We start from the raw sequence: 117,977 nt of genomic DNA, 5'->3' as shown, positions 1-117,977 counted from the left end.
GAGGCAGGACCCTCTCCTGTCCGGGGGACTGGGGGTGGGGTTGGGGGGCGGCACTGAGCCCTCACCCTCACCTCCTCACATGTCTGGGGTCCTGTCCCATCCCCCACCCATGACCCTGACTGGCTGGGGGTCAGAGGTCGGCTTCTGACCCTTTCTGTGCCCACAGACCTTCTCTCCACCTCTTCCTCTGCAGGACCCTGTCCTGGGTCCTTTAGGAAGATCCAGGGTCAGGCCTGGGCCTCAGTTTCCCTGTCTGCCTAGTGAGCTAGACAACGAGAGGAAGGGGCCCAGGCCCACGTCCCAAGGTGGGGGATGGTCTGGTGTGAAGGGACTGTGCCCTGCCCCTCCCCCACCCCAGGCACTGGCTCACTGGCTGGGGGCCCCCAGGGACAGTAAAGCTGTTGGCTTCCTGCCTGGCCCCAAACCTGAGAGCAGATGTCCCAGGGAGGGGACAGTCAGTGGTGAGGCCCCCGGAGCTGCTCAGAGAACCAGAAGCCAGCCCTGTGGGGAGAATCAGGGGGTCCCAGGGAAGGAGGGCCAAGCTTCCCAGATACAGGGCTGGCTTTCCCCAACCCAGAATGTTCTTCCCGCCTTATCCCGGCTTCTTTCACTCTCACGGCAGGTTCACAGTTTTGGCTATACCCAGGATCTGCCATGATGATTGTTTCTTAACGATTTTTTTTCTCTAAGTCAACCAGAAAAGATTGCATTAGAATAATTTTAGACACAGAGAAAAATACAGAATGACATTATGAACTACATACCCAATACCCAGATGAAACACAGGCATTTTCCATATTAGCTTCGCCTATTTCTTCCTGAAATATCAATGTGAATTGTAGATATCCTCAATTTTTGTCCCCAAATACTTCAGTTTGCATCTCCAAAAAGTAAGGCCATTTCCAGGATCACTGTTGCACTTCATAATATTCATAGTTCTCTGATATCTAATATTTAGTCCACAACTGATTTCCCTGGTTATCCCGAGAATGTGTGTTACAGTTGACCATGGACTTCTTATAAGAGGAAACTTCTTGATACATGAAATGAAAAGCAAGCATATTCTGTCATAAATGGAATGTGCCTCCAGAAATGGGGACAATACTTCTGGAAATGGGGACAGTGTTCCAGGCCGGTGCGATGGCCAGGCTGCACGTGAGGCCCGCGGTCTGCTTGTTGCGCTGGAGCTTAGTGGGCACTGGTGTTGAACACAGAGCAGCAGAGAGGACTGACTCGCTCATGCAAGGAAACCTGGAAAGGACTCAGAAAGCAATGAGCCTTTCCAGGTCGGGATCAGAGTTACTGAATGTGGGACGGGCCTGAGGAGCTCAAGCTGAAAGCGGAAAAGTCCTGCGCCAGGCCCTTGGGTGGAGGGTCTTGGGTGTTAAGTTTCCACAAAGATTCTGTCTCTGGGGCCACGACCTTCCAGTTCCAGAGGGAGCCTCACGCCACCGCGCCCCCCCACCCGCCTCCCCACAGCACTCTGGCCCGGCTTTGCCATCTGGGGTTGGGACGCTAAGAGGACAAAGGCCCCTCACTCTCAGAACACTATTCCGCTGAAAAATCCCATCTGTCAGGCCCTGACCCTCCAGGTTCACAGGCAGCAGGGTGGGGGAGGGGAGAGGCCCCAGCCCCGAGGAGACCCAAGGCACCCCTCTCAGCCTCCACCCTCTGTCCTGGTCAGCATGGGGGTCCTCACGCTTCAGCTGCCTGCTCACTGGGACCCAGGCCAGTCACCTCCCCTTTCTAGGCCTTGGTTTCCCCATGTGTCACGTGCACAGGTGGGATGGGGTGGAGTATCATTTGCCACAGTCAGAAAAATATTGGGGAAAAAAATCATGGATAGAAACAAGTGCTGTGTGCTAAGTTGCTTCAGTCGTGTCCAGCTGTTTGCAACCCCACGGACTGTAGCCCACCAGGCTCCTCTGTCCATGGAGCTCTCCAGGCAAGGATGCTGGAGTGGGTTGCCATGCCCTCCTCTAGGGGATCTTCCCAACCCAGGGATCGAACCCGCGTCTCTGGTGTCTCCTGTGGCGGCAGGCGGATTCTTATCCACCGTGCCACTAGGGAAGTCCACATCTAGGACTCCAGACTGAGGAGACTCTAAGGATTTGACCTCAGGATTTTAAAATTCTGGGATTTTCAGGTTTAAAACGTGTCCCACCTCCTGAAACCTGAAGGATTTGGGAGTGCCGAGCTGATGGGGCTCAGCCTTGGCCAAATCCAGCCTGACCCTCAGGCTTGTCTGTTCCCTACCCTCAGATGCTGGCCTCTCCCTAACCTCCGAAGACTGTTGGATGCCCTCATTGTTCATGCTGGCAGCTGGCACAGCTGGCTTCCTGGCTCCAGAGCCCAAGTGCGTGTGCTCTCTGCCAGGATTTGTGAAGATCTATCAGGAGCTTCTGTGGTTGTGCTGTATAATCTCTATATATCATCATTAGCACGTGCTAAGTCACCTCAGTCGTGTCTGACTCTGCGACCCCATGGACTGTAGCCCTCCAGGCTCCTCTGACCATGGAGATTCTCCAGGCAAGAATACTGGAATGCCTTGCCATGCCCTCCTCCAGGGGAATCTTCCCAACCCAGGGATCAAACCCAGGTCTCCTGCATTGCAGGCGGATTCTTTACTGCCTGAACTCCCATTAGAATAGCACAGTTTTATTGAGCCTGGCTCTGGCCAGGGTTTTGCTGGCATTATCTTGGGTACTTAGGGTAACACCTTACAATGTAGGTGAAATTATTCTTCTGATTATAGATGAGGAAACTGAAAATTCAGACTTTAAGGAACTTCCCCAATCCAGGTGGTAGAGCTGGATTTGAAACCTTGACTGGTTGATCCCTGAGTTCCCAATCTTGACGTTAAACTGCTACGTTTTAAACTTTAAAACCAGAACTCCTCTCTGTGGCCTACAGACTCTCAACCATTTAATGTCAGGCTCTTCCTCTGCCTCCAGTCCAGCCACTGGCTTTGGACTCAAATGGAGTCACCTCATTCTTGCCCCAGGACCTTTGCACAGGCTGCTTCTGCTCTTCCTTCCTCTAGGTTACTGTGTGACTGCCTCTTTCTTACCCTTCCTGTCTCACCTCAGGGGAGAGGGCTTGGCTCACTGACCATGCTGAGTGAGCATGGCCCCCTTTCTTTTCACACCTGCTTTTTCATTCTGCTTCATTTCTATTTATACCATTTCTCATTTCTTGGTTCAGTTATTCATTGCTGTGTCTCACCCTGCTGCTGCTGCTAAGTCACTCAGTCGTGTCCGACTCTGTGCGACCCCAGAGATGGCAGCCCACCAGGCTCCCCTATCCCTGGGATTCTCCAGGCAAAACCACTGGAGTGGGTTGCCATTTCCTTCTCCAATGCATGAAAGTGAAAAGTTAAAGTGAAGTCGCTCAGTCGTGTCCAACTCCTAGCGACCCCATGGACTGCAGCCTACCAGGTTCCTCTGTCCATGTGATTTTCCAGGCAAGAGTACTGGAGTGAGTGTGTCTCACCCACTAGAACACAGTTCCTTGTGTTTTCATCTCTCTTCCTAGAAACTGGCATGGACCAGAGGTTCAGATAGTATTTGTTGAATGTGTGACTACATCTTGAAACAAGACAAGGGGAAGTCAAGGAGGAAGGTCTACCGGTCAGGCTTGTGCCCAAATCCTCTCTCCAAACCGGTAGCTGCCATCTTCTAATGGTCCAGACAGAAAGCTGAGGCCCAGAAAGATGGAGAGGCAGAGGTATGCTCAACCCCAGCTGCAGCTTAGTGATAGCAGACCAACCTGGACAGCTCTGTTTCTATACTTGCCAAGTTCTTTCTCAGAAACTATGTCCTGGGAGCTATCATACCTCCATTTTCCTGATAAAAGCCTGCAGCCTGAAAGGTCAGGAGACTGTCCCGGGGGGAGGGTCACCTTAGTGTCAGAGCAGGGGGTCCTGGGTTTCCTGTCTCTGTGCAGGTGTTGGCTTTACTCTTAGCCCTTGCTGGGGCAAGAGGTTGAAAACAAGACTCTGCGCCCACCCCTCACTCCTGGACACAACAGAAAGGAACCAGAGACCTGGCTGAGCCAGCGGGGTGTGTCTTGGAATATGCCCATCAGAAGCTGAACCTGAGGTTTTGGCAGGTGGAACCTGGCCCCTAGAGGCATGGAGGGGGTGTGAGAGGCAGATGCTGACGGGACTGGAGATCTGGGACAGTTCCTGGGTCTGCGAAGTCTGGTGCTGGGGGAGAAAGTCTGTAATTTAGGAGGGGCACTGGCAGAGGAGGAAAGGCTCCTGGTCACATCCTGGAGACTCACCCTCTGTAGATGGTGTTTTCACTGTTCCTACAGGCTGTTTAGGAAGTGTTTTGAGGACACAGGGCTCCAGGGTTGAGAATGTTTGGGAAACAGTGGAGTAAGCAAAGAGAAAGAGGAGTTTCTGTTCCAGGCCTTCTCAAAGCCTTTCTCATAGCTCAGTGCATTGCCAACCTCTAATTGCAGGAAAAGTGGGCAAAGAAGTGTGGACCCTGCCTTCTGGGAGCTCACCGTCGGTGGAGGAGACCCAGACACAGGAACAAACTGAATATCAGGAGGTTGGAGAATTATGAAGAGAAATGCAAATAATGGGCGGGGGAGGGGGGCGTTTCCCTGGGAGGATGACATTTGGGCAGAGCCTGGAAGGAAGTGAGGGAGGGGGTGAGGGGGCAGCTGTGTCTGGGGGAAGAGAGGCCCAGGCAGTGGGAACAGCATGTGCAAAGGCCCTGAGGCAGGAAGGGTACTTAGTGTATTTGAGAAGCAACAGGAGCCGGTGGCTGGAGCAAGGTGGGCTGAGGGGGAAGGTGGTAGGAGATGGGGTTGACAGGGATCAGCCTCCAAAGGCCACCAGAGGCCAACAAGGCCATTCAGAGCTTGTTGGGGAGCCCTTGGAGGGTTTGGGCAGGGAGTGATGCCTGGGACATGCTGCCTCATGAGCTTGTACTATCAAACAACCTTTTAAGAGCAATAGCAGGAACAGTAGCCATAGCGTGTGGAGGGTAGTCAGGGTACTGCACCTCTTGAAAGCCTGGGAGGTAGGCATGGTTAACACCTATCTTACAGGTGAGGAAACTGAGATTTAGAAAAAGGTGCTCAAAGACATTTCTGGAACAAATAAGTGAATTGAGAGACAGTATTTTTTTAAAAAAATCTTTCCATAGATATTTTTTCTGTCTTTCCTATCGCTTATTCTTCAAAAGCACCATTTTTAATGGCTGTGTGGTATTTGTTCCAGTCCCATTCACCATGCATTGTCCTGTGGCCAGGAAATTAGGTTATGTTTTGGGTTTTTTTTTTTTTTTTTTTTTTTTGTTTTTTGGTGGTGGAGGGCATTAATAGCAATGCTATAGTAAATATTCCTGTTGTCAAATCTTTCTGAATCCCTTTGGTTAGAGTCAGTTGCCTTTTAGAAGCAGTTTAGAAACAGAGTATAGAACTATTGACACAGCTCAGAATTTCTCAAAAATTTTTGAGAAAAATGACTCTGTTGCCCTCCAGAAAGAATATCTCAGCCATCTCAGTTGACCATCTCAGCCATCATGTTTGGAAGGACATATCTGGGTTGAGTTTTCAGTTACTGCCTTATTTTGTTCTCTCATAGAATATCCTTAGAAGTGTATTTACTTTTTAGTAGGTAATGCATTTATAAAGTGGGTTTCCCAGGTAGTGTTAGTGGTAAAGAACACACCTGCCAATGCAGGAGATGTGGGTTCTATTCCTGGGTTGGGAAGATCCCCTGGAGGAGGGCATGGCCACCCACTCCAATATTCTTGCCTGGAGAATCCCATGGACAGAGGAGTCTGATGGACTACAGGCCATAGGGTTGCAAAGAGTCAAACATGACTGAAGCCACTTAGCACACACGAACGTTTATAAGGTTTAAAAAATATTTTCTGAAAAGCTTTTCTCTTTCCCCTGTTCCTTAGTCAGCCCAGTAGCCACCACTGGGACCAGTTTCTGGTGAGTCCTTCCGGAGAAGTTCAGAGACAAGCAAATGTGTACAGTGAGAACACCCTTTGAATGGAATGAAACAGAACAAAATAAGCCCTAGGGTGCCCAGGAGATTGGGAACTGCCATCTGAGGCTGATTTCATCTTGGTTTTGAGCTGAGTAAAGAAAACGCTGCCAAGGTCAGACTGCTGGAGGAGGCACAGCCACAGGCCTGGGTACAGGATGAGATGTTATTCTTGCACACGTGCTGGGTCAAGATAAGCACACGAGGGACACAAGGATCCTCCAGCTCCCTCTGATCTGGGCACACTAAGGACAGCTTGGCCATCTTCTTATTCTTACAGGTTCTCCTTCCCTACGCTACACAGTGGGGAAGAGGGAGAGCTAGGATGCTTTCAATCACTCTGAACTGGTGTCAGGTGCTTAAACCCTGGAAAATAGAGGTCATCCTCAGTATGCTGTTGACACATGAAGATGCTCTGAGTCCTGGAATCTGAGCATGTCCAAATAATCTCTCTTTGTGTGGCCTGACTTGGAATCCCAGGGAAGTGCCTTCTGCCTCAGTTTACCTCACTTTCTTAATTTGGGAATGAGCCTCAGGGTTTTTGTGCTGCTTGTTTGAAGCTCCAGGGCATGCAGTCAGAGGCAGCTTTGAAGATGCAAGAGTCAGCAGGGCCTTTATGCAGGCATCTCAAATATCCCCCAACACGTGATTGAAACTACACATTTCAGAGAAGAATTCAACCACGGCACCATTGTTGTCATTCCCATTTTAATGACAGGGAAGGTGAGGTCTGGGAGGCACTCTAGCAACATGTTCCCATGGTAAGTGAGGTAATTTAACCTCATTCTGTTAAAACCACCATCTCCTTCTATTCCAGCTTCCCTTTGTGTCAGATGAAGTTGGAGTGTGAGCATTTTGGGGATCTGGCTAAGAGGACTTTGACATTTAGTTCGGGTTTAGTGGTTTTATTTATGTTGTTTCCAGTTACTTTTTTTCTCTTGCTCACCTGGGACTCAGCTGATTCCTAGTCCTGACTTCAGCTGACTTCAGGGATTTCCAGCTACAGGAAAATCTTCCAGGAATTACCCTTACCTGGCACATTGAGGTGACTCACCTGGTACTGTGACATGAAAGTGAAGGGTCAGAGGTCATACCTCCATAGGCATGGAGGGTCCTACAGTGTGAATGCCACCAGTATGAGGTAGTACAGGAGAGGTTTGAAATGTGTGTATACATGGAAATGTAGTATACAGAAGCCTGTTTGTGGAAAGTATGGAAATATGTCAAACAGGTAATTCACAAAAAGAATGTTATTTTTCTGAACTTTGTAATCTCTGTAGAAATTGAAATTTGCTAAGATTTCTTTTATCTAACTAAATCATCTCTGTATTACTTACTTCGTAATTTTGTAGTCCTTTTCTTAAACAACACTCCCTAACACTCCTTAAATTGTTTAAGCCTCAGGAAGTACAAAATCGGACCTGCTCCTACTGTGTCTTTCAGGATCAGAGTCCCTCCTTGGCTCTCCTCACTGCCACTGTCAAAGTGCAGTTACATGGGAATGTAACAGAATGGTTCGGAGGACTTCTGCTGGACCCAAACAAACCTTAGTTTTCTAATCTATAAAATAGGAATATTAGTAGAATCTCCTCAGACAGTAATGAAGTCAAATGAGAAAATGTGTGTATGTTTGAACACAATCTAGCAGAGGGCAGTTAGTGCCAGGTCTGTTATCTAGCTGATCCTCATAGACTCCCTGTTTATGATAGTATCTTTTCTGTTATGGTTGGTTGGTGCCTATGCCAGAATGTACAATCATTGGTAGCTATTGGTATACTATTAGTTCTCCCCAACCTCTCCAAGGTATGTACACAGTCAGTGCTTGATCACTGATAATCCAATCAAAGAATGAAAAACACCATCTGGGATAGAAGGAGGCTGACTCCAAAGTGAGCAATGTCCTAGACCCAAACAGTGGCTCACCCTCTCATCTGGAAGGGCTGTTAGAGGTGATTTTTCTAATTCTCTGTTTAAAAATGTGTCTTTGTTTTCCCCCCTGCCTGGTTTAACTATTGGCAATTTGGTAATTTATTTTACATTTCCAAATTTCCAACAGTTAAACCAGTCAAGGGGAAAAAGAAAGAAGAAAGAAGCAGAAAGAAGAAATTAACTTCTGTTATTATAAATGTTTATACAGAAATATGTACATCTAGTCAAGGCTATGGTTCTTCCAGTAGTCATGTATGGATGTGAGAGTTGGACTATAAAGAAAGCTGGGCATAGAAGAATTGATGCTTTTGAATTGTGGTGTTGGAGAAGACTCTTGAGAGTCCCTTGGAGACTGCAAGGAGATCCAACCAGTTCATCCTAGGGGAAATTAGTCCTGGGTGTTCATTGGAAGGACTAAAACTAATGTTGAAGCTGAAACTCCAATATTTTGGCCACCTGATGTGAAGAGCTGACTCATTTGAAAAGACCCTGATGTTGGGAAAGATTGAGGGCAGGAGGAGAACAGGACGACAGAGGATGAGATGGTTGGATGGCATCACTGACTCAATGGACACAGGTTTGGGTGGACTCCGGGAGTTGGTGATGGACAGGGACGCCTGGTGTGCTGCAGTTCATGGGGTCGCAAAGAGTCAGGCACAACTGAGCAACTGAACTGAACTGAACTGAAATATGTGCATTGTGCTCAGTCCTGTCTGACTCTTTGCAGTACCATGAACTATAGCCCTCCAGGCTCCTCTGCCCATGGAATTTTCCAGGCAAGAATACTAGAGTATTCTTTCTCCTTCTCCAGGAGATCTTCCTGACCCAGGGATCAAACCTGTGTCTCCTGCATTGGCAGGCAGATTTTTTTACCACTAGGGCCACCTGGGAAGTCCATTACGTAAATATAGTACATGTGATATTACCATTATGTATTTAAGGCATATTTATGTTGTACATAGTGCTTTGAAACATACTTTTGAAAAATTCAATCTTAGTGCTAAATATATTTTAATCATATCATTTTTAATGAGTGTATAATATTCCTCATCAAAAAGTGAGGATATTTAAAGGTACTTAGCAGAGGGTTATGCCATGAGCAATGACGAGAGTTTTGCCATGCAAAGCTTCTGGTATATATAAAAACCTCCATAAATTCAGTTCTTCCGCAGGATGGATTTATATAACCAATTTCCTTTCACTGAGCACTTAAGTTATTTTCATTATTTTGCCATGATAAAGAACGCAGGGCATATTAATCTTCGCTCACATCCTTAGTAAATTTCGGGACTGCTGGGCATGCCCATCTTCACACTAACTTGCTCAGCATTAAGCAGTTAGGGGAACAGACAGGGAAACTGGCTTGCACTGGTTCACATAGCCTGTCAGCTGAAGTCAGGACTGCTGCTGCTGCTGCTGCTGCTAAGTCGCTTCAGTCATGTCCGACTCTGTGCGACCCCAGAGACGGCGGCCCATCAGGCTCCCCCGTCCCTGGGATTCTCCAGGCAAGAACACTGGAGTGGGTTGCCATTTCCTTCTCCAGTGCATGAAAGTGAAAAGTGAAAGTGAAGTCGCTCAGTCGTGTCCGACTCTTAGCGACCCCTTGGACCCACCAGGGTCCTCCGTCCATCAGCTAAGTCCCGGGTGAACAAGAGAAAGAATTAGCCGCTTGAGCTAAAGGGGCTGCTCAAAGAACCTGAGACCACCGGGAAGGTGAGGGGCGGGGAGGGACTGCGAAGACCTGGCGCCCCCACGCCAGGCCGAAGCTAAGCCGTTGCCTGGCAATGCGGGCGGCGCGGAGTTCGAACGGAAGCGAGAAACCAATCAGGATGTCCGGGGCAAACCATTCTGGTGTCGGGGAGGGGGGTGAAGCGACGCGCTCATTTCCCCTTCCCCCGGCGCCCCGGGATTTTCACTTCCCCTCTGTGCCCCCAGACCTTCGCTCTGTCTGGGACCTGGGGACAGTCAGGTTTTCCGGCTTATCTCGGGTGCGGAGCACAGCTCCGAAGAGCCCCCCGCGGGTCCTCACGTGGGGCTTGGGCCTCCCGAGCCGTGTTGGGTGCGGCCATTCCCCGCCTGACTGGGTCCGAGCTGTCAGCCTCCTCAAGACCCACACTGGAGGAGTGGGACTCGCCTAGGTGAGGCTCCTTGTGAGGGCACGGGTGGTCCGGGGCGCGAACCCGGGTGTAAGGGGGCGCTGTATTCACCCCTGCGGTGCGTGTTCTCTCCGAGTCCTACGAGGATACCCCATTTCACAGATGAGAATGCTGAGGCTCAGAAAGACGAAGTCTGGCAGAGAATCTGATTCAGATCTTTCTGCTCCATCTCGCAGTCTCTAGCGTAATAGTTCTAGATTTGCCTTGAGAGACCCTGACAGGTAACTGGTGGTCGCTTTCTTAGCCTCTGATCAACAGGAGCATGAGAGCCCTGGCTGCATCCGCTCCAGGCTGCCTCTCCCCAGCATCGGCCTGGGGTCTTCTCCCCACCATCTGTCTTCATTTCTCCAGGAAGCCAGGGGTGGACTTAGGGCTCACTTGAGATCCTTCAGCTTGCAGGGCTCTGAATTACAGAGCTCTCCCTCTCAGAGAGAAGATACTGGTGGCTCAGGCAGGACTTACATTTCTGAGCTAGGTGCCAGGTGGGCAGCAGATGCTTTGGCCCTGAAATTGCTGTAGGATTCTTGGGAATCTACTGCGGGTTTGGCAAAAGGGTAGGCACAGCCCTCAGCCAAAGACGCTAGTCACCAGAGACACTGGACTTGGTCCTGGGCCCAGGACCGCTCCTGGTAGAGCATCTGACCTACACCAGGCCTTACCTCCTAGGGAACCCCCTCCCCACCTGCTGGTTGCTATTGGTTTCCTTTTGTAGGTGGGCAAACTGAGGTTCTAAAAAGTTAAGCCCCTTTGCCCAAAACCACATGGTCAGACTTGGCAACTCTGGGGCTGGTTCCCAATCTGTCTGGCTTCCATCTTAGAATCCTAGACACTCAGAATTGTAGCATCTGGGAGTCTAGAATCTCTTCAAGGGGAATTATTTATCCTCTCTCCTCCAAACCAGTCTCCTGGCTTTAAAGGGAGCAGAGCTCTGGAAATTCAGAAAGAAAACAAGTCTTCGTTCTTTCAACAAATATTTACTCACTTCATATGCTCTGCCTTGTCTATTTTGTTTTTCTCAGTAGCATTTACCCCATCCAGTGTCCTATAATTTCACTTATTAGCGAGTTTATTATCTTCCCGGACTGGAATGTGATGCAGGGAGGGGCTAGGGTGAGGTAAATGAGGTAATCGCCTCCAGTGTGAAACTGAGGGGTGCCCAAAGCCCTAGGAATCAAAATGACTAATGCTAACATTTATTGATCATTTGTTGTGTGTTCTGCTGGTGGGAGATCAACTCCCTGGATCACAGTCCCTCATCTCTGTCACAATTACACATGCATCCCCCTGACCTAGCTGTCCCACTTCTGGGCAGAATGATATAGGTGCAGTGAGCCCATAGTGTGGGGTTTTTGGGTTTTTTAAGGCTCTGCCTGAGAACTCTTATTTATTTGTTTATTTTTGGCTGGGCTGGGTCTTCGTTGCTGCCTGGGCTTTCTCTAGTTGCAGGCTTATCATTGTGGTGGCTTTTCTTGCTGTGGATCATGGGCTCTAGAACTTGGAGGCTTCGTTTGTTGTGGCCTAGTTGCTCCATGGCACGTGGGATCTTCTACCAGGGGTAGAAACCATGTCCCCTATATTGGCAGGCAGATTCTTAACCACTGGCCCACCAGGGAAGTCCCACAGTGTGGTTTTTATAGAGACTAGACACACGCTCAGTGGCCATCGGTAGGGACTAATGGGCTCTTTATGTAGTACCACATATATTATTAAGTTTATTAATTATATTATAATTAATAACATGCTAATAACACATATTAAGAACATATATTATTCAATGAAAGAGTAAGATGAAAACAATGCACAGAACATGTTGCTATGTGTAAAAAAAAATAGAAAGAATATATGTCCATTGTTGCTTGTATGTGCCTGAAATCTCCCTGGAAGGACATATAACCATCTGATCATAATGATTCTTGCAGGGAGGGGAACTGGGTGGCTGGGGATAGGAGTGGAGGGAGGTGTTTTTCTTTTTTTAATTTCCTTTATAGCTTATGAATCTTAAGCCATGCACATGTATCACCTGGTTGAAAAAAATATATGTGTATTATAGATTATTTATCTAATCATGAGACCACTGCCCTGTCTATGATCTGTCATTAACTTTCTTGTGACTTTGGACAAGGTTCTTGACATCTCTGCGCCGAGAAAAGAAGCCATGATGGTGAGCTTCGGCCCAGGCAGAGGGCAGTCCGGGACAGGAAGTGGGCTTGGTTGTGGGTCTGTCCCAACTCCACCTTCCGCATCCTGTGTGCCAGGCCCTTCCCTAAGGCTTTGCGCGCAGTATCTCTCTTAGTCTGCACTGCGAGTCCCTTTGTCCTCATTTGGCAAGCTCAGGTGCAGACCTGAGGCCCAGAGGACTGAGTTGGTGGAGGTGTGCAGTTGGTGGGCCAAACGGGAGATTGCTGCCTTAGGCAACTGCACCCACACCGCTTCTGTGGCCTGTTTACCTTTCCCTTCCTGAGGTTTGTGCAAGGTTGCCCTGGGCAAGGCTGACTGCAGGCAGGCCAGGGCACGAACGTCTGGGAAAACTCCAGAAATAGTGTGGGGCCTGGCATGGGCCTGGAGGATGCCCAGCTGGGTGTCTCTGGCCCTGGCAGCTGTCCTGGAGTCTTCTGCTGCCTGGAGCCTTCCTGGCTCCCTCTGGGGCAGGAGAGGGCCTCTCTGTCTCCACCCAAGTCTGGGTTGGACTTCTGCTAAAGAAAAGGAGAAGCAGGTGGAAGGGAGGGGTGAGGTGGAAGTGCACAATGTCATAAAAATGATAAACATCAGAAACCACACCTGCCCCCTCAGCAAAGAATAGAAATCACTGACACCTCTTGATCCCTTACTGTGTGCTAAGTAATTTACAAGTGTGAATTCCTTCAATTCTGTCAATTCTATGACGTAAGGTAGTTACTGCTGTTATTTCCTCCTTATGAAGGGAAACTGAGCACAAGAGATGTTTATTATCTTGCACCTAGAGCTGGAATTGGAATCCCAGGAGTCTGGCTTCAGACTCTAAACCTTCTGATTCTTTTTTTTTAAATGTATGTATTAATAAAATGCAGTTTACCATTTTAATCATTTTTAAGTGTACAGTCTAGTCGCATTACGTTCATTACAGTGTTGTGCAACCATTGCTAATGGAAACTCCATACCCAGTGAATAGTAACTCCTTGCTCTCTTCACTCTCCCACCCCGGCAGTAACCATTCTTCTTTCTGCCTCTATGAATCCAACTACTTGAGGAACCTCATATAAGTGGAATCAGGCAATATCTGTTCTTTCGTGACTGGCTTATTTCACTTAGTATGATGACTTCAAGATTCATCCGTGTTGTATAGCATGTGTCAGAATTTCCTTCCTTTTTAAGGCTAAGTGACATTCCACTATGTGTATATACCGTACCCCACATTTTGAGTATTTATCTGTCAGGGGACACTTGGGTAGTTTCCACCTTTTGGCTATTGTGAATAATGCTGCTATAAACACTGATGTACAAGTATCTGTTCAAGTCCCTGCCTTTAGTTCTTTTGGTCATATACCTGAAGTAGGTTTGCTGGATGCCATAGTAAGTCTGTTAAAAATTTTTGCTTAACTGCCATACTCTTTCCATAGTGGCTGTACCATTTTATATCCCAACAGTGACCATTTTATATCCCAACAGTGCACCAAGTTTCTAATTTTGGCTCATTCTCCATCCACATTTATTATTTTCTGTTATTGTTTGACTGATAATGGCTATCTTGTGGGTGTGGTATGGTATCTCATCCTGGTTTTGGTTTGCATTTCCCTAATCATAAGCGATGCTGAGCATCTTTCCTTGTGCTTACTGGCCACTTGTGTACCTTCTTTGGATAAATATCTATTCAAGTGACCGCATTCTTAGATTTGTAACCTCTGAGAGAAGTGGTCAACATTCTGTCTGGGCTGACGAAGGCCTCACAGAGGAGCTGGGCACTGGAGCATCTGTTTGGTTGAAGAGTTATCATAGCTCACATTTTGGTGGCATTTGTCAAGCACGGGCCTCATGCTGGGAGGGAGGCACTATTAGGGATCCTGCTTTACAGTTGGGGAAACCAAGGCATGGAGAAGTATATTACCCAAGTTTTATAGCTGATCGCTGGTGGAGTTGAGATTTGAACTCAGTCAGGCTAGTCCTAGAATTAAGGCTACAGGGGTGGCCAGGGAGAGGGCGTGGAAAAGGGCACTGCCAGCAAAGGATGCAGTGTGTGCAGAGACTTGGATGTAGCATCTTAGGAGACAAAATAGGATTCAGTTGGAAATGTCTGGAGCCCAGCTTGAGTAGGGGCTCCTGGAGGCTGGAGCCGGAGTGGGACTGGTGGAGGAAGGCCTGGGCAGAGTAGAGGAGTGGGAGGAGGCTTGGTGCTGAGGGGCCTTGGTCTTTCAGGTGGCCTGGCCACTTGGTCTGTGTTGTCCCCTTTTATGCTTTGTCCCTGGAGGATGGAGTTCTTAGCCCATGGGAGAGATAGGAAACAGGTGATGGTTGTTGATGTTCAGTCGCCCAGTCGTGTCCAATTCTTTGTGACCCCATGGACTGCAGCATGCCAGGCCTCTCTGTCCCTCATCATCTCCCAAAGTTTGCCCAAGTTCATGTCCATTGCATTGATGATGCCATCCAGCCATCTCATCCTCTGACACCTTCTTCTTCTTCTGCCTTCAGTCTTTCCCAGCACCAGGGACTTTTCCAGTGAGTTGGCTGTTTGCATCAGATGACCAAAATACTGGAGCTTCAACTTCAGCATCAGTCCCTCCAATGAGTATTCAGGGTTGATTTCCCTTAAGATTGATTGGTTTTATCTCCATGCTGTTCAAGGGACTTTCAGGTGGTAGTATCATCTAAAATGACAGGGTGCGATGAATGCTTGGAAGGGAACTAACTGGGTAAGAGAGTTGGCAGGAGCCCCAGGGTGGTCAGGGAAACCTCTCTGAGGAAGTGAAAATGGAAGGTTCCAGGCAGAGAAAAGATGGTGGAAAGGCCCTGAGGCAGGAGAAACCTTGGTGTGCTCAGGAACAGCAGGGAGGACTCAGAGGCTGGAGCAGGGGAGGCTGGAGAGGAGGTGGCAGAGGAGGAGGACTGAGAGGAGGGCCAAGTGGAGAGTTTGGATTTTGTTCTCAGGTGATAGGGAGTCTCAGGGGCTGGGGCTGGGGTGACTTAAGCAGAGCTGTGATGACATCTGATTTCTGTTGGGAAAACATTGCCATTTCTGCCCTCATAGCTGAGGAAACAGGTCCAGAACCATAGCCAAGTTGACTTCTCTCTCTGGGGCCCAGAGAGGGAGGCTAGAGATTCCCTAGGAGTCCCCTGGTGAGTGGCCAAAGACTAGCAGGAGACTGGGGACTGTCTCCTCCACACCCCTGCTCCCCAGACCCAGGCCTTGGTTCAGGTTCTGGCTTTGCCATTTTTTAGCCATGTGACCTCAGACATGTGGCTTCACTCTCCATGCCTTGGTTTTCTCAAATGTAAAATAGTCATAATAGTAGTATCTACCTTACAGTGTACGTGTGAGGATTAATAAATGAGTTAATTCCTAGAAAGAGCTTAGAACAAATGCCAGGTACAAAGCAAGCACTTGGAGAAGTTCTACCTGTTTTATAAAACTTGTCATCATTGCCTTGCTTTTACTACTGTTAGAGCCTAACTGAGCACAGCTTCCTTCCCCACTGTTGCCTTAGTAGAGGGTTAGGAAGGGACCCAGCAGTCTGCTGTGGACAATGATGGTCTTGTCACCTCCCTTATCCTCCTAAAATCAGGACCCAGGGACTGGAAGAGGTCTCAGAGCTGATTCACTCCCAGGTGGAAGAGAGTTGTTCCTTGAATCAGTTCCTGTCCCCTTGTGCCCTCCACCTCAATGCTGGTACAGCCCCCACCAGGCACAGACATGGAAGTGGGTCCTTTCACTTCCATGGGGCTCATGTCTGAGGCCAGTGCTCACTTCCTTCTTTGGACTGCAGGATCCCAGTGAAAACTGGCTTCATTGAATGTGCCACCCGAAGTGATGTAATAGAGCTTGGTGGCAGAAGAGATGGTCACCTCCCTCCCAGGGGTTCCTTCTGGCAGGACTACTATTGACTCTTCATCTGTAAAATGGGGATCAAATAGCTTCTCCCTCTCAGGGTAGTATAGAGATTTAAACAAGGACTGTGTCTGGCAATCTGAAATTCTAGTTATTATTATTGCTGTCAATTACTAATGTTTATAGCTTGCTCAAAGCTTCAGTAGGCACTCTCAAGCTCTAAGAACTCACACTGACCTGGCCTGGAAGCTGGGACTCACCTTTAGACAGAATGGAAGACCAGAGAGGTTCAGCAACCTATTCAGGGACACACAGCCAGAAAGGGGGGTGGTGTTAATTAAGGTTTGGTCTGAGGAGAAAGAGCCCAATTTGGACTCTGCAGGGTGACTTTGGCAACTGACTCAGCCTGTCCCAGCCTCAGTTGTCCATTAGTCAAATGGGGATAATAATAGAGCTCCCTTCATAGGGATTGTTGGGAAGATTAAAATGGGTTAATTAACACCAGGAAAAGTTAATATGTTAACTGGCGGTCATTGTGGCAGTGACAAGGGGGACTCAGTTTTTCCATCCGCAAGATGGGTGCCCTTGCCCTACTGGGCTCCACGTGTGGGCCAGGGCAGCTGGGGATGGGCGGGCCCCGCTCTTCGGAAGGGCTTCCTGGGGTAGGCAGGGCGCCTGAGACCAGATCCCGGCGCCGAGCTGACGGACAGCAAGCCTGGGCTCAGTTCCGGCCCGCTGCCTGGTTTTCCTTCTCCCTTTTCGAGTAATTCCTGGGCCGGCGGGTTCACTTGCCGGGGGCCGGCCGCCGGAAGTTGCGCAAACGTTGTGTTACCTGAGCCCAGGTGGGCCGGGCTGGAGAGCGCAGAGCGGCGGCCGGGACGCAGCCAGGTATGTGCGGACCGGGGCCTGGGCGCCCGGGTCGGGGCTGCCCGGGCACCTCTCCCTCCTCCTCGGGTAGGCGGGGACCGGGCCGAAACTCACCTTCAGGCCTGGACGAGGCTGTAGGAATCGTGCCGTCTGCTCTCTCATTCAAGAGCCGGGACTACCTGAGCTCGGAGAGGGGCGGCTAGCAGACTAGGGTCACACAGCGTGCTGCTGGGCTCTGGGCCTCCACCGCCGCTAGGAGTCCCCAAGATTGCTCTCGGCTAGGAAGGGCAAGGGCAGAAGCTAGCCCGGGGATCCGGGCTCCTCTACGACCCTCTCCCCTTCGCCCGCCCGCCGCGGCCCCACACCGCGGCCTCCTGAGGCTAATGCCCGGGAAGCCTCTGGGGAGGGAGCGTGGTGAGGCTACATGCCCGAGGATGACAAGGAGAAGGGCCTGGGGCCGGCGTATTTGGGGTCGTTTGTGGGTGTTTGAAATCCGTGGGTGGGGCGTTGGGTGATGAGAGGAGGCCTCAGAGAAGGCACGAGCCCCACCTGGGGACCGGGATCCTGGCTTCAACTGGAGGAGCCACAGCACTTTGGGCTTCACCCGCCTGTGGAATGAGTCTTGTTCACGGATTAAGCTCCTTTGTCCGCGGCTTAGGCTCAGACAGACCCTTCTGGAGAAGACTTAGAGACCCCTGCGAGAGGAACGGTCTCAGGAGTGGGTCCAATTCGTAATAGAAACAGGGAGCCCAGGTCATGCAGTGAATGAAAGTGCTCGACTGGTTTTTTGTCTCTCCATCCTCACGGTGACCTGGAGGATGAGGAAGATCTATTTTTAACAGCATTTCACAGATAAGGAAACCCCAAGTCTGGAAGAGGTGCAGCTGTTTGCGAAAGGCGCACAGTGGTGGAGTGGGCGAGTTCTGGGCGAGCTGGCCAGCGGCCCCATAGCCAAGCTTGGCTCCTAGAATCTGCCCTGGTCTGGCCAGAAGAGCCCCTGGGGCGCCTGGTCCGCTGGAGGCGTTGGAAGCCCCAGCCGGGTGGGGGTGGGGGTCGCAGAACTTATGCCCTAGCCCTGCCCATCTGACCTCCTTCCTCCCTCTGTTTCCCGATGATGCCCGGGAGGGAACTCATGCCACCAACGGGTTGGACTGGTTTGGGAAGTGGCGGCCAGGGGGTGGGGCAGAGCCTACCTACCTTGACAGGGCTTGGCATGGCTACCTTTCTTGTGACCCTTCCCTCCTGAGGTCTCCTTGGGGGTTGGTCCTGAGTGGGGCAGCCTTCTTCTTCCACCTACTTCATCCCTTCTACCTCTGGAGCAGCTCTGGCTCTGGGCCAAAAGCCCCCAAGATTCTGTTGTCAACTTGCCTTGGTTGCAGAGGCCTCAAACTGGGGTGGGAGGGGAGGGGCTCAGATATGTTTGCAGGCATTTTGTTTGCCCTGTCCGTGCAGTTTTTTAATATTATTATTATTAAATAGACTAACAATCTAGAGTTTCCATGCACTCTGGATTCCCAGCTTCCTAGAACATTCTATATCTACCATTTTGGACCATATGCCTACAGTAGGGTGGGTGTGCCCCCTCTCTAGTTTGTCCCTGGTCTCCCTACTTATATTTGGCCCTCACAGGTATTTTATCTTAGTAAAAATCCATTGACTATTAGTTATACTTAAAGAGCAATATCTTGAAACTGAAATAGGGGAACAAAACAGACCCTCCCTTGCTGCCCTCCCCTCCCCCCCCCCCCCCCCCCCGCAGCTGTACGAGTGAATTAGGCTTCATATGACTTTGTGTCTTATTTACTGGCTCTGGAACCTAGGTTGGCAACTTCTTTGAGTCTCAGTTTCTCCGTCTGTGAAAATGGGATGACAGAGACCTGTATCACAGACTTGTTTCGAGATTACAGGAGAGGATGATGTCAGATGTCTAGAAGACAGATTCCTCTCTCCCCTCCCCAGTCCAGACTCTTCCCTCATGGCATTCTGGATGTCGAGGTGGGGCTGTCCAGTATAGCTTTTTGCTGTAGATGGAAATGCTCCAATCTGTGCTGTCTAGTAGAGTGACCACTGGCCACATATGACTATCGAGCACTTAAAATGTGGCCAGTGTGATTCAGGAACTGAATTATATTTACTATAAATTTAAAGTTAAGGCTGAGTAGCCATATGTGGCTAGTGGCTATTGAATTAGACAATACTGGTTTAGATGGCCTGAAGGTCCTCTTGAAGATCATCTTGATGGAGTCCCTTTCCCCCATATTATACTTGAAAAGGTTCAGGACTTGGTCTATGGATTTTCTTCCAGCCCATCTCCAGGGGACTTTGGGGAGCACTTTGGGACTCTAGCCCTTCTTCCTTGGAAAAAGGGACAGGGGTGGCCTGACGGCCAGGGCACTGGCCCTGATGCTTAGGTGATCATGTGGAGACCAGTGCCTCCAGAGGTAGGCCCTCCTGCCTATGGGTGTCCATACTACTGCTGTTGGGCAGATGCAGAGTTGGCTGGATACTCCTGAGCAGGGCTGTGATCTTGGGCATTTCCAGCTTCTCCTGGGGCCGCATAGCTCAAGGCTGATGTTTCCACCTGACAGGCATCCATGGATCACCGTGGGCCTGGCATTGGAATTTCATACTGGAAGCTAATGGGTGTCTGGACTCCAGTGGGGCAGGGGTGGGGTAGGGACTTTCTGCGCTCCTCCTCCACAAGCTCTGCTGCCGTGCCTGAGGCCTGGCGTGTCCAGGCGGGTGGATGGCACAGGGCAGCTTCCTGCCTAGGTGAGTGTTGGGTGGAGGTGGTTCCAGGCTTCCTGTGGGCATTCCAGGTGGGGTGTGGGGTTGGAGCCCTTTCTCTTGGCCACTCAACCCCAAGACCCCTGCGCGGCAGGGGGACAAGGGAGGCAAGGGACAGCCACCAACTTGTTGAATTAGCTTCCTCAAGCTTGCCTCCCTGGGCTTCAGTTTCCCCAAGTGCAAAATGGAGTTGAGAAGAGGACCCACTGAGGTTGAGCTGGCTGATGTCCAGCACTCAGCCTGGAGCCTACTTTGCTTCCTTTAAAATATACCATCCCCATCCTTTATGCCCAGGCAGCCGGTGTCTGTCTTTGGTACCTTTTTTCTTTCTGCTTCAGCTGGGCTGGGCCCTCCTCGAAGGCGGGGGAGTGGGTGGGGCCACAGGCCCAGCTTTCTGCCTGCTGATTGGCTCCCTGTGAATCAGAGGCGTGGCTTTTACCTTTTAATAGGGAAGGCGTCTTCGGTCTCTTGGTCTTCGCTGAGCCTTTGTCTGAGTGGGCTCTGTCGCTTTTTTCCACCCCTGCAGCCGTTGTGGAGTCCAGCTGCTAGCTTTCTGCTTGGATCTCTGTCTTCTCATTTCTCCAGTCTCCTCAGACAGAAGCCCTCGGGGAATGTAACAGCCATGCCTGTGGACACGCTGACTCCGGGAGCCCGGGACACCCCTGCCCTACCTATCCGCCTACGGACCAAGGTTCCTGGCTACCTGCTCCGGCGGCCAGCGGACGGTGGAGCCCGGAAACCTAGTGCTGTCGAGCGCCTGGAGGCCGACAAGGCCAAGTACGTCAAGAGCCTGCATGTGGCCAACACTCGTCAGGAGCCTGTGCAGCCCCTGCTGTGCAAACAGCCCCTCTTCAGCCCTGGAACTCGCCGCACCGTGCTCACACCTAGCCGCCGAGCCCTGCCTGGTCCCGGCCGCCGGCCCCAGCTGGACTTGGACATCCTTAGCAGCCTCATCAACTTGTGTGATAGTCCTGTGTCCCCTGCAGAGGCCAGCCGTACCCCTGGATGGGCTGAGGGGGCCAGGCAGCCTCCCCCGGCCACGCCTCCACGCCCACCACCGAGTATTGCTGCAGTCCGGCGAGTGGATGTCCTGCCCCTGCCGGCGTCACCTGTCCAGCCCTGCCCATCGCCAGGCCCTGCCGCTGCCTCTAGCCCAGTCAGGCCCCCAGGTTTGCAACGCTCCAAGTCGGACCTGAGTGAGCGCTTCTCACGGGCAGCAGCTGACCTGGAGCGATTCTTTAACTTCTGTGGCCTGGACCCGGAGGAGGCACAGGGATTGGGTGTGGCCCACCTAGCGCGGGCCAGCTCAGACATCGTGTCGCTGGCGGGGCCCAGTGCTGGGCCAGCCAGCTCCGAGGGGGACTGCTCCCGCCGCAGCTCTGTCACCATCGAGGATCGGGCTCGGGAGCGTGTCCCCTATGGCGTGTCAGTGATAGAGCGCAACGCCCGCGTAATCAAATGGCTGTATGGGTTGAGGCAGGCGCGGGAGTCTCCAGCAGCTGAAGGCTAGGTATCCACTGGAGTCGGGATCTTAGGCTGTTGGCCTCTTGACCTCTCCTGCATCCATTCCCTGGCTTGGAGCAGACCCAAGGCTGCTGCCTTGTGTGAACTTGCTGTGGAGGCAAAGGCTCAGAGCACCCATCTGGCAAGGACTGACCTGGAGAGAGTTGGCTCTTAACCTTGGACCACTGCCTGGCCCTCACATGTAGGGTTTTGACATGAATGTCCCCTGCTTGTGGGTTTGGATTTGGGGCACTTAAGCCTCCCCACTGAGAGTGGAGGGCCAAGGGATCTCACCAGAACTGTCTACCCAGAAGCTCTGTTTCTTTCTTCCTTCCTTGGCCTCTGGCCTTTGCTGACTTCCTCTTCTTTAGCCCGTGGGCCTTGGTTACCTGGGAACTCACTCTGGGGTGGGGCAGGGAAGAGTGGCCTTGGCAGCCTGGGCCTAGGTGGGTAGACTACAGAAGGGACTTGTAGGAGTCTGCACTGCTCTGACTTCCCTCCTTTTGGTTAATAAACACAAATGCTTGTTTTTCAAAGGCTGGGTCATCAGATTCTTCTGTGTTTACAAGGGGAAAGGGTGGGAAGTCTTGGGATGGGGCCTTCAAAAGTCAGTGATTGTCCACCCTAGGATCTGGGGGAACATGAGTTCAGTGGCTGGCCTGGCCTGAGACTTGCCTCACAGGGCATCCTCAAAACCCCTCTGGGAGGCTCGCTGATGGGCCTTCTTCACAGAATTTGGGATAGAACTGGGAAGAGCACTGGGAAGGGGACCTGCAGGGAAAGGCTGACAGGTGTATGGACCTTCCCCAACCATAAGTTATGTGCTCTTTTCCATCCCAGCCCAGTTCCCAAGGGGGCAGGAAGCTCAGAGAGGGCAAGCCCTGAACTTGAGGTCACACAGTCCATAGATTGGAAGTGGAATTCTTAGAGGAAGCAGGACTTGAGATAGATAGAAAAAAATGAATGGCCTTGCCCCTAACTCTGAGTGACCCTGGTCAGGCCAGTCTCCCTCTTTGGGCCTTGGTGGATGAATTGGCAGCATGGTCTTATCTGGGCTTGGGGAAAGGGAAGGAGGTGGCTGGCACTGGGCTTTGAGATCTCGGCTCCTTCCTGTCTCCCTCCAGGTTAGTTACCTGCTAGGAGACCCCACCCTTGGCTGATGAAGCATCTAGGGCCAGGCTCATAAAGGATGAGAACCTGGATGGGCTCTGCATCCCTGCTTTCCCGAGGGAGGGGGGCAGGGCTGGGAGGCGCTTCCTCTCCTGCAGGCTGCCTGGGCTGCAGCACTCAGAAACAGGAAGCTCTAATGGGGGCCCTTGGTGACAGGTTTGATGTAGGTTTTATTTTAAGCATAAAGAGGAGATTTCCGCTGGGCTGTTGACAAACATCCAGGTCAGCCCAGCTGTCTGACAGTCCACCACCAGTCCCCAGGGGACTTGACTGGGCTGGAGCCATTTGGGGAAATAGGGGAAATCAGGTTGTAGAAGAGGATGGTATTCAAATTCATGAGGATGGAGTTCACCCCTCATGATACAGATCGGGAGACTGAGGCACAGGCCGGGTATGACCTGCTGTAGGCTCCCAGCAGGTTTGGCAATGCAGGAGCTGGCCCCCCCACCCCATCCCCGAGTTAAAGGAGTGATGGGGTTGGGCTGATAATTTGTGTCAGCTCTGCAGAGGTGGTGTCTTTTGAGGTGTCAAAACCTTTACCTCCAAGGCAACTCACCTGAATTCCGTGCTAAGGGTTGCCCCTTGCCATGAGCTGTCAGTTCTCTAGAAACACAAGGAGGGAGCGTTGGTTGCATTTTACGTGTGAAGAAATCAAGATTTGGGTCACAGGACTGCTGGTGATGATCTGGGAGAGCCCTTGTTCCTGGAGGAAGTTTAAGAGCTGGACTCAGACCATTCATACTAAACCTGTCACTGAATCCTCAAGGTGACTTTTTGACGGTCACCTGAGAAGATCACCTCTTGTCTTAGAGCAGGGAGGGGTAGTGGCTTTTGGGCTGTCACAGAGTGGGTCTGCACTCCAGCCTGGGGTCACACCCTAGCCTCCTAGGCATCCCAGTAACCGGCTCTCTGGGTCCTTGATTCTCCTGACACATGCCTCACCTCTTCCAAATCCTGGCAGCCTTTCCTCCTCGTCACTATGGAACACCTACTGGATGCCCAGCAGTTGGCAAGACAGCCATGGGCCCCGCCAGGTCTCAGGGGAGGGAAGGAGCCGCTAAGTAGAAACTAGTCATATAATTTGGAACAGATGCACTCAGGGATGTCCGCCCTAAGACCAGAGCTGTTCCTAGAAGCTGTGATGGGGGGAGCCAAGAAGGGCATTGGGAAGGTCTGATGCAAGAGAGCAGGGAGGGATTCTTGGAAATGAGGAAGGTGAGACAGTTTGAGCCTTGACTTCTCTGACAGGGGTTCCCCTTGGCCAGGATTCTGTGGAGGGAGAGGCTAGCGGCTTCTGCCATTCCCCTTACCCCCGGCCTACCAAGCCTTGGGGATCCACAGAAACAGGCCCTCTATTGTTTCGCCTCCAGTTGGAGTGTGAGGGGCAGTGATTGGCAGCCGCTGTGTTTCAGCCCCTGTGAGGGCCTGCAGCTGCTGCCTTGTCCCCTGGGGCTGCTGGGCCTCCATAGCAGCTTCCCCAGGCCAGACTGGCCCCAGCTGCCTAGCCCCTAATTAGGCAAAGATGAGATTTGCTCCCTGATCTGTTTCTCACCAGCTAATTATACACACTTGGGCTTGGGAGACTGGCAACCTGGCTGCTCACTTCTGTCATGAAGGTGTGATGGGCCCCCTGGGAAAGTGCCCATCCCCACCTGCAGGACCTCAGTTTATCTTGACAGAGGAAGGGATATAGTGAGAGGGTATTGTCCCTGCCCTGATGAAATGGTTCTGCCTTTGCTAATGAGTTGCTGAAGGGGGCCAGGGGGAGGAGACCCCCCATCTTGTCTGACATCCAGTGTCCAGGGAAGTCTGCAGATCCATCCTGGCCCAAGACAGAAGCCCCATCCAGGTTTTTAAAAAATTTAATATTATTTTTCAGATGATGCATTTATATATTTCCCCCCAAATTTTATTAAAATGTTCAAACATAAAAGTTGATAGAATTATTCAGTGAATATATATATCACCTACTAGATGGACGGTTGTTAATATTTTGCTATATTTGCTCTATCAGGCATCTCTCCATTCCTCTGTCCATCCAGTAAGACAATTGGATTTTTTGGAAACTTTTCCAAGTAAACTGCAAGCATCAATACCCTTCCCCTCAAAGACACTTCAGCATGTATATCATCAACAGAGTTTCAGATTAAATATTTATTTATGGTTATTCTTGAGGGTGGGGGGTAAAATTTATATACAGTGAAATGCATAGATCTTAAAGGTACCATTTGCCAAATTTAGACAAGTACATACTGTACCCCAAACCCCAATCAGAACACAGAACCATGAACAATTCCCTCACATTCCTTCCCAGTCAGTTCTTGTTCCCCGCTCATGGAGGTATATGATTCTATATAAATTAAATATTACTAAAAACAACATTCCCTTGCCCTTCCCTTCCCACTCCTAACCCTGCTCTCCAAAGTAAACACATTCAACTTTTTAAACTATTTCTTCTGACATTTTCCTCCATATTTCTAAATAACATTCTTTTCCTGCCATTTTCTTGATTAATTTTAGGCAAATGTTGACTTTCAGGTCTGATGTCCCCAGAGTGTGGCTTCTGCAGCCTGACTGTCTTGTGTTTGAATTCTAGCCCTTTCCTTTACTGGCCAGATGACCTGGCAAGTCCTCTTAACTTAGACTTAACCACCTTAAGACTTAACTACCTTTTGCCTTAGTTTCCTCATTTGTAAAATGAATAATAAGAATATTGAAGATATTAGACTCTTATGAGGATTCAGCATGTAAAGTGCCTAGAATAAGGCACATCACCCAGTAAGTGGTCAAAACTGTTTCTTTTTGTAGTTATTATTATCAAGGAAGACAACTTTTCTTACCCACTTCTCTTTCAAAATCAACATTTATCACAATTTTTCATTAAATGATTAATTAGTATTGTTTATATTGTGACCATATAAATATTTTCTTGCCAAGTTGCATATTACAGTTAGATTTCCTTTTTCTGTGCAACTCTATTCTTCCTGGAGTTATTACCTGCTTTGTTTTCCATTTGCTTAGTTTCCTCTTTACTCATATTTGATTCTCGGACATCTTCAATTTCCCCATAGTTACACATAGAGGATAATTTATTGGTTCTAATTTTCTTCCTGAAACCCTTCAAGGGCTTTATAACAATCCTTACAGAACTTTAAAAACAATAATGGAACCAATTTTTTTTTAAAGGCAATTTTAAGCACAAATACAATTTGTAAGATAAGCACTTGTAAGCATCTACTCTCTGTCTTTGCTCACATGTGTCTCTAAGAGGAATAAAAGGCCTCTCCATTTATCCACTGAGCATGTCTGATCACTGCTGCCAACCTCTGGTTTGTCCTGTGCCCTTGGCTTTATTCATCTAACCAAAGTCTACTTCTATTCACCTTGGAACTGTACTTGGCAGTGCCAGCAACATAGAGCTTGGGCAGTGTCGACCCATCTGTTCCCAGACTGGCATTTACACTGCGCATTACATTACATTGGCAGCCAGGAGAGTGTGTGTGGGGTTAGATGATGGGTGTATGTGTGTTGTGTGTGTGTGTGTGAGACCTGTAGGGGCATGTGAGCGTTTATATAGGTGCCAACAGACTTGCTATGAAAGCTCATCTGTGTGCATTTATGTGCATGTACTTGTGTGTATAGACATTGACAGTGTGTTCACTAGGTGTATGTATCAAGAAGCCCTTGCTGTGTAACAGACCACCCTAGACCCTAAACAACAAATTATTAGTTCATGATTCTGTGAACTGGAAATCTGGTTTGGGCTCAGCTGGGCAGTTCTGATCTTACTTAGGCTCACTCACATAGCTGCAGTCAGCTGGGGCTGGGTGGTCTTGGAGGGCCTTGCTCACATCTCTGGCAGTTGGCAAGCTGTTTACTAGGGTGCTTCGGTTCACCTCCATGAGGCTAGTGTGGGCTCATTCACATGGTGATCTTAAGGTTTTGTGTTCAGCTCCATTGCACAAGTGTTCTTTAAAGCCTCTTATTGGGTCATGATTACTAAAGTTCCATTGGCCAATTTGACGTGGTCAAGTCAGATTTAAGTGGTAGAGAAATAGACTCCATCTCTTAGTCATATTGCAAAGGGTATGAGTACAGGCATGGAGGAATTTTTGCAGTCAGTTTTCAGTTTATCACAGCCTGTGTGTGCTGGATGGGCTTCCCTGGCGGCTCAGACAGTAAAGAACCTGCCTGTGATGCAGGAGACCTGGGTTCAATCATTGGGTTGGGAAGACCCCCTGGAGAAAGGAAGGGCAACCCACTCCAGTATGCTTTCCTGGAGAATTCTACGGACATAGGAGCCCAGGAGGCCACAGTCCATGGGGTCGCAAAGAGTCGGATATGACTGAGTGACTAATACACACACATGTGTGTATGGTAGGTTAAGTTTTGGGGAAACTTCCCAGCTTTGAAATCAGAAAAACTTGGACTTTTTGGTGCTACCACCTGTTGTCTGATCTTAGTCAAGTTGCCTCACCTCTCTGAGCTCTGTAAACTGGATAAAACTGAATAACATGCTATGGTCTTTGTAAGGGCTTGTTCCATTCATGTGTTCATACAATATATATTTATTTGGATCTACTGCATACCAGGTCCTAGGCACACCCTGGAGAGATTGTAGCAAACAAAATGAACCAAACACCTCCCTTGGGAGACTTAGTCTAGATACTATTTTATCATCTCAATAATTTTATGATCACTAAGATTACATCCTAAAGGAAGGAGAGGTTCTTAACCTGAGCAAGGAGGTCTGGGAAACCTGAGATATTTGAGCTGAGATGTGAAGGATAAATAGAAGTTAACCAGGAGAGGTGGGCCTAGGAGTGCAAAAGGATTCCAGAATGAAGGACCAGCCTGTGCAAAAGTCCTGTGGTGGGAGGAGTAGATTATTGGAACAAAGAGGGTAGGTGAGGCTGAACCTGAAACATAAGGGCCTGACTGTGTGAGGGTATCAGGGCCTTTGAACAATGTGAGGGTCTATCTTGCCAGGCATCCTGAAAAAGAAAAACAACAATAACAACAAAACCACCGAAGTTCTAACAGTATTCTACAAGCCCTCATGACCAGGATCCCTGTTCCTCCTCCTCCTCCCCTTTACCTCCCCTGACACAGCCTGCTGCTTCCTTGATATTCCAGAAACACACTAGACACATTTCTACCTCAGGGCCTTTGTGCTTGCTATTTCCACTGCCAGTATCTATCCTACCCCAGATATTCACATGACTCACTCCCTCTCTTCATTCAGGTCTGTGCCCACATGTCACCTTCTCAGAGAGGCCTTCTCTGACCCACCCACTCACTGCCCTTTCCCTGCTAAACCATCAGCTTCCAATAACCATTAGTTCTCTACCCTGGTTTATTTTTCTTACTAGAAAAATACTCCTACCCTCCACCTCCTATCACTACTTACAGTTAACAAAGGCCACATGATGCTTCTTGTGTGTGTCTCTCACTAGAATGCAGTTCCATGAGGCAGGTGGGTTTGCTTTGTCTAGGCTCAGTCCCCATCCCCTGGGGAACAGGCAATATCTCATAGCCATTTGTTGGATGAAGGAATGAGTGAAAACAAGTGAGTGAATGGCATGCTAGAAAGAACTGACTCCTGAATATTAGGAGGTCTGGCTTTAAGCCCCCAGCTGGGTGAGCTAGATAAATCATTCACCTTTTGGTTCCTGGTTTCCCTCGCTGTGCTGTGAGGTATTTGTGGCCTCTAGGTTGGCTCTGGGTTTGGAAAGGAAGACTCCAGGCTATGGAGGGTTAGGGCTTGTCAGGGAGAAAGGGAGCTGGGGCCCTCTCCCTGGCCTTTCTAGGGATGAAAATAGCCTAGCCCAGCCCCCAGGGTTGGCCCCCTACGCTCACTATGGCATTCAGCTGGAGCCAGGGGGCTCTGTCTGGAGCCTGCCAGCCTGGCGTTGGGCTGGAATAGGCCTCCTGACAGCTGGGCCAGGCAGCCCTGGGAGATTCTTAAAGGCAAACTGGGCTGGTTGGATGCCCCCCACTTCCCTCCCTACTCCCCTCTCCTTTATCAGTGTCCATTGGCAAGGTAAATCCCTTAATCCCCTACATGCCTGCAGCCTTTGCAGCTTGCAAAACTCTTCCTTGGTCTGTGTCTAGTTTCACTCTGCAGGGTAGCTGCATTACCAGGGGGAACATAAAGCTTCAAAGAGGACAGCTGTCTCATTGGAGGTTACATAGCCAGGACCTAGTGCAGTTACTGGTGAGACACAGGTCTGGCCCAGCCTTGCCCCCTCCCTGAGAACGGGAGTTCGGCGGGCCCAAAGCTTCTAGGTTCTCATGAAAAATGAGACCTCAAAAATGTTTAGTATGTTATTCTCTTGCGATTTAAATGTGAGCTTAATGTTGTTGTTGTTCAGTTGCTTAGTAGTGTCTGCCTCCTTAGGACCCCATGGACTGCAGCACCCCATGCTTTCCTGTCCTTTGCCATCTTGCTCAATTCATGTCCATTGAGTTGCTGATGGATCCAACTATTTCATCCTTTTCTGTCCCTTTCTCCTCCTGCCTTCAGTCCTTCTCAGTGTCAGGGTGTTTTTCAATGAGTTGCATCAGATGGGCTTACTGTAAAAATACCTTAAACGTAAAAGTATTACTTAAATGTAAAAATACCCCATACAAAAGCTATAGGTATTTATCACGCCATAGTTTGTAATAGCAAACAGTTGAAAATGTCCATTAATGAGAAGTGGTTAAATCAGCTCAGTCTAGCCTTGCACCAGCAGCACACACGGCACTGGGAACATGGCCTGCATGCACTGGTGTGGACTGGCAGGGCACCTGGTTCTGTGAGCAGAGCAAGGTGTGAGGCCATGCACCCTGTGCCCAAACCCTCTTGGACCGACCTTCAGTCTCCCTGGAGAGCTACGTGGGGAACCTGACACACTGGTGGCCTGTGGATACTGGCTGGCTGGAGCCAGCGGTGAGGGGGGAACTCACTTCCTCTGCTTTGTACCGTTTGAATGTTGAACCTTGTGAATGTATTATCTATGCAGAAAAAAATAAAAATAAATTCAAAATAAAGTAACACATAGTAGATGGCAAGAAACCTGAAAGAGAGACATCAGGTTTGCAGGCCCAGTCGGCTCCCAACCTCCCCTGGGGCAGGCAACCAGGGGCCAAATTCTGGTTCTGCCCAGCTTGGTTTTGTGGTTCCACCCTCTACAGTAATATTTTGGTTTCCACAGACACAGCACCTACAGGAAACCCCAGCCAATGGGCATCAGGTGCTGGGCTGGACCGCCTGGTGGTGGGCATGACACATCCTTGTTAATGGCATCATCCAAGTGCCTGAGTGATGATGCAGCCCCCAGTGGAATGGTAACACTTCCCATAGTTCCACAGGCCGGGCTGGTCTAGGGTTTGTCTTGTAATGTCTAGGTGGGTGTGTTGACACCAAAACAACCATCTCCATTAACCAGCTCTGAGCCTTTAGGGACTGAATTCATCCATCCATCCAATATTCATTAAGCACTTACTATGGGGTAAGTTGGAGAAAGAAATGGCAACCCACTCCAGTATTCTTGCACAGAGAATCCCATGGACAGAGGAGCCTGGTGGGTTTGGGGTTGGCCAAGAGTTGGGCACGACTTAGTGGCTAAACAACAACAACAACGTGTGCCAAATCCTCTCCTGGGCGCTAAAGAAACAGCAGCATGATGTGTGCTCAGCCACATCCAGTTCTTATGCGACACTATGGACTGCGGCCCGCCAAGCTTCTCTGTCCATGGGATTTTCCAGGCAAGAATACTGGAGTGGGTTGCTGTCTCCTCCACCAGGGGATCTTCCCTATCCAGGGATCACACGTGCAGCTCCTGCACTGGCAGGTGGGTTCCTTACCACTGAGCTACCAGGGAACAAACCAAATAAAAACCTCATGCCCTCTGGTATGGGGACAGGTAATACCTACCAGGGAGTGAAAGTTCTGTGGAGGAAGAAGAAGCAGGGGAAGGGAGTGGGGCTCTCGGGTTTTTCCATTTTTACTGATGTAGAATTGTATTAGTTGCTCAGTCGTGTCTGACTCTTTGAAACCCCATGGACTATAGCCCACCAGGCTCCTCTGTCCATGGAATTCTCAGGTGAGAATACTGGAGTGCATTGCCGTTTCCTTCTTTAGGGATGTAGAATTGATATACAATAAAATCAACCCATTTCAGGTGTATGGTTCAGTGAGTTGAAGTCATATACATCTGCGTACCCACCACTCCAGACAAGGTATGGACATTTCCATGCATCCTGTAAAGTTCCCACATGCACCTTTTGTAGTCAATTTCTTGCTCCCACCCCACTACCCATCTAGAGAGCTGCTGATCAGTCTCCTTCCACTGTGGACTGAATTTGTCTTTTCTGGAGTTCCTACAAGTGAAATCTGGCTTCTTTCACTTGGCATAATACATTCGTGATTCATGCATGCTGTTTCGTGTTGGTTCCTTTCAATTGCATCCCATGGTATGGCTCTCCGTATTGTTTGTTTATCCAACCTGTTGATGGTCATCTGGGTGGTGGTTTCCACTTTTTGGCTTATACAGATAAACCTGCTATGGACATTCATGTACACCTCTGTGTACATATATATTTTCATTTCTCTTGGGTAAATACCTGGGAGTGGAGTTGCTGGGCCTAGTAGGAAGTATGTGTGTAATTTTATTAGAAGGGAGGACTGTGCTCCTAAATAGGGTGGTGAGAGCAGGCTTCACCTACCAGGTGATGTTTCAGCAGAGGCCAGACAGAGGCAAGGGGACTGTCTGTGGGGAAGAGAGTTCTAGGCAGAGGGAGCTGGGGGATCCGGTGTCAGCAGAACAGCACGGAGGCCAATGTGGCAAGATTAGAGTGAGTGAGCAGGAACGGCCTGCCTGGGAGGTGAGGTCAGTGTGTGACAGGGCTGGGTGCTGTCCGGCCCTGAGGTCAGGGTGAAGGCATTGGCTTTTACTCTGAGAAGCCGCAGGAGGGTTCTGAACAAGAGTTGGGACAGGATTGAGCTTGTATTTTAACAGCCGCCTCCTGGATTGCTAAATGGAGAATGGACTGTTGGGCAGGGAGCAGGGAGGCCAGCTCGGCGGCTGCTACAATGGTCCTGGTGGGAGATGCAGGAGCTGGCTGACTGGCGTTGAGGTGGTGGAGAGTGAGGAGTGTCAGATTCTGGGTCTACTCTGAAGGTGGAGCCAGAGGGGAAGCACTGGGCATGGGAGGCGAGGGAAAGAGATATGAAGGGTGGCCGGGACCTGAGGTGGCCTCTAGGAGCTGAGAGTGACTCCTAGCAACAGCTAGCAAGGTAACATGTACCTCAGGCCAGCAACCCCAAAGAACTGGATTCTGCGAATCACCTGAGCGAACTTGGAAGAAGACCCTGAACCTCCGCAAAGGAACACAGCCCAGCTAAGAGCTTAATTCAGCCTGGTGAGACCCTGAACAGGCAACCCAGCTGTGCCACACCCACCCCCTGATCCATAGTAACTGTCAGATGGTGGTTTTCAGTCACTAAGTTTGTGATGTTTTACTCAGCAATAGGTGACTAATACAGACATCCTGGAATCCTACAGCATCAGAACTAAAGAGTTCCTTGGCAACTATTGACTCCAACCTCCTCGTCTACAGCTGGAGAGACTAAGGGTCCAGAGAGAAGACAGGCCTCGAACCCTAGTCCCAACAGGTAGGCAGCATCAGGCAGAAGCTGGACGCCCTGCCAGGCCCAGCCCCTCCTCTCCTAGGAAGTACCAGCTCCTCTGCCAACCCCTCCTTCATCTGGACACTGGTCCCCTAGATAGCCAGCTTCTGGGTATCCACTGAATACCCTCAGTTCCCGGGCCAGCAAGCTTGGGCAGTTTCCCCACTAGGCCAGGCCCAGTGACCAGGAGGGAGGTAGCGTCCTCGTCCCCACAACAGAGCAGGGCCCACGGGCAGAGCCACACCTGAATCTGAGAGCCCAGCGGGGAGGGACTGTGCCTAGAATCCCAGCTCTATTGCTCACTGGCTGTAGGACTCTGGCCAAGGGACACCCCTTTGCTGAGCTGCAGGGTCCAGTCTGTGAAATGGGAGCAGGATTGCTGTTCTCCAGGTAGCCAGTGAGCTCAGGTACATGAAACTGTTGGTGGGAGTTCTGTAAATGCACGAATGCACATCCCCAACCTTTTCCTTCATGTGGGCCTCAGTTTCCCCATCTGCTAATTGATCTCATGCTTTAGATATGCTTTGGGGGTCCTTTTAGCTCTAACAGTTGACCCATTTTAGGGTTCAGATTATGGCTCTGCTTGTTATCAGCTGTGCGACCTTGGATAAGTAATTTAGTCTCTCTGAGCCTACATTTCTTAACTTGCAAAATGGGCTATTAATAATGCCTATCATATAGGCAAAACTTTCTCTGACATTAGATCCTACCAATGTTTTCTTAGGTCAGTCTCCCAAGGCAATAAACAAGTAGGACCTAATCAAACTTACAAACATTTACACAGCAAAAGAAGCTATTAAGAAATATGAAAAGGCCACCTGCAGAATGGGAGAAAATATTTGCAAATGATACATCAGACAAGGGCTTAATTTCTAAAATATACAAACAGCTCATATAATTCAACAACAAAAAAACAAACAACCCAAGAAAAATGAGCAGAAGACCTTAATAAACATTTCTTCAAAGAAATCATACAGGTGGCAAGTAGGCACATGAAAAGATATTCAACATCACTAGTTATTACAGAAATACAAATCCAAACGACAGTGAGGTACCACATCACACCATTTAGAATGGCCATCATTACAAAGTCTACAAATAACAAACGCTGGAGAAGGTGTGGAGAAAAGTGAGCCCTCCTACACTGTTGGTAGGAATTTAAGTTGGTACAGCCACTATGGAAAAGAGGGTGGAGATTCCTTAACAAAACTAAAAATAGAAATGTCATATGATCCAAGAATACACCTGGAAGAAAACTATAATTTGAAAAGATATGTGCACCCCCTATGTTCCTAGCAGCACTGTTCACAATAGCCAGGACATGGAAACATACATCAACATATGAATGGATAAAGAAGATGTAGTACATATTTACAATGGAATACTACTCAGTCATAAACAGAACGAAATAATGGCATTTGCAGCAACATGTAACTTTCAGATCATCATACTAAGTGAAGTAAGTCAGAAAAAGAAAGAACAAATATCCTATGATATCACTTATATGTGAAGTCTAAAAGACGACACAAATGAACTTATTTACAAAACAGAATCAGACTCACGGACATAGAGAACAGGCTTATGGTTGCCAAGGGGGAGGCAGGTAGGGAGAGGGGTAGCCTGGGAGTTTGGGGTTGGTAGATGCAAACGATTACATTTAGACAGGATAAGCAACTAGGTCCTACTGTATAGCACAGGGGACTATATTCAATATCCTGTGGTAAACCATAATGGGAAAGAGTATAAAAAAGAATGGATGTATGTGTATAACTGGGTCACTTTGCTGTACAGCATTGATACAACATTGCAAATCAACTATACGCCAATTAAAAAAAAAAAGCAGTACCTGTCATTATATGAGAAATGCAGGTCAGATACCTAGTCTAATGTCTCAATAAATGCCAGCTGGTTTTATTACTGTCATCATTATCATAGTTCCGAACATATGAATTAGGTAGTGCCAGCAGACGAGGGCAATAGGGCAGAGCCTCCCAGGGTGGGTAAGGTCGGTTTCCTTGGAGATAATGTTTGTGCGTTGGGCCTACAAGCATTTCTGGGAAATCCAAACTTTCCCCCAGTCATTAGGTCCTGCACGCATTTAGAGCCAGGATCACAGTGCTTATAAACGATAACCCTATAGGCAGGCTTTGGGAAACAAAAATATGCATTTATTTCTGTTCCCAGTTCTGAGAACCACCTCCTGCTTTTCTCTAGAGGGATGCCAGTCGCTTGTGCCAACACCTGGAGGTGGGGATGTGTATCATAGACACAAACATGGGTGAGCATCTCTATGGTGTCCATCCTCTGACCACAGCTAACCCGCAGGTGTTTCCAGATACCTGACTGCAGGCTGGCCAGGCCAGAGTCTCTCCCGGGAATTTGAAACTTGAATGGAGGGGCCCTCCCATAAATCCACTGCCAGACTCTTGCTTAGTCACTTTCTGGTGTTTGTCACCCGCTTCACCTTGGCTGACATGGTGACTGGGGGGACAGAACATTGTGAGGAACTAAGGACCAACTGTGGGATGGAGCAGTGACCCTCCCGTCACGCAGGCAGCTGGGGGATGCTTCTGGGCAGAAAGAGCACTGGACTCAAATTCTGGTTCTCTACAAACTTACTGGCTGTGTGACCTTAGGCAAATCACTCAGTCTTTCTGTGTGGTCCAGTGGGATGGGACAAGTGGGGACCTCAGTGAGCTGATGGGGAAAATGAAACCCAGAAAGAGGAGGGCTTTACTTAAAGCCATACAGCAAATTTAGGACAGACCCTGGAGAGCTCTCGTGTCTGCTAAAAATCCCAGCTCTGGAGATGAGACAGTCCCTGGAGCAGGGAGTGTGTCTCTAATTAGTGGTGGGACCGGTTTTCCCTAGATGACCCTCAGGCCCCAAGCACTTCGAAGATCGCAAATTCCTTTCCCAACCAGTTGTCACATTTGTCCTGGCAATATTATCAACATTGCCTCAAAGATTGAGCAAATGAACCCCAGAAAGCCCCAAGCTGGTCACACCCCAAGTTTACTGCAGTTTGAGCCAGATCTGAAAAGTCTGGGCTTTTTGTTCTAAGTGAATGTTTCCCAGGCTGGTATTTGAGAATGCATTGAGGGTAGTGGTTAATGAGCTCCCCATAAGACTTGTTAAGTTGCTTGCTTTTATTCTGATGGTAATCTTTAAAAAGTAACTCGAATATATTCTGAACCATCTGCATGACCACAGATAAGGCCTACTTGGGATTGTATTTGGATCTGGGGTCACACTGGCATCAAAGAATAACATTTGGGACTTCCCTGATAGTCCACTGGGAAGGGAGTGCTGGCTCAATCCCAGGTCACGCAGCTAAGATCCCACACGCCTCCTGGCCAAAAAATAAGAACATAAACAACAGAAGCAATACTGTAACAAATTCAATAAAGGCTTTAAAAATGGTCCTCATGAAAAATATCTTTAAAGAAAGAATAACATTTATTGAGAACTAACCATGGGCCAGGCACTGTGCTTTGTATTTTTCACATAGTATGCATTTAACCCTCACGATAGGTACTACCATTTCACAGAGGATGTTGAGGCAAAGAGAGGTTAAGTAAATCGCAACACAATCAACAGCGAGTGATGGGTTGCAGCCAAGATTTGAACCCAGGCTGACTTCAGAGTCTGTGATCTTGATCACAACACTTTACCACCGTCACCTGCTTGAAGGGGTGAGAAAAGGGCAGATGTAGCCTTGATATGTATAATGAATTCCTGCTAAGCGAAAGGCCACGTGATGCAAAGGTAGAGACTGGGAAGGAGGCTTCGCCATGGGAAAAATAGAGCCAAGTGGTGGGAGAAGAGTCAGCAGCACACAGGGGTGGGTGGAAGTGTGTGATGCACCCAAAAGAAATGGCAGCATGGCGAGTGTCCCACACACACACTGCTAGTGATAATTCAGGTTTAGCAAAGCACCATCGTCTATATCACTGAAATTAATGTTGTTACATTGATGCTGTGGCAGCATAACTTAGTGGTTAGGGCTAAAGAGACATGATTTCTGAGTTCAATCCATCTTCCTCCTTGTCTTATCCTCAGACTATGAGCAAGTCACTCAACCTCTCTGAGCCTCCGTGTTCTCATCTCTAAAATGGAGCTATAATAGTGCCTGATAGACTGCTGGTTTCCTATGCCATTCTCTTCTCTTCTTTTTCTTTGTTGGCCAAACCCTGATTTTATTTCTGGTGCCAATGTACCCAGCCAAAATGCTACCTAGCCTCTCTTACAGCTACCTGTAGCCAATGAGTGGAAGTTATTAGGTGAGGTTTATGCGAAATATCCTTAGAAGACTCGGATGCAGCTGAGAAGGAAACCAATGTGTCCTTTTTCATCTTCCTACATGGAAATCAGGCATTAAGGCAGGAGCCTCAGCAGCCATCTTGGGTCAGAAAGGACCTGGAGGATGAAACCATACGTGGTAAGGATGAACACGAACAATATGAGCAGCATGAAGCTGGAAGGAACCTGAGACATTGATGAACACTGTGGAGGCTGCACCGGCTCCGGCTCAGGTTGATCTTCTCAGACTTCTTTTTAAAAATAATTCTTTTAGATTTACAGGCCTATTACAAAGATAATACAGAGAGCTCCTATATACTCCACACCCTCCCTTATTGTTAACATCTTATATTAGTATGGTACATTTGTCACCATTAATGAACCAATATTGTTACCTTATTATTAACTAAAAAGTTCACTCCATTCAGATTTCCTCAGTTTTCCCCAAATGTCCCTTTTATATGCCAGGTTCCCACCCAGGACACCAAGATTATGTTTATCATCATGTCTCCTGAGGCTTCCTCTTGGCTGTGACAGTTTCTCAGACTTTTATTTTTCTTTTTATGACCTTGACAATTTTGAAGAGTTCTGGTCAGGCATTTTGTAAAATGTCCCTCAATTGGGATTTGTCTAATGATTTTCTTATAGTTGGACCAGGTGATGTGTTTGGGGAAGGAGGTTGCAGAGGTGAAGTGGCAGCCTCTTCACTTCTGTCAAGGGTAGACACTGTCAATATTACTTATTGGTGTGGGGGTGAACTTAGATCACTGTCAGGCTCTCTCTGCAAAGTTACCCTTTTCCCTCTCTTTCCATGCTCTGTTCTTTGGATTAATGTCACTATGAACAACCCACACTCTAGAAGTGGGAGTTACTTTCCCTCCTTAAGGGTGGAGTATCTACATAAATATTTGGAATTCTTAGCAGCGTTATCTCTTCTATTTATTTATTTATATCTGTATGGGCTCATGGATATTTATTTTATTCTTTGGGGTATAATCCAGTACAATTTTATTTAATTTTTTTTTTTTGCTTAAATTGTTCCATCTTTGGTCTTTGGGATCCTGCTTTGCTGGCTCCCCACACTTCTTCACCTGAGTAAAACAATCTGAGATAGATTTTTCACAACAATGGTTTCAAATTCCTCCCATTCCTCCATTCTCATGCCTTCACAATGTGACTTTATTATAGCTTCTGGCATCGAGAAAGACCTGGCCCTCTCTCTGGATCCCTGGAATCTGGGCTGGGCTGTGTGACTTGCTTTGGCCAATGGGAAGAGACCAAGGCATGAAAGGGGCTTGTGCATTGGGGCTGTTGTACTCAGGACCCTAAGACCACCAAGCGAGAAAGTGGCGCTAGCCTGCAGAGGAGAAGCGGTGTGGCCCAGTCACCTGCCCACCCTTGCCAACAGCCAGGTAACAGCCACATGCTGGAAGCCTTCATCCACAGCTGACTGCAGATGAATGACGGACCCAGAGGCGAGCTGTTCCCCCTGAGCCTGGGCCACACTGCCCACCCACTGGGTCATGAGCACAGCAGCGGTCAGTTTAAGCCACTAGCTTGTGGGGTAGTTTATTATGCAGCAAAGGCTAACTGCTATGCAAGCTACTTTCTTTTAAAAATCTGTTGAGTTTTCTGTTAATTGAAAAGTGAAAGTGAGCTGCACAGCTGTGTACGATTTTTTATGACCCCATGGACTGTAGCCCACCCGGCTCTTCTGTCCGTGGGATTCTCCAGGCAAAAACACTGGAGTGGGTGGCCATTCCCTTCTCCAGGGGATCTTCCTGACCCAGGGATTGAACCTGGGTCTCCTGTATTGCTGGCAGATTCTTCACTGTCACTGCACAATGTAAAGATGAATGGTAAAATTTATGCTAATAATATAAAATTTTAATTTTCCTTTACTTGGAACAACATTTAGTAGCAAATAAAAAACATTGTGACAAGTTGAGAGCGACTAGAAAAAAAAGTTTTATATTTTGGTACCCCTACTGGCATGTTTTTCCTAGTTTTTGAAACCATGTTTTTCCACATTTTCACTTTGCATTGAGCCCGGCAAGTCATCTGGAGGGGGGCATGGTAATCCACTCCAGTATTCTTGCCTGGAGAATCCCATGGACAGATGATCCTGGTGGGCTGCCGTCCATGGGGTTGCAAAAAGTCAAACACGACTGAAGTGACTTAGCACACTGCAAATCACGTTGTTGGCCCTGTTTGGAATGCTTGCTGTCAGGACTCTTCCTCTCAGAACCCAGTTGCCATGTTGGGAGGAACCCCAAGCAGTATGGAAAGAGCATGTGTAGGTTCTCCAGTCAGCAGTCCTGCCCAAGCCTAGCCTTTGGGGTGTCTCAGCCCAGGTGACAGAAATAAAGCCTCCAGATGATTGCATTCCCACCTCTCCTAACCTTCCCCCGGCCCCAGCTTAACTTCCAGACACCTCCGTGCATCTGGGCCTTCCAGCAGACACCCACCCTTCGTGGAACAGAGACAAGTCATTCCTGCAATACCCTGCCTGAGTTCCTGCCCTACAGAATCCCTGAGCAAAATAAAACCCATGGTGGTTGTGTTTCACCAGATTGGGGTCATTTGATATGCAGAAGGAAATGTATCCTTGTTTATTCATTCGAGTTGATTCCAATCTTTTGTTAATACAAATGAAGCTGCAATGAATAACTTTGTGCATAGTTTGTGTATATTTAGATTCCTAGAAATGAGGATTACTGTGTCAAAGGGTAAAATGCATACACAATTTTGTTAGCTGTTGCCAAATTCCTCTCTAAACAACTTTCTTTGTGCTTACAATATATTTGTACATGTATAATTTCCCTCTCCAACATAACTACAGAGAAACATACATAGAGAAAACAGAGGTACAGCTTGACAAATTCTCGGGGAAACTAAACATATGCGTGTAATCCTCACTCAGGTCAAGAAACAAACATTCCTGGCCCCCTAAAAGCTGCCCTAGTCCCCCTTCCCAGCTCCCTTCCATGGTATCCGATTTCCTTTTCGTGTTTCCAGTTAGGGTCTAATACATTTTATGCTCTTTGGCTCTCATTATAGTCATCAAAACTTGTTACACCAATGTCAGCTTTGTTAGACCCTCCTCTATGGTTCTGCCAGTCTGTTGGGTTATTGTTTTCAAACTGGGTTCCTGTGGAACCCTGGGGTCCTTTCTCAAATGACAGGAAAAAGGAACAAATGCACGGATTGGCTCTTCTACATGCAAACATTTCCCTAAAACATTTGGGGTTCATTCCCACTTGTCTGCTACCAAGTGTTAACAATGACAGATGTTCAAGAAACGGGGGAAACCCAGAAATGCCATGAGCTGCATTGAGAATAAAAGTGGTCCTCCTCTGTGGAGAAGTCATTTGCACCGGGACAGGACTTTTATGTATGTGTGTGCTAAGTCTTGTCCAACTCTTTGCCACCCCATGGACTGTAGCCCTCCAGGCTCCTCTGTCCATGGGATTCTCCAGGCAAGAATACTGGAGTGGGTTGCCATGCCCACCTCCAGGGGATCTTCCCGACCCAGGGATTGAACCCATGTCTCTTATGTCTCCTGCATTGGCATGCAAGTTCTTTACCAGTAGCGCCACCTGGGAAGCCCTTCTATGTATAGTAGATATATTTTTTCTCATTTTCAAAAGTCTTGGTGAAATAGGTACTGTGATCCCTCTCTCACGGGGCGTGAAAACCCAAGCTCTGAGTGGGGAAGTAACTTGGTCAAGGTTCCTTGCTCACACTGAAGGATGGGAGAGGCTGGAGGCTCTGGGCTCCCTGACAGCCCTGGCTTCCTTTGATTTAGACCGCATCTTCCTGCCTTCTCTGTCTGGCACCCACGGCTGTACCTACCTCTGCCGCTGTCAGAGTTCCGGCCTCTTCCTTCCCTTCCTGAATATTCTGAAGCTCTCCCCTGAACCAGCCCCTGGGCCTTTGCACGTGCTGCTCCCTCTGCCTGGAACCCTCTTTCTCCTCTTTCACCTAACTTCTCCTTGTCCTCAAGGATGCCTCCCCTAAGTTGCCACGCTTGCCCCGTGAGCACCGTGCAGCTCACCTGTCACGGTCACTGTGATGCTTTTGCTGTTTGGCTATTGTGTTTCTGTCTCCTCCCGCCCACCCTAGACTGCAGGCACTTTAGAGCAGGTGTGTCTGTCTTGTTCATGGCTGTGTCGACATTGCCTAGTTGTTGGCACACAGCTGGTATTCCAGTAACCATTTGTTGAGGGAAGGAACCATCTTACTTGAGTCTCACAACAACTCCGTGAATCTAGCAGGGCTGGGCTGTTCACTCTCATTCTATGGATGAGGAGAGTGAAGCCCAGCGAGGGAAAGGGTCCAGACCTGTGACCAGCCAGGCCTGGGTGACCGTGGTCCTGACACCTCTCCCAGAAAGAGAGGAAGGCTTCAGCTAGCCAGGGGGCTTCCCAGCCTCTCATGGCCCTCCCCTGCTCTCCAGATTAGAACTGGCTAGTGTGACCTGTCTCTGCCTCCCCCCTGCCCAGGACGTGGTGGGCAGGGGGAAGTCGGGGAGGGGGCGAGGGGATGGGGAGAAGGCCAAGGAAATTGACAAGGAAAAAAGCTAAGTCCTACTCGCAGAAGAGCTGGGGGTGGCAGGGCTGTGGTCGTGTGTTCTGAAGCCAGGGCAGGGGAGTCAGGAAGTCAGAAGCAGGAAGGAAGCTCACATCCCTGCCCCAGGGGGATCCAGCGGAGACAGTGGGCCTTTGTCTTCCTGTGTGTTTCAAGCACTGGCCAGCTTGAACTCAGCAATTGCTTATGTATATATTTATTTTCCTTTAACCTTGGTCATAGGGTGAACACGCTCTGGAGCAGGTCATCTGGGTCCAAAACTGTCTCCTCACTGTGTGACTTTGGCCAAATGTCTTGGCTTCTCTGGGCCTCAGTTCCCCCATCTGTAAAAGGGGAAGATGATAATAGTACCTATCTTCCATGGTCATTACAGGGCTTCCCCAGATATTCTAAGGAAAATTCTCCATGGTGTGCCTGGCATAGAGAAATAATTGGAGACAGCATCACAGAGCGCTTACTATGTACAGGCCCAGTTATAGGGGTCCGCAATTTACTAAGACTTAATGGGGATTTCGGAGGCTCCAGCATGATAACTTGAAAGCGGCAGAAGTGGGATGGAGACCCAGCTCTCTGCAGATATCAGAGGGTTGAACCAATGCACCGTGTTACTTAGAGAGAGCAGCCGCTACATGTTGGGCCCTGCCTTCCATGCAATAGGGACATAAAGATCAAGTGGAAATGGACAATTTTTCCAGGATACCTGGTGGCCATCTGGGACCCTTTCTTCAGCAGGAATGCTTCCTCCCAGAAGCCTCTAAACTCCAGTGTTAAGAACCCCTGGAGCAGGGGTGGAGCTGGGGAAGGGTTGAGCTGAGTGATGAAGTCCTTATAGGCTGAGCTCAGGGTACTTGGGAGCCACTGAAGGTTCTAGACAGGGGAAGTGACATGACTGTAGGCCAGGATGGAGCACCCCTGGAGATGGGGCCCTATGAGGAGGCTGCTGGGATCTTCCAGGCAAAACATGAGGCTGGGGTGAGAGGGCAGGTGCCGGAGGGGAAGTGGTGCCGGATGTCCTGCCTCCCTTCCTGCCAGCTGAGAAGTGTCACCTTTGAGTACAGCTGCCCTGGTCCCAGAGAAGGCAGCTGTGGTCGAGGATGGCAGAGCCACCCGCTAGACACAGACTACTCAACTCCAGACTCACACAAAAGAGAAATATTTAACTCACTGAGTTTTAGAGTCTTTCTGCTACAGCCACTTAGCCCGAGCCAGAACTCACTGTGTGACCTCGGGCAAGGAACTTTACTCCTCTGAGCCTCAATTTCCACATTTGTAAATTGGGGGCACCAAGAGAACCTGCTAAGATTCAGAAATGACATGTGTAGAGCTAACAAGGAAGAGACACGTGGTTAAAGTCCCTCCTTCCCACACAAGCCCCCCTGGCTGACCCCCTAACTCCCATTTAGCCCAAGGGCAAGCCTTTTATTTTCTCTGCCTCCTTCTGATTCCCTTGGTGGCTCAGGGCAGTGGACACCGGGCCCTCCAGGGCCCTTGACCCAGGATCTGAAAGACTTTGAGATAGAGGTGATCCCTCTCCTGCATTTTACAGATCGGGAAACTGAGGTCCAGAGAGGGGCAGGGATTTGCCTCAGCTCCACAGGTCCATTCAGAGTGATGCTGAATCCAGTTTTTGGTGGCACTGGGCAAGGAGTCGATCTCTGATAAAGGTGCTGGGGGAACCTTCTCGACCCTCTCCCCAGCTCACTGGGGAGTGGCAGCACTGGCTCAGTGGCATCACTCCTCTGCACTAACTTCTTTACAGTTCCTCATGACCACCCCAGGGCCTTGGCACGTGCTGTTCCCTCTAGTGGGAGAGCCCACAGCTCCTCACCTGGCAGCCTGTTTCTCATGTTTCGTCCTTAAGTGACTTTCTTCAGAGTCTTTCCCTGATCATCCTGCCCAGTTGGACCATCTGAAATCTTTTACCTGTAACTCCTATTTATTTTCTTCACTTATAATATATTAACTATTATCAGTTAACTTAAAAGAATTTTGATTTTGGTGAGTCTTTCCCTTTAGTCTCTTAAGCACCATGATGTCTGAACTGTGGCTGTCTGTCTGTCTGTCTGTCTTGTTTGCTGCTCTCTCTCCCTCACTGAGGCAGGCTCTGGCCCAGACAGGTCCTCAGTACATCCTTGCTATATGAATGAATGGATACGTGCATGAATGAATAAATACTCAAGTGAACGTGCCAAGCCTGGACATTCACCACTGCCCTGAACCTGCACGACTTCCCTGTGACTAGATCGCAGTCTCCCCATTGTACAGATGAAGAAAGTGAGGCTCAGAGAGGTCTTACAGGGGAGGGTAGGAAAGTGTGGGATGCTAAAGGCCATTGGACTTCCCTGCCCTCTGGACACATCCAACGGCAGCTCATAGGATACGTTACACATTAATCTAACACGAGAAGTAACACATTTATGCTGGTTTTGGCCTGAATCAGACTCCATTCTCGGAAGGGGCTGCTCCATCAAAAGATGCTGATGCTGCTTTTGCCAAGGCAACACTGTTAGCTTTCCAAAGCATCTTTCATGAGAGAGGTGAAGGCCCACATGGACACTGTGGAGGTGGGACAGTCCAGAAAAAGGGGACAAATACCCTTTTCTACCGAGACAAACCATCCTGATGCTGGCTACTCCCCTGCCCCCTGCAAAGGGCCACCTTGTACCCCACCCATGGTTGCTGTCTCTGGGCTGTGCACAGTGAACTCTCTTCCCCAGTGTGGAAACTGCCTTTGCTGGAAACATGCAGAGATCTCAGGAACAATGTATTCTCCCTGCCTGGCTCCACCAGGATTTACCAGATGCCAGTGGGAAAGACAGAATAGTCTTGGAAAACTTTCCAGAAGGTTCGTTCAGCCCTTGATATAGGTGGAGAGGACACTACTCCAGCCTTTTTGTGGTTGATGCCAAGATGCCTCCGGAGAGCTCTGGACCAGGGAGGCAACTGAAAGATGCAAGTGCGCTGGAGGTGGTGTTGGCTGAGCTACTTGGATGAAACTCTTTCCCCTCTCTGAGCTCTAATTTCTTCATTGCTAAGATGGGGAGAATGCTGGTCTGATGCAGAGAGAGGTGACAAGGCTTCTATGTAGGCACCTGCAGATGTAGGTATCCTTGCAGTTTCTGCAAGCAGTGGCTTCAGGAGACCCAGCCAAGGCCAAGGCCTTGCCAGCTAGGCCCCAGGACCCTGTGCACCCAGAGTCCTTTAGCTGTTCATGTCTGCAGCCGTGGTGAGTCAGTGTTGCTGTCTTTTAGGCATCCGCAGGTGCTCGGTCCTTATAGCACAGATGGGAACTATAAAGGCTCAGAGAGGGCCAGCAGTGCTGCTCCAGGGGCAGAGCCGGGACTGTGAACTAGGGTCTGACACCTCTGGGCAGGACACAGCAGTGTCCTTGATAGTCTGGGGCAAACCGGGGATTAGCTGGAGCCCAAGGGACAGGCCTTGGGGGCACAGAGGCTAGGAGAAGGGGCAGGGATAGAGATGAGAGCCGGGAATCTGCAAGAGGGAAGGAGAAAAAGTGAACCCCTGTTCTCGACTGCCCAGCATCCCTGCTTCCTGAAGCAGCTCCTCATTTTCTCCAAGGCCAATCCAACGCCTTGGAGGGGACTGACCTCAGTCCCTGGTTCCAGGCATGATCGTGTGACCCAGGTCCGGTTAACCAGAATCACAGTGGTAATTGCAAGGATGGACACAGGACGAGTCCTGGCTGGAAAGAATCCTGCTCTTGTTGGAATCACTGGGACAGGGGAGCTTTCTGGCTGGGGGATGTTAAGCAGGCAGAACACGAGCCTGAGGTTGCTGGAGCCACTGTCAGGAGAGAACCTGATGGAGAATGAGGTCAGCGTGATGGATGGCAGGCCTGAGAGGTGAGGAGCGACATCGTTTGAGCACCCAGATCTAACCACACCCGACTCTATCTCTAGACACCCTGTATGTGAGTCAATCCACTCCTCAGGGTAAGTTTTCTGTCCCTTGCACTTGAGAGTCCTGGCACAGAGAAAGAAGGAAAGTTAAAAAGGAAGGATGAACATTTAAAAAAAACAGATATGTGAGGGTTACCCCAATTGGGTTCTTGGTGTTTTTAGACAACTGGGATGCAGGTAGGGATTGGAGCCTTCACCCCACCCAGAGGAGCTCTGTTCCTGGGGCTCCCAGCAGTGCCTATACACTTGCAGTGAAAAAAAAAGAAAATGCTGTAGCTACAAAAATAAAGCACTTACCTTCCCTAGGTCCAGGAGAAGGGGTGGCATGTACTACTAGGGCTGATTTCTCCACCCCATTCACTTCTTTGGGAACTAACATTATTAGGCACCTGCTTCCTGCTGGGCTCTGCTGAGAGGCTGAAAGACATGGTCTCATTTCCTTCTGCCCCGGTACAGACCATCTCCATCTCACAGACCAGACGATCGAGACCTTGAGAGGCCGGACCACTGGTTTCAAGTTCAGAGCCGCAGGTCTGTCTGACTCCAAAGTCCTGCCCCACAGCACCACGCTGCATACAGTAGATGCTAAATAAAGGCTCGCCTAGCAAATGCTGGATAAGGTGGTGTCAGCCTTCTGGGCAGCAACCTGCCCCTAGGTACTTTTCCCTCCTGCCTGAACTGTCACCATTAGCAACCACAGCCTTTGGTTTCCCAGAAGGAGATGAGCACTAATCTGTGCTGGACTGACTCGGGGGATTGGCACAGGTGGGACTCAGGAGGTGGGGCAGTGCCAGGCGGGACGAAGGTGCCCTGTTTCCATTGCACAGCCTCATGAAGGAGAAAACCTTCTGAAGATAGAGGGGTGTCCGGGTGGGCGGCAGGTCTGTCCTGAATGGGCCCAGGTGTCGGCTGAGGACAACAGGGCTTCAGTGGCCTCATCAGGATTGACGCCGGTGGCACAGTAATGGGAGTGGGTGGCAGAGTGGCCGTGGCCCCTCTCTGCTCCTGTCCCCTGAAAGAAGCTCATGAGGAGCCCCTGGTTGCCTAGACTCAGCAAAGCCGTCTCCATGGATAACTGCAGCATCGCTCTTGGATGAGAGAGGGGGAGACTAGGAGTTCTGGTTTGGAGGCAGGAAGGATCTGGACCCAGCAATTGGTGTCCTGCTCAAGACAGAGTGGGCAGTCCCCAAGAGTCCCTAAACTTGAGAGCTGGCGTGAGTTGGGGACACAAGAAGGGTGGAGGGCAGCCCCAGCCAGAACTGGCTTCCTAGGGTCGGAGAAGTGTTGGAGTGCTTAGTTCTAAGACCAAAGACTTAGTTCTAGACAGTTCTTCAGTGACAGCATGTCTGTTTCAACCCAAAGCCTCCTTCCAGTTGTTTTTAGAAGCTGTCTGAAAATGTCATGGTGGCCCTCATTGCTGAAAAAGGTGAAAACAGCTGGGGGTGGGGATGGGGCCTGGGGTTTAAATCATGACTCAGGAGAACCAATTTTCTCCAAGAGCATCCACAGCCCCAGGAGATGCTCTGAGATAATCAGGCCCCATTTTCAAATAAGTGAATTTGGGGAAAGTGGCCCACTCTAGCCCTTTCATGGGCAGTCACAAAGCACATGACCACACTGATGGCTCTGACAAGGCCTGCAGCTAAAATGCCTGTCTACATTGATTTAACCTGGTGTTTCCCTCCCTCATTAGACCACAGGTACCTTTATTCTCCCTGGAACATATTCTAGAACATTCTAGGGGTAAAGGAGTACCTCTTAGATCTCCTGGAGCCCCTGAGAAACCATGTCTGAGCTTTAGATGCTGGGGCATAGAAGTGATGGACAGTGTGGGTGCAAATGGCGATTCCCATTATAGGGGACACAGTTCCTTCAGTCTTGAACAGGAAGTTCAAGGATGTTCAAGGACGTGAGAAAGCTTGGAACAAGAGATGGCCTTTCCAACAACCTGGGGACAGCGTCTGGGCCTCCACCGGGGCAGTTTCCTCCTGTAAATACCTTCCCACTTGCCTGAAATTCCACCACTAGCTGCATATTCCTTTGCAGAGCCCAGTTAAATCTGCTCTCCACTCATTCAGGATACTGCAACCCTCAGGTGGGCAGGAGGGCCCTGCAGGAGGCAGGAGGGGAGAGGGAAAAGGGACACTGAAGAGGCAGGAACCCCCAAACGTCCACCATTTCACAACTTGAGGGGAAAAGGGCCAGAGGCGACTCTTCTGGACTCCTGGGGCAAGGAGGGCTGGCTCAGGGGACCCCCAGGCTGTCCGGGACAAGGTCCTGGCATTGTGTCCTGTGTTCGAGTCCAGCTTGTCCAGGGGATACCACGGCCAAGTCCTCCCGTGGGACCAGCCTCCAGGCATGCTGTCCCTTAGATGCCCGAGGGGCGCATCATCATGCGAGTGGCGCGCAGCGAGTAGCTGGGGCCTTGGAAGTAGTGCCAGCGGATGCCGTTGAGCTTGCGCACGTGGTGACGGGCTGGGTAGTAGATGCCGTTGAGGTTTGAGAGGCCACAGGCATCAAACCACCACCCTGGTGGAGGCGAGAGGAAGAGGCTTTAGGGAGGTGGGGATGTAGTCAACAGGGTGAGGGCAGCCCTCTACCCCAAAGGTGAATCAGGGCTGTTGGCCCCTGAGACAAGCCAGCCTGCTGAGGATGGGGTTGGGTAGGAATGGGCGGGAGATACCCAGACCCTCTCCTCAGCCTGGGGCCTCCAGAGGCTGGGAGCTTGGGTGTGTCCCTCTGATGTCTCTGTCTCTCTTTGCTCCCTGTGACCCTGCCTTTCCAGGTCTCTCTGCCTCTCACCCAGTTTCCATCCGTCTTTCGTGGATGAAACGTGATCTGTGTTTCTCTCTCCACGTTTCCCTCTGTACCTGCCCCTGTCCCCATGCAGCTCTGTGTCCACCTCTCTGTTCATCCTGGTGTCTCTCTCATTTCCATCTGTCCCTGTCTCTGTGTCTCCGGAGGTCCCCTCCAATCTCTGTCCCTCTCATTCCATCTCTCACACACCATCTCCCACTCTCTGACGTCGCCCTCTGCAGAAAACACTGCCTGAGTCAGAGCCGGTGGGCAGCTGCCCCTCTGCCCCCGACCCAGGTCTCCCTCCTCCTGATCCTGCTTGGCCTGGAGGAGGGGTGGGGGCGAGTCTCAGATCTGGTGTTGGAGCAGATTAGGCATTTTACCCGCCTAGGGTGCACCCTGGTCCCTACCATCAGTGCTGCTCTGAGGTCTTAGGGGGCAGTGAGACCCTGGAAGGGGCCTTAAGGACTCAGTGGAAACAGGGGAGTTTGGATGAGGTACAGCCAGGCCAGCTCGCAAGTGAGTGAGACCCTGACCTGTACCCACTTCTTGATGGCACCTGGCTGCACAAAGACCCAAGTGGGGAGGCAATGAGGGTGTTCAGCCAGGTGAGCCTGTGCAGAGGCATGGGTTCACCCCATCTTGCACCCACCTCCGGACAGCATCTGGGCGCACTTGCAGAGGCAGTTGTCATTGTCTGCGTCACGTGTGCTGAAGTTGGTGCCCTGGAGGACCAGGCTGCTCTGGCGCCCTGCTGAGCCACTGTACCCACTCAGAGAAAGCCTGGAGGCCACCAGGAGGTGGTGATGGGAGAGAGGCACAGAGTCAGGATGGGGCTGGTTGAGGAAGGGGCTCCCCTCTGGTTGTCCTGGGAAGGGAGCCCCATCCTGGGATGCTGGGCCATGTTCCCTCCTGGGCTGCCCTCCCTGCCTGCTGCCTCCAGGGACAGAGTCCCCACGTGTGCCAGGCCCCTCTCAGCTGGACCTGAGTCTTGGACAGTTGTGAGAGTGATCATGATAATAATAATAATATTAATGAGGACCATGACTAGCACTTTTTGAACATGGACTATGTGCCAGGCATTGTTTAAAGCACTTTACATAAGTTGACTCATTCTTCTTTAATCCTCACCATACCCTAAAACTCCTGTTTTACAGAAGAGGAAACAGAGCTCCTTAGAGCCAAAGAAGCCTGCCCCAAGTGGCCTGACTTGAGAGCTGTGTGCCTTCCCTCGCCAGCTGACCATCCTGCAACCCCAGCCCTGTCACACCTCCTCACACTCATCTCCCCGCCCCCACTTCCAGGAAGACTTCCTTGACCACACCAGCCCACGTGGCACCCCAACACCTGTGACTTCTACCCTTGCAGCCAGCTGGGGAGGGTTTCTATTTATCAGGCTACAAGACCCTGGCAGACACCCTGAGGCCTGTGTGGTGATTACAACCACGATCTTTGGGGACAAAATGCCTGTATTCAAATCCCAGCTCTGCTGCTCGCCAGCTGCGTGCCCTTGGGCAGACTGCTTCATCTCTCAGCTTCACTTTTTTCATTTTTTTAAAACGGTAATGATAGCATATTAACCGTCATTGTGAGGGGGTGACCTCAGCATGTGACGAGTGTGGAGCAGTGCTGGCACGCGCTAAGTGCCCAGCACGTTCAGGGCTTGTTGTTATCCGTCCTGTCCTGTCCATGTGTTCCCAGCCCAGGGTGCGCGGCTGGCACAGGCTTCCACTGAGCCTGGCTGAAGACAGTGCTGGGGGCTCGTAGCGGGGGAGGGGCTCCACTGACAGCTGCGGCCGGAGCCACTTTGGGAGCAATCAAGGTCTTCCAGGTGGGGGCAAGTGGACACCAGGTGCAGCCAGGGTGGTTCTGGTTCCCCAGGGCAGGGCCTGTGAGATGCCCCCAGAGGGATCCAGAGGGAAGGTGGTGCCTGGGCATGTGGCCTAGCTCAGTCCCGGTACCTCCCATCCATGGACTCTGCCTGCAGAGAGGGCAGGGCCAGCTCAGGGCAGACAGCCATGAAGCCTCAACTATGCCCTTAAATATATCACCCTGGGCTCGCATGACTGGTGTTGCAAACCCCCTTCCAAGAGGCCCACCTAGCCAGGGCCTCCCTGGGGTGGGAATAGGCTGGCCGGCCCACTTGCTCATATGGTCCCAGCTTCTTGTGGCTGTTGACGGCTCCCCTTAAGGGCTCAGACATGTCACTTCAAGGCCAGGCTTGGGGCTCAGGCTGAGGTTGGGGGTCATGTTTAGTCTGGGGCCGCATGAAGTCAGCGTCGGACAAAGCCAAATGATCTCATGAGGTCATTCAGCAGCATCAGCCCCTTATTGGGCCCAAGTCCTCAGCCTCCCTTCCCTGCTCCTCTGGGAGCCAGAAGGGGGATCTGCGATCTCTAGGGGACCCTCAAGTCATGGGCCAGGAAACCCCACTTGACCCATTTTTCAGATACGCTTTGAACATATTCATGGCCGAGGCCTGGGGAACCCAAACAAACACATGAGTCCTTGCACGCCCCCAAGTGAGATACAGAAAGGGAGTGAGTCTTTGTGTCTGAGGTCGTGAGCATTTGGATACACGTCTTTGTGCCTGCGTGTGTGTGTGCGCGTGTGTTTTGAGCTTGTGCAGCATTATCTATGGTGGGTCTGGTGTGCGCTCTGCAGTCTGTCTTTGTGGCTGGGATTGTGCACGTGTTTATCTGCAAGGGCTTCTCTGAGGCATGTTTGCACACGTGGCTGGTTGTGTGCCTGTGCTTGTTTGGGTAGCTATGGCACTTGTATGAGTCTCTGTGCTCTGAAGGTCCACGTATGTCCCCCAGGGGTGTGGTGAGCCCCTCCATACGAACATGTGTGTCTGTGCGTGTCCCCATGTGCCTCTGCGTGTGTCTTGCGCTTGTGCTGTCTGGGAGGGTGGGCACCTCGGGGAGGCCTGTGCCTGCTGCCAGTGACTGCTGTGCCTTGTCTGTGCCTCCCTCGCCCGGCTCCATGGCTACTTGTCTGCAGGCTTCTGCATGCACCCCAGCTGGGCCCGGAGGGTCCCCATCATTTTATCTGACATATAAGGGTGCCCCTCCTGCCCATGCCCCAGCTGCTGACTGCCAGGCTTCCCCGCCTCTGGGCTTCCCTGAGAGGATCCTCCTCATCTTATCAGGCAGCTGACTCTGGACAGTGGGGGCCCAGGGACCAGTGTCTGTTTCTGCCACTTTCCCCTAGCCCTTCTCTGGCTGTTTCCAAGCCCCTCTGTGTTTTCCAGGATCTTCCAAGCTGTTCCTGAATGAGCAGGGCCTAATCTATAGGATCCCAGCAGCCTTTGAAAGAGCGTTGGTTAAGTTTAGGGTTTCTGTGGCCAGCTAGATGGCAACTCTTCTGTCTGCCCCCTGCCGCCGCCCCTCCCACCCACCCACCCCCTGCCCCGCCCTGCAGAATATCCCTGCTCCCTGGGGTGTCCTCTCTATCCTCTCTTTGTCTGGAGAATGCCTACTCTTCATAGGCACCACCTCCTCCAGGGAGCCCTCCTTGATAGCACAAGTGTCTCTGTGCTCCCCTTAGGCAACTCCGGTACTCCTGGGGGTGTGGGATGACACACTGGACTGTGAACAACTTTGAGGGGTAGAGCGCAGGTCTGATTCTTCTCCAAATGACCAAGGCCAGCTCACACTTAGCACAGGGCAAATATTCAATATATTGTTATTATTATTTTGGGGTCGCTAAGGGTCAAATAGCTGTGGGCCCTTTGAGACCTGAGAGTAATGGGCAGGGAGCTTCTCTAGGTTTCAGATAAAAAGCCAGAGGCAGCAAATCAAATTCACATAGGAGAGCACAGCAAGTGGTTCCAAATTTAACAAATGCATATGTTTGTATAAATGGACATAAATAACTGAGATATACATAGATGTAGAGATATTGAATTCCTTTCTTTGGATATATTGTTTATATATCCCTAACATTTACTTAACACTTACCATATGCTAGGCATTTTCCCACAGGTTGTCTCAATTATGACATAGATAGTGTGTTTTACTGAGGCACAGAGAGGTAAGTAACTTGTTTAAGGTCATGAATCCAACAAGTGAAAGAGTCAGGCTTCATACCCTGGGCAATCTGCCTCTAGGGCCATGTTCTTTAGCACAATGAGATATAATACTTTCCTGATATTTCTTCCCTAAGAAAAATGGCAGATCATGGACTTGGGGCCACAGAAGCTGCTGCCCCAGGACTGGGTCATGGAGATGAAATGAAGTTTAACTGTTACATGTGTAGGAAAGGGAGGCACCCCCCGCTTCCTGTTATGCACTGCTATGTCCCAGGCACTGGGGATGGGGACAGCAGTGAACTCGCACAGAGCAGGCCAGCCAAGTGTGTGAAGGGATGGCTTGGGAACAGGAATTGCAATATAATAGTATAATATTATTTGTTGGAAATTTACTAAGTGCCAGTATTAATGTTCTATGTATAGTATCTCATTCAAGCTTCACAGCACTTTGAGGTGGGTACACTTTGGGCACCCATTTCACAGATAAGACAGTGGAGGGAGCGACTTGCTCAGGGTCCCTCAGGGAGGATAAAGCCAGGATTTAAGCCTTGGCTTTGGTGGTCAGTGGCTTAAAGAGAGGTCAGCCAGGTGTTGTGGCTACTCACTGGTCAGCTCAAGGAGTCAGGGGGCATTCAGCTCAGCCAGCCTAGCCCAGACCTGGGGATGTTTCATGTAGCTCTAGACCTTACACTTTACGAAAGAGGATTATCAGATTGGGTTGAGTCCCATAAAGAGGGATGTCAGAAGCAGCCAACTGGAGGAACCAGGAATATTCCACCGAGAGAGGGGTTGGGGGCACATCACCGAGAGGCCGTCAGAGGGGGAACTAGGCATACAGTGCAAGGAGTCGGAGAGTCACCAGCGAGTCTTTGGAAGGAAGTGGCTTCCCATTAATGGAAGCATTCCAGCATGGTTGGATGATGGCTATGGCTGTGGAGGAGGTTCTAGCATCATGTGAAAAACCAGATGACATGTGAGGTCCCTTGTGACTCTTTAGCATGAATCTATGAATTCAATTCTGTCCTGGTTCCAAGACAGCTTATCCTCATATCCTCGAGTTTCTCAGAGACATAACATGATGGAGGAGAAACAACGAGTTTTGGGAGCAAAAGAGTTCAAAACCATGCCTCCCCTACCTTGTAACTCTGGGCAGTTCCTACATCACTAAAGCAGGTATAGCAACACTTACCTCAGAAGGTTATGTGTGTGTGTGTGTGCTTAGTCACTCAGTCGTGTCCGGCTCTTTGTGACCCCATGGACTGTAGCCTGCCAGGCTCCTCTGCCCACTGGGAGTCTCTAGGCAAGAATACTAGAGTGGGTTGCCATGCCCTCCTCCAGGGACCTTCCTGACCCCAGGGATTGAACTCAGGTCTCCTGTATTACAGGCAGATTCTTTACCGTGTGAGCCACGAGGGAAGCCCTCAAAACATTATGGGGAGGATTAAATGGAGCTATGCGCCTGGAACATAGTAGGTGCTCAAGAAATGCTCATTTCTTTTTCTGAATGGGACCAACAACCCATACTGAGGGGGATGGTGGGAGACTTCGATGATTTTATAAGTTGCTCATATTTAAGCCCATCCTGTGGTACAGAGGTACGGAGAAGCTGACTTGACTCGCCTGAGTTCACACAGCAAGCTGGAGAGAGCGAGAATGAGCCTAGATCTCTCACTTCCCAGCCTGGAGAACTTTCCATTTCCCCTCATAGCATAGGACAGGCTGGGAACATCACCTCCCCGATTCCAGGCCTCTGCAAAATGATCGACTCAGGGTGACTGACCTTGGAAGGCCCCTTCCCGCTCCCAGCACGGCAGCGTCAGTGGCATTCTTTCCACCCCACCCAGTGGCCAGGCTGTGCTGAGTGCTAACCAGCCGCCTCCAGAGTCTATGACGTGCGCCCAGATGGGGGACAGATGGCAGCAACAGGAGACGCCCAGGGACTGACCCCTGGTGCAGACTCTGTAGCCACTAGCCCAGGGTCCCCCGCCCACCCACCAGCCTGGGCCCCAAGCCCACCTGTACAGCTGCCCCTCGCTGCCCAGCTGGAAGTGCTCATACTGGGCGTAGGCCTCGTTGCCTTCCCAATCTTGCAGCTCCACTCGCAGAGAGTAGGTTGCCCTGCTGGTGAGCTGGTGCACCACTTCATTGCCTAACCAGTGCTCTCCGGCTGGGTTGCCAAAGCCCTGGGAAGGGGAGAATGGGGGTGGGTTGCATGTGGAGGACAGAGGCTATGCCTCTGGTTAAGGATCTGGGCTGGGCTGGGCTCTGGGGACATTCACCCAAAGCCACTTTGCTAAATGACCAAGTTCATAAAGAATAGTGTGGGCAGGCCTAAGGGTGGAGCCCCCCAACTTCGAGAGTAAAATGACTAAGACTTTTGTAAATGTAAAAACCTGTTAAAAGCAATTGAAATCACATTTCTATGAAGTTCAAGAACAGGTCAAAAAAAGTCTGTGGTGGTAGAAGTCAGAATAACCACTACTTTGGGGGTGTCTTGACTTGGAGGAGACACAAGGAGGTTTTCTGGGGTGCTTGGAATGTTGCATATCTATCTTTGAATGGTGGTCACATGGATGAATACATATTCACTGAAAAGTCACTGAATCTTACACTTAGGATTTGTGCACAGAAATAAATGCCTGTATATTAAATCTCAATTGAAAACTAACTAAAAACTTAAATCAGCTTCATACATGGTAGAGCAAACTTTGTTCAGTGACATGGCAGCCACTGCAAAATTTCAGTAACAGAAATGTAAATGAAGAGCATTGAGGTGGAAAGTGTCCCAGGGTGACAAGTAGCCAACACCCTTAGCCAGGACAGTGATTCAGCACTAAGGACAGGGCACACCTAAGCCCCACTCACCATTTTAGCACCACTGATCAGCCTAATGGTTTATAGCCAGCACTCTTTTGTGTATTTCTGCTTTTGAGCACCCTCTTTCTTTTTGCCATTTGAATGATTCTTTAAAACCCAATTGGTTTAAGAACAGTCATAGCTTAATTTGGTATTTATTTTCAAATATTTATCAAATGGACAGCAAGCAGCCACACAAAAAATAGTGTTGTTATATTTCCGTTTGAGTATCTTTTCTATTTCTTTTGCTCTTAAAAAATTTAAGAGCTTTTAAGTCAGCTTGCCAAAAATCCTTTACTCAAAATTTAATTAAAAAACTGGAAGACAATCAGGCATTATCCCTCATCTTGTAAAATGCATGGGGTCTTTGAGCCAGCAATTCTGCATTAAAAAATCTCTCCTTCAGATGTAGTCATGTATGTGTGTTAAGACAAAGACATTCATTTAAATAGTGCATCCAGGGGTGGGCAGCAGAGGTTACTTTTTTCTGTTCCATTTTTTGGTATTTAAATTTTTCCAGCAATGTGTATCTTTTCCAAAAAATAAAATAAAATGAAAGCTAAACTTTCGTTTTAAGGATATACGTCAGGACTTGCAAAAAGAAGGTTCAATTTTGGGTGTTGGAGTCCTTGACAGTGAATGTGTGCTGGCCAAACCTGTTTGAAGGGAGTTGGTTTAGGCAGGCTGATTTTTTTTTTTTCTGAGAAGGGTTGAGGGCAAACCAGATGCCTGCCCACACCCCACATCCTGCCCCAGGTTTCAGGACTGACAAGATCCTCCCCAGGGCAGCAATGTTACCTGTTTGTAATCCTTCCAGTTCCGTTGGAAATTCACACTGCCATTCTCACGGCGCTGAATGAGGGTCCACCCACCTCCGCTGACCTCCATGTCACAGAACACCTGGAGAGAATTGAGAAGGTGGGGAGTTGGAAGCCCCTGGAGGCAGCCAGAAGCCAGGTCTAGGCCAGTCTGAGGGTCATCTGACTGACAGAACAGCACAAAACAACCAGGGAGCTTGGTGGTCAAGGGCATCACACAGATCCAGGCCCAAAGCCTTTCTTTCTTCATTTGTCAAACGAGGATGCTGATACCTTCATCTTTTTGTGCCTTAGGTTCTCATCTGCACACTGGAATTGTCGTGAGAATTAGATGAGTCATCCATCTAAAGAACAGAACTCAGTAAACGGAGGCTTTTCATTCACTGTTATTGCAGGGTTCCTTTAAGAATGAAATGCCAAGAGGTGTAAAGTGCTTGATATATGGCATAGACTCAGAAAATGTTATTACAGGGGCTCCCTGGTGGCCTAGCGGTTAGGTTTCAGTGCTTTTATTATGGAGGCCCGGGTTAAATCCCTGGTTGGGGAACCATTCTGCATGCCACACGGTTGGGACAAGATACCAAAAAAAAAAAAGTTATTACACTTGGTGAACAAATGTTTTCTGAGCACTTAGTAGGTAGCAGCCTCCATTCAAGGCATGGAGAATGCCGATATGGATGAGACAAAGAGTTCATTCTTTTGAAGAGCTTACCATCCATTGCAATCACATCTTTCAGTTTAACTTTCGTTTACATATTAATTTTTCAGCCAGTTCAGAAGATTTCAATGTTTGATGAGGAAATACTTGGTGTCTAGTCCCATACTATTAATAGACAAATCAGAGACAAATGAGAGATAAATCAACCCCCAGGGCTGGTTTGATCTAGGAAGCTAGCAGATTGATACGGCTAGCAGGTCTGATACAGCTGGAAGACTACTGAATATGAACATCTGGGCAGCTGCAAGATGAGTTTCCAAGAAAGAGTCAGGGGCAGCCCTGGAAGGCTTCCCAGGGTATGTGTTGTGAGGGTAGCAGAGGTTGCAGGAAGGGAAACCGAGGTTCAGAAAGGGGAAAGTACTTGCTCAAGGTGAATGAGTCAAAATAAAGCTGAATTTTAGCCCAGATCTCTTACCTCCCAGGCCAGCTCTTCCCTCTCTATCAGTGTTCCCAAATTTTAGCTATTCACACTTCCCAAATCCCACCATAGCTGAATTTACTTAATTTCGTATAAAATATTTACTTTAAAAGTGGTGTCTTTTTTCACTTAATACTCAGACTGAATGCATCTTAAAAAGGATATCTCAAACTCTTCCACTTTTGGGTCTGGCCCCCAAACCCTCTCTCCTGACATCCACATTTTGCCTCGACTGCCCTCCCTTCACACATTTGATAACTGGTCCTCAAAGTTCAGGGTCTCCATCAGCCCCAGTCCTTAATATCCCACATGGAACAAGCTAGAAAATATCTGCTTTAACCACATGATCTGACCCCTAATTGGGTGACCCCTACCTTCTCTGGATCTCAGATGTTGGACAAGGCCTGAAGTGAATGTGGGGAGCAGGTCGGGGTGAGCAGGGGTCCTTCGGCTCAGCACCCTCTGATAGCCTCAGTCCCCAAGGAGCCCCCTAACCTTTCTGGGCTCCGTCACATTGGCCACATGGATGGTGTAGATGCCACTGGCATTGGCCCCAAAGCGCTGGATCTCTGCACAGTCCTGGAACACCTGTTCAGCTGCCCTCATGGAGGCTGCAATGGGACAAGGTGAAAACAATTAGCAAAGAGCAAAACGCTTCCCAGGTGGCTCAGTAGTAAAGAATCTACCTGCCAATGCAGAGACACAGGAGATTCAGTTTCGACCCCTGGGTTGGGAAGATTCCCTGGAGGATGGCAACCCGCTCCAGTATTCTTGCCTGGAAAACCCCATGGGCAGAGGAGCCTACAGACTAGTCCATGATGTCACGAAGAGTCAGACACGACTGAGCATGAATGTACATTGATGAAGGTGGGTGTGCCTTAGTGATAAATAATTCACTTGCCAATGCAGGAGATGCGGGTTCGATCCTTGGGTCAGGAAGATCCCTTTAGAAAACTTATGAAATTTTGCCTAGCTAAAAATTTATGACAAATTTTGATTCTACTTGACTTGGTATGAATAGAACAGCATATTTCTAATTTAAAAGAAAATAGACAAACAACAAGCAACAAAGGTTTACTGTATAGCACAGGGAACTATAAATAATATCTTAATAATCTATAATGGAAAATAATCTGAAAAATTATATATGTGTATATGTATAACTGAATCATCTTGCTGTATACCTAAAACACTGTGAGTCAACTATACGTCAATAAAATCTATATGTTAAAATTAAAAAAAAAAATATAGTAACCCACTCCAGTATTCTTGCCTGGAAAATCCCATACAGAAGAGCCTGGCGGGCTACAGTCCATGGGGTTGCAAAGAGTCAGACGTGACTGATCAACTAAATAACAAGGTGAGAGGGAAAGGGCCAGGTGGGCACTCCTGCCTGCTCTGTGCCAGGTTCTGGGCTGGCAGATGTTGGGGACACAGAGTGTATCGGGCCCGGGAAGGTTTCCTAGAGGAGCTGACAGTTAGTTGGGACCTGGACGAGGAGCAGGGATGGCCCAGGTGTAGAAGAGAGGATTGCCTCAGGCTGAGGGAGCAGCACAGACACAGGCTCCGACGTGGGGACAGGACTGCTGTGTGCTGGGGTTGGGGTGTGGTGAGGGGAATTTGGGGCTTCCCAGGTGGTGCTAGTGGTAAAGAACCCGCCCGCCAATGCAGGAGACATACGAGACGTGAGTTCAGTCTCTGAGTGGGAAGATCTCCAGTATTCTTGCCTGGAGAATCCCATGGACAGAGAAGCCTGGCAGGCTACAGTCCATGGGGTTACAAAGAGTTGGACAGGACTGAACCGACTTCAGTCGCACACACACAAGGGAAATTTGCCTGAGGCCACGGAGAGGAGATGACTCACACCCTGATCTCAGCCCTGAGGTCAGAGGGAGCTCTAGCTGTTTGATGAACTAGAAAGTGTCATCAAGGAAGGAGAGATGGGTCTTGAGATTTCACTCTTGAACATGGGGCTGAGGAGCGCAGACTGTGGCAAGGAAGAGTGCTCTGGCCAGAGATTAGGACAGAGACTGGGAGGGATGAGACTCAAAGCAGGAAGGGCAGAGATGAGGCTGTTACAGTCTTTCAGGACAGGTAACTGGGGCTCCAACTCCACTGAGGTACATCTCCATTTCATAGATTAGAAAACTGAGGCCCAAGAGTGAGGTAACTGGAACAAGGACACACAGCTGGATCGGGTGGGAAGGGATGAGCAGGGCTTGCCTTCTCTCTGGGTCTCACTGGGAAGCTGTCTTTAGAGCTCCCTCGGGGTAGGTGGCTCAGGGTCCCCTCCACAGTCCACTCTACCAGCATCTGCTAGGTGAGTCCCTCCCCTACATTCTGCTTGCCCTGGGAGCTGACCATTGGCCTTAAGAGAGGATATGAATATAATTGTCAAATTCCACCAGAGCTCTGGGGGCCTCCAGGCTTAGCAAGAAAAAAGTGACTATTGGTAAATAAACTATTCAAATCCCCTCTCTGGCTCCGTTTGTGGAATCCATTAGAGCTTTAGGCTATGAATCCACCAGAATCCAATCTTTGGGTAGGCGGGTATCCAATAACTAATAATGTTAGTCACTCAGTCTTGTCTGACTCTTTGGGACCCCAAGGACGTAGTCCGCCAGGCTCCTCTGTCCATGGAATTCTCCAGGCAAGAATACTGGAGTGGGTAGCCATTCCCTTCTCCGGGGAATCTTCCCAACCCAGGGATCTAACTCAGGTCTTCCACATTGCGGGGAGATTCTTTAATGTCTGAGTCACTAAGTTTAAGGTGGGTATCCATGGACAGGGCTAAAATTCCAGATGGATAGGTATCCTGACCAGGGACAAACCAGAAAGCTACCAAGTGTGTGACTTCCTGTTTTTGGCTTCATACTTGAACCTGGATCCTGGATCTTGGAGCTGAGGCCCTGTTGAAAGGAGGCTATTATTCCCAGATCGCAAATGAAGAGACAAAAGCCCCCAAATCCATCCCAGTCTGTGCAAAAACATTCCCTGGACAGGATCTCCATGGTCTCACTGGCCAGGCCCCTGGTCCCTGGGGAAGGGAAGCAGACATTGGGCCACAACTGGAGACTGGGTTGGCAGTGAGCCTGTGGGGTGAGGTGTTGGCCTCAGGCCCCATGCCTTTGGCTGAGCTACAGGACGAATTTAGGCAGCCTCATTGCCACAGCTCTATGCACAAGCCAGTGATGGGTTCGGGTCACTGTTAATCATGGACAGTACCCACCTCTCTTGCCTGTGGCTACCTCAGACCTTTTCAAACCTCCACCTCGTGTGGGTGCCCAGCTTAGATGGCGCTATGGTGCTGTCCTCTGTCTCCACACTGCTGCCAGCCGCAGCGTCTAGAATCCATCACTATTGCTTGACTCCTGTGCCTTAACGGCTATCCAGCTCCCCACTATGGTGACCCAGCAGCAGTAGGAACCCTTTCCCTGCCTTTCTCTCACCAAGCCATTCTCCCCTCCCTGGTTCCAATCACGCTTCCTAAAAGTTAGTCCCTAGAAAATGAGTTAGTCCCACCCTGTTCAAAACCCTCCTGTGACTCCCTGCAGCCCTCAGATTAAAGTCTCCTCTCCTGCACACGGCCTTTTAGACCTTCCATTGTCTGGAAAAGACCATGAAGCTGGGAAAGATTGAAGGCAGGAGGAGAAGGGATGACTGAGGATGAGATGGTTGGATGGCATCAGCGACCCAACAGATACACGCTTGAGCAAACTCCGAGGGATGGTGAAGGACAGGGAAGCCTGGTATGCTGCAATCCATGGGGTGGCAAAGAGTCAGACACAGCTGAGTGACTAAACAAGTCTGGAAACTTCAGGAACACTGCTATCAGGGCACCTAGCACATACCAGGCACTTAACAAATATGCGATTCCTCCTCCTTCCCTCAGAGACCCCCAGAGGGGGCTAGCCATTGTTTTTGGCCAGAGACAGTCGTGGAACTATGCTGTTCACTGGTGCACCCCCAGCACCCAGCACTGGGCTGGCTCAGTAAGTGCTTGTTGACTGAGTGACTGACTCTGGAACTGAGTGATTGAAGTTGGCCCCATTAGAAGTGGGGGCTGGGGAGCAGGCCCAGCCATTGTCTTTTCTTAGGAAACTGATTCAGAGGTGCCTCTCCGCTTCTGTTTGGCCCTCTTGGGTTAGGGGGCGAGAGAAGTCCTTGCAGGGTGGGGTGGGCACCTCTCCATTCTGTAGACAGGGAAACTGAGGCCTGCGGATGAGGGGGCAAGCCCAAGCAAGTGGGGATGGAGGGTGGATCCTGGAATCCCCAACTTGTCAGCCTGGGCTGGTGGTGTCCTCCTTATCACCACCCCAATTGAACAGATGGGGAAAGGGAGACCAAGAGAGGGATGGGGCATGCTCAAGGTCACTCATGGAGTTGGGAGAAGGAGTCTGGATTGGTTCCTCTCAGGACTGTGGTTGTTGTCACCATGATGACTACTCTTGGTTGTTTCTGTTTCATGGCGGGGGGGGGGGGGCGGGGATGGTCCTTCCTGCAATGGCTGCCAGAACAAGCATGAAAGGGCAGGAGGGTAAGCAGGGTCTCCCTCCCCTCTGCTGCCCTCCTCCCACACCCGGGGCGCCCCGGTCTCTCACCCGGGCCCTGGGCCATGACGCGCACCAGGCGCTGCACCGACTGGAGCAGCTGGTGCTGCTGGCGCTGCAGGAGGCTGGAGTTGCTGCTAGCGGCGCGCAGGGTGCGCTCGAGGCCGGCGAGGGCGCCGCTCTGGCGGCCCAGCAGGCGCCGCAGCCGCTCCTTCTCGCCGCGGAGGCTGGCCAGCTCCGCCTGCTGCTGCGTCTCCAGGGCTTGCACCCGCGTTTCCAGCGCGCTGCAGGGAGGGGAGGGAGGGCACAGGGGTGAACCCGCCGCCCCGACCGTGCAGTCACAGTCAAGGGCTTTTCCCTGGGTCCTCGGGTGAGGCGCAGACCGCACTGAGGCTCGGAGAGGTAGCGTCCTGCCTAGGGTTCCACATCCGGGAGGTCCATCCCCACGGATAGCAGAGTGAGGAAGGGAGGAAAGAGAGAGCTGGCCCTGCAGTAAAATGCCTTAGGGTCCAGCAGAGGAAACAGGTTGGGTGGAAGGGACACACCAGCAACCAGGTAGCCGTGATCAAATCCCAAATATGTGTATCCTTTGACCTAGCAGTCCACTCACCAGAGACAACTTCCAGGGGGCATGGACGCATGGACAAGAATGTCCTTTGGGGGAGTTGGTTGTAATAGGGAAAAACAAAACAGCCAAACTGCACAACAGCCAGGAGTGGCTGAGGCTGTTCTGTTCTGGTTTCCCTGGAAATGATCTGGAGCAGTTCCGAAGAGCAAGGAGGCTGAGCTCGGTTGTGCAGAACGGAAAAGAGGCCAGGGACCTGGAGTGGCACATCACTGCCTCTAGTCTAACCCCGCATGTGAGAAATTAAAAGAGAAAGCAAAAGCTATTAATGTAAATTGTTGAGGGATACTCGGGAGCTTATAGGAAGTGGCGTGGATAGACATATGGAAGGATATGGTGGTACTTGTGTTTATAGAGAATGAAAGAAAATTCACTAAGTGCTGGTACTTCTGTGGAGCAGGTTTGAGCAGATGGAAATGAAAGGGAAGGGGTGGGTGGAGGGGACCAACTTTCCTTTTCATTTTGTACAAGTGTCTATTGTCTGAGGATATAATAAGCAGGAGGCATTTTTGTAATGAGTTTTTTTTAAAAAGAAAGAAATTTTTTGACTCAGCTTTTGCACTTCTGGCATTTTGTCCTACAGATTTGTTCACATGTGTGTTCAATAAGGTATGGGAACAATATTCATAGCACCACGTGTTGGAATCATAAGAGACTGGAACAACCTCAGTACCCATTAATTGGGCACTGGGGAATAGATCTGGGGACAGGCGTCCAGTGGAACATTATGCAGCTGGAGAGAAGAATGCACAAGTGTGTCACACAGTTATGGAACCATCTCCAGGATAATTGAAAAAAAAACAAAAATGAAAATACCATCATGCCAAAGAATAGTATGTTCCACTTGGGTTTAAAAAAGGTTAAAAAGGAGACTGCAAGGAGATCCAACCAGTCCATTCTAAAGGAGATCAGTCCTGGGTGTTCTTTGGAAGGAATGATGCTAAAGCTGAAACTCCAGTACTTTGGCCACCTCATGAGAAGAGTTGACTCATTGGAAAAGACTCTGATGCTAGGAGGGGTTGGGGGCAGGAGGAGAAGAGGACGACAGAGGATGCGATGGCTGGATGGCATCACCAACTCGATGGATGTGAGTTTGAGTGAACTCTGGGAGTTGGTGATGGACAGGGAGGCCTGACGTGCTGCAATTCATGGGGTCGCAGAGTCGGACACGACTGAGCGACTGAACTGAACTAAACTGAAAAAGGGGACTATGCATACATATTTGCCTCTGCTGCCAGTGGGTGGGTAGCTGAGAGATGAAGCAGAAGGGAGATATTTTCTTATGCACGAAACTATGCCAGCCATTCTCCAGTCTAAGAAAATGAGTCCAGCCAGGGCTGGAGGAATTTCCCTGGACCCCAGACTATGGCTCAGGAAGAGAGAGGATTTGGGCACACCTGGATTCTAGAATTTTAGCTGTCTCCATGGGCCAATCACGTATTGATGACACCCTCCATCTTCACTGGTTTCTGAGTGTGGTGGTCGCTCAGTTGTGTCCAACTCTTTGCAACGCTATGGACTGTAACCTGTCAGGCTTCTCCATCCATGGGATTTTCCAGGCAAGAATACTGGAGTGGGTTGCCATTTCCTTCTCCAGGGGATCTTCCCAACCCAGGGATTGAACCCAGGTCTCCCCCATTGTGGGCAAACTCTTTACCATTTGAGCCACCAGGGAAGCCCACTGGTGACTCACTGGTTTCTAGGCACTTTAATTCAGTTCAGAGTCATTGGTAGTGTCCCAGTGCTTCCCCCTCCCTTGGGGTGGGGAGTAAGAATAAGGAGGTACACAAACTATCATTAATGGTCCCCAGATCACAGGGAGCTTGAGGATCCTTGTGTCCTTATCTTGACTCAGCATATAAGCTACAATAACATCTCATTCTGTACATAGGCCTGTGACTGCTTACCTGTGTGGGTTTTGCTTTCTCCACCAGCCTGAGCTTGGCAGTTTTTTCTCCACTCAGCTCGAAACTGAGATGAAATCAGCTTCAGAGGTCCATATCTCTGGCTTATCTGTACCCCAGGACTCTTTCTTTGTAATTTAAAGGGTGTTCCCTTTGTGTTTATTTGCTTATAAATGCTGAGACTCTCTGCTAATACAGACAAGAAACATATCACTGTGGTTGTTTCTGGGAAGGAGAGGAGTTGGTAGGGGAGATTATATTTATTTATTTACAGATATGGAGATCAAATTAAGATGTACAGGGTGAATTGTATGGTATGTAAATGGTGGTTCAGAAAAGCTGTTAAAATCTATAAAATAAATAAAGGAAGATAGAAAAGAAGGAGAGAAAGAGAGAGAGAGAGAAAGAAGAGAGGAAGAATCAGGGTGTCCCAAGTCCCAGGAAAATGCCTGTCTCCTGTCCCCTCTCAGGACAGGGTGGTCCGGCCCCATGCCTGCCTAGCCCCTAGCCTCAGCCTCAGCCAAGCCCCAGTGTCCACCTTCACTCTCAACTTTAGTCTGATCTCCTACCCTGGTTTCAGGCCTTGCCCTAGCCTGGCCGCGTCCCAGCTCTAGCTCCAGCCCCAGTGCCCCCTCACTCTAGTCTTCAGGCCTCTACCTCTGGCCCTAGCCCCCATCCTGGGCACTAGCTCAACTCCACCTTTTCATTTTGCCCCCTCCCCCACTGACAGAGCCCAGCTCAGGCTGGTTCTGGGGCTCACCCCGGATCCCCAGCCCACTTGGGTCCCAGCCCAGTTCTGGAGCTCAGCCCTGGTCCCTGCCCCTGCCCCGTGTCAGGGTGCCAGTGCCCACCTGTTGTGGCCCTGCAGCCGGTGGAGCTCATGGCCCTGCAGCAGCAGCTGCTTCTCCAGCTTGTTGGTGGACAGTGAGGTCTCCAGCAGCTGGATCTCCATTCGGGATGTCTGGTTCAGGACCTGCCCCGACAAGGGAGGTGGGGAGAGAGGGCTTTGTAAGCCCTTCAGGAGCCCTGCCCACCAGCCATGCATTTGACCTCAGGCCCTGCCATTCCAGAAACTTGCTGACCTATTTGCACCCTCTCACTCATAGACCCTAATATCGTGGTCCTTTCTTTCATTCTGCCTTGTTTCTGGAAATTCTTTCCCAACCCATGCACAGACCATGACACCTCACTAGGCTTGTGATTATCTCAGATTTGCTCTTCCCCATCCCTGTACATGGCAGTTCCATTCCTCCTGCCATGTATGTGGGAGGAACCACCCTTGACCTCCCCCCCAATATCTAATCCGTCAGCAATTAGATATTTGCTCCACCTTCCCAATGGCTACATGACCACTCTCCTGCCCCTCCATGACCCGCTTGGCCCTGACCTCCATCTCTCACCCTGTGTCCTGTACTGGCCTCTTCACAGGGCTCCCTGTCCCTGACCTTGTCCTCTACAGGCCTCTGTCTGCTTGGTAGTCTAGGGTAGACTTTTAAAATGTGGACCCTCTGCTCAAAATCCTCCTGTGGCTCCCACCTCACATGGTGGTGGCCGGCAAAACCCTGTAATGCCCCCATCACCTCTGACGTTGGCCCACCAGTCTCCCTGCGTCACTCCAGCCATACTGGCCTCCTTGATGTTCCTGGAGCTTGCCAGCTCTGTGCCACCTCGAGGCCTTTGCACATAATGCTCTCCCTGTTGGGAAGGCTGTTCTAGTAAGCCTGACCCCAACCCTACCTTCCCAGCAGTAACTTCCTGGCTGTATTGTCCAAGCTTGCAACTTGTCCCTCTCGCCACTCCGGGCACACACTCTCCACCGGTCGTCTCGTCCTTGCTATTTTCTCCCTAGCACTATCACTGTCTCATACACATGTTATTGATCCTGTTTGTTTTCTTGGCACTCATTAGAAGGAAGCTCCAGTGGGGTACGGATGCATACCTATTTTCTTTACTGCTGTAAACTAGAATCAGGCATCTCCAACAGTGCTTGGCACATAGTAAGGTTTAAGAAACACGTGGCCCTTTGTCCGCTGTCTTTTCAGCCATTCATTTACTCACCCTCTCGCTTATATTCCTGTCCTTTTCCTTCCTCCCTCTCTGCTGCTCCCTGTGGCCTCCTCTTTCAGAGTTGTTGTCCCCCTGAGGTCTAATAAATAGGTCTAATTTGTTATCCACATTTTCCTGAAGCACTGTGAGCCCCCTGAGGGCAGGTGTGTGTGTGCTGCTGAATCCCAGCTTGGACCGGACATGAGAATCACAGAGGCAGAAGAGCCAAACCCAGTGTCTACCGTCCGCCCTCTTCCTGCTCTGGGCTCATGACCTGGTGGGAGACAGTTCTGTGATGGGGTCATCAGGGAGGGATCCCAGGGGGCTGCAAGGTCAGAGGAGGCTCTGACCTTCCCCAGGGACAAGAGTCAAAGCAAGATGACTAGGGTTATGAGCCAGCCTGGCCAGCCACGGTGCCCCCAGTACCACCCCCTCACCCTCTAGTACCTGAGCCTCCACGTCGGTCAGCTTGCGGGTCTGGGCGGTGGTCTGGGTCAGGAGACTGGTGCCCAGCTCCAGCATGGTGGCTGTCTGGTTCTGGACCATGTGCTGCTGGGCCTGTGCCAGCTCCAGCCTCAGGTTCATCTGGATGTACCTTTCCAGCTGTGAGGAGATAAGACGGTGCACTGGGGTCATGGGTAAGGGTTAGGGGAAGCTTCCTGTCCCTTCCATATGTCCCCTGGAAGGACATAGAGCAACTGGGGGAGGCCTTGATGCCAAGTCAGGCTGCCGTCACCTCTTGCTTACTCTATTTGTTGCTTTCTCCTCAACCTCTCTGCCTCCATCCTTGTCCCATACACAGCCCATTCTCCACTCAGCAGCTGGAGGGATCCTGTTAAACTGAAGTCAGATCACACTTCTCCGTTCGGAACTCTCCCAGGGTTCCTATCTCACCAAAGTCTTCCTTGGAAAAGTCAGGGAGGAAAAGCCAAAGTCCTCCCTGACTGCAGGCGCCTTTATGACCTGGTCTCCTGCTACCACTCTGGTTTCCTCTCCTAGTCTCCCTCACTCCACTCCAGACACCTTGCCTCTGTGACATCCTTCCAACACAGCAAGTATGGCCCTACCTCAGGGTCTTTGAACATGCTATTCCCTCTCGTCTGGATCCTACCACCCCACACCATCTACAAGGCTCACTCCCTCATGTCATTTCAGTTCTCTTCCAACCCCTTATCATGCCCCAGCTTTGTACTACGTATTTATTTGTTTATTGCTTTTTAAAACTTGCCCTTGACATGTTAATGCCATGAAGCCAGGAGCTTGGTCTTGCTCTTCACTTTATCTCCATATCTAGCACAGTGCTTAACATACTGTGGGTGTTCAAAAAAAAAAAATGTGTTCAATGAGTCATTAAGAGGGGAAGCAGCAATTGTCATCATAGTCCCCAGTCATGCCCATGACAGCTTCGTAGGACTGAGCCAACAGCAGGAAAAGGGGATGCATCTTTCCCTATACCGGAGTTTGCAAGTCCATCCATCAAACCGGACTTTTATTTTCTGGCCCCTCCATCTGTGAAATGGAGTTGAACTGGCCAGTCTCCAAGGGTCCTCCCAGCTCAGATATCTTGGGATCTGACAAGCTAATGTTCATTTCTTTGACAGGGCTGCTTTTTCCCAAGAGCAGGAGAAGCTGGCATGAGACCAGGATCAAATTGCAAAGGTGAACGGCCTGTTCTCAGGGCTCAGTGCCTGAGGACAGAGAGCCGGTGCCTCTCCTCCACTCGCTCTCCATTGGGCATATTTGCTGGCCTCTCGCCACTATCTCGGTCCCCCAGCTCTGGCTCCTTCCCACCCTCTGTCACTCAGCCCTCCAGGAGGTCCAACAGGGCAGCTCCCAAGGTCCCTGGGAAGACTGGTGCTTCCCAGGGAGATGGGGTGACCTTGGCTGGGGGTCAGGCTTCAGCTGCTTCTTCCTTAGTCTCTTCACCTCTCTTTCATCTCAACTGTCTGCTCCCATACCTCCTTCACCTCTGTGCTTTCTAAGGGGGCATGGCTCGTTGTAGTGCAACGTCAAGTCTGAAGGGGGCGCAAATGGTGTCGATCAGAGCCTTGCTTCTTAAAGTGCGTCCTTGGGGCAAGCATCACCAGGGAGCTTGTGAGAAATGCGTTTCCAGATCCAGACCTACAGAATCAGAAATTCTGGGGAGAGACTCAGCCAACTGATGCTTGCTCAAGTGGAGAGGTCACAAAGAGGACTTGAGGACCAGGGAGATAAGTGTGTCTGAACTTCTCAAGCCTTTGTCCCTGTGACCCCTTCTTTCCTCTCCTGCCCCAGCCTCTGCAACAGGCAAATGTGTCCAAGGGTCCGTCGTTAAAAATTAAAGAAAAAAAATATCCTTGACTCCACAGATTCCCTCTATCTGTGTCTCCAATTTCTCTGCTCACCCCCAAACAACATAACTTCTTGAACAAATTATCTCCATTTTCCCCTCCCTCTCCATGCTTACCTTTAAAAAATAATATTAGTATGGTGTTCTTCACACACACACATTCACACAGCATAAATAATAGTATAATAAAATCTGTGTATTTACTACACTTAAGAAAAAAAATACAACCCATATGGTTGAATCCTGTGCACCACTAACCTGTTCCCAGCCCTGGAGAGACTCTTTAACACACCTCGTTGTAACTGTCTTTGATGAGGGTGGTCAGCGGACACTTCTGTGTCCTCAGCTTACTCTCCATCTCAGCAGCAGTCACACATGTGGCCACTCTCTTTTTCTGGAAGTACTTCCCAGGTATACCCTCCCCTAGTTTTCCTTCTCCCCTCCCTATTCCTTCCCCCTCCCCTCCTATATCCCCTATCTGATTCCTTTTTCAGGCTTCTTGGGGGGCTCTCATGCCCTAGTCCCCCTGGGTATTCTCTCTGTAGGTCACAGTTGCCTAATTGGGGACCACCAGGCCTATGAAGAGAATTCAGGGGGTCCATGTACTTGGGTGAAAGAATAATTACATTTTTCTTTTTTGTTCACTGCTGCTGCTAAGTCACTTCAGTCGTGTCCGACTCGGTGCGACCCCATAGACAGCAGCCCACCAGGCTCCCCCATCCCTGGGATTCTCTAGGCAAGAACACCAGAGTGGGTTGCCATTTCCTTCTCCACTAACCTGTAATAAAAATTTGGCATTTCCTTCAATTACGAGCCAAGGTCCCAAATCATAACACTATTAGCCGATCCTACAACTGGGCTTCCCCATAGCTCAGTTGGTAAAGAATCTGCCTACAATGCAGGAGACCCCAGTTCAGTTCCTAGGTTGAGAAGATCTGCTGGAGAAGGAATAGGCTACTCACTTCAGTATTCTTGGGTTTCCCTGGTAGCTCAGATGGTAAGAGTCCACCTGCAATGTGGGAGACCTGGGTTCGATCCCTAGGTAGGGAAGATTCCCCGGAGAAAGGAAAGGCTACCCACTCCAGTATTCTGGCCTAGAGAATTCCAAGGACTGTATGGTCCACGAGGTCGCAAAGAGTTGGACACAACTGAGTGGCTTTCACTTTCAATTATGAGCAGAGATTCCAAATCATAACACTGTTAGCTGATCCTGCAACTTCATTACCAACAGAAATCACAAATATTTCCTATCACAGCATAGATATTATTACAGTGTCCTAAAATACCGATCATGACTTCAGAATAATGGACATTCTCAAACCCACCACTGGGTAATGTTACAACTACAGCACATTATAATCACAATGTCACTAGGTGTTCTTATTTTATGCATTTGAAAGCAATATTCTGGACTTCTCTTGTGATAGAGTGCATAAGAATCCGCCTGCCAATAAAGGGGACACGGGTTCGATCCCTGGCCCAGGAAGACTCCTGGGAGCTACTAAGCCTGTGTTCCCCAACTACTGAGCCTGCAAGCTCTAGGGTCCACAAGCCACAAGTACTGAGCCCTCGTGCTGCAAGTACTGAAGCCTGTGTGCCTACAGTCCGTGCTCTGCAACAAGAAAAACTACCACAATGAGAAGCCCACACACTGTAAATAGAAAGTAGCTCCTGCTCTTCACAACTAGAGAAGAAAGCCTGCAGGCAGCCACGAAGACACAGTGCAACCAAACAAATACGTAAATTAAAAAAAAAAATTTTTTTTACGTAATATTCTGAAAAAGTATCCATAAGCTCCACCCAGGATCAGCAGCCCAACTCCCCAAACTGAGACCCAGAAAATTTGCCTAAGGTCACCAGCTGATGGCCTCGATTTCAAGACTCCCTGTCCAGGGGGCTCCTCAGGTCTGCACAGCAGGCCTGGGGCCTCAGGGTAGCTTGGGGTCCTCTCTAGTAATGGGAACCCCCTAAGCACTCTGATTAGTTCCCTATTTGTTCTGTGGCTGCAAATGACTGGGTGGGCGAAGGCCACCCACAGCTGGGACCCATCACCCAACTTGCCATGCCCACTCGTGGGCTCTAGGATGGTAATCTGGGCAAGAAGGGCCCCAGTTCAGCCAGCCTGCAGCTCTGATGAGTAAATGTCAGCCTGTGTGTGGGGGTTGGGTCCAGCCCAGGGCTCAGGCACCAGCTGGAAGGGTGGGAAGGGAAAAGTCCTCATGGAGGGGCAAACCCCAGATGGGATCTGCCCCAGCCCCCCAGCCCCACTCAGGATTGGACCTGCCCATTCTCTGTCACCCTCCTGCTGGTAAACTCTCAGGGCTGAGATGGGAAAGAGGGGGCCTGCATCTCCACCGCACCCCTCCCCCAGCCTGCCGCCCCCCTCCCCGGCCTGCAAAGAGGTTGATCTTTGGCCCTTGAGCTGCCCCCTTCTCGCCTTGGCCCTGAGTTTGGTTCTGGCTCTGCTACGCCCAAGCGTGGGCCTCTAGCAGTTGAAGGCTGCCTTTCCCTGAGCTTCACTTTACCAACCTGTGACGCAGGGACAGTAAACCCTGCTTCTTTTGTGGGAGGAAGCATTTGAAAAGGGCCTTGAAGGAAAGGAAATAGTTTTGATAGACAGAGCCTGGGGGAGGAAGGAAGGAACTCTGGATAGAATACAGCTGAGCACATAGGCAGGAGAGTCTCAGTGGCCAAGGAGATCTGCTGAAGTCTGCTTTTTTCCTGCATTATCTAAATGAAAAAGACTTCATCTGGTAAATGGAGAAGCAATTGTGGCCCACTCATCCAATAAACTCTACTCAGCAATAAAAAGGAATGAATTACTGGTGCATTCAACAGTAAGGAGTCACCTCCAATTAGACTGCACTGAAAAGAGCCAGACTTAAAAGGCTACAGACTGTGGGATTCCATTCATACGACTTTCTGGAACAGTCGGAATCACTTGTTGCTAGAGGCTGAGGCCCAGGGGTGGGGATTCACAGCAAAGGGGCACAGGGGAACTTTTGGGGGATGTTGGTAATATTTTGTATTGTGTGACGGCGGTTACATGATGATATACATTTGTCAAACTCATAGAGCTGTACATTAAAATGGTGAATTTCACTGTATGTGGACTATATCTCAATATAAAACAAATCCACCAACACAAGGTTCTATAAAATGTCCCATATAAAACATGTGTTATATAATATGTGTTATATATAAATATGGGCTTCCCTGGTGGATCAGATGGTAAAGAATCTGCCTGCAATGCAGGAGACCTGGGTTCAATCCTTAGGTTGGAAAGATTCCCTGAAGAAGGGCAGGGCAACCCACTCCAGTATGCTTGCCTGGAGAATCTCATGGACAGAGGAGCCTGGCAAGATACATTCCGTGGGAAACGTATGTTATAAATGTGTTTCCTCAAACTAATCCCTCACCTTCTGAATTTCATTTATGTAGTCAAAAAATTATTTCTTGAATACCTATTAAATGCTAGATCCTGTTTTAGGTACTCAAGAATAAGGAATGAACAAAACTGGCAAGCTTTCTGATTCCAGGACACTTCCATTGACTATATCAGTTAAATTCCAATAGTGACGAGTGCTACAAAGAAAATAAGACAGGGTAGTGAGCGGGGTCAGGGGCATGTTTAGCCACAATGGCAGGGAAATGCTCAGCAGAGGGGGCCATCTGAGCTGAGCCGACGTGAAGAAGCCAGCTGTGGGAAAGTCGGGAGGAAGGGAATTCCAGGAGGGAAAGGCAGTGCAAAGGCCTTAAGGTGGGAATGTGTCTGGTGTGTCAGAGAATCAATAAGATCAATAACAACGATATGTCCTTCCTGTCTCTTTCGTAGAACTGGTTCACATTTGGGAAAAGCATTTTGTCAACTACAGATAAAAGCCAAGGCAGAAAGAAAGAGTAGTGCCTTATGCATGATGAGCCTGGGCTTGAATCACAGCTCTTTAGCTAAATGGCTCTGTGACCTTGGGCTATGTGACCTCTACCTCTTTGGGCCACTTCTCTAGAATGCAGATAATCGTAGCTCCTATCTCCAGATGGTAGGCAAGATTCCAGGCATGATCCATTTAAAAGGCCTAGAGCATGATTACATAATTGACACATGAACAATTCTGGTATGTCTGTAAGTCTGTATCAAGGGTTACCAAGCAGCTGTTGAAAAGAATGAGGTCAACCTTCATCAGGAGTAAACGTGAAAAGATGTCCCAGATACACTCTTGAGAGAAAAAAGCAAGATACAGAACACTGCCTACAGTGTGGACCCATTTGTGTGTAAGCAATCCCAGATGATGCGTTTTCATGTGTACTCAGATAAAGGTCTGCCTCCCTGGTGGCTCAGAGGTTAAAGCGTCTGCCTCCAATGTGGGAGACCCGGGTTCGATCCCTGGGTCGGGAAGATCCCCTGGAGAAGGAAATGGTAACCCACTCCAGTATTCTTGCCTGGAGAATCCCATGGACGGAGAAGCCTGGTAGGCTACAGTCCATGGGGTCGCAAAGAGTCGGACACGACTGAGCGACTTCACCCTTCACTCTTCACCCAGATAAGGTCTAGGAGACACAAACTAGTAACCGTGGTGCTTTGCTTCAGGGAAGGTGATTACAATGGTGGTGATGGTAATGTTTTGTTTTTGTTTCTTATATTCTGTATCTCTAAAGTGTTACTATTCTAAAAAAACAGAATGAGGTTGTATACAGGTGTTAGGTAGGTAGAACAGGGAAAAGGAGTCCGAAGGAAGGGAAAAGCCCGCGAAAGAGGACCTCAAGTAAAACAAACGACACTCCTGGCTGGCCCAATTTACATAGGACAGGCCCAGGGAGAGACAAACATGTAAATAGAGGAGCCAAAACCAGCTCTCTCTCTCTCTCCCGCACGCTGGGGCGCGCTCTTCTCCCCGTGTCTTTGGATCGACGTGCCCTCACGCCTCGAAGATGGATTTTCCTGCTATCTTCTAAATAAAATAGAGCTGTAACACTGATTTATCTTAGAGCTATAACACGGTCCATTCGAGACCTGAGAGCTATAACACGGTCTATCCAAGACCTGAGAGCTGTGACTCGCCGAGGGGGCTTTAATGTCCGTCACTCCAAATCTTTGTTGTGACAAGACAAAGAATCGAGGAACACACACTCGCGTGACACAGGCACGCTTCATTTTATCATGCTTTGCAGATATTGACTTCTTTCTTTTTTTTTTTTTTTAACAAATTGAAGGTTTGCTGTGCCAAGCAAGTTTGTTGGTTCCATTTTGCCAACAGCATTAACTAACTTCATGCCCCTGTGTCATATGCTGGTAATTCTCACAGTATTTCTTTTTCATTACTATTATATTTTTATAGTGATCTGTGATCAGGCATCTTTGATGTAATTACTATGAAAGATTATGACTTGCTGAAGGCTCAGATGATGGTTAGCATTTTTTAGCAATGAAGTATACTTTAATTAAGGCCTGTACTTAAAAAAAAAAGACATAATGCTATTGTACACTTAATGGACTACAATATAGTGTAAAAATAACTTTGCAATGCACTGGGAAACTAAAAAATTCATGATTCCCTTTATTGCAATATTCACTTTATTTTCAGCAGTTTGGAACCAAACTCTCAATATTTTCAAGGTCTGTCTGTACAGATATAATTACTATAATACTGAAAAGCCAGTATGTCAGCCAGGCATTCTTAACAGCTATTCCTGGATCCCTGAGGGATCTGTGAATAGAATTCGGGGAATCTGTGGACTTGGATGGGAAATAGTTTTGTTCAGTTTGGTTTTTTATTTTGCTAATCTCTAACTGAAAGGAGCTTCTCCTACAGTGATGAATGTAGGCCACAAATTACTGCAGCGGTGGTAGTACGCGTGAGGGTCACCAGCAGACATCACAGATAATCCCCTGTCTCACTCCAGTGGACAGTAATGACATACTGTTTATACTTATTACAACTTCAAAATGATGGAAGGGGGACTTCCTGGCAGTCCAGTGGTTAAGAATCCATCTTCCAAGACAGGAGTTGTGGATTCATTCAATCCCTGGTCAGGGAACTAAGATCCCACATGTCATGGGGCAACTAAGCCCGCACAGTGTAACCTCTGAGCTCACGTGCTCTGGAACCACAACTAGAGAAGCCCAAACGCTGCAGTGAAGATCCTGCATGCCGCAAGACACAACACAGCCAAAAAAAAAAAAATGACAGCAAGTACTAGATCCACCAGAGGTCTTGTTATTCAACAGACTAGTACAGAAGTACTGTATGACTGTATCACACATCTGCTCTTCTTTCTTTTAATTTAGTTGTTAATTGGAGTATAATTGCTTTAGAATGTTGCGTTAGTTTCTGCTGTACAACAGTGTCGATCAGCTCTATGTATATATCCCTTCCGCCCCTGCATCCCACTCCTTTAGGTTGTCACAGAGCTCCGAGCTGAGCTCCCTGCGCTGTGTAGCAGCTTCTCACTAGCTATCTATTTTACACATGGTGTGTGTGACTCTCTCATCACACCTCTGCTCTGAAAAATATTTGATATCTGTATCTCAAGGCAATGTATTTCCTTTGTAAATCTATGCATACGCAATTTTTTTTTTTTTTTTTTTTTTGGCTGCACCATTTTCATTACTGCTTGCGGGCTACAGAGGCTCTAGCCGCACAGGCTTCAGTAGTTATGGCACAAGGGCTTAGCTGCTCCAAGGCATGTGGAATCTTCCTGAACCGGGGCTCAAACCCAAGTCCCCTGCATTGGCAGGCGGATTCTTAATACCTGGACAACCAGGGAAATCCTGAAGCATGTAATTATATATGTTTACAGACATTCTTCTGAGAGAGTCTGTAGATCTTTATCAGGTGCCAGAGGGACCCAGGGCACAGGAAAGGCTGAGACTCTGAAAACCCCTCCCACACACATCTCGGCACGAGTGGACACTCAGTGGGCCACTAACTCTGGGTGCAGGGCCTTTGCTAGCGGTTCTTCTGGTGCTTGGAAGGATGTCTGGAAGTTTCTAGGTGTTCCATGAATATTTGTTAAGCTGAATGAATGGATAGATTGGACATCTCCCCTCCTGGAAGAATTAGCTCTGAAATAAACTACCCCATGTAGATCTGTGGTGTAGCCCCTGGCAAACAGAACAGCAGGAAAGCAGAGAAGTGCTTTTATAAACCATGGGACCCCAGCCTGAGCTGCCTCGTGGCTTGCCGCTTTTCCCCTTTGTGCTTCCATTTCGCCATCAGTAGATGGGGTGGTAACAGTACCACTGTGTGGGGTTGGAGTGAAGAGGGAAGATGTGGACCTCGTAGAAAAGGGCCCGAGCAAATGGACAGACATGCAGAGTCACTTCCCTGAGGTCACCCAACAAGTTGGCGGTTGCTGGATTCATATCCAGGTCTGCTGGTTTGAGAGGCCGGGAGGTCAGGTCCAGTGAGCAAGAAGCTCTAAGCATATACCAGTAATGAATAGGCTCCTATCCGCCTGCTTCTAGTCTATACCAATATCAGTGCACCATTCCATACCCTGCATCTTTTTCCTTAATGTGATTTGGAGATTGCTCTATGTTCATCCAGAGGAAGTTGCCTTGCTGTTTGAAGTGCCCCACTGTTTGCTCCTCTGGTCCCCTATCGCTGGGTCTGCAGGTCATTTCCAGGCTTTTGCCATCACGTCAGGGCTGCTGGGAACATCCTGCCCACTTGTCACTAATCCCTCTGCAAGGCTGCTTGGGGATAAATCCCTCAAACCATAGCAGCCGCTTTAAAGGATAAGGACACTTGAGATTTGGACTAACTTCTCTGGGCAGAGGGTTGTGTCTGTAGTTCTCACACTGCATTTGAAAGTGGGTTGCTGGGGTCTGTCCACAGAGCCAGGGTGTTACCTACTCAAATCCTTCAACACACATCCACCTGCCCCAATCTCAGGAGCTTCCAGAGCTTCTCCTGTCAGCTCTCTTCGGACTTTCAGTCTGCCCACAAGTGTCACCTCCTCTGATGGCCACCCCATCAAAGGTAAGTGTACCCCCAGCCCTACTGCACCTGCCATGACTGGTTTCGTCACAGCATGTCACGTGTCTGAAATCACTGCAGTTGTTTCCTATTCGCCTGTCTCCCTCCATGGGAAAGTCAGCTGCAGGAGTACAGGGGTGCCCTGTTCATGGCTCTACCCTCTGTGCCTCAAGGAGTGCCAGTAGCTATACCAACTCAGTAACAAATAAGAGGGGCTCAGTAACCATTTGTTAGAAAAACCCAAATAGGTCCGTTCTGTGTAAAGGGCACCAGATTTCCATGGACGATTAGTTTGGGTGCTAGAAATAAGTTTGGAGACTCTGACTCAGCCCCAGCTGCCCCCTGGATCCCTGTGAGAGGCATGGCCAGAGGGGTCAGAGAGTTTGGAGAGACCACTAGTTCAAGGGCAGGAAGAAAAGGGGAAGCTGGAGGGAGGGGAGAGGAGCAGAGGGAGGCTCACAGCAAGGGAGGGAGCCAGTTTGAGGCATCTGAAGGAGAAATTTCCAGAAACCTGACACAGTCTTGGGGCTCATTTGTCTGTTGAGCAAACTCATTCAGAAGCACTGGACCCATGCGGAGCACTGGGAGGAGAGCAGTGACTAGAGGAGGCTCGTTTCTGCTTCAGAGGTGGTGCCAGGCATTGCCCCGAGGGCCTTATTTGGTCTGTTTAGATCTTGACTTGTCTCATTGCCCCCATTTCACGGCCAAGGAAAAGGAGCACAGAGAAGACGAGCCCATTGCCCAAGTCTCACAGCTTGTGAATGGCAGAGGCTGGCTCAGGACCAGGCCTTCAGGCTCCTGAGACCACGGCTGTCACCACATCAGTGGGCTGCTTGTGGCCTCCGGATTCCAAGGCAGCCCCAGTGATCTCCTCCCCTCCCAGTTCTCATGTCCCCGTGTCATCAGACTGGCCAGTGTGAACAGGATACTGGAGACGTGGTGGTGGTGAGCCAGGCTGACGTCATCACGTCGTGGCATCATCGCATCGTGGCTTGCGCTTTCTCACTCCTGAATCTCTTGCTCTGGAGGAAGTTGACCACCATGTCCTGAGGACCCTCAAGCAGCCTGAGAACCCATCTGGAGAGGAACAGAGGCCTCCCACCACGGGCCTGTACTGCCCTCCCAGCCGTATGCTGGGGCCACCTTAGAGGCTGATCCTGTCCCAGTCAAGCCTTCAGGGGACCACAGCCCCAGCTGACACTCGAGTATAATTGCATAGAGAAAAGACCCAAGTCAGAACTACCTTATCAAGCTTCTCCTGATTCCTGACTCCCAGAAACTGTGAGAGATAATAAATGTTTGTGGGTTCAATTAACTTGCTGAATGAAAGTGTGAAAGTGAAAGTGTTAGTTGTTTGGTTTGTGTCCGACTCTTTGCGACCATGGACTATAGCCCGCCAGGCTCCTCTGTCCATGGGGTTCTCCAGGCAAGAATACTGGAGTGGGTTGCCATTTCCTTCTCCAGGAGATCTTCCCAACCCAGGGATTGAACCTGGATCTCCTGCATTGTGGGCAGATTCTTTACCGAGCCACCAGGGAAGCCCAGCTTACTGAATGCCTTCAGTTCAGTCAGTCAGTTCAGTCGTGTCCAACTCTTTGCTACCCCATGAATCGCAGCATGCCAGGCCTGCCCGTCCATCACCAACTCCCGGAGTTCACTCAGACTCACGTCCATCGAGTCAGTGATGCAATCCAGCCATCTCATCCTCCGTTGTCCCCTTCTTCTCCTACCCCCAATCCCTCCCAGCATCAAAGTCTTTTCCAATGAGTCAACTCTTCGCATGAGGTGGCGAAAGTACTGGAGCTTCAGCTTTAGCATCATTCCTTCCAAAGAAATCCCAGGGCTGATCTCCTTTAGAATGGACTGGTTGGATCTCCTTGCAGTCCAAGGGACTCTCAAGAGTCTTCTCCAACACCACAATTCAAAAGCATCAATTCTTCAGCACTCAACCTTTTTCACAGTCCAACTCTAACATCCATACATGACTAGTGGAAAAACCATAGCCTTGACTAGACGGACCTTAGTTGGCAAAGTAATGTCTCTGCTTTTGAATATGCTATCTAGGTTGGTCATAACTTTTCTTCCAAGGAGTAAGCGTCTTTTAATTTCATGGCTGGAATCACGGTCTGCAGTGATTTTGGAGCCCCCCAAAATAAAGTCTGACACTGTTTCCACTGTTTCTCCATCTATTTCCCATGGAGTGATGGGACCAGATGCCATGATCTTCGTTTTCTGAATGTTGAGCTTTAAGCCAGCTTTTTCACTCGCTTCTTTCACTTTCATCAAGAGGCTTTTTGGTTCCTCTTCACTTTCTGCCAATAAGGGTGGTGTCATCTGCATATCTGAGGTTATTGATATTTCTCCCGGCAATCTTGATTCCAGCTTGTGTTTCTTCCAGTTCAGTGTTTCTCATGATGTAGTCTGCATAGAAGTTAAATAAGCAGGGTGACAATATACGGCCTTGACGTACTCCGTTTCCTATTTGGAACCAGTCTGTGGTTCCATGTCCAGTTCTAACTCTTGCTTCCTGGCCTGCATACAGATTTCTCAAGAGGCAGATTAGGTGGTCTGGTATTCCCATCTCTTTCAGAATTTTCCACAGTTTATTGTGATCCACACAGTCAAAGGCTTTGGCATAGTCAATAAAGCAGAAATAGATGTTTTTCTGGAACTCTCTTGCTTTTTTGATGATCCAGCGGATGTTGGCAATTTGATCTCTGGTTCCTCTGCCTTTTCTAAAACCAGCTTGAACATCAGGAAGTTCACGGTTCATGTATTGCTGAAGCCTGGCTTGGAGAATTTTGAGCATTAATTTACTAGCGTGTGAGATGAGTGCAATCGTGGGGCAGTTTGAGCATTCTTTGGCATTGCCCTTCTTTGGGATTGGAATGAAAACCGACCTTTTCCAGTCCTGTGGCCACTGCTGAGTTTTCCAAAGTTGCTGGCATATTGAGTGCAGCACTTTCACAGCATCATCTTTCAGGATTTGAAATAGCTCGACTGGAATTCCATCACCTCCACTAGCTTTGTTCATAGTGATGCTTTCTAAGGCCCACTTGACTTCACATTCCAAGATGTCTGGTTCTAGATGAGTGATCACACCATCGTGATTATCCGGGTCATGAAGATCCTTTTTGTACAGTTCTTCTGTGTGTTCTTGCCACCTCTTCTTAATATCTTCTGCTTCTGTTAGGTCCATACCATTTCTGTCCTTTATTGAGCCCATCTTTGCATGAAATGTTCCCTTGATATCTCTAATTTTCTTGAAGAGATCTCTAGTCTTTCCCATTCTGTTGTTTTCCTCTATTTCTTTGCATTGAATGCCTTAGGGTGACTTGTTCTAGATAAGTACTGTCCTGCTTTCGCAGAGGTCACAGAGGTCAGACACTCTTGCTCACAGGCGGCCCGCCTCTCTTGCCTGGCAGATGGAATCCCACCCTGTCACCTTCTGGCTACAGTTTCCCAATGGAACTAACTAGTTTTATTTTCCCAATGGAAATAACATTGTATCTGTGGACTTGACGGCCAAGGTTGGCCCCTCCTCTGCCCATCTCCAGCCCCTCCCATCCCCTTGGGCCCACACAGGCCCTGACCCCTGGGCTCAAGGCAGAGGGGATTTGTCTTGTTTTTTTCAAGCAGCCAGGCCCAGCTTTCCTCGGCTGTTTTCCTCCCTGCAGAAGATTCTGTTGATTTCCTTCTGGGTCAGGGCTCAGCAGAGTGAGTGGGCAGGGAGCCAGGGCTGGAGAATGTCTCGCACCAACAGCCTGTAGAGGAGGGATGCGCTTTTCAGCTCTTAGCTTAAGTTGCAATTCCCGATTCCCGGCACAGGCCTGGCTCCGCCCAGCTTCCAGCTGCAGCGTTGAGTCTAGCGGGCCTGGCACACGGCACTGAGAGTCAGGCGCTGGTTCCATCACTGCTTTGCTGTGTGCTTTCTGGACCAGTGACCGAGCTTCTCTGAGCCTCAGTGGCCTCATCAGAAAATGGGGCTGATTTCTCCTCGCAGAGGGGCTGGCGTGGGCCCCTCTGCCGCCTGGATGTGAGTGCTTCTCGTTAGCTGGGGCAGGGCAGCCAGCGCCTTGGCCTCAGCTGTCCCTTTATGGTTGTCTGCATCCAAACCTTGATCTTGGGAGGACTGTCAACAGTGAGGCCCAGCAGATGAATCCTTCTTACTCTCCCAAGTGTAGGAGCTGGGAGTTTAAACAACAGTGTGGCGTTTCCTGCAGTTGCCCACCTCCCTGCCACTTGGGCATCAGCCCTTACCTGGAGTGGGATGGTGTGTCCATTTTGCTTGACAAATGTCTACTTAGTGCTTATTATGTGCTAGACACTGTTCTAGCCACTATGTGTGTTAAATCCCTGTTGCCACCCTCTGTGGTAGGTGATCCTATCAACCTATTTTACAGATGAGGCACAGAGAGGTTAAGCAACTTGTTTAAGGACAAATAGCTCACCAGGGGCAAGCCCAGGCTCTCTGGGAATGATTATCTTAGGCTACACTTCAAAGCTGGTGTGGCTGAAGTGACCAAGTGACAGCACTTCCCCTCCTCCACCGCCCCAGCTCCCCCTGGGGGAAGGGAGTCAAGTGCCCTCTAGATGCAGGGAAGCCTTGCTGGAGTATCTCCCCCAGGTAGCACCAGGCTTTCCTGTCTGAGGAACTCTGGTGGGTAACTCTGCCCTTGTCTGGTCTTCCTCCTCTGCAGGCTGGAAGGAAAGAGCGATTGCTCCCCACTTGAAAAATGAGTTTAATCCAAGACCCAGAGAGGCCAAGCGTTACCCACAGCTGGTAAGTAAGGAACTGAATCCAATGGCTAAGCTCTTTCTGCTCACCCATCACTGGTGGGCGAGGCTGACCCTGAAGACAGGGTGACAGGGATAGGACCAAGGTCAGGCAGGGAGGAGAGGAGCAGGTCCAGATGTCCACAGCCACTGCCCATCAGTGGGGGCGGGACAGAAAAGTGGCCACGTCAGTTTCCAGCACCCCAGAGCCTCAAGAGCAGGGTAAGATCTGGGGAGGCTGGTCTCATCTGGGCCACATTCTCCTAACTCTCTGCATTCTAGCCACTGTGAACATTTTTCACTTCCTCGAAATCCCTTTGCTCTGTTATCTCTCAGGGCCTTTGCACTTGCTGGTCCCTGTGCTTGAAATGTTTTCCCCTTCTTTTCCTTGCCTAAGAATTCCTAATCTACTCTTTAGATCTCAGCTCTGTTCTTCTTCCTGGAGCCATTCCTTCATCGAGGTTGGGCCCCTTATTATTTACTCCCAGAACAGGTGAGCCCCTTCTTCACAGCATGTATTAATATCATGATTGATCAGTACACATAAGAAATTACCAGGTTAATGTCTTTGCCGCTGCTCCTGGAGGCGAAAGACCAAGTCTTCCTTGCTTACTGTTGAATTTCCATCATCTGCATAGTGAGTAGCATGTAAGCTCACAGAAAACATCAATGGCTGCTGCTGATGCTTAGTTGCTCAGTCGTGTCCGACTCTTTGCGACCCCATGGACTGTAGCCTGTCAGGCTCCTCTGTCCATGGGATACTCCAGGCAAGAATACTGGAGTGGGTTGCCATGCCCTCTCCAGGGGATCTTTCCAACCCAGGGTTAGAGATCCCAGGTCTCCCACACTGAACGCGGATTCTTTACTGTCTGAGCCACCAGGGAAGCCCTAACATCAATGGAGGGGGTGATTAAGCACGTGGAGGAATGAACAGTCCACCTGGCAAATTAAGTTCAGAACTGTGCACACATTTGTGTGCACACAATTCCAGAGTTTCCTAGCGTAAGGACACATGGCTTTTTCATGAGTTTCCTAATGTGCTGTGTGCACTCTCACCACTAGGGAGAAGAAGCAAAGTTGTCCCTGACATTGACCCTGGGGTGAATGTAGTCAAGTCACTCCCCCCGCCCCAGGGGAGTGTACCCATCTGTAAAATGGGCAGCAGGGAGAGGCCGTCTGTGATAGTGACTAAGAGCGTGAAGTCCAGAACCAGCTTGCCTGGGTTCAAGCCCACCTCCCTCACCTCTCAGATGTATAAACTCTCTGGGCCTCAGTTTCCCCACAATAAGTGGGGATTGTAACAATCCTCACCCTTCAGGATGTCATGAGGTTTAATGAGTCATGCTTGTAAAACACGTGTACTAGTGCCTGGCACAGAGACAGTCCAGTGTGTGGAGTCGCTACAACAATGCAGTGGCTCCAGAAGACGGAAGAAGCCGTAGCAGAATTTCCGATTTCCCTACAAGCAGATGTGGTGCCAGACACGCTCCCAGGCCTCAGCAGGCACTGGTTATTTGGGCCTCACAGCAAACTCAGGCATGTGCTTACCACGTCCCCAGTTCACAGAGGGAAAAACTGAGACTCAGGTTTTTCCCATATTTGCAGAGCTATAAATCTCACAGACACAAGGTTGGGCGAACAAAGGCTAATTGTAGAAAGAGATGGACAGTGTGACCACTCTACAGGATGTGGGAGGGACCTGAAATCAGGGGTCAGCAACATAGAATTCACAGTAGCTATCTCTGGTAGGGGAGGGAGGCAGGGGCGGGGCAGGGGCTTAAAGGGATTGGTAAAATTTTGTTGCTTAAGCTGGGTTTTAGGGACAAGAAATTTCATCTGATCTTTCTCTCTACCTTTTCATCCATCTGAAACATTTCAGTAACCATTTATAATGCACAGAATGAGCAGCAAGGAAATAACCAGGGGATAGTGATGACTTTTTTCCCCTCTGTATCTTCACACAATTCCATATTTCTCAGTTTTTGCACTCTGAAAATTAGTCAAAAGCTGAGGAAAACAACTAGGGCTGTTGGCAAGAGGTAGAGCTGGGATTGGACCCCAGGTCAGCATGACTCTGGAGGAAGAGGCCCCAGCCCCTCAGCTGCAGCCTCTCTCCAGCTCATCTCTTTGCCTGGGGGGCCCACTTACAGCTTTTGCAGAGCTTTCCTGTGGGGGTTCCCCTCAGCTGCCTGGGAATCACCTTCCTTCCTTCAGCCTCATTTAGCAGACCGAGTGCTGGACTGGAGTCAGGAGCCAAGGGCCGCAAGTCTCCTCCATCCTAAGCTTCTGAAGCTCTGTTTCTCTGTCCAAGGGACGTAGTTTTACTTTCAGCCTCAAGCCCCAGTCATCTCCTCACCTGCCTGCCTACCCCACCAGGTCTCTACATGCTTTACTTCATTTTGTCCTCACCTGAGGTGCTTGGCTTCGTGCCCCACCACTTTGAAGAGGAGGAAACCGAGGCCCAGGGAAAAGAAAAAGGGACTTTCCCAAGATCAACAGGCAGGATGCAGAAAAGTTGGCATTCCTATGCTGATTCCAAGATGGATTCTTTTCCTGGGCCGAGCATCCTCAGTGTGTTTTCCTTTCTTTCTTCCTTCTTTTCTTTTTTTTAAAGATTAAAGAAAAATGTGGACCATTTTTAAAGTCTTTATTGAATTTGTTGCAATATAGTTTCTGTTTTATGTCGTGGTGTTTTGGCAGCAAGGCACGTGGGATCTTAGCTGTAAGGTAAAGTCTTAACCACTGGACTGCCGGGGAAGTTCCCCCAGTGTGTTTACAACAGCTGGCTTTCCTGGGCTCTGTCAGACACTGTCTTCAGCCCTGCATGTATATTAATTCATTTAATCTCCATGACAACCTGCAAAGTGGCTTCTACTATTGTCCCTGTTTCACAGACAAGAAAATTGAGGCACAAACTGGCAAAGTGAGAACACACAGCAGCAGCGGAGATGGGATTCAGATTGAGTCAGTGGGACCCCAAGACTCACACTCGGTTTCTGTCGGATTTACCCTAGTACAAGGAGAGAAGTTGTAACCTCCTAGATGGAGGTTTGGAGTCCGCTCAGTTCTCAAGGGCTGTCCTTGAAGACTGAGGTGCTATGTGAATCTTCTCTGGCAGAAGTTCTCCTTGGCCGAGGGCCTCCTGGGCGAAGGGGAACGTCTAGCTCCTGTGAGTTTCCCCTCTGGCGGCCAGGGGCCTCTGCTCCCCAGGCTGGGTACCCAGGGACCAGGACACAATGGATGGGTCTTGTCGATTAGCCAGGAACTGGTCTAAGTGCTGAGAGTGTGGTTTCTGGCATTAGACAGTCTAAGTGTGAATGTGACCCACCTTTCCTGGTCATGGGACCTTGGGCAAGTCACCTCACCTCTTGGTGCCTCAGTTTTTTCATCTGTGAATGGGCAAGCAATCTTCCTTTATAGACTCATTGTGAGAATTCAATGCAATCATTGTCCCAAGGCACAAAGGACAGTGTCTGGCACACAGGAAGGGCTTCATAAATGCCAGCCATAGCTCCTGGTCTGTTTCTTTATCCTACCCTCTCGCTGGGAGGCAGTATTTTAAATTCCACTTTGCAGAGGTACTACTTGAGGCAGGTGGCTTCCCCAGGGCCCACAGCTGGTCGGCGAGCCCCCTGGGACATGGCCCCTGATTCAGGCTCCATTCCAGGCATTTCAGAGCCAACTCCAGGGCTAAGCAAACACTCAGAGGCCAGAGTCTAGGCAGAGGTGCAGGCTTAAGGGCAGACCTGGGGCCTGTTTTCTCACATTTCCCCTTCAAAGAGCAAAGGGGAGAGAGGATCTGTGTATCTTCCAGCCCAGACTGAGCTCTGGGGCCCGGGAGGAGAGAGCCAGGAGTATAGGGCCGGCTGATTCCTCTGGGGAATCCCGCATGAGGGGCCGCACTGCCGCTGCTCCGTGGTCATCCCTGGGCCCAGGGCATCTGTGCCAGCTGTTTCTAGGCTCCTTTCTTGGAAAAGGGAGAAGCATTCTTCCAAGAAGCAGATGCTGTTCTCCCCACCCCCTTCCCCAGCCCCGAACTGTCTAGAGGAGCCAGCAGCGAGGTTAGGAAATCAAACCCCAAGACATTTTGTTCGGCAACGGAGATCCATTTCTTGTTTGGATAACCAAAGGCCGAAAATGCCAAGAATTTACGGGCAGTCTGGGGAGGCCAGGGCAGTTGGGAGTCCTGGCCAGTTTGGGAGGATCTTGGGCTGGGCCAGGACCCCACGCTGTGCTCCCGCTGGATGCTCTTCTGACCCACATCCAGCCAGGCAAGGCCTTACGACCACTGGGCCGAGGGGCTGAGTTATTCTGAGATTTGACGTCAGGGTCCTGGAGAGAACCGCAGAGGCTGGGGGGCTCCTGCCCAGCCCTTGACCCTTCCCTGCTTGGCTTTGGGCACAGAAGGGGAAGAGAAGGAGGCCCCAGCTGAGCCTCGCTGGGAGTGGGGTGCTGGCCATAGTGCCGGTAAGTCCTCCAGTGTGGATGGAGCATGCAGACACCCTGGGAGGTAAAGGCAGGAGAGATGGATGGCATAGGAGTGGGCGGACCAGGGCGAGCCTGAGTGCGAGGCAGGGAGAAAGCTAGGGAGACGCCAGCCAGACAGGAGAGAGAATGAGAGCGACAGACACCCGCAGACTTGGAGAAGGTGAGTCAAGCCACCGTGAGAGCCACAGGACAAGAGACAGAGAGACACAGAGATAGAGAGAGAGAGGCGGAGATGCACAGGAAGACAGGCAGCGAGGGCTAGCTGTTCTTGGTACAGACGAGAAAGTAGCGGGCTCCCAGGTTTGGGGCTCAGAGTCTGCCCCGCTCCTGGGACCCTGGAGACCCAGCGGAAGCTCTGCTGCCCTCAGATGCTGAAGGTGGGACAGGAGCCTGGAGACTTGTGTTTCCTCACGCTTCTCATGCGACCAGGGCTAAGACTGGCACTTCCTGATTGAGAGGCCCGGGGCGCTGGGGGATGACAGGACAGGAGTGGGTCTTTATTAAGCACCTGCTCTGGGCGGATGCTTTCTGGGCTCTGCCTCTCTTAAACCCACATCAGATGTCAGGAGTAGGTGCTTTCACTCTCTTGTCTCAGACACACAGCAAGTATTGCTGAGTCTGTGGTGGACTCAGGAGCCAGGCACTAACCACTGGAATGCACAGCCCAGCAAGGGATGCCTGCTCTCCAGCTGGCTCTGCCCCCCCACCCCCCATTCCCCTCAACATTCCTGCTGCAGCTCTTCACCCAGATGAAGGAGTGGAGCAGAGCCAAGAGCTGATGTGCAGCCCACCGAACTGATGGCTCCAGACATGAGTCACTGGGACAGAGGCTTCCAGGAGGAGGGGGAGGGGGAGGAAAAGGAGACCAGTGGGAAGAAGGGAAGAGGAGGGGTGTGTGGAGAGGAGTGAGGGAGGGGAGAGGGAGCAGGGATGGGGCACCCCCATGCACCTTGAGCACAGGCGGAATAGCTGGAGGAAGAGAGTGGGTATTAGGGAATTTGGGATTCTGGAAGGGAGCACCCCATTGTCTCAGATCTGGCTTCCCCCACCTCCTTCACACCCTCCAGAGTTGTAGGAAGAACCCAGACTTTGGAGAAGTGGACTTTGGGTCTCCCTGCTGTGCCATTCTGGCAAGTTCCTTCCCCTCTCTGGCCTCACAGTTTGCTCATCTGTACATTGGACTGGGAACAGGGAGAGGGGCTGGGGGCATGAGGGAGGGAGGCTCTTCTCTGCAACTTCCCAGCTGAATGAAACTTGCTGAGAGCTCGGTCTGGGAGGCCAGTCTTCCCCAGTCATTCCCGATGGCAATGGTGATGAGACTATTTTAAAACTCATTTTTTTTTTTCTCTTCTGAGAGATTGTAGCAGAAGCCAAAAAGAGGCCCTCAAGTTTCAAAGACTCTGAGATAAGCCCAGACCAAGAGAATGCATGAGAGAAGAGCCAGAGGAAGGCCATGGTTACAGAAAGTAGCAAGTATGCCTGACTGGAGGGAGAGAGATGACTGTCCAGGTGCCTTGTACCCCTGAGCCAGGGGCCCTGTGTCTATTTGGGGAAGGAAGGACTCAAGAATTTCAGGATTTGTGTTTCTTTCTGGGGAGAGTTCCTCATGGAAACAGCCGACATTGATTGAGAATTTACTGTATGACAGGCGCTGGGCCAAGGACTTCATATGCGTTATCTCATTAAACCTTCTTAGAGGTAGATAATGTTGTCACTGTATTTTTTCGGTGAGGAAACGGAGATTCAGAGAGGTGAAGCAACTTGCCATAGGTTACACAGTCAGAAAAGGGCAGAATGAGTCTCGAATTCAAAAAGTTGGGCTCCAGAGTTGGGGCCCTCACCTTCCAGGCTGTGCTGCTGCCTAAAGAGGTGATGGGACCCAGAGAAAAGTGATTGCTGATGGGGTCTGACCTTGGGGCAGGCTCTACTGGTATAGGGTGACCTGGCAGTAACCCAAAGACCAAAGGGCCTAAAGGGAACACTCAACCCAAGGATACTCAGGAGATGGCAGGACAAACCTTTGCTTGGACTGCAATAGAGATTGGGTAAGACTGGGAACTGCAGACAACACCAGCATGGACAAGTGACACTCCCTGCCCCAAGCTACCTGCCACCCTTGGATTGACTTGACCAGGACCAGCGGTGCAGGGCTCCTATAGAGATGATGCTGAATTAAGTAATAGCCAGTTGAGCTACTGTATCCTTGCCCAGGTGAGTTACCCATGCAACCAAGAGGGGTGAGTTAGCGGTCTCCCTGATCCTCGCAGCCAACCCTCTGTCATACTGTTGTTGTCTCCACTTTGAGGAAGGGAAAACTGAGCCTTGCTCATCCACAGCCACGTGGCAAGTAAGTTCTGGGGCTGGGATGTAAACTCAGATCCACCTGATTCCCACATGGGAACTCTTTAGCCCCACAGTGCTCCATGGTGAGCCCTGCCCGGGATTATCAGGCTATGTGGACGGATATCTGGAGAGGACACTCCACTGCCAGATGAAGAGGTGAGCTGGGTGACCTCCTAACCTGAAACTCACTGGTTTAAATCCATCATCTGGCTCAACCAATGTTATCCAAGCACCAGGCACCCAGGGGAGTTGAAGATGGATGAGAGGGTGAGGCTTGGGGTAGAGAAAGCAGGTGCAAGGTGAGAGCAGGGTCCAGGAGAGAGGTGACAAGAGCCAGGGCAGGGAGGAAGACAGGAGGATGAGCTGAGAAGCTGAGGGGACAGGATGGATAGGACCTGCTGCCTGGGAGTGGGGTGGGCTTAAGGACACCCCAGGGCCACAGACCACCTGCTGGCTGGGTGGTACTACCTTCAGCAGAATAGGTGGGGGGTGGGGAGGGAAGATCTCAGTTTCAGGCAGCTTTGGAGTTGAGAAACTGTGAGCCCTCAGAGGGGAGGTCGGGAGCCCCTCAGACGTTGGTTTGGTGTCATCATGGGTGTAGGGGGAGATGGTGCTGCGGGAGTGCTGAGAGGGCAGCCCTGGGGGTTGTGCCACAAAGTGTGAGAGGAAACAACAGAGACTCTGCCCTGGGAAATAGCAACATTCAGGAGTAGGGGAGGAGCAGGAGTGGCCTGAGAGATGGGAGGATCATTGTGCATCCATCCATTCAACAGACATGTATTGAGTGCCTACTATGTGCCAGGTACTGTTCTAGGCCCTGAGAACCCAGTAGCAAACAAAACAGACTTGGCCCCTATCTTCTTGAAGCTCACAGACCGAAAGAAATGTTTTTAAGAAAAGGTGGTAGTAGGTGCTAAGGGAGAAAACCAAAGCTGGGTAAATAGACCATAAGGAGGGTGGCTATTTTAAATGTGGTGGACAGGAAGGGCCTTTCCGAGGAGGTGACGTTTAAGTAGCAGACCTGAGGTGCTTCAGGAGTGAGCCCCATACATGTCTGGGTGAGGGGTGTTGCAGCTAGCAAGGATTTTCGCTCAATAAAAGAATAACTAAAGAGAATGGGAGCCCCAGGAGGGTTTTGAGGAGAAACTAACCTAGCGTAGGTTTTAACAGGACCCCTCTATCTGCTGAATACAGAATGGACTATTGGGGTCTGGGTAGAAATGGAGCCTGGGACAGCCGTTGTGATGACCATCCAATAGGAGCTGGAGGTGGCTGGTCCAGGATGGAGGTAGGGACAGCAGTCAGAGTGGTAGATGAGGACTGGCTGATGGAGACCGTTTCTGGAAGGATGATATTGGTTAGTGATACTAAATTTGCCAAGAGGTCAAGTGAGATGAAGACTGAGCCGTGGCCTCTGGATTAGGAAATGGGGAGTGGGAGGCTGCTTTGGGAAAGGATGGGATGAAGGAGGAAGTGGGGGCAGAGCGTGCAGACTTCTGAGAGCCAGGCCAGAGTCAGAAGGTGTGGGCTGGAGAAGGGTCTTGTTCTCTCTCCTCCTTCTCCCCTTCCTCTTTCTTTCTTTAACATGGGAAATGCAATTAAAGACTGAGGGGAAGGAACAGCCTAAAGGGAGGAGTTGGTAGAGACACAAGAGGCATGGTTGGTTTGAGGAGGTTCAGGGATTGCAGGGGATGCGACCCACAGGTATGAAAGAGTGACTCTGGTCCATGGAGGAACCCTTCCTCTGAGCCAGAGAAAGGCCCTGGGGACTCGTGGGTGCATGGGTGCATAGGTAGGCCCCACGTCTCTTTGAAGTAGGAGATCCATGGTCTGGTGAGAGGATGGGCACAAAGTGAAAATGGAGGCTGAGGAGGAGACGAGGCTTGGCATGACCCTTACAGGACTGGAAACAGCTGCCTGAAGACACACAGATTTCAAGGCAGCATGGACCCCTCTGGGATCCAGTGTGTGAGGCCAAGAGCTCCCTTGAGGGGGGACCTAAGCATGGGATGGTGGCAGCTGTAAGTGTTGCGAGGTAAGAGGGGCAAGTAGGCAGCGACTATGAGAAGATGGTGAATAGGAGGCTGAGGGGATAGATGGTCAGGGCAGGAACGAAACAGGAGTTTAAGTGTGTACTCGAGTATGTGCACAAATCAGCTTGGTTAGATAAGGGTAACTCTCTACCTGGGAGATGGTCAACCCAGGGTACGCAGAAGGCCATCCTTTAGAAAACAGGAGGAAGCCACCGGAACTCTAATTTACATGATTTCATGTTATCTTCTTAAAGTTTTCATTTGTGTCATACCTAGTAAATATTATATTAATAAGGTGCACAAATACTAAATAAATATGCATGTACCGGGGGAGCGACACATTGTTTGCTCACCAGGCAAACAATTTGGACAATTTGAACCATGGGATTAAGAGGGACTGCTCCCCATCTTGGACATCATAGGATGCTTTCCTCACCCCACCCAGGGCTGAACCTGATTTGTTCACCTCAGTTTCTTGCCTAGAGCCTGGCACACAGTAGATGCTCAGAATATCTGCTGAAAGAATGAGGACAGGGGATCCTAGAGTGGCCCCAGCATTGGGCCAAAATGACAATGGGGCCCTCAGCCCCCTCATCTCTGCCAACCCATATCCAGTTCATCAGCAGAGCCCATTAACTTCCCCTTCAGAATATACCAGAATCTGACTGGCCACACCCCCTCCTGCTGTCCTGTATCGGGTCACGCCTCCATCACTTCTTGCCTAGTCTCTTCCTTGGGCTCCCAGCATTAAATCTGTCCCTTATAGTCCCTATTCCGTTAAAACTAACTCAGGTGTGTCTCACCTGCTCAAAACCCTGCAATGGCTCCTGTGAAACTCAGAGGAAGAGCCAAAGTCCTTCCGGTGGTCCTCAAGGCCCAACATGGTCTGCCCTCCCCTCACCTCTTGGATTTTGTCCCTCAACCCTCTATTGCCCTCCTCTGCTCCAGCCATGCTGCTGTTCCCCAGGTACCCCAACTACATTCCCACCACACAGCCTCTGCACTTGCTGGTCCCTTGGCTGGAAATAGCCTCCCCCTAGAAACCTTCCCAGGTTGCTCCATCACTTCGCTCATTCTCTGGTCTCAAATGTCACCTCCTCTGAGAAATCCTCTCTGATTATCTGACTTCAAATCGCCACCTCTGGTCACTCCTTGCCTTTTTCTTTCTCACTTTGCTTTACCTCCGACAGAGTACATCTTGTTCATCCCTTTATTGTCTCTTTCCTATACTGGTCCAGAAGGGAATGTACTCTTCTGCTTACTGTTGTATTTGCTGCTCCTAGGACGGGACTGGTCCACACTGGATGAATGAATGGCAGCTGGGGAGTTAGTTTCCAGTTCTGTCTTCTCCCAGTCTTGTTGTGTGGCCTCAGACTCATCTCTGCCCCTCTCTGGGCCTCATCATTCCAATATGTACAATTCAGAGACAAGGGCCCTATTAGCCTGGCCATCTGCGTCCAGGGCAGGGCTCTGGGGTAGATGCTCCACCTGCTGTTCGCTGCCCTCACCCCGCTGCAGACCCAGCCCTTACCTTCTGCAGCCACTGCGTGTTGTTCTCCAGCATTTTTTCCAGCTGTCGCATCCGCTGGCTTGGCCAGTCTCCTAGGTTCAGTGCGGCCGCTGGGGAGTCCCTCTGGAGACTGTTAGAGGCCCCGAAGGCCTCAGGCTCGGGTGGGCAGGGCTCAGGCTCTGGCAGCACGAAGGTGTAGCTGCATTGGCCATGCTGGACTCGGTGGGCCCGGCGGCGCCCAGTGGCCTCCTGCCCCCTCCGCTGGGCCACGGTTGTAGAGGCCACAATGAGAAGGAGGCCACCCAGCAGCATGGCTGGTGGGGAGGGCATCCAGAGATGTGGTGATGGTGAGGGGTGTCGAGTCAGAGCCCTGGGACTGGGCCTGTCCACCACCTATCTCCGAGCCCTGTTTGCACCCGCCGCTGGCCAACAGTGGCCAGGCTTGCCTGCACAGACGCCGCAGCTGCAAAGCCCTGTTTGGCCAAGCTCTGTCCAGGCGGCTATTTATAATTGTTCCAAATACCACAGCTGCTCCGCTTCCTCCCACCGCCTCACGCTCCCGCCCCCAGACACGCCCTCACCTCTGCTCTTCCCTCTTTCCCTTCCTGCCTCCTCGCGCGCGTGTCCGCACACTGCTGCTATGTCCCTCCACTGGCTTGCTCTGCCTGCCTCGCCTCTGAGTCCTTTTATGATCCAGTGGAGGCCTGGCCCCCCTGCCAGAGGGGAGGAAAGAAAACAAGACACACACACACTCACGCGCACACACACACACACACACACACACACACATACCCCAAACCCGCAAGCTGCCCGCTTCGGAAAACCAAAGGCAACTGAATTCTCTCGTTCTGTCTCTGTCTTTCCATGTCTCTCTCTCTCCAACCTCTCCTCGCGAGGCTGAGATCTCAAATTTCAGCCCCCAGCGCCTTCTCCTTCTCCCCCTCCACCTACCCCTTCTGATTTCGTGTTAGCCTTGGAACACAGCAGAGTGACCTTAGACAGAGCAACGGGGAGGGGGGCAGAAGGGTGAGGCTGGAGAGGAGGCAGCCAGTTCAATCTGTTTCTAGAGACAGAGAAAATCCTTGCAAGGCCAGGGAAGTGGGCGCCCCAGCCAGGCTCCCATCCTCTTCTCCCTTGGGGCCTGGAGGGGCTCCGGTGCTGTGATAGTAATGAGAGCATGTTCTTGTCTTGAGGCAGATAGTGCTGGAGCTGCCTTTGGCTGGAATGGGCAGGTAGATTTCGGGGAGGAGAGCCTGAGGTACAGCAGTGTCTTGACCTACCCCCAAGTTAGAGGCTGCTGCTGCTGCTGCTAAGGCGCTGTGGGCTCTAAATCCTACTCCCCAACCACTGACCCCTGAGACCTCCTGCGGGCAGCTTCACCTCTCTCAACTTCCATACCCTGAGGCGGAAACCTCCTCTTGTGCATGAGGAATGTATATGAGTTCTCAGCATGGGGGCAGAGGAATTTTTGACTTACTTGTTTACCTGTTTACTGATTCAAATCCAGGCTCCACCACTCATCAGCTATGTGAGTTTGGGCAAGTCACTTAACCTTTCTGTGCTTCTGTTTCCTCTTGGTGAACTGAGAAATAGTATTAAAACTATCCACTTCACAGGGTGTGAAAAGCATAAGTCAAAGCAGTGCTGGCACAAGGTGAGCACACAGTAGGTGTTTTGGTTGTTGTCAGTGTCATAGTTATTATGCATCGCCCCTTCTCCAACCTACTGGAATATAAAGCCCAAGAGGGCAAAGATTTGCGCTTGGGAGACCTGGTCGCCGGGCAGACGATGCCCAGGAGTTGGTTGGGCCCCTCCTCTGTGGGCTGCCTTTCTTTGCTGTTTTCCCAGAGTGGGGGCCTATCCGGCTGTTTGGTATTTTTTTTTTTTTTCCCTTTGTTTTCCCAAATCCTGACGAAATTTTGAACTGGACTAGCTTGGGACGGCAGCAAACTAGGGGCTCATCCGGGACTAAGAACATGAAACCAGGTGTGTGATTTCCTTTGGCAGGAAAAGGCAAGGCAGCTGGTCCTCAGCCACCAGCATTCATGGAGCCCTGCTCGCCCACCTCTGCCTCCACTGCCTCCACTGTCTCCACTGTAAATGGGGTCACACCACCGCCGACCTTGAAAGAAAGAAGTGTGTTAATTCAAGTCTCATGAGTTTATCACAGGGCCCTGTACAGGTGAGCCCAGAGTAAAGGCAACTGCTATTAGGATTGTGCCAGCTGAGACTCGAGATAATCTCAGTAAGGCCAGCAGTATTATCCTCCCCATTTTACAGAGGAGAAAACTGAAACACAGAGAAGAAAGTGATTGGCCCGAAGTCACACAAGACAAGGAATCTAGAAAAATGGTACAGATGAACCTATCTGCAGGGCAGGAATAGAGACACAGATGTAAAGAGGGGACTTACTTACAGACACAACAGCAGGAGACAGTAGTAGCAATTGACAGAGTACGGCTGACATATACACACTACCCTGTGTAAAGCAGATAGCTAGTGGAAGCTGCTGTATGGCCCAGGGAGCTCAGCTCAGGGCTCTGTGTCGACCTAGAGGAGTGGGATGGGGGGTTAGAGGGGAGATTCAAGAGGGAGGGAATGTATGTATACACATAGCTGATTCACTTCATTGGACAGAAGCAACTAACATAATATTGTAAAGCAATTATACCCCAGTTCAAAAAACAAAACAACAAAACCTAAAACAAATGAAAAAACTCTGGAGGGACTTGACCGGGAACTAGGAACTGGCCAGCCACCCTGGCCCCAGGACCCATTCCACTTCCTTCCACTTACCTGTCAAGGCAGTGCGTGAGGACACCGCTTCTCAGCCTTGGCCTCCTCATCTGAACACTGGAGGGAGCATTAACACTGGAAGATGGGCTCCCCAGGAGGCGCTAGTGGTAAAGAACCCACCAGATGCGGGTTTGATCCCTGGTTGTGAAGATCCCCTGGAGGAGGGCATGGCAACCCACTCCAGTATTCTCACCTGGAGAATCACATGGACAGAGGAGCCTGGCGGGCTGCAGTCCATAGGGTCGCAAAGAGCTGGACACGACTGAAATGACTTAGCACACATGCATGGAGGTGACAAGGGAAGCTCCTGGCACAGGTAATGCATTTAATCTTATTGGTTAAAAGAACAAATGAATGTTAACTGCCCCCCCCCCCACTTAATTAAGTAGACATGGGCCCCGTAATTGCATGAACACGGAATGGCGCTCTGCACAGAGAGGAAATAGGATTACCTACTCACAAGAGAAATGTAGGTAGAATCAAAAGAAAAGTTTTGGAAAGCTTGCCAGCCTTCGCACCTTCATTTCAGCACCTCCTTCTCACATCAGGACCTTTGCACATGCCGCTTTCTCTGTCCAGAAACTACTGTCCACTTGTCCTCACCTCCTCCACCTTTCATCAGCATTCCAGTTACTGTGGCTGCCAGAAAAGGACCTCAACACTTAGTGGTTTAAATTAAAAATAACCGTGTATTACCTTGGGGTTTCTGCGTGTCAGAATTCAGGAGCAGCTCAGCTGGGCAGTCTGCTCCAGTCTCTTATGAGGTTGAAGTCAGATGGTGGCTATTGTTGTCGCTCAGCCGTGTCCAGCTTTTTGCAATCCCATGAACTGAGGCACACCAGGCTTCCCTGTCCTTCACTATCTCCTGGAGCTTGCTCAAGCTCATGTCCATTGAGTTGATAATGCCATCCAACCATCTCATCCTCTGTTGCCCCCTTCTCCTCTTGCCTTCTATCTTTCCTGGCATCAGGGTCTTTTCCAATGAGTCAGTTCTTCACTGGCGGCTGAATCAGGGCCATCTTGAAGGCTTCTCTCACTTGTCAATGCCTGAGTGAGCACCTCCCTCACTCCCTGCAATGATGTCTCCAGCATGGTGACTCCAGGCAGCTGGCCTTCCTTCCTAGTCCCTCAAGGCTACAAAGGCACGTGTTCCCAGAAAGCCAGGTGGAAGTTACATCACTTTTTTTTTTTTTTTGGCCACAACACAGCATGTGGAATCTAGTTTGCTGACCAGAGATTGAACCTGTGCCCCTGCATTGGGAGCCCGGAGTCTTAACCACTGAACCACCAGGGAAGTCCCTACATCACCTTTTATGACCTAGCCTGGGAAGTCATTCAGTGGAAGCTCCACCACATGATCAGGGTGTGCCCAGGTTTAGGGCAGGACCTCATCCCTCAATGGAGGAGTTTCACTGTCATACAATGAGCTTGCAGGACAGGAAAGTGCATTGAAGTAGCTGCCTCTGGGAAAAGCTACAGGTCAGAGAACTGACACTTAGGCAGCTCAGCCCTGTCCAAACCAGAATCGCTCCTCTTGGAGCCCCACCCCTTTATCTGTAGCCTTCTCAAGGTGCTCAGAGATTAATTACTTGTGTAATCACTCATCTCCCTCTGTTCCCAGCATTTGATATACAGTATGTTCTCAGTAAATAAATATCTCTCGAATGAATGAATGAATGTTTGAACCAGGCGCTTTGTGTTGGACTGACGAGGGGCAGGAATCTGTGGGGCTCCCATGGGGCTGTGGCACCAGGGCAAGTACCAGCTGGCATGATGCTGGGAGGCCTCGGGCAGATCAGAATTTGGGGCTGAAGCTTCCTCCTCCTTTGCCGGAGGACATGAACAGGCTTCACCACATCTTCTGAGATCTTGCAGAAAAGAGCTCTGGGGGGAAGTTTGCACACTGTCAGGCCACAGGATCTTTGAACGCAGGGCCTCGGGGCCAGTGTTGGAGATGGTTTGGGCATAGGTCTGGCTGGGAGATGGAGGGTTTACACAGTGACCCCTTGAACTTCAGGGAAATAGGAGCCAGCCATTCCCACCAGAAGCAGCAGGTACCTAGGCGGCAGCAGGCAGGAGGAGCTAGTGGCTGAATCCAGAGAGGAAACTGGAAAGATGCCACCTGGGGTCGGTTAGCAAGCTCAGCAGTGAACTTTGAACCTGGAACAGGCTTTGGTGACCCGCGTGCTCTGTGCTGTGGACTCCCAGTCCTGAATTTCCTTCTGAGCACCAGACCCAGAGCCATTTGCCTTCTGGAGGTAAACCCCTTAGGTCTCAAACAGAACTCCCCATTTTCTCCTCCTCTGACTCCACCCCAAATGAGTTTCTTCTGGATTCTTCCATCTCTGGGAATTGCCCAACCTCACCAGGCACCTGGGCCAGAAACCTGGAAGCAGGCTCGGCTTCATGGGTGTGTGACCTCTGTAGTCACACAGGGCTCCACTCTTAAGAAGGCTCCCACGGCTCGGTTTAATGCTCTGCTGTTACCATCACAAGATTCTTAATAAGTTCTGAACACAGAGTCTGGCCCTTTTCTTTCCGCACTGGGCCTCTCAAATTACGTAGCCAGTCTTGCCAGGGAGACTTGAGGCCCCACCATCCACTTCACCCCACCTGTCATCCAATCAGACTTGTTCTGCCAACATGACCCTTTAAATAGCTCTCCCCTCTGTGCCCCTCTTCACTCTTCTGGGCTTACCAGAGCTCGCCTGTCTGAATTGGAATTCTGACTTTCCCATCTCCCAAATGTATGGTCTAGGCTTCATCTGTTTGTACCTCAGTTTTATCTTCTGTCAAATGGGGTTAATGTTAGCCCTTACCTGGTAGGGTTGCTAAAAGGATTAAAAAAACTGATGCCTGGCACATACTAAGCGCTCAATAAATGGCAGCTAACATTGTCATCACTCCCCCACTGTCACTCTTTTAGCCCAGCATCTTCATCCCTTGCCAAGGGGAGAGTAACAGCTTCGGGACTAAACTCTTCTTGTTAATCCATCTTTGATGCTGCAGTCAGTGATTTTTCTAAGACACAAATGCAGCTCCCAACTCCTTTGCTTAAAACCCTTCAGTTTGAAACTCCAGATTATTTATATGATTTATAAATCCCCACAGGATCTGGCCTTCAGCCTCATTGCTCTTATCCTAGGACTTGGTACTTTATAATGAGGAATTGCTTTTACTTTCCAACATGCTCTCTGCTCTCTCCGGTTCAGTACCTTTGTTTGTAGTAACCTCTGCTTGGACAATCCTCTTCACCTTTATTCACTGACTTTCTTCTACCTGTCTTCTGGGTCTTAACCTCAGGTATCACCGTCTCTGGGAAGCCTTCTCCATCAACCTCCCTCCTTCGGTGCACACAGGTCCTCTTTCTCTAGGAGCCCGAGGCCCCCTGCCTGTGCTTCTCACAGCTTTCTCCCTGGTTTGCAGGCTTTTATCCCCCTCTCGTTTGAAAACCTTTTCAGAGTATCAACCACACTTTCCATTTCTGTGTTGCCTATTCAAAGGTCAGCTTCATAGTAGGTTCTCAAGAGGGTTTGTTGAGTGGTCTCCACTTTGGGATGCGGATTGGAGCTGCAGTCCCCAGGTGGAGACTCAGGAAATCACCCTTTCCAGAGCAAGGGCCACAGGAACTTTGTTTGGGATATTTCAAGTATCTTGCCTCCAAACACTTAAAACAACCCCTCTACCCCTACTTTATTTTCCCTTTGCTGGCCTGTTGTTGCCATGGAGCCAGAACTTGGAGAAAATACTCATATCCATCTGGAGAATTTGGCTTTTGCTCAAATGTCTTGGAGCAAAAGAGAACTTATTGGCTGATGAAACTGAAAAGTGTAGGGATATTTAGCTTCAGGCATAGCTGGATCCAGGTACTCAAATGATATTAGGAATTCTTCCCCACTCCCCACCCCCCAACCCTGCCCAACTTTTCCTCCAACTCTAGGCTGTTCTTGTTTTTCTCTGTTAGCTTATCCTCTGACAGTTCCCACCACCATTACCTCCACAGTTTATGATAGCAGCTCCAATCTATCAACTTAACCCCCTACGCCCACAGAAATGGAGTCCCTCTTTCCTGATAGCTCTTGGGAAAGTTCTGGCTTGTCACATGGCCATTCCTGAACCAACTACTGTAGCCAGAGGGACGAAATACTCTGGCTGGTCAGGCTGGGCTATGTGCCTCTCGTAGGTCAACCTCATGGCATCCAAAGGGATAGAGGGAAGGGTAGGGTGGTTCTCAAGGAGACCTGGGGAAGAGAGACCAGGAGGGAGATGCATACTGATGGGTGCAGACCACCTGCCCACTGCCTCCCCATCCTAGTTATTCATCAGCTGGTTTCTTGGTCCCCCTGCCACCAAGCCAGTGGAGCCTTAGCATAACTGGGGATTCCGTGAGTTCCTACCTCACATTTATCTCATGAGGCAACTTCCCCCAAGCACACACTGGAACTGATTTTCTCAGAAGCATGGCCCTTCCTGCTCCTGGGAACAAAGGCAGAGAAAACGGGATCATTCTTGGAGTCACTTGCTGATTTTGGATCCAAAGAAGAGGATTAAGTCACAGGTCTGAGTCTCCCACTCCTGGCCTCATCTCTACAATCCAGCACTTCCCCCTCCCCTTCCCTTTCAAGCTCCCTACATTTCAACACCCTGGGTGATAATTGAGGGTTGCAAGTGGGCAGCTTGCAGCTTCCCAAGCCTCTTGTTCTCTACTCTTCACTTCCCTGAGAACTTGACCTGGCATCTCCTAGTGCCTCTGGTGGCAATGGGGTGAGTCCTGGCAGGAAGCTCAGAGATGCTGACCACACTGGAGATGGTCTGCCAGTGTCCTCAGAAGGCCAAGAGGGATCTTGTGGAGCAGAAGTCATGGTGTCCCCATGATACTTTCCACTCAAGACATCAGTCTGTCAACTGTTTCCTGCCCCTGCTTTCTGCCACCCAAACCTAGAGTCACAATACAATCAATGGATCAGAAGGGACCCAGGTTGGATATTGAGGTCACTCCTGTGACCCGCACCTATTGATTAAGAGCTCTCCACTCATGACACTGAATCTTGATTCTGCTTTAGGAGGTGAGACTTGGTTTCTTCATCTGTATAATGGGAGAACAGTCCCTCATTAGCAAGGTGTTGCACTGGGGCTTCTGGTTACCAGGGCTATGCAATAAAGTACCCAATGCTTAGTGGTTTAAAGCAATGGCAACACCTATTTTACTTATAAACATGCAATTTAAGCCAGATTTAGCTGAGATGGCTTGATGTGACTCCATTCGACATCAGCTGGGGCAGCTGAGGGTTTATAGCCTGGAATCATCTGAAAGCTCATCCGTTGATATAACTGAGACCTCAACTGGGGCTGTCGGCTCTAGTGGCTATGTATGGCCTTCTTATGTTAGAGGGTGGGGGTGGTTCATGACTGGCCTGGGTATCAGGGGGATCATTTCAAGAGAATCAGGCAGAAGGAACATGATCTTTGCGACCTAGCCTCATGAATCATGCAAGGCCAGTTCTTCTCCACTCTATTCCTAGAGGCAGTCACGAAGTCCCATCCGAGTTCAAGGAGCAGGGCAACAGACTACCTCTTAATGGAGAGTGGCCAGGTTTTGGAAGAGCATGTGGGATGGGAGATGTGGCCTTTTTTGGAAAAATATAATCTGCCACAGAAGGGCAGGATGAGAAAATGCCATTTAAGTGTTTAGTGCAGAAGTGCTTAATCGTTGGTAGCTGTTATTACTACCCTGCTATTATGGGAAAGATCCAGCATCTCTTTGCACAAAAGTGTCCTCCAGACTTTCTGATGGCTAAAGGTATAGGAGGAAGTGAGATTATTTCCATCGGGACTGCCAGAGAAATTGGCCCAGAAATACTCTGGGATTTGTCCAAAGTCACCCACCATATCAGCACCCAGTCCAGTGCCCACCAGACGAGCTTCAGATGGCTGCCTCTGCTGTTAGCAACAGTTGCCTCTCCCCAGAATCTCCATCTGGGCCTTGGTTTCCCCTCTGAACGATGGCAGCATGCGGGCTTTGCCACCCCAGAGGGGACCAGGATGGAATATAGGCACCTCGTGGCCATGCCACTCAGGCTGGGGCACCATCCACATCCGTCCTTTCTCAGGCCTGGGGAGCCCCACTGCCTCTGAGCCCACGCCTGGCACTCACTGCAGGACATGAAGAGTGAGGCTGCCAGGTCGGAGGGCAGATCTATTTTGGAACCTGGCATCCCCGGGAGGCCCAGGGGAGCCTGTGACCCAGAGAACCAACAGGCCCCTCTGTATTTTGTTTGTTTTTATTAAACAAGCACAGCTTGTCCCTCGCAGAAGAATCAGAAGATGCATACTAGCCAGAAGGGAAAAAATACATGGTGCCTGAGCTCTCCCAAGCCAGGGGCAAAAACCATAGCGAACATTTTGGAGTATCTTTCCCCCAACCATTCTACAAATAGATGCATATAATTTAGGGTGGTTTTGTAGGAAAAAAAATGAAACCTAAACAAACCTCCCCCAAACCTCAACGCAACATTTTCTAAGTCATTTTTAATTTCATTTTACTTACACTGGATTTATTTTTTTGACACAGGAACTTAAAAAATGCACAAGGTAATATAATACGACCCCCTATACCCATCACTCCAAATGGGCACCTGCCAACATCTTTGCAAGTTTTCCCAGATTTTTTAAAGACATGAAATACCATTACAGGTTAAGTTGGCTTCCCCGACATCCTTCTCCCCCAGTCTCGTTTTCTCTCCTCCAGGCCCACAGGTCCATATGTACATATCCGTATTTAGCGGTACTATTTTTGTGTTTTCAAAACTCAAAGGTATGCTATTAAACTGTCAGCAATGTCCTGTGGGCACACTGTGTTTTCCAGATCTACACAAATATCACATATAGATCCTGTGACGGGGGTCCTCGTCTTTCCACGGCTGTGCAGCTGTGCAGCATGTAATCACACTACTTTCTATTTATTCAGCTTCCGTGGATGGACATGGGGTGAATGCAATTCTTCAGTAGTTCCTAACCAGGCTTCTGTGGCTCCTACACACTAGCCCTTGTGCCATGAACGAGTGCTTATGTAGGGTATTGATGGAGGGGTGCTCCTTCTGGGACGTGGGGGACATGTGTGGCCAGTCTGGGTAGATTTCCAGTCTGTGCTTCCAAGTGGAGTGGCTGCACCGAGTTTCCATTCTCTACACTCCTGCCATCCCTTGGTAATGTCACACTTTATTTCTGTAGCAATCTGATGGCTATGAAATGGTATATGTAATTTCATAGCCCGCACTTCCTACGTGTTTAATGCTCTAGGCGTGCTGCAGTCCATGGGGTCGCAGAGAGTCAGAGACGACTGAGGGACTGAACTGAATTGATGTATTACGAAGTACTTTCTACAGCAGAAGATACTTCTCTAAGCACATGTTTAATGGTGGCATAAGCCTCCACTTGTACAGCCAAGGTTTTCTTAATTCATTCCCTATTGTTGGATACTGGGTTTTGTTTTGGGGTAGACTGCAATAATCCACACCCCTGTAAGCATGTTTCTTTGCAATGTGTCTTTCCAGCTCCTCCCTTTAAGAGATGGAGACTATGTCTCCACCCCTTGAAGCTGGCCTTGGCCATGTGACTTGCTTTGGCCAGCTGAACACTTTCAAATGTGAGGTTTGAAAGAGGCTGTGCCCTGGGGCCGTCTCTCTAGCTCACCTGGGACCCTGGAACCGTGGTGTGAGCAAGTCCCAGCTAGCCTACTGGATGACGAGAGACATGTGGTCAGGTCATCCTATCAGCCCAGCTGACATTAAACTGAACTCCAAATGACTGAAGACATCCCTGACCACCCAGGCCTAGCTAAAGACATTCTAGACCACACAGTCCGGACCAGAAAAATTGTCCAGGTGACTCACAGAAAGGATGACGATAGTAGATATTTGTTTTGTTAAGCCACCAAATTTGGGAGAGTCAGACACGACTGAAGCAATTTAGCGCACATTAGCACAAGAGCTGATGTGGCTCCAGTCAGCTCTTCCTTTTGTTCAGCCCATTGAGGCTGTGTATCATAGGCAAGTTGCTGAGTCTCAGTACCTCCTCTGTAGAATGGGGGATAATACCTGCCCCTCAAGTCACTATGAGGATAAATAAGATGGCACATGCATCACCCAGCGAGGCATCGGTACCCGGCAGGTCCTCTTTCAGCTTCCGGTCGTCTTAGACTTGCATATTTTCTCATGTTCCTTTGGTTCTCCCTGCTTCCCCTCTTTATCCAAAGCTTCTGCATCTTCCAGGTTTTCTGGAGGGTATCACCATTTAAATGTAAAAGCAAACATGAGAATTTAAGTACTTAATGTTCACTTAAGTTAACATCCCATCCCTACCACTACATCTTCAGGTCTCTCCTCCCCCCAAGACACTCCTCTTGAAGTTAGGCATGGCCATGTGACTTGCTTTGACCACTGGACACTTTAAAGAAACTTCGTGTGATTCTCTGCTTCCTTTCCTTACTGCAGAGAACCTGAAACCCTGTGTTGAGACACCAATAGCATCAAATGGTCAAAATTTTTGGTTCCAATGAGGTTCCCATGAACTCACCTGATGATTCCCACTGGGGACAGGAAGGATGAGAAAGAAGAAAGAAACCATTGTTGCATTGTGCTGTTTGTTATGTCAGCATAACAAATGCTATTTTGGTCTGACCTGAGTCCCTCAAAATATATGTTGAAGTCTTAACCCCCCAAATGTGAGCTTATTTGGAAAAAGGGATCATTGTGGGTGTAATTAGTTATGATAAGATCATAGTGGAGTAGATCGGGTCCTTAATCCAATATGCCTGGTGTCTTCTTAAGAAGATGATGTGAAGATACTGTTACCAAATGGAATTCAGGTCCGCTCACTCCCCAGGCAGCAAAGTCAGTCTACTGACTAGGAAAGTACGGTGTTTATTGCAGGGCACAAAGCAAGGAGAATGGACAGTGCATGCTCCAAAGACCCAAAATCCCTACTGGCTCTCAGGGAAGGTTTTTAAAGGTAGCATTTGGGGGTGAGGGTTGCAGCTCATGTATTTTCTTCTGATTGGTTGGTGGTGAAGTAACAGGGTGATGTTTCAGGAATCTTAACCATCAATCTTCTGGTTCCAACCAGTCTGGGGTCTCCCTGCTTGCGGTCAGCATATAGTTACCATCTTCCACTTGTTATTATATATCCCTTGGGGAATATGTAATTGTTATGTAGATCCCTTGGGGAGGAACTAGGACTTTGCTTTATCATTGAACCATTGTTTACATGATCAGTTTTCTTGCTTGCCTACTTTTCCTTTGTTTCTATGTTCCCTCACTTCCCTAATTAGTAACTGTGTGAGTCTGCTCTTTGGAACTCAGGGGAGGCCTAGGAGACTAAAACTTTTTCTCTACAAGTAAGAAACGGGGAACCCCGAGAGGCTTTTGTACCTGGGAAGGCCCCACAGGGTCCTACTCCGTTCCTATACCAGGGCAGGATAGCTGTGGAGTAAGGCAGCTGCAAGCCAAGGAACTCCAAGGATTGGTGGCCATCCCTGGAAGCCAGAGGCTGGGAAGGACCTACACATTTCTCTGAGGAAATGGCCCTGCTAACACCTTGATTTCTAGCTTCCAGAGCTGTGAGAGAATGCATTTCTGTTGTTTAAAACCTCGTGGTTTGCTGTACTTTGTTATGGCAGCCCCTGAAAATGAATCCAACATACCCCGGCTAATGCAACAGTCAATGAAGGTTCCCTCTGGTAATCATCCGTGTCTGTTCAGTGAGATTTTCTGTGTACCAGGCACAGGGCTCAGCACTCCACATACAGTATTCATTCATTCACTTGCATTATTTTTATTTTGATTTACTTACTGTGTGCCTACTGTGCCCAGCACTTCTCTCCAGGCAGTGGGGAAGCACTGTGAACAAAATGGCCCCTCCTCAAGAGCTGACTGACTAGACGGGTCGATACTAAATAGGGTAACTAGGTGGATGTGTGTGTGGATTTTCTGAGGAAGTGGCATTTGTAGAGACAGGAAGGAGGCCCCACTGGTCCAGTTTTTGGGATTTAGTGGCCCCCTGCCTGAACTCTTCTTCCACAAGGGGAATAGGAAGCCTTAGCAAGTTCATGGGCTGAAAACCAAGGAGCTATTAAAAGTGAGGTTGCTGGAAAGATCCATGATATATTAAATTACAAAAGCAACCTAAGCCAAGATCTCTAAGGACGCTAAAAGCATGACTCATAAGAGAAAAGTTTGATAAATTGATAAAACTGTGGTATTGGCACAAAAAACAGAGCTATACCTCAAAGATTGATAAACTGAAAGCCATCAAAGTTAATTGTTTTTGTTCTTCTAAAACACAATGAAAATAATGAGAACTCAAGTCACAGACTAGGCAAAAATATCTGCAAAATACATATGTGAGAAATATCCGAGTGTAGAAAAAAAATCTCAGAACTTAAGAACAAGAAAACAAACAACCCCTCACAAACATGGCCAAAGTTTTGAACAAACTCTCAATGAAAGAAAAGATACAAATGGTAAATACTCACATGAAAAGGTCTTCAGAAGTGTTAGTCATTAAGTAAGTGTTAGTCGCTCAGGCGTGTCCAACTCTCTGTGATCCCATGGATTCTAATCGCCCCCCCCCACCCCCCCCAGGCTCCTCTGTCCATGGAATTATCCAGGCAAGAATCCTGGATCAGGTTGCCATTTCCTTCTCCAGGGGATCTTCCCCACCCAGGGATCGAATTCAGGTCTCCTGTATTGCAGGCAGATTCTTTACTGTCTGAGCCACAGGGAGGAACCCCATTAGTCCTTAAGGAAATGCAAATTAAAGCCACAGTGAGAGGCTACCACACATTTCACCTAATGACTCTGGTCAAAAAGACTGAACACGTGGCGCAAATGGCGCTCACGTTCATTTCTGCTGGGAAGGCAAAATGGGACGGCCACTTTGGGAAACAATTTGGCATTTTTTTTTAAGTTAAATATATACTTACCATAAAATTTAGCAATTCTCCTATTAGGTATTTATCCAAAGGAAATGAAAACATATGCCCACAAATATGTATACATATGTTCCTATAAATAGCATTATCCATAATTAAAAATTGCCCTCAAGTGAAAATTACCCCCAAATGAAAACAACCAAATGTCCCATTTGGTTGACAAAAAAATCGTGGTACATGCACACCATGGAGTACTACTTAGCCACGAAAAGGAATTAACCATGTAGAACAACAAAGATGAATCTCAAAAGCATTATCCTAAGTAAAAGAAGCCACAACCACAAAAGAATTCATACCGAGTGATTCTGTTCCTACAGAACCCTAACAAAGACAGAGCTAATCTATAGTGACAGGAAGCAGATCAGTGGGTGCATGGGCTGACTGCAAGGGAGAGATTGACTGGGAAAGAACATAACAAGAAACATTTTGAGGGTTATGGGGGTGCTGTATTCTGAATCAGAGTGGTAGGCACACACATGTACGAATTTTTAAAATATAATGAACTATAAACATAAATGCGTGACTTTTATGGTATGTAAATTATACCTGAATGAAGCTGATTAAAACAGTAACAGGTAGTGTCAGGAAGAAGAAGCATGACTCTTGGTGATCATTAAGGTGTTGGACCACCAAGGAGAAGGCACTGTACCTCATCAGCAAGTGAGAATCACTATCCACCTCATTGTGTGATCGCTTGTAAGGACAGGAAATGAGGCAGAAAACAATACTGAAAGCTCATAGTAAGTGATGGTGATGATTGTTACTTCTAATAAACATAAGGGTGGGCTTCCCTAGTGGATCAGATGGTAAAGAATCTGCCTGTAATGCAAGAGACCCCGGTTTGATCCCTGGGTCGGGAAGATCCCCTGGAGAAGTAAATGGCTACCCACTCCAGTATCCTTGCCTGGAGAATTCCATGGAAGTGGAGCCTGGTGGGTTATAGTCTCTGGGCTCACAAAGAGTCAGACATGACTGAGCGACTAACACTTTCAACATAAGGATGAGTGAAGGTACGCTCCGCATCTACTAATTCATGCATCCACGCCTCCATTCATTTACACATCCATCTGATACATATCTATTGAGCAATTGCTACACGTGCAGAACTGTGCTTGGCCCTGTGGATTCAAGAGCAAACGAGAAGAAATGCGATCCTTGTTGGTTCATATTTTAGTGCAAGAAAGTGATGTCAAGCAAAAAATAGAAAATTAATCCATTTGTGACAAATGCTGGAAAGAAGGCGGCTCCAGGGAACCCTGAATCAGTGTAATAGGGTCTCACCCTAGTCAGGGTTAGGAAATGCTGCTTTGGTAAAGGAGCATTTGAGCTGGCTTGGAGGGTGGTCAGGGGTGGTTGGGCACCTTCCAGCAGAAGGCAGAGTAGGGGCTAAAGCCTAACACAAGAAAGAAAGTGTGAAGAAGGAAGGCCTGCCTCGTATGTGTATCAGGAAGACCTGGGCTTCAAGTGGGAATGGAATGGTCCCTCTGTCACTTCATTTTCCCACAGGGCTGGGATCTGGACAGGCAGGGAGGCTGCCTCCGGCTTTCTGTCCAATAACTTCCCCATCTATCCCCAGCTACTGCAAGAGCAGGGAGAATCAGATTCAGGAAGGTATTCGGGGTGCTAGGGACCTCAGGAAGGCCTGACAGGGTATGGGATGGGTTCAGATCTGGACCAGGAACATTGACTGGTGTGACCTCCAGGTCCCAGGCATGACCTCCCCTGGGATGCTTCAGGCAGGGAAGAAGTTTATCTGCTGGAGAGAAGAGAGTATGGCATAAAGCCATGGTTTTGAGCTCAGCTTTATAGACAGGCCTTCCTTGGGCACCCTATCAAACAGACTCTTTATCCCTTTCCCCACTGGAGTTTCTTCATGGTACTTAAACCATCTGACATCATGTTTTAAATGTATTTGCATGTTGTCTGTCTCCTCCATTATAATGTGGGCTCCCAATGGCATAGACTGTGTCTAAGGCATTCACCTCTGTCTCCCCACCGTACACCTGACACACAGTAGGAGCTCAGTAAACATTCGTTGAGTGGATAAGTGAAATATTGCAGTCTCTAGGCATTTCCTGAGTATCATCGATAGCCTCTGGGCTGTGGATATGAAAATAAATCAGACACAGTCCTTGGCCTCAAGGGGCACTTGGTCTAAAGGAAAAGGAAAAAGTTGGACAAATGCCACTGCAAAACACGGCTAGAAAATTCATCTTCAGTTTCTGCAAACTGAATGAAAGGAGGGAGGAAGGCAGTTACTATGGGCTGAGGCCCACCTGTGACAGAACCTCTCGCATACCGTATTTGGCTTAATTCACACAGTAGCCTGTTTCACAGTGTAAGCACTGGGAATCCGCAGCAGTGAAATGATTTGGCCAAAATCAGACTCAAGGCAGAGCCAGCATTGGAAACTGGGTAGCCTGACTATAAACTCTGAATACTATTTCATCTACCAATGAGGCCTTTCTCGCAGAACAGAAAAAAAAGATCTGTATGCTTGTCAAGAAGTAACAGCTACAACTGGACATGGAACAAAAGACTGGTTCCAAATTGGGAAAGGAGTATGTCAAAGCTGTATATTGTCACCCTGCTTATTTAACTTCTATGCAGAGTACATCATGCGAAATGCTGGGCTGGATGAAACACAAGCTGGAATCAAGATTGGCAGGAGATATCGATAACCTCAGATATGCAGATGACTCCACCCTTATGGCAGAAAGTGAAGAACTAAAGAGCCTCTTGATGAAAGTGAAAGAGGAGAATGAAAAAGTTGGCTTAAAGCTCAACATTCAGAAAGCTAAGATCATGGCATCCGGTCCTATCACTTCATGGTGAATAGATGGAGAAACCATGGAAACAGTGAGAGACTTTATTTTGGGGGGGCTCCAAAATCACTGCAGATAGTGACTGCAGCCATGAAATTAAAAGTCCCTTGCTCCTTTGGAAGAAAAGTTATGACCAACCTAGACAGCATATTAACAAGCAGAGACATTACTTTGCCAACAAAGGTCCATCTAATCAAAGCTATGGTTTTTTCAGTAGTCATGTATGGATGTGAGGGTTGGACTATAAAGAAAGCTGAGTGCCAAAGAATTGATGCTTTTGAACTGTGGTATTGGAGAAGACTCTTGAAAGTCCCTTGGACTGCACGGAAATCCAACCAGTCCATCCTAAAGGAAATCAGTCCTGAATATTCATTGGAAGGACTGATGTTGAAGCTGAAACTCCAGTACTTTGGCCACCTGATGCAAAGAACTGATTCAAAAGATTGAAGGTGGGAGTGAAGGGGACAACAGAGGATGAGATGGTTGGATGGCATCACCAACTCTGTGGACATGAGTTTGAGTAAGCTCTGGGAGTTGGTGACAGACAGGGAAGCCTGGCGTGCTGCTGTCCATGGAGTCGCAGAGTTGGACATGACTGAGCGACCGAACTGAACTGAATTGAAAAAGGCAGGCAAAGGATCGGGAAGATCCTCTGGAAAAGGAAATGGCAACCCACTCCAATACTCTTGCCTGGAAAATTTCATGGACGAGGAGCCTGATAGGCTACAGTCCCTGGGGTAGCAGAGTAAGACAGGACTGGGAGACTTTACTCACTAGGGGGCGCTATCAGTAAAGAACCCGCCGGCCAATGCAGGAGCCTTTAAGAGACTCCAGTTCGGTCCCTGGGTTGGGAAGCTCCCCTGAAGAAGGGCATGGTAACCCACTCCAGTATTCTTGCCTGGAGAATCCAGTGAACAGAGGAGCTTGGCGGGCTAAAGCCCACAGGGTGACAAAGAGTCATACATGACTGAAGCAATGGAGCATGCACGCACATACTGTTTTATATTAAAAAAATTATATAGAAAATAAAGACTATTTGATTATATATTTTTATTTTTAAATTTTTTGTAAAATTTGTGTCATTGTTATTAATTTTTGCTTATGTAATGAGTATATCCACAAGGGGCAGTCTTCAGGCATGGCTGGATCTAGGATCTTGAACAGCGTCACCAAAATGGACTCATCCAGTCTCAGATGACCTCTCACATCATAATAGCAAGACGGCAGGCTGTCTGCAATGCCAGCCCTCCCATTCCTTCCTCACGTCCCCAAAGAACCAAGCTTTGAGGGAAAGAATATCTAAACACAGTCCTCGGACTTGGCTGATCAAGTGCCCATTCCCATCAGTTTCCTTCCACCATAGTAGCTGTGTAGCCAAATCGCCACCAATTCAGCCTCTTCTACAGCTGTGGGGGCACATGGCATGGTGCTGGTCAGTGAGACATAAGTCAAAACCAGCGGGCAGGAAGAGAGTTCTCACTACTTTGATAGCAAGGGCAGCAGTGGCTGGAGCTGCCTTTCTTCACTTTGTCTTGCATTGAACATTTAAAAAATTAATAAACAGAAGCCTCAATTAAATAAGAGGCAAGAGACCAGAACAGGGAGGCCTCCCAGTCTGCAATGATAGCCGAGTAACAGGAAGAAAAAAGACTTCCCTCCTGGTGAGGACTCACCTAGTGAAAAGCCATTGGCTCGTTGTTTACTATAGCCCTCTAACTTCCAACTTTCATTTCTTCTCTCTGAAAGCATTCCCCTTTCTTTACCATGCAGGGTCTTGCACCTGGCTTAACCATGGTTACCAAACCCAAATCGCAATCCTCTGTGGATCCTGAATAAACCCATCGTTGCAGGAGAAATATCTGGCTGTCTATTTACTTCAGGTCAACAAACACAAGTGTGATGCTTGGACCATGGACCATCTTGCAACCTTGAGGGAAACACCAAAAAAATCATCATGGTATTAGCCCTGACATTGCTAATCTGCTGAATTCTTACCTTCAGACTTCTTCCTAAGAGAGAAAAATAAGCCTCTGCTGTTGAAGTCACTGCATTATTCCCGGTTACTTATAGTGGAAAACATTCTTGACTGTTGTACCTCTCGGACACCAATTCTTGTGAGATCTCTGGGAAGGCATCTCACTGGCTCCGACAGGGTCCTGTCCCACTGCTGGACCTACCATGGAGGCCCACAGGGATGGGACATGCCAGCTGACTGCCCTGGCAGCAGCCTTCACCACACAGGCTGATAGTGGGCAGGAATGGTTCCTCCATGGGCAAGCGGAGGGCTGTCAGCAGAGGAGGGAGATGGTGGCTGCCCGCCAAGATCCATGGAGACGATAGACACCTGCTCATGGCCTGAGTTTCCCTCCATCATTTCCTGGAACATGGAGGGAGATATCGGCTCATTTATCCTCCAGACATTGCATTGGGGAGGTGGAGGGAGGATAAATCAGGGGAACTGTCCAGATAGGGGGTCTCCCTGGAAGTAAAGCACAAGCCTTAAAGACTGCATCAAACACCATGTGCACAGAGTCTTGTCTGCTCTCAGGACCAGGCTGTGACCATCCTGAACCCATCCTATTATATCATCTGACTTTCAGACAGCCCCAAAGTCCGGCTCTCACAGCCCCTGCTCTGCCTCTAACTATGTGACCTGGGCTGGTCTCTGCCTGTCTCTGGGCCTCCCTTCTTTCTTCTGTTTGAAGAGGAGGCTGGTCTGGCTCTACTCTTTCCTGGCTGTCTGTCCTTGGGTGAGTTATTTAATCCCCAGTGCCTCAATCTCCTCATCTGTGCACTGGGGATGGCCAAGTCCCTGGGGTTATGGTGAGGATTAAATGTACAGTGACTGGCACTCAGTAACTGCTAGGAGTTAGTGTCATTTGACCGTTCTATTGCTATTGCTATTGTTGCTGTAACCATTAATGCAGGTCCTTTCTGAGGCCTCTTCCAGCTTTCAGACTGACCCAGCTGTTGCCTGTGCCTCCTCCTCTCAGACAGTGTCAAGGAACAGCGCTCACCTACCTCACAGATGCCCTGCATGGAGTTGGGGAAGGGGGCTTGACCTCTTCTCGGGAAATGAACCCAGCCCCTTCCTTCCTGCTCCAGCCTTGCTCAGCTCCCTTCTGCTGGGACCCAAGGTTGCTTCCACATTGAGGAGCAGTCAGGAACACAAATCAACCCTGGGGCCTAAATTTTTTGAGAGCCTGGAGGGAGCAAGGATGAGCAGGGAGGAAGCGAAGTCCAATTCTGCCTCCAGAAGGACTGGTCTCGGCCCAGGGGACCAGTGGACCAGGTGCCCCACATTCTTTGGGCTTCTCTGCCCACCCTTCCCTCCCCTTTCCTGAGGGGATGCTCCTTCTCTCCCTTAAGTCCTGCCTCAGTCCCACTGGAGAGCAGAAACGGGCTGATCTCTTGATGCCCTGCTTGATTAAAATGCAGAAGGTACTTCTGTCCAAAAAATAAGGCTAGGGCCTAATGGCTCCCAGCCTTCTTGGCCGAGCGGCCACTGGCTTCTGGCTGCCCTCACCCAGCACTGGAAGGGGCTGATAGATGAGGGAGCAGAGGCCAGAGTGGGTCACGAGCTGGGCTTCAGACTCCTGGCCCAGTGCTCAGGCTGGGTGGGAGGGCTGTGAGCAGAGAGTTCTGAGTAGAGGGCTGTGAGCTGAGGAGTCCTGAGTGGAAGGTGAGGTGGGCAGCCCATGGGTCACTCCCCCCAGCCTCAGTTTCTCCATCTGCAGAATGGGGATGATAACATAAGATTTCTTGCTTAGAACCTTGCCTAGCCCTTGCAAGCAACGATAAATCCTCCCTAAGACTTCAGCTCTCAGACTCCCGCTGTCCCCTCCTCTTGACTGTCTGTCACCTCCATCCACACAGTTCTCAGTCAGGTACCTGGAGCCACAGTGCAGGAAGGGGCTGCCAAGGGCCAGCCCTCTTCACCCCTCTCTCAGCCCTGCAGCCACCAGGGGCTCAGAACACCCTCGCCCATTTCAACTGGGCTCCATATGTATTAGGGTCAGCGCTACCCGCTGCTCTCTCTTTCTGAGATGATGATTCAGTGAAAGACATTCTGGAAGGGTGTAAGAGTTAAAATCACAGCCCTCTGTCCACTTGCACACCCTTCCGCCCCCCTCACCATCCCCTTTGTGCACACAGACCAGCCCCCTCCACCCTCCCACGGCCCCGCAGCCCCTTTGACCACCACACAGAGGGTTGGGCATGGTGTCCTGGCAGTGCAGGGCCCCTGCGTCAGGCTTTTCAATCCCCATGTAGTTCGCCACAGTCTGGCTGGGCCTCAGTCAGTGGGGCCAGTGTTCCAGGTGGACCCCTGAGCTGCAGCCCAGCACCTTCCATTTGTGACAGGGTGTCAGGGTCAGCCCACATTTGTGCTTCTTCATCCACGTGGGCACCAGTTTCCTGAAGGCAGATTCCTGGACCTGAGGCTGACATGCTCCTTACATGCGGGGGTACCATCAAGTCCCAGCTCCCCAGCAGGCTGCTCTACTAGACTAGCACACTCCCTCCCCCAGTGGGTGCCTGTGGCTCCCACCCCTCCATCCTGGCAGACCCCAGCCTCCCTGCCTCTCTGGTTTGCTTGCTGGCTTCAAGGTGACTGGAGTTCCAGCATCCTCTCCCTGCTGTGTGTTGATGCTCGTCTCTCAGTCAGCCATCACAGCTCGAGACCAGTGTTCATCACCATCTCAGGGGACACTGTCACAGGCACCCACAGGAATCGGAGGTCAGCAGGGAAGAGGTTTGGGTCCACAGAAGTGGTGTAGGGAGTGCTTTGGAGTAGAGATTCTGGAGCCCAGAGGCCTGGAGTTCGAATCCTGGCTATGACCCTTGCTGGCTGAGTGCCTTTGGAAAAATTATTCAATATCTCTGAGCTTCAGCTGGGTCATCAGAAAAGCCAAGTTAGTAGGACCATCCAGCTCTGATGGTTGTTGTGAGGAGTTAGTACATACTCGATGCTTACAACAATGCTGGGCACGTTAGCTGTTGACCTTTGAGCACCTAGAGTACAGGAATGAAACGCGGAGGGGTATCAGAGACAGGAACAGTGGAGAGCTCGAGAGTCCTGTGGACTGCAAGGAGATCCAACCAGTCAACCCTAAAGGAAATCAACACTGAATATTCATTGGGAGGACTGATGCTGAAGCTGAAGCTCCAATACTTTGGCCACCTGATACAAAGAACCGACTCACTGGAAAAGACCCTGATGCTGGGGAAGACTGAGGGCAGGAGGAGAAGGGGGTGACAGGGGATGAGATGGCTGGATGGCATCACCGACTCAACAGACATGAGCTTGAGCAAACTCTGGGAGATGGTGAAGGACAGGGAAGCGTGGTATGCTGCAGTCCACGGGGTGGCAAAGAGTCGGACATCACTGAGCGACTGAGCAACAACCGTGTGTTGAGTGCTGGTGTGCTGGGTTCTGTGTATGAACCGGCTTCTTTAATCCTTACAACGACAGGAACCCAAAGCTCTGAGAAGTAAAGGGATGTGCAGTCTGGAACTGGAAAGCCACCTCCTGCTGTTCCCTTTGTGCAGGTCCTAGTGGGGAGGGTGGTTGGTGTGAGGGTGGCCTGGCCCGGCTGGGAAATGGGATTTCTAGGGCTGGAGCCCAGTTCAGAGCACGAGCCTTGATGAGGAACAGATGCACAGAGTCTGGGCCCTGCCCATCCTCCTCTGCAGCCCAGGATGGGGGTGGCGATGGCTTCCAGATGGGCTCAGCTCTGAGCGGTACCTTACGTGACTTGGTCTGGGTCCCTGCGGGGCCAGACTGCAGACCTCCTCCCTGGCTCTCAGCCCCGCTGGTCCTGGTAGATACCGAAGAGCGTACCTTGGTTTGGGTGAGATGGCCTCAGGAATGTTGGTCCTGCTTAGAGCCTAGTTTCCCCCTCTGAGAAGCAGACATTGTCCCACAATGAGCATTCTCCTTCACTCCAGCCTGGCAGGGCCGTCATGCGCTGGGAAGCTTGAGGAGCAGCATGAGAGTGTTTCCCAAGCATGGAGGCCTGTGGGCCAAGGGCAGAATCTTCCAGGCCATGTGCCGCTGGAAAAGTAGGGACTTTGTGTTTGGCTTTTATTTTCTGAAAGTATAATTCATATCCATAGTACAAGATCTTGAAGGTGCAAAAAGAAAGGGACATAGTGAAAAGTGAATTTCTTTCCCACCCCGTCCTCCAAACACCCAGACCCTCCTTCCTGAGGCAACCCTGCCACCAATTTCTTGTGAATCTGCCCAGAGATGCTTTATGCACGTGTGAGGAAACACACAGGAATTTTTTACCCAGTGATGGCAGACTTCACACACTATTCTGCACCATGCTTTTGCTGTCTAAAACTCCCTTTACAAGTCTTTCTATATGTTCCATGAAGAATATCTCATTCCTTCTGATGCCTGACCAAGGTAATAGTCAAAATATGTTTGGCACAGACATTGACGAAGTAGAATGGATCCCAACAGTGCACAACTCTACAACTGTACAGCGCTGGTGGCTGGTGCCAGCTCTGTGTCTGCATGGTTTTGTCATTGCACAGAGGTGTCAACATGTACTCAACCAGTCTTCAAGTGATGGGCACTTAAGTTGTTTTCAATATTTTCCATTTTCAGTCTAGGTTGCAACTGCATTGAATATCTAATGTATACATTTGTGGGAAGATATGAGTAGGATATTTTTCTGGAAGTGACACTGCATTCTTCATCAATATGTAAAATGAAATTATTTTAACCCACAAAGCATAGACAAGAATTAACCTCACACCATATACAAGAATTAACTTGAAATGAGTCATACATCTAAATGTCAAAGGTAAACCCCTAAAATATCCAGATAGAAAGTAGGAGGAAATCTTTGTCAACTTGGGTTAGACAAACATTTTTCTCAACAAGACACTAAAAGCATGAGTCAGAAAAGAAAAAAAAATTATGTTTGACTTAATCTAAATTAGAAACTTCTTTTTTTGTAATGACACTTAATAAAGTGAAAATACAATCCACAGATTGGGAGAAAATATTTGCAAAAACTATATCTGATTAAAAAAAATTGGTATCTGGAATATATTGGACTGGCCAAAAAGTTTGTTTGGATTTTTCCTCAACATCATATGGAAAAACCCAAAAGAACTTTTTGGCCAACTCAGTAGAAAAAGAGCTTGCACAATTCAATAATGAGAAAACAAATAATCCAATAAAAATGGGCAAAAGATTTAGAAAGATACTTCACCAAAAGATGGATATTGATGGCAAATAAGCACACGAAAAGACACTCAGTATTATCAATCATCAGTGAAACGCAAATGAAAGCCATAATGAGATACTGTGTACGCTGTTCTTAGTCACTCAATCATGTCTGACACTTTGTGACCCTATGGATTGTAGCCCACCAGGCTCCTCTGGCCATGGGGATTCTACAGGCAAGAATACTGGAGTGGGTAGCCTATCTCTTCCCTAGGGGATCTTCCTGACCCAGGAATTGAACCCAGGTCTCCTGCATTGCAGGTGGATTCTTTACCAGCTGAGTTACCAGCTATTCTTAAAGAGATGGGAATAACAGACCACCAGACCTGCCTCATGAGAAACCTGTGCAGGACAGGAAGCAAGTTAGAACTGGACATGGAACAACAGACTGGTTTCAAATAGAGAAAGGAGTACATCAAAGCTGTATATTGTCACCCTGCTTATTTAACTTATATGCAGAGTACATCATGAGAAACGCTGGGCTGGATGAAGCACAAGCTGGAATCAAGATTGCTGGGAGAAATATCAATGACCTCAGATATGCAGACGACACCACCCTTATGGCAGAAAGCAAAGAACGAAAGAGCCTCTTGATGAAGGTGAAAGAGGAGAGTGGAAAAAGTTGGCTTAAAGCTTAACATTCAGAAAACTAAGATCATGGCATCTGGTCCCATCACTTCATGGCAAATAGATGGAGAAACAGTGGAAACAGTGTCAGACTTTATTTTGGGGGGGGGCTCCCAAATCACTGCAGATGGTGATTGCAGCCATGAAATTAAAAGATGCTTGCTCCTAGGAAGAAAAGTTATGACCAACCTAGATAGCATATTCAAAAGCAGAGACATTACTTTGCCAACAAAGGTCCATCTAGTTAAGGCTATGGTTTGTCCAGTAGTCATATATGAATGTGAGAGTTGGACTATAAAGAAAGCTGAGCACTGAAGAATGATGCTTTTGAACTGTGGTGTTGGAAAAGACTTGAGAGTCCCTTGGACTGCAAGGAGATCCAACCAGTCCATCCTAAAGGAGATCAGTCCTGAATATTCATTGGAAGAACTGATGCTGAAGCTGAAACTCTAGTACTCTGGCCACCTGATGTGAAGAACTGACTCACTGGGAAAGACCCTGATGCTGGGAAAGATTGAAGGTGGGAGGAGAAGGGGACAACAGAAGATGAGATGGTTGGATGACATCACCAACTCAATGGACATGAGTTTGAGTAAACTCTGGGAGTTGGTGATGGACAGGGAGGCCTGGAATGCTGCAGTCCATGGGGTCGCAAAGAGTCAGACACGACTGAGCGACTGAACTGAACTGAACTGAACCAGGGAAGCCCAGTGTGATACCACTATACACCTATTGCTGCTGCTGCTGCTAAGTCGCTTCAGTCGTGTCCGACTCTGTGTGACCCCAGAGACGGCAGCCAACCAGGCTCCCTCATCCCTGGGATTCTCCAGGCAAAAGTACTGGAGTGGGTTGCCATTGCCTTCTCCACACACCTATTAGCATGACTAAAATTAAAAGTAACGCTGATGCCAAGTGCTGATGAGGGTACAGAGCCACTGTAACTTGGGAAAACAATCTGCCAGTTTCTTATAAAATTAAACCTATAGTTGCAATATGACCCAGCAATAATACTCCTTGATATCTACCCAAGAGAAATTAAAACTGCGAAAAAATCAGACACAAACAGTTATAGCAGGTTTTCTCATAATCACTCCAAACTGGAAACAACGTGGTCCTGCAACAGTGGTGGATGGATGCAAGATGGAATACTACTCGGCAAGACAAAGGAATGGACTATTGATCCTAGCAAAAATACAGATGAATCCAAAGGCAAGATGGGGGGTGAAAGAAATCAGACTCAAAAAGCTACATACTGTGTGATCTCGCTTCCACCACCTTCTGGAAAAGGCAAACCAAATGGACAGAGAGCAGTTTGATTAGTGTTTGCCAGGGGCAGGTAGGGGAGGAGGGGTGGCTGGAGGAGATCAATTTAAAGGGGCAGGAAAGAACTTTTTAGGGTGATGAACCTGTTCCAGATCATGACTGTGGTGCTGACTGCATGACTAGCTGTTTGTTAAAACACAATGAACTTTACAACTCAAAGGGATGCGTTTTATTTCCTGGAGTGAATTATATTTCAACAAAACAGTAATACATTCAATATTGAATATTTTAGTATGGGAAAATATTTAAGGAAACCATACATTTATTTGTAAACTTAACAACTACTTCCAAATGCCCCACAGAGTTAGAGATTGTGGCAGTTTGTTTGCCCTCCTAGAGTGAGTGAGGGCAGGGCTTTGCAGGGGAGTAGGGCTTCCCTGGTGCCTCAAACAGTAAAGAATCCGTCTGCAGTGCGAGAGGTCTGGGTTCAATCCCTGGGTTGGGAAGATCCCCTGGAGAAGGGCAACCCACTCACTCCAGTATTCTTGCCTGGAGAATCCCAATGGACAGAGGAGTCTGGTGGGCTACAGTCCATGGGGTCACAAAGAGTCAGACGTGACTGAATGGCTAAGCACAGCACAGGGGGCAGGGGATGGGGGTGGTTCAGTGACCAGACGAACCTGTGTTCTGGGGCTTTAAGGCCATGACTGGATGCGGATCTTCTGGGGCCTGTGGATGGCACAGGCCGTGCCTGCTGCTTGTCAGGTCATCCCAGACCGCACTCTTGCCCAGAGTTACTTTCATACACTCATCCCTTCAGCAGTACCCGGGTCCCACCCTTGTACCAGACTGGAAATGGGCTCTGGGGACTCAGAGCTGAGCCAGACCCAGGCCTGACCCTCTTGGGGCTCTCAGTTTCTGGGTGAGACAGGCACATAGAGTCAGGACCTCACGGGGAAGTTGGTGCAGAGCAAATGGGAGAGGTACTTGTCCTGCCTGGGGGGCTATCGGGGAAGACTTCCAGGAGGAGGCAGAGTCAGAGCTGAAACCTCCAGGATAATGGAGTTAACCAGGTGAAG

The 117,977-nt window shown here is 49.5% G+C and overlaps 2 protein-coding genes and 1 long non-coding RNA gene across 7 annotated transcripts; 2 read left to right on the top strand and 1 right to left on the bottom strand.

Moving 5' to 3' along the window:
• LOC108637404 lies at positions 3,400–7,348 on the top strand. The gene is made up of 2 exons (XR_001919047.1): positions 3,400–4,559; positions 5,928–7,348. It is a non-coding gene; the product is annotated as an uncharacterized LOC108637404 (long non-coding RNA).
• On the top strand, positions 9,851–21,810 carry FAM110A (family with sequence similarity 110 member A). Of its 4 annotated transcripts, none has more exons than XM_018057656.1 (2): positions 9,851–10,083; positions 20,298–21,810. In XM_018057656.1, the coding sequence occupies exon 2, from the start codon at positions 20,394–20,396 to the stop codon at positions 21,279–21,281; it is 888 nt and encodes a 295-aa protein (XP_017913145.1). In that variant the 5' UTR covers positions 9,851–10,083; positions 20,298–20,393; the 3' UTR covers positions 21,282–21,810. The 4 variants fall into 4 exon arrangements, with proteins under 4 accessions (XP_017913145.1, XP_017913147.1, XP_017913146.1 ...); XM_018057658.1 differs by having other exon boundaries at positions 9,854–10,083; positions 20,357–21,810; XM_018057657.1 differs by lacking the exon at positions 9,851–10,083 and adding an exon at positions 16,729–17,005 and having other exon boundaries at positions 20,357–21,810.
• Positions 42,150–92,053, bottom strand: ANGPT4 (angiopoietin 4). 2 transcript variants are annotated; one of them, XM_018057652.1, is made up of 9 exons: positions 91,176–92,053; positions 66,144–66,299; positions 64,502–64,623; positions 61,173–61,405; positions 57,067–57,182; positions 55,416–55,517; positions 53,778–53,944; positions 48,381–48,511; positions 42,150–47,461 (listed from the first exon to the last, which is right to left on the bottom strand). In XM_018057652.1, exons 1-9 carry the CDS (start codon positions 91,482–91,484, stop codon positions 47,301–47,303), a joined length of 1,497 nt encoding a protein of 498 aa, XP_017913141.1. In that variant the 5' UTR covers positions 91,485–92,053; the 3' UTR covers positions 42,150–47,300. The 2 variants fall into 2 exon arrangements, with proteins under 2 accessions (XP_017913141.1, XP_017913142.1); XM_018057653.1 differs by lacking the exon at positions 48,381–48,511 and having other exon boundaries at positions 47,349–47,461; positions 91,176–92,047.

The sequence above is a fragment of the Capra hircus genome, chromosome 13 (assembly GCF_001704415.2).
Source record: "Capra hircus breed San Clemente chromosome 13, ASM170441v1, whole genome shotgun sequence".
Lineage (NCBI taxonomy): Eukaryota > Metazoa > Chordata > Mammalia > Artiodactyla > Bovidae > Capra > Capra hircus.
This window is presented reverse-complemented; position numbering and strand designations above follow the sequence as displayed.

Coding starts and splice junctions, on each gene's coding strand:
- FAM110A (XM_018057656.1), top strand. CDS start 20,394: ATGCCTGTGGACACGCTGACTCCGGGAGCCCGGGACACCCCTGCCCTA.
- ANGPT4 (XM_018057652.1), bottom strand. CDS start 91,484: ATGCCCTCCCCACCAGCCATGCTGCTGGGTGGCCTCCTTCTCATTGTG. Junction 66,300..91,175: donor ACACGCAGTGGCTGCAGAAG/GTAAGGGCTGGG, acceptor ATCTCCTCACAG/CTGGAAAGGTACATCCAGAT. Junction 55,518..57,066: donor ATGTGACGGAGCCCAGAAAG/GTTAGGGGGCTC, acceptor AATTCTCTCCAG/GTGTTCTGTGACATGGAGGT.